The sequence below is a fragment of the Oreochromis niloticus genome, linkage group LG22 (genome assembly GCF_001858045.2).
Source record: "Oreochromis niloticus isolate F11D_XX linkage group LG22, O_niloticus_UMD_NMBU, whole genome shotgun sequence".
Taxonomy (NCBI): Eukaryota; Metazoa; Chordata; class Actinopteri; order Cichliformes; family Cichlidae; genus Oreochromis; species Oreochromis niloticus.
The window spans coordinates 30303172-30447350 of record NC_031985.2 but is presented as its reverse complement, the minus strand read 5'-3'; the positions used below and the strand labels follow the sequence as shown (position 1 = coordinate 30447350).

The 144179-nt window shown below is 41.0% G+C and overlaps 5 protein-coding genes and 1 long non-coding RNA gene across 13 annotated transcripts; 4 read left to right on the top strand and 2 right to left on the bottom strand.

Moving 5' to 3' along the window:
• The first annotated feature begins 22838 nt into the window (after positions 1-22838).
• Positions 22839-26154, top strand: LOC102077847 (C-type mannose receptor 2). Of its 2 annotated transcripts, XR_002057913.2 has the most exons (5): positions 22839-23427; positions 23746-24298; positions 24505-24932; positions 25037-25139; positions 25709-26154. It is a non-coding gene; the product is annotated as a C-type mannose receptor 2 (long non-coding RNA). The 2 variants fall into 2 exon arrangements; XR_001224231.3 differs by lacking the exon at positions 22839-23427 and having other exon boundaries at positions 23657-24298.
• A 19830-nt stretch (positions 26155-45984) lies between these two features.
• Positions 45985-84980, top strand: fndc5b (fibronectin type III domain containing 5b). Of its 2 annotated transcripts, none has more exons than XM_003443812.5 (6): positions 45985-46577; positions 50706-50824; positions 60351-60549; positions 68368-68457; positions 73222-73414; positions 74911-84980. In XM_003443812.5, exons 1-5 carry the CDS (start codon positions 46502-46504, stop codon positions 73359-73361), a joined length of 624 nt encoding a protein of 207 aa, XP_003443860.1. In that variant the 5' UTR covers positions 45985-46501; the 3' UTR covers positions 73362-73414; positions 74911-84980. The 2 variants fall into 2 exon arrangements, with proteins under 2 accessions (XP_003443860.1, XP_025758148.1); XM_025902363.1 differs by having other exon boundaries at positions 45993-46577; positions 50688-50824.
• A 6618-nt stretch (positions 84981-91598) lies between these two features.
• Positions 91599-109896, bottom strand: ldlrap1a (low density lipoprotein receptor adaptor protein 1a). 2 transcript variants are annotated; one of them, XM_025902047.1, is made up of 10 exons: positions 109696-109896; positions 101742-101884; positions 101112-101224; positions 99141-99255; positions 96344-96416; positions 96069-96164; positions 94885-95015; positions 94548-94582; positions 94193-94224; positions 91599-92504 (listed from the first exon to the last, which is right to left on the bottom strand). In XM_025902047.1, the coding sequence occupies exons 1-10, from the start codon at positions 109778-109780 to the stop codon at positions 92458-92460; spliced, it is 870 nt and encodes a 289-aa protein (XP_025757832.1). In that variant the 5' UTR covers positions 109781-109896; the 3' UTR covers positions 91599-92457. The 2 variants fall into 2 exon arrangements, with proteins under 2 accessions (XP_025757832.1, XP_003443861.1); XM_003443813.5 differs by lacking the exon at positions 94193-94224 and having other exon boundaries at positions 91602-92504; positions 109696-109890.
• Positions 109897-111366: 1470 nt separating this feature from the next.
• Positions 111367-124724, bottom strand: maco1a (macoilin 1a). The gene is made up of 11 exons (XM_003443769.5): positions 124495-124724; positions 122762-122903; positions 122520-122646; positions 122230-122353; positions 121917-122095; positions 119302-119836; positions 118912-119070; positions 116411-116593; positions 116192-116312; positions 115763-115937; positions 111367-113677 (listed from the first exon to the last, which is right to left on the bottom strand). Exons 1-11 carry the CDS (start codon positions 124575-124577, stop codon positions 113475-113477), a joined length of 2031 nt encoding a protein of 676 aa, XP_003443817.2. The 5' UTR covers positions 124578-124724; the 3' UTR covers positions 111367-113474.
• srfbp1 (serum response factor binding protein 1) lies at positions 123960-128896 on the top strand. 3 transcript variants are annotated; one of them, XM_005450774.4, is made up of 3 exons: positions 123960-124111; positions 126581-126979; positions 127082-128896. In XM_005450774.4, the coding sequence occupies exons 2-3, from the start codon at positions 126581-126583 to the stop codon at positions 128306-128308; spliced, it is 1626 nt and encodes a 541-aa protein (XP_005450831.1). In that variant the 5' UTR covers positions 123960-124111; the 3' UTR covers positions 128309-128896. The 3 variants fall into 3 exon arrangements, with proteins under 3 accessions (XP_005450831.1, XP_005450830.1, XP_025757831.1); XM_005450773.4 differs by lacking the exon at positions 123960-124111 and adding an exon at positions 124725-124871 and having other exon boundaries at positions 127082-128895; XM_025902046.1 differs by lacking the exon at positions 123960-124111 and adding an exon at positions 125535-125676.
• A 740-nt stretch (positions 128897-129636) lies between these two features.
• e2f3 (E2F transcription factor 3) lies at positions 129637-137668 on the top strand. Of its 3 annotated transcripts, XR_003215748.1 has the most exons (8): positions 130636-130793; positions 131180-131281; positions 132753-132981; positions 133146-133277; positions 134518-134632; positions 134750-134930; positions 135160-137447; positions 137573-137668. XR_003215748.1 is itself a non-coding variant. In XM_005450776.4 (7 exons), exons 2-7 carry the CDS (start codon positions 131233-131235, stop codon positions 135429-135431), a joined length of 978 nt encoding a protein of 325 aa, XP_005450833.1. In that variant the 5' UTR covers positions 129637-130042; positions 131180-131232; the 3' UTR covers positions 135432-137668. The 3 variants fall into 3 exon arrangements, 2 of the variants coding, with proteins under 2 accessions (XP_005450833.1, XP_005450832.1); XM_005450776.4 differs by lacking the exon at positions 130636-130793 and adding an exon at positions 129637-130042 and having other exon boundaries at positions 135160-137668; XM_005450775.4 differs by having other exon boundaries at positions 135160-137668.
• Positions 137669-144179: the final 6511 nt, after the last annotated feature.

The following is a 144179-nucleotide window of genomic DNA, read 5'->3' as shown; positions in this document are numbered from 1 at the left end:
TGTATAAATAAATTATACATAATTTTATCAAATCACTTTCATTTTTATACCCATCAAATATATATTGCTTATATTTATTCTTAAACTCTGCAAAATCTTTACTTAGTTTAATTTCTTCTTCTGGGCCATTCCACAGAGTCACTCCACAAATGCACCTGCTTTTAAGAGTGCTGAGAACACATGGCTGCTTTCAGTTGCATTTTCCTCTATATTTTTCTCTCTATTCTTAAATAAATTTTGAATATTATTTGGACGCATATTATTTCTTGCTTTGAACATCACCTGTATGGTTTAAAATGGTACAAAATCCACCAATTTCATAACTTTTGATTTAAAAAAAAATGTTACTTGTGTGTTTGCAGTTCCAAACATTATGTATAAACCTATTTGCTCTTTTTTGCATTGTGCATATTTTTTTGTAGATTCCTTGTAAGTGTATAAATTTATATACACATTTGTATAAATTTCTCAATTTCCGAACAGCATAAATTTGGTTTTGTAAAAATATAAAGACAAATTTAAATGTTGGCTTTTTCAGTTTCTTTTCTGACACCTTCCAAGAGCTGCTCTAAGTCTGTCTCAGAACAAAGAATGTTTGTATCATCTACAAAAAGACAGGAAACTAAACAGCAGTGACGTTTGTAGGGCTGCTGAAGTTGGGCTAGCTGGTATATAATGATGTGCTACCTGGTGGCTAGCTACACAGCTGTGGTTAGCATAATATAAAAACAGTGAAGCTGGAGGATGAACGCTAACTTTTTTCCACTCAATAAAAGTTAATGTGAGGGTTCCTCATGGTTCGGGACAAATGCAATCGCATGGCAGGATGCTGTAAACGGGCCAAACTTCAGTCAGGAGAACAACTGAGATAATCCATCCACAATACGAGGTTAGTCATTAATGTACTGCTGCATGGGCTGGGCTGCAGTTACATCGTAAGGTTTTAAAAACTGAGCTTTAAAATGAATCGTGGCAATAAAAACCGAGAGAGGCCAACAGTGATCACCCGGAAGCAGGGTTCATACGTCATGACTTAAACACCGGATTCAAAGGTAAGGGATGCTCATGTACATAACAGTTGGAACAGTCAGTGTAATTGGAACACGGACACTTAAAAATGTATGAATGCAAACACCATCTCGATACAGAAATCACAGAAATAACGTAAGACTGTTATTTCCATTTATATCTTGGTTCTGGGGCTGCCACAGTGTAAAAAAACCAACAACAACAAAAAAAGGAACATAATTATGTCAATATCACTGCTTGACTTGGTGGCATTCAGAAGTGTGTTTTTCAAATTTCCATTGTTTATATTTGTCGATAAAGTTTAAAAAAAAAAAAGTAAACTTCACTTTCAGTGTGCTTAAAGTAATTTCTGATGTGTGTTCAGTTATTCCCAGAGTTCAGGCCACAACCAACTTTCTCTCCTACATTATAAGTGCTCAAAACCACTTTCCCTACTTACAGTCATAAACTCCCCTGTGTATAAGATAAACACATTTGCACATACAGACATATGCAGGCCTACACTGTGACAGCTGTTGCATGCAACTCCAAGTATACACATACAGCACACAGTATTTACATGAACGCGCAAATCTATAAACACGCAAATGCCGAAACACACGAAACGGCCCCCCTGCTAGGCGTCTAAATAAAAACCCGCCAACCACACCGGATGTGCATCATCAGTTGTCATGGCCACCAAGAAATATTCCTCAGGGTTGCCAAGGCAACAGCTTGGGGAACTCTTCGCCAGCCTGTCACTCGTCTTGGGAGAAAAGAGTGGATGAATGGCCGTGACTATATATATGTGTATTTCAATGCTATGTGCGTTTATGTGTTTATATGTGTGGTCTTATATCAATGGTCTGAATGACAGTAATCAGTGGGAGAGTTGTAGTCTTTTAAAATGAAATGTGAATGGATGAGTGGATGGAGCACCAAAGCAGCAAGAATGAAATGGGCGTTATGTAAGAATTCATGTTTACTTCATGATTGCTTTGTGTCTGTGACACAAACACACACACGCACACACACACGGTGTAAAGTCTGATCTTTATATGTATGGGAATGTGTGTGTGTGTGTGTGTGTGTGTGTGTGTGTGTGTGTGTGTGTGTATGAGAGAGACAGAGACGAGAAAGTGTCATAAATCAGCATGTTTATGCATGTGAGGGTGATACTCATATCGAACCGACCGCCACTCAAACTGACATAGACAAGGGATAAGGGAAAGAGAAAATAGGACCCAGTTGCCATGGTGATGCAATCAGCTTTGTGTCGAAGCGTTCGTCTCCTGGGTGCAGTCAACATTCGATACTACCTGCATGATAAACATATATGAGCACACACACACACAGGACATTGTGAATTCAAGATGTGCTTTACATTCATTGGTTTGTGTGTATGACACATCAGACACGCAGAGGAAAATTCTCATGTTGTCCCTAGAATCCTGTTTTTGACTCATTTTTGCATCTTTGTCATTCAAAAAGAGAGCAACGTACTTTGTGTATTTCCGCTGAAAATACATTATTGCCTCTTTCTGTATTTCCTCTCTCATTTTATTGCTCTTTCTGCTGCTTTCTGTCATGTTCAACATCTTTCTCCTTGTCCTCCTCTGTTTCTGTCCCTCATTCTTTTCCTCCTGCCCTATATTCCTACTCTAATCTGGTCCAGTCAGACTTCTTGTCTGACTCCAGTAATCTTGTCAGGACAGATGGCCCACACACACACACACACACACACGCACACTCACACACACATTCTCTCTCTCTCTTTTTGATACACATTTACTGCACATTTGCTCTTTATGTGACCCAGATCACCCTGAAACTCACGTTGCACCACGTTTCCTGCTGTCAGAAACTTGGATCACGAAGCCTGCCCCACACTACACAACCCAGTCATGTGACCTTTTCAGGGCTGCTGGCTTTCAACAGGTCAGAAGAGCAGCAAATCAATTCGGTCTTGGACGTCCATCGACTAAAGCAATATAGTCCAGATTGTGGCTTTAAATGGAACGTTAACACCAGATTCTGTCTTCAGTGCTCTCAAACTGTAAAAAAGACATTCAGGTCACACAATTTAAATTTCAGAGAAATGCAAACTTAATTGCGAGATTTACAAGCTTTATGTGTGATTATCACTTTAGTTATTCATGGCATCTGAAAGTCATGTTCTTAGGAAATCTTTAGTTCAAAGTGTTGTCAGTGTGTAAGGAGGAGGTCAGGAGAGAAGTACAACAGTGAGTGACTACAGCCATGCGTAAAACACAGTGGAGGCTCTGTCATGGGTTTGGGGCTGCATTTTCAATTCAATTCAATTCAATTTTATTTATTTAGCGCCAAATCACAACAAAAGTCGCCTCAAGGCGCTTCATAGGTACAGAGAAAAACCCAACAATCATATGACCCCCTATGAGCAAGCACTTTGGCGACAGTGGGAAGGAAAAACTCCCTTTTAACAGGAAGAAACCTCCGGCAGAACCAGGCTCAGGGAGGGGCGGGGCCATCTGCTGCGACCGGTTTGGGTGAGAGAAGGAAAACAGGATAAAGACATGCTGTGGAAGAGAGACAGAGATTAATAACAGATATGATTCGATGCAGAGAGGTCTATTAACACATACTGATTGAGAAAGGTGACTGGAAAGGAAAAACTCAATGCATCATGGGAATCCCCCGGCAGCCTACGTCTATTGCAGCATAACTAGGGGAGGATTCAGGGTCAGCTGGTCCAGCCCTAACTATATGCTTTAGCAAAAAGGAAAGTTTTAAGCCTAATCTTGAAAGTAGAGATAGTGTCTGTCTCCCGAATCCAAACTGGAAGCTGGTTCCACAGAAGAGGGGCCTGAAAACTGAAGGCTCTCCCTCCCATTCTACTTTTAAATACTTTAGGAACAACAAGTAGGCCTGCAGTGTGAGAGCGAAGCGCTCTAATAGGGTGATATGGTACTACAAGGTCATTAAGATAAGATGGGGCCTGATTATTTAAGACCTTGTATGTGAGGAGCAGGATTTTGAATTCAATTCTGGATTTAACAGGAAGCCAATGAAGGGAAGCCAAAACAGGAGAAATATGTTCTCTCTTTCTAGTCCCTGTCAGGACTTTTGCTGCAGCATTTTGGATCAGCTGAAGGCTTTTCAGCGAGTTTTTAGGACATCCTGATAATAATGAATTACAGTAGTCCAGCCTGGAAGTAATAAATGCATGAACTAGTTTTTTAGCGTCACTATGAGACAGGATATTTCTAACTTTAGAGATGTTGCGCAAATGGAAGAAAGCAGTCTTACATATTTGTTTAATATATGCACTGAAGGATATATCCTGGTCAAAAATGACTCCAAGGTTCCTCACAGCATTACTGGAGGCCGAGGTAATGCCATCCAGAGTAAGAATCTGGTTAGATACCATATTTCTAAGATTTTCAGGGCCGAGTACAATAACCTCAGTTTTATCTGAATTAAGAAGCAGAAAGTTAGCGGCCATCCAGGTCTTTATGTCTTTAAGACATTCCTGCAGTTTAACTAATTGGTGTGTGTTACCTGGCTTCATGGATAGATAGAGCTGCGTGTCATCTGCATAGCAGTGAAAATTTATGCTATGTCTTCTAATGATGCTGCCTAAGGGAAGCATGTATAATGTAAACAGAATTGGTCCTAGCACTGAACCCTGTGGAACACCATAATTGACCTTAGTGTGTGAAGAGGACTCTCCATTTACATGAACAAATTGGAGTCTATTAGACAGATATGATACAAACCACTGCAGTGCAGTACCTGTAATACCTACAGCATGTTCTAATCGCTCTAATAGGATATTATGATCAACAGTATCGAACGCAGCACTGAGGTCTAGCAGGACAAGCACAGAGATGAGTCCACTGTCAGAGGCCATAAGAAGATCATTTGTAACCTTCACTAAAGCTGTTTCTGTGCTGTGATGAGCTCTGAAACCTGACTGAAACGCTTCAAATAAGCCATTCCTCTGCAGATGATCTGTTAGCTGTTTGACAACTACTCTTTTAAGGATTTTTGATATGAAAGGAAGGTTGGAGATTGGCCTATAATTAGCTAAGACAGCTGGGTCTAGAGATGGCTTTTTGAGTAAAGGTTTAACTACAGCCACCTTGAAGGCCTGTGGTACATAGCCGATTATTAGAGATAGGTTGATCATATTTAAGATCGAAGAATTAATTAATGGCAGGACTTCTTTGAGCGGTTTTGTAGGAATGGGGTCTAAAAGACACGTTGATGGTTTGGAGGAATTAATTATTGAAGTTAACTCAGAAAGATCAATTGGAGAAAAAGAGTCTAACTTAACATTGATGGTACTAAAAGTAGCTGTAGATAATATTACATCTGTGGGATGATTATTGGTAATTTTTTCTCTAATGATAAGAATTATTTGTGAAGAAGTTCATGAAGTCATTAATTAGTTAACGTTAAAGGGATTGTTGGCTCGAAAGAGCTCTGACGTTTTGTCAGCCTGGCTACAGTGCTGAAGAGAAACCTGGGGTTGTTCTTATTTTCTTCAATCAGTGACGAATAGTAAGATGTTCTGGCTTTGCGGAGGGCTTTCTTATAAAGCAGCAAACTATTTCTCCAGGCTAAATGATGATCCTCTAAATTTGTGACACGCCATTTCCTCTCCAGCTTACGAGTTATCTGCTTTAGGCTACGTGTTTGAGAATTATACCACGGAGTCAGGGACTTCTGATTTGAGACCTTAGTTTTCACAGGAGCTACAGTATCCAGAGTCGTACGTAGTGAGGAGGTAAAATTATTAACAAGATAATATTCAGACCATGGTGTTGAGGGTCTTGTCAAAATTGATGGAACTGTTATGAATGTAACAAAGTACCATCAATTTTGATCCATCTGGAAAACATCTAATTGGCAGCAGCTTAATTCATCAACACAATAATGAAATGCACTGACAGTGCAGTAAAAGCCTGGATAGAAAAACGCACAATGGAACACCAATCATAGATTGGCTTCCCCAGGGTTCATTGTACGTGCACTGATTTCCGCCTTGTGCACCATATTTATATGCATGTATGGATGTTTCAATAAATTGCTGAACCTACATCACATTTTCCTTTTAAAACTGAAATAAATGATAAGTGACTCAAGACTTTTGGACAGTTTTGTTGCGTTTGCAAACCTCTGAAGAAATTTTCCTTTAATGGTAATCAGTCAGTGTTATTTGAGCAAAGGTGAAAAACTTGGAAAAAGACCACATGACCCACCATCAAGTATATAAAAACAAATTAAGTTTTACACACATGAAACGGACACATAGCTGTCTTAATAAATTTGAGCGCAGAGTTAAAATCCCACTTACCTTCTGCAAAAGACACAAAATACAGGCTTTCGTTCACTCAGTGAAGAAGTAGTGAGTCTGACACTACTGCTACTCTCCAATTGTCCGCCTTCAGCATCAACTTTCATTTTCGGTGCCAATCTTTTAGCTAACCTATCAGCCGGCAGGCGCAGTGGAGTGTGTGTTCAGTTTGGGGTGTGCACAGGATCCCATCACTGTGCAGAACACACAATGGAGACTTAATTAATTCTCAGTTACTGAAAATCTAAATTGATATGCAGCTGAATTTAGCCCGAAGGCCTTGAATTTGACACATGTAGTCTGAATGGTTTTATATAACAAAGACGAGAGGTGAGAGGAAAAAAAGTTCATAAACAGGCAACTTTAGGGGAAGATGACACATGAAAACTAACAAAGTATGTGACTTAGCTGATGGATGACAGACTATTAGTCTCTTGGCACTGCTGTCCGGATACAACCAGTCAATCACTGGATCCTTTCCATTGTCTCTGGTGTATTACTAATCAGCCGGTCAGTTCCAGGAAAAGACCTCATGTTAAACCAGTAACAAACATGCTGTAAAGAACTGCAGTGCATTGATTGCCTTTGTGTGTGAACAATTCTGCAACCTTAGCACCTGAGAAAATGCAGCATTCTGAACACACTCCAAAATCCATCTCTTCACTACTCCAAGGTCACACTGCCTGACTCTCTCTAACCTTAAGGGAAGGGTTTGGATTGGAGGGTAGGAGGGGAGATGAAAGCAAGGGCAAGCATAGAGGGAGAGGGTGAAAACAGATGAAAGAAGAGTACGAGAGGATGGCCTTTACCATGAACTGTCATGGATCAGCACCTGCATGTTAAGATGAACAGGTCAGTGGAGCAGAAAGAAAGCAAGAAAGCAAGAGCTACAGGAGGCATGTCTGGATCTCAGTGAATATGTATCTGTCCTACATTGCTTTCTGATGGTTACTACCTGCTGAAATCCTTGTTTACAGTGTAATCATAGACTGTATATAAAAAACGGGCCGTGATCTCACCTGCTGGGTTGTGTCTTGGGATGAAGCTTAAAGCTGAGCATTTTTTAATTGTGGCTAGCTTGATGTTGTGAAAGCAGGCATAATGTGCGAGGGCATATCTGACTGAAAAACCGATTCGACACCTCAAACTTCATTTACATAAATGATATTTCTGTAAAGGAGCTCAGTGGATGTTTTTCTACAGACTTTTATACAATAGAAATCGTAATCAAGTAGACTGAATGCAGATTTAAAGCATTTACATTGAGCTTAATCTGTCTTGTATAGGCTGAAATGTCCTCATAAGTTACTGAAAGTGTAACACTGGGTGACTTTGATGTTACTTAGTCATGTTTGTTACTATGAAAACAGCCTAAGGCACCATTGATGATAGTATCTTCAACCTTTACCAAACTCTGTGTTTTGGAGAACCAAAAGAACTAAGTGATTTGAAGTTTGGACTACTGCTTGGACAACACTAAGGCTACGTCCACACGTACCCGGGTATTTTTGAAAACGCAGATTTTTCTATGCGTTTGCACCTATCGTCCACACGTAAACGGCGTTTTCGGTCACTGAAAACGGAGATTTTTAAAAACGCCTGCCAGGGTGGATATTTTCGAAAACTCCGTTTTTGCATTTACGTGTGGACAAGAAAAACGGAGAAAACGCAGCGTCAAAGGTGTGCGCCTCTTTTGACGTCACACTGTGCGCCACGTTTTGTTTCGGTGAAATGAATTTCTACAATATTGTTACTGTTAATTGTACTCTCTACAGTGTTTAAATGCTTACATATACACACACAGTTACTGTCCCTCCACACATACCACTCGCTTCTGCTTCTATGCCCCATCTTTGTTTACTATTTCCTACCGAGGCTTCTAGACTTCTGATTGGCCAACATTTCTACACGGTTAGGAATATATCGCCACCTGTTGCTTTGGCATGTTCCTAGCAGCGTTTTCCTTCATTTCTGCGTTTACGTGTGGACGGGATTATTTTTTAAAACGAAAACGGAAAATCTCCGTTTTCAAAAATACCCGTGTACGTGTGGACGTAGCCTAAGACTGGAGGTTTCTAACTGGTGTTTCTGTCCTTAGACGCAATAAAAAGTAGTTGAAAATTAGCCCCACCACTGACCGACTTCAGTACTAATAACAATCAGCCTTTTTTTCCTGCATCAACACTTTAAATCTTACTGACACACATACATAAATATAAATACATGATTTTACTCCTTTCATTTCCATTTTTATTAGCAGGACCTGAAAATAATAAGCCCAGTTGCTGCAATTTTCAGTGTGGTTTGACAAGACATTAGATCAGGGGTGGCCAACTCCAGGCCTCGAGAGCCAGTGTCCTGCAGGTTTTAGATGTGTCCTTGATCCATCATAGCTGATTCAAATGGCTAAATTACCTCCTCAACATGTCTTGAAGTTCTCCAGAGGCCTGGTAACGAACTAATCATTTGATTCAGGTGTGTTGACCCAGGGTGAGATCTAAAACCTGCAGAACACCGGCCCTCGAGGCCGGAGTTGGACACCCCTACATGAGATCTAGAACACATTTCATACAAACCTGTTCTTCCATCACAGTCCACACCCAAACAAAAGGCCAGTTTATAATTTAACTGAATGCTCTGCTAGCATGCAAATATTAACCCCAGTAAACACGAGGAAGTGCCCTACATCAGCAGGACGTTTAGACAGATGGCCTTGTTCACAGCTCGGCTAAAAGGATGAAAACATATGAGGCTGTCATTCAGGTAAGTGGGATAGGTTTCCATTTAAAACCCACACTCTGTCTCCACCCACACAGGTGCGTTCACCTTTTCTCCATGTGGGCATGTGCAAAATGTGACCGACTGACTCTAGCTCCCTCTTTATCCTTTTAGGATTTTACTTAGCTTTTAGAGATTTGTGGTACTGCAGAAATTTGATATGAGAAAGAAGAGCATTGCCAAGAATAAAAATGAAAAATAAAATCAAGTCAATTTAATAAATGGAAATTACAGAAATGCTCAGAGACACTGCAAAAACCCAGGAGCTACGTCTCTACAGGCCTCAGTTAAATGTCAATTAGAAAAGGACTGAATACATATGGCTTGTTTGTAACGTTTACCAGGAAAAGGCGGTGAAGACGTTTGGCCATAAAGCACAGCAGTGGAAACTAAACTCAGCATACAGACAACACCTCACACCAACTGGTGATGGAGGAGTGTTAATTTGGGCATGTTTTGCAGCCACTGGACCTGGGCACCTTACAGTCACTGAGTCGACCATGAAGTCCTCTGCATAGCTTGGCCCAAACTGTGTCATGCAGCAGGAGAATGACACAAACACAGCAACAACTTTACAACAGATTGACTGAAAAACCAAAAAAAGAAGAAGGTGTTGCAATGACCCAATCAAAGTAAAGATCACAACCTGATTGAAATGCTGTTGTGGGACCTTAAGAGAGCAGTGCATAAACAAGTCCCCACAAATCTCAATAAAAAACAGTGGGCCAGCATTCCTCTACATCATTGTTACAGACTGATAAAGTCAGACAGAAAATGATTACTTTATGTTATTGCTGCTAAAGGTGATTCTACAACCTACTCAGTTTATCATGGGACTGTAGAGTCCTGTGAAAGTCCCCCTATGACTGAATAGGGGGCAGTTATACCTGTGTAAAGGTACTTAACTACCTGTTATTCACATTTAATGTTTCATTATATTTAATGACACATTCATTTTTTAATAAAAAAAATATTACTATTCCTCTGGTCAATATTCTCTTATTATTATTACTCTTACTATTATTCCATGCTCTTTCTTTTATTTCTTTTAACATTATTTTATGTATTTCAGACTTGACATGCTAATGAGAGCGCTATGTGACGAGGTCAGCCTTTTACTGATTATTAATTGACCTCAGAGGATAATTAATCCGCTGCTTAAAATGGGCAGCAGCCGTGCATATTCATTTATTTATGAGTCATTGTTCTTTATTTCTTCTTTATTTTAACAGTTTTGGACTTTCACCCCACCTTGAGTGTAATTTAGGTCTAGAGAGTGACTTTTAAGTGGTGCTGTAAATATATTATGTTGGTACATGGCCTTTTAGCCTCCACATATGTGGACATCACATTTTGGGTTGTCTAGACCAAAATACTAAATTTTGCTCTACAGGGGCCTGATATGCACTTACGAGGACATTATACTGCCACTGTTTGACTGAAATTTAATGCAAATGTCCTGATATGTGGATCTCATTTTTCTCAGAAACAAAAATCACTTAATTCTTTTTTTTTTTTCTTTACCATCATTAGGTCCCAATCTGCCCAAATAGCAAAGAGAAATTAAAAATGCATGCCATGAAAGAGGTCTGGTCTTAGGAGGTTAATAGCACAAACTGAGACAGGATACAAAGTCAAACTAAGCCACAGTTCTGTCAGTTCAGCCGAAAACCTTCTATACATCTGCTGGGAAATCACCAAGCCACTTTGCAACCCACCTCCACCCCAGCTCCTTCTTTACACACCATGTTTGGCTTAATGATGTCATACAATACAAACTTTATTCTGTGGCATGCAATCTTGCTATTGTTCTATCAGACAGACAAATAAAAAAATACTTGTTTTGTTTTTCTTTAACAAAATGGGACCTGACTGAAATACCGTCTGTATACTTTGGAGGTTATACTCTCTGTACTGTTTTTTATGATACTGCGCGCTCACTTTATTGCATGTGAGAAAGGCTGCCCCATGTCCTGAAAGACCTTTTTCACAGCAGACGTTTTGACAGGTAATAAGTGGAAAGCCGTGGGTGCAGTTAATAACATTAACCCTCAAACACACAGGTCGTTTTCCCAACATTATTTCATACCTGCTAGTGACCCGAGGCATGTATGTGGCAGATATAAACCATATAATAAATCTGAACCCCTTGCAACCTTTTCTGAGTTTAGAATAAAACAGTGGGTTTCAGGAAAAATTTTAATGATTTACACAAAAGAAAAAAAAATCACCCTTATTTTTCAGTACAGACAGAACATAATACTTTGCATTATGTCTTACAGAAACCTGCTGTACCTTCTTCAAAAGCGAAACACGAATCAGTCATTCAGCAATCGCTAATCACAGTCACATGCTTGTGATTGGAGTGTGGTTAGTGTCAAATGTTCATTGGTCCACTGTTTTGCAGCTAGAGCATCTATCAGCTTTTAGAAGTTGTAGAACCTCTTCCCCGTTTTCTCCAGCTGTGACCACAGCACTTTCAAAGCTGGCATTTTCCAGGAGATTATGTGGTCGAGAGCTCTTCATGCAGCCGCATTTTGTAAGTTTGTCCTGGAAAACTACTTGGGCTTTCAAAGAAAAACGGTTGAGGCAGTTAAGGTAGCAATAGGAAGTTTCTCTCACCTCATCAGTCTCCTCTGGAGCGCTAATTTTGTTATTCTCTTACTCTGACTCGAGTTTTACATTTTCTAAATCATGACTTGCAAAAAGAAACACTAGTTCTGCATCATCTGTAGCCTCAGGTGCATCTAAATCTGCAGAGCTGCTGTCATCAGAACCCTCAAACATCAAAGACAACGCTGCGTCGAACTGAATGTGCTTCAGCACAATCACCCACTGATTTTTTGTTATTGTGTCTGGCTTTAAAGATATTGTAACAATGGTATTCACCACCACTAAAACTTAAAACATTGCCCTCCAGTTACATCCAGAATACACTTTTACATACCTCAGATCACTTACAGCCTTATAAGTCTTCCACAGACTGAACGTGGTATGGGAATTTTGCCCGACCTGGAGTCATACACTTAGACTGGAAAAAGCCTTTCTTAATATTATTAGTTATAGGAGATCCCTTCATATTTTTATAAGCAGGCTTTTTCTGTGCCTCCACGTTGAGTTAAATCTGTGTTATATTATTTTTGTTTTTAATATTTTTTTAATGACAAGTTAAACTCTCTGTAGTTGGCAGGTTTTGATAGCATTCTTGGGGAAAGTCCAGTTTGTTACTGTGATATTTGTGCTGTTTGCAGATCCTACCCCCAAGGCTCATGCTATCAGATCAGAAAAAATAGAGAGCGCAGCTGCGGATAAATGGAGTGAATCTGAAGTCAAAGAATTTTTCACTTCACTGGGATCAAAGATGGCTTTTTCAATGCAGTCCAAGAAGAGGCAAACAGCTGTCTCAAGTGGAAGAGTCTCATTCTGCAGGCAAACGGATCAAAAGATTGATTGTTGGTTCTGCTCTCCAGCTGGCTATACTGTTTCTGAAGGGAAATTTCCTAATATCTTGTCCACTTGTGGCTTTTTAATTCTACTTGGGTCAAGTAGAATTGGGTCGCTTTCACCAGTCTTGGCACCTCATCCCTGATACACGAGTTAAGCATCAGCAGTAAAAACTAATGACAGGTAACAGACAATAAAGTGGTTTTATCCCCTTAACACCTATAGTATTCAATACATCAGTTTTGGTGAGTTTTGGAGGTCATTTGTGAGCCAATCTCCACTCTAATTCATTCTAAAGGCGTTCTCCCAGGTTGGGGTCGGGACTCCAACCTGTTCTTCCACACCAAACTCGCTCATCCATGTCAAACTGTTCCCAGAAAGTTGGAAGCATAAAACTGTCCAAAATGTCTTGGTATGCTGAAGCATTAAGAGTTCCTTTTACTGGATCTAAGGGGCCGAGTCTAACTCCTAAAAAACAACCCCACACCATAATCCCCCCTCCACCAAACTTTACACTTGACATAGTGCATTCAGATGAGTACCGTTCTCCTGGCAACCGCCAAGCTCAGACTCGTCCATCGGATTGCCAGATGGAAAAGTGTGATTCGTCTCCACTGCTCCAGAGTCCAGTGGAGGTGTGCTTTACACCACTGCATCCATAGTGCTCATACACAGACCGGGACAAAGCACAAGTGGCGTCCTACCTCCTGGCTCCTCCTCTACCCAGACGGCATCTTTGCCAAAACCAAACTGTGTATTTCTAGTGAGGACATGTTTGAAGCTGCTTATCTCCTGCTGTGTGCTCCATGTGACAACTGACAGCTTCAGACAATGCCCCAGCCCTCCCAAAGCTTTCTGAATCTCATGTGCAAAAACCGCTCAAGGGACAAGTTCATGCTTGAATACTGAGTAAGATACACCTAGAAACTTTCCTGTAATATATCAATCAGGCTCAGAACATTGTGGAGATAGTACTTCTCCCAGGATGCTATGAACAAACAGAGATGTGGAGATGGAAGACCACCTGAGCTACTGTTCTCATGCTTTTGTGAATCTTAAACAGAATTCAGTTAAAGACTAGACTGGAATACACAAATATGAGGATTACTGGGTTTATGTATGATTTATGACATCCCCCCTCTAAAAAACCCCACAAAACAAAAACAAAACACACTCATTGTGGATCTGCTGATGAAGATGATGATGTACGACGCTACACATTTTCAAACCTGATAATCAATCATCTGATTATGCACAGGTCATAAATCCACTGATCAGTTGTTTATAAGAAAGAAAAATGGTGCTGGGAGACGGGAAAAGCAAAGACGCATTTCTGCTCGGGTAAATTCATAATCACTCGTCTGTCTTGGCACCCCATCCCCCATGCACAAGCTATATCACCCACTGTAATTCTCACACAAAACAAACACACACAAACAGACACACACACTCAAGGGGGGGTTGTGTGTGTGTGTGGGGGGAGGGTGAGAGGAGGTGTTTTCTAACATGCAAAAAGGGAGGGAAAAAATGGCACAGCAATGGAGGCAAATTGTACAGATTTGGTGAAATTTGGAGGTGGCGACTGAAAGAGAAAGACAGCGAGGGTATTTTGGGAAGATGGATTATGCTGAGAATGGGAAACAGAGAAGGAGAAACGCAGAAGCATGTAGACAGACAGCAACAGAGAGGTGGGGGGGTGGGGGGGAGTTCATATTGTGGAAAGAGGGGTGGGGGGTAGTGGCAGTGGTGGATGGTGGGAGACTAGGCTACATGACGTTTGTTTCCATGGTGATGGTCTCTCCGTCTCCCACACGTAGGGAGATGGTGCTTTAATGTGTGTCTGTGCGCGTGTGGATGTCTGCATGTGTGTGTGTGTGTGTGTGTGTGTGTGTAATGGCATTTTGGTTAATAAAGAACCAAGCTCTTGTTGTTGACATAGTGGGCATTATATTGATACTGCATTAAAACCACGGCTATGAATGGTCCCAGCTAGCAGTCTGAAACTGCTTTGCACAGTATCTTAACACACACACGCTTGCTGGATGAAGTGCTTCACACAAACCAACATACAGGATACAGTCTGAATCCAAATAAGGGGAGCTTTTATGCCTGGTTTTTGCCAGGGTGAGAGCTTCTTCTGCCCATTCTGAGCTCTCGCCACCTTACTCTTGCATTTTAGGGATCACTTTATCAACTGACTTCTCTAGCCGTGTTGTATTTGGGATGCTTTGGATAGAAATGCTGTATTTATGGTAATTAAATTAAGTGGAAAAATAAGAGACAGCCACCAAATCCCCACCATTTTCCACAGGGCTGCAGTGATGGCTGATCGGCTGCGATGAATCAGTTTGTTTTTCACCTGTGCTTCTGCTGTCCAGGCTTTTACTCACTGATGGCTGTAATAATGGTTAAAAATAGCACTGAGGGGGTTGATGCCTTGCCATTTGGCGTGGAAATGCTATAGCAAGGTGGCAGGCTTTTAACTTTATTAGGCATAAATGTATCCAAGAGCTGCAGCTCAGGTGGGAATTGGACGCAAGGGTTAAAGTGCAGGGTAGCCTCGAGATGTCTGCGCAGGATAGCGTGCACAAACAATGTGTTTACGAGAGATGCGATTGCGCCCGTGTTGGAGAAAACAGGCTGATATCTGTGTGGGGCGTGACCGGCATGGCGAGAGGATTCGACTGTCGCGCCGAGCTGGAGGAAGGAGGAGGAAGGAGGAGGAAGAGGAGGAAGGGAGGGGAAGTGGCTTGGGAATGCTGCAGAATCTTGAAGCCAACGTCGCCATCTGGTGTCAGATGAAAGTCAGGGCAATAATGAGGAAATGTAAAACATCAGAGAAAATGTTATATTGAGTGCTGAAAAATAGTGCACAACAACAAAACTCATCTCGATATTTAAAGATATAAACGATATAATAATATTATTTAGCAATGTGCACAGACGCACACGCTCTCTTGCCAGTCATCCACTTTTAGGCAGATAACCAAACACTCAATTGAGCATGCAGGGCCAACATCATTCATTCAGGGGATTGGCAGTTTTCCATGCCAACAGTGGAGCAGATAATTCAGGGTACACATCCGTTTCACTCCATTGACTTGATATATCACTACTAACACCCGCGAGAGTCTGTCTGGCTGTCTGCTCGTCTGTCTCACACGTCTCTCACATTGTTAACATTTTTTTCCATCTCTTTCAATCAGGCTCTGTCAGAAGCAAGATAAAGATATGACAAATTAGAATTGTGCTCTCTTTTTTTTGTAGTGAAACAGTTTGGGAGAGCACAGCAGAATACCACACAGGGGTCAAGGCGCTCACTTGAAAGCTGCAAAGTGATTCATGAAAGATTTATGAGGCAAACACGTTTTTGTACCAGTGTCATGACCTGTGAAATGAACAAAAGTGACCCTCTGAGGTCTAAGTCACCAAAGGTGGCAACCCTAATCTTAACCCTATATTTCAGAGAAAGATGAAACAGACTTTTTCCTGTTGTAACTTTTGTATTTTTAACGTGTAAATAGTTTTTGAGGTGTGTAAGTTAAAATGATAAAAAGAAAAATGTTTGGGAGAACAATTTAACTAAAAACAACAATTACATTTTTTTTTTAATCATCAAATGTATTTTGCTAAACAATCAAAGAAGTTCAGTTCAATTTTTTTTATTTATACAGCACAAAATTGCAATAAAAGTCACTTCAAGGCTTTTTATATTGTAAGGTGAAGACCTTACAATAATACAGAGAAAGCCCTGTAAGAGGACCCCTTATGAGCAAGGACTTGGTGACAGTGGGAAGCAAAACCTCCCTTTTAACAGGAAGAAACCTCTGGTAGAACCGTGCTAAGGGAGGGGCAGCCATCTACAGTGACAGATTGGGGGTGGGTGGAGACACACTGTGGAAGAAAGCCAGAGTTTAAGATCAAGATAAGACTGGAGACAGTTATCATTAAAAGTCATTAAAAGTCATAATATCACCTAAAACCCTCTGTAGGGCATTCAGTGAAATACTCTATGTTTGAAATTTAACATTTCAAACATAGAGTGGAGAGAGTATCAGAAGATATGACAATTAGATTTTTACTTCTGTGATTTCTTTCAGTAATTATTTCAAATATGATCACCATATATGGTTCTTTGCCACACATAGGGTTAAGGATCTCTATGAGGGTTTTAGAGTCTTTCAGCAGACTGTTTTGATTTTGTCTCTTTATGCATTAATTTTATGGCAGAAAAGAAAGCAAAATAAAAGAAAATACTCTTTTGAGTTTTAGGCCTCAGGTGGCCACAAACCTAACCTCCCAAACACCTAAACTTAGCTTACTGTATTTGTGTATTATCCAGTTATCTGCTACTATGTTAGTGTGATTAAGGCACAATACATCAATAATACGTTATCTGCTCACAAGTAGACATAAATCAATAGATACTCTTGATATTCTGCTCTCAGTATGAAAACATTTAAATGTTTTGTGAACCTCAGTGCCACTCTATGGAGTTAAGAAAGTGCAGTCAGTTGGCTACAGCTGTGGCAAAGCTCAGGTGTTTGTCTATGGATTATCCCTTATGTTGTTGCCTTGGAAACTATTTACATATTGTATTTTTAAGACTATTATATTGACTTTTTTAAGCCCAATAACAGGCAATTGCTCAAGTTTAGTGTGACTTTTACATTCCTATTTGAACTGTTTAGCAAACCGTTTTTTGTTTTGTTTTATTGTAGTTTTACAAAAGAATAAACATGAAAAGCAAACCATCCTTTAAGGGTTAACTTTTCATATCATTGTAACAGGTTCAAAGAATGTTCAAAGCTAGAGGAGCAAAGCCACGCTGTGACCACTAGAGGGTGCTTGAGGTTAATTCATCAATTTAAAAAAATAAATCCACCTAAAGTCGGCCGCCTACTTCGTATCGGGAACAGTTCTGTATGTTTAGCAGCCTCGGCCTCGAGAGTGACACGACCCACTCTCTCTCACTGTTCGTTTTAACACAGGAGATGGATAGCTGATACCTCCCAGGAGTTAAAGGTCACACTCTCAACTTCACCAGCTGCCCAAGTAAAGAGCACAGATTAAAGGCCACACCTGTCTCTGTGATGAAGTAACAGGCCCTGTAGTAAAGGTTAGTTACTTTAGGTCTGTGTACAGAAAAAAAACATAGTTCAAAACAGCAGAAAGATCGAGAAAATGGAATATTTTGCCATATGACAATGTATTAAACAGCAGTGACATTTTTAAATGTTTAAGCTTATTAAATATTATTGGAAGATTAAAGCTGCCACATCTTTGCTGTATATGGCACTTTTGTTCCAATCCCACAGAAAGAAACTGACTAAAGTTTGTCGTTCAGATCATTAAAAGTTGAAAACAAAATGTATAAAAACATGTTTTTATTTGACATGAGCGATGTTCCTTCTACTATATGCAGAGGATTATAATGGTTGGTAATGCTGCTTGTGATCCGTCTTTCACTTTTAGTTTGTTTATATGATACTCTGAACAACACTAGAGCGGAAGGTCACGCGCCTCATTTCACCACCTCATAGTGCATGAAAATAAGAGTTGGAGTGTTTTTCCTACTGCCGGTGAGGTGATGAGGTTGGTTTTACATAATCACTTTAGGACTTCCTAAACATCAGCCATGACACAAGGCATAATATAACCAGTACAAGGTTAATACCCCTGTTAACCTCTTACCATTGACCAGGTTTGTGGCAACCTGGGTAGCTTCATATGTACCCATCTATGTGAAAATCTCACCTCTTTCTATCTGAATGGAAATACTAAAACACAAGAATTGTAAGGGCAGAAACACCTGCTTGTCCTCTGAGGTCAGTAGCATAGTGACCATAAAGATCTTTGTGTTTTCATACACAAAGGTCAGTGCTATAGTGTTTTAGCTCTTACAGGTTGGTAAATATGAATGCACTCACTAAGAAACACCTGTACACAATGTTTATCCATGCAAATATCTGGAAGCTGGTGCACAGTGGCCTCTCATGACTGGTTACCCCGAGAGAAAGTCTACAATAGCGGCTTTCAGCCTTGAGTGCCAAGAGTGCTGAGTAGACCAAAAGCCAACAGATGTGAATCCTGTGTAACTTTATGAATTTGAGGCTACAAATCTTGAATTTATGCCTGGAAATGCCAAGAGATTCTCAAAGGAACATGTTTTGGAGTAGGTGACATTTTCATAGTGCTGCAGCTACTAAAGGCTCTGATTGACGTAACAGTATCAAACGCTTGGTGAAGCCTCTGAGCAGACTCCACTGAAGCTCAAACAAGAGACCCTATCTGAAATTTGTATTCAGAGTTAATTTACTGAATAATATTTCTGCATGATCCTAGCTACAAAACGCGCACATAGACCTCACGACGGCAGTGCAGCTCGTTTTGTGTCAGCACAAAGAGAACCTGATGGTCTGTCTAATGGGAAAAACAAATGCCAAACAAGTCCGCCAGCTGTCTCTGCCACAAACAGAATATATGCAAGTCCTGTTCAGGCCAGACAGACAGCGACATTCCTGACAAAGCAGGTTTTCCTCAGCACATCCCTCCAATGAGGACAGAAGTTAAACTGTTAAACTGACTGAACTGCTTAAAGAGTGTACCTGACTCCTGTCAGCAGCTACCAAGGAGATGATCCTTTTTTGCAAATGTCCAAGCAAACACAATGAAGGCAGAGTCAAGGCAGGATATGTTTGCTTGGTCAGTCAGTACACTTTCTGTGAATTCTAAGGTTTAAGGTTTAGGATATATAAAAAAACATCTGTATGAAAGGAGGTAAATACAACTTAAGAATAACAAAACTACATGACATGTTACACATATGGCATTACTTTTTGTATCTACACTGATAAATACAGGTTTGCTTCCATCAGCTAACAGATGAGGGTACAGAATAACTCACTCTATCTCACTCTATCACCATCTGTTGGATGTCCTTCTTGAACGTTGCCTGGACATCACCTGGGACTCCTTCAATAAGCTTCGAGAACTATCCCTGCAGACTACTTCAAGAAATTACAAGAACATTAGTCTAAGAGAGTTCAGTGTGTTGCCCTGTCAGGGCCAGATCTCTCTAAAAAGAGACCTTTAATCTCAATTTGGCACAGGTCACAATAAAATAACTTTTGTATGAACAGAATAGAGCTAAATACAGGACTAGATTATAAAAATTCATTATTCTTTGAGCGAATAACAGCCACTGACACTGACTAGACCTGTCATGGTCTCAGCGTCTAGTGTGTGGCATATTTTTCCACTGTGTTTCTGGCATCCAGGTTCTGCCCCCTTGGCTCTCACATGCTTGGTTTCTCAAGTTTTTCCTTATGCTAATCCTGCGTCTCCCTGTGCTTTCTGCTACCTTAATTCAGGATCACTATTCAAGTCACCTGCATTTGCCTCACTACACACCACTCACCTGTGATTCTGCACTCTCTCTCCTCTGGAAACACCTAAAACACGTAACATCTCCCCTGCCTGCCCTCCTGCTCGTCACCCCCAGATCACTGAAATGGTTGGACTACCTGCCCTGGTTCCTTCTATTTTGCAGTTAAGCATTCACCTCACCACAACTCACCTTCTGCAAGTTGCGCTCCGTTTTGCATTAGCAAAACACTCTCCCTCTTTTTCCAGTGGTTTCAAAGCATGAGACTCTCAATCCAGTCACACGTCCCAGTTATTTCACCGAATGCTTCTGGGTCATGGGGCCATGTGACAGGAACAACAAATAAACTGATCTAGCTAGATGTGTGAAGAAAACAGTGGTAACATATTAAAACAAGTACTATGTGTCCCATCTCTCCAATACAAAATAAAGATTATAAAATACAGGCTACAACCACAAAAGAAGAAGTTTTATTTTTTTACCAGTATAATAATAAACCTCAGCATATGAAGAGTACTACATGATAATGATAATGCTACTTACACTGTTTGTCAACTGTCACCAAACTACCTTTAGTTTGCTTATATAATAAAAGACAGGAAGTTCACTTTGCTAATTTCACCACCTGATGATTCATGGAAATAAGAGCCTGAGCTTTCTTTCTGTGTCAATGAGGTGATATGTTTAGTTTTACATAGTCATTTTAGGATTTCCAAAACCACTGATATCAATCAAATGTGAGTTCCTGGATAAAAACAAAAAAAACACAGAGTGTAAGTTTGCATACCCTCCCCATTGTCTTTTTCTACCCACGTGCTCTTGGTTTCAAAAGAACTCTATTAGCATTTTCTCCATCCATATTCTTTGTCTTTTATCTGTTTCAGGGCTGCAGGAACACTGGAGTCTACTGACATTTGGGAAATGGTAGTGTACACCAGGAGGTTTTAACAGGAGGCTTCCTGCTGATTGGTGACGGTGCTCACTATTGCACCCACATGACACCTTGTGGTTTGATACACCTAAGTAGAAGTTGTTCATTGTCCCCTATTACAGAGTCATTGTGTCACATCAGCAGACCGCTTGTGGGATATGTTAAATCATTAGCTTGGTCTATGAAATTTAGCCATACTGGAGGGATTTCCAGCATGACCCAGCTGAATAAGGTCACGCCAAAGAATCTCAATCTGATTTAATCTGACCTTTTTTTTTGGTCACACCAAAACGGAAGGGTGGACATTCCCCTTCAAGATTTTCTGCTAGAGGACAGAATTCCTGGATTAATCAATTACTGCAAATTCTTCAGGTCCTGAAGCAGCCAAGCAGCCCCGGACCATCATACTACCACCTCCATTTGACTATTGATCTGATGTTCTGTTTATGAAATGCTGTGTTAGTTTTACGGCTGGTGCAACAGGACTCAAACCTTCTAATATCAGAATTTGTTTGATCATCTGATACTTTGAAGTATGACAAAAATGGAAAAAACTAACAACAGAAAGAGGGCAATTTTTTTTTTTTTTCACAGCACTATAAGTACTCACAGTGTGCTTGTATAGATATTTTCTTATGTCTGATTTTGGTACATTTTTTAGTTACCTCCTCTGTAGGAGGAGAACCGCCCAGCTAGTATGATCGTAACTGCTCTAGATTTTCAAAAGGAAATGGCCAGGACAGAAACAGTTGTGGCCAGTTATTTAAAGGGTTTTGGGGTAGGTAAAAATCAGAAGTGGCTGTAGTTGGATGGCATAAGTAAGTGGCTGTCCGTTGTTTGGCTAGCTGCCTGGACTCAAACGGGAAATTTCGCCTGTTAGCTGTAATGTTCAGGTTTGTAAAGCACTTTACAAACTCTACAAAAGCACTTTATATAATTCTATTTTTTCCTAGTGTTCATTTGTTTGTTTTTGTTTCTAGAAAAAAAAGAACTACATTGAGAGACTGCATCTTAGCTCATACAAATGCCCTCATAATTGTCACAAAAAAACATTAAATTAATATTTTATTTTTCTTTATCTCATTATCGCATGACTTTCCAGAGAAACAGAAAAAAGGTTCCGTTCAGTGGAAGGATAAATTGATATGGTTTGAAAATACCATCTTAATGCTTTCCTCCTAACCACCACTTATCGTTCCTTATGTTCTTGCCGTATACGGGTCTTTCTGAACTATTCTGAGCAAACCTGGGTGCAGCTGAAGAAGCTTCAGTGGTTATCCTTGATTTAATGAGTAAGTGGTTTACTTTTATGCAAACTGTTTTTGTGCCTTTTTGCAGGTTAACATCAGGTTTATGAACTTGCTAGCTAGCTAGTGTTAGCCTAGCTTTCGTACCACTGATGTAGTTGGTAAAATGTTGAATTTTACTCTAATTGATTTTTTTATCATTGTTATATTGTTCCCTTCCTGTCAAGTCTGAGTTAATGAGGACCCAAACGCAGGACTCTTCCAAACAAATACAGTGAATTTATTTACAATCGTAAAAGGTGAACAACAATAGTGCCAATCCTCGCACTGTGCCTCCCATGGCGATTCTGTCAGGGTCCTGGGTCCCCTGACCCAGCATGTTTAATTCTTTATGATTTTTGTAATATTGTGCTTGTGAGTTGTATCGTTTCTAGTTTTGATCCCTTGCCCTTCGTGTTTCTCTGTGTCCCCTCTGTTCTGTGTAGTCTGTCTGCATGTTGAGTTTCCCTCTGTGTCTTTCGGTTCTTAGAGTCCTCTGTCTTATGGTTTGTCTCTGTGTTTCTTAGTTGCTGTCTCCACTGTGCCAAGTTCGTGTCTCTGTGTCATACTTCCTGTTTTACTTTGAAGGTCCGTGTCTTATGTAAATGTGTCCTGCTTTGCTCCCTTGTCTCGTCAGTCCTGATTTCTCCCAGCTGTGCTCTCCTTCTGCGTCTCATTCCCCTCGTTACTTCCCAGTGTATTTAAACCCTGTGTTTCTCTGAGTCAGTGTCGCGTCGTCCCTCATGCTGTGTGGATCTCCTGGTGTCTCCCTGTAAGTTTAGTGTGTTATTCCCCAGTTTAGTTTACTTTGTATGCTTTCCCAGCCTGTGAATAAAGCTGTGGTTTTGAGTTCATCCCTTGTGTCTACGAGCCTGCATTTTGGGTCCAATTCCTGCCTGCCACACAGCGTTTCATGACAGATTCACCCTGAACCCTACACAGTGCTCGTGTCCTTGACGTGAATCGTGACAACTTCAACTCCAAATCTGTACAGTGGCTTCGCTTCCGTCACAAACTCCGTTCCCAACACCTGATGAGAAAACATACATTAGTTGATCTAGCAAGCTATGCAAGTTTTCACTAGCAAACCGTGGCTGTACTGATGAGTGAACGATCCAGCAGTTCTGCAAAGATCTAGTTAAGTAGAGAGGCTGCTGACGAATGCTTTCAGCTACAGCTGGTGATGGCTGATGAGCAGCAGGTGTGACTGGCTACAGTGCAGGAACTCTCCTGAACTCGCCTGATGACGCTTGTAAGGTGACCTTCTGGATACAGACACATGTCCAAACACCTCTTTATTTTCAGGAACATTTTTTTGTCCAAAACATTTTCTTGTTAAAAACAAAACTTGATATATTTTAAGAATTTCTCTGAATGTATTTAGAATTTTACAATTACAATAAATATGCAAATATTTACAATATATTTTAAAATGGACTGGAAACAGTTTGATCATTGCATCCCTCGTGCAGGTATGAATTCATAGCGGCAATAGAATGTTGGGCCAAAAAATTTCCCAGTAGAACGTTCCCAAATGATGTTTTCAGCCCAATTTGTTCTCTATCAACAGGCAATTACAAAGTCACGAGGTGACAGCTGTTAGCCCCTGTGAGATGTATGTTGCCCTGGATCTGATGCCAGTAGCTATGATTCTTTTTTAATACCAGGGAACCACTTGCCTCCAGCTCTAGGAAAAAGCCCTTGCTTTCTGCTGTCTGCAAGATAGTTGTATTTCTGGCTGACCATGCATTTCACCTCAATGATGCTCAAGTAGGCCACTGTTGGATAAAAACAGTCCTCTCTCCTTGATAACTGCACCAGTGCAGTCAGTGTACAGCAGCTTGGCCTTTGACTCATGAAGGATCCCCCAGTCACTCTCCTTTGGGGATGAAAATATCACTTAGCCTTCTGGACCCCATCCCAGTAAAATGCCCAAGTTTTGATAGACATGCCAGTGCTCAGTCTCTTAAAGCCAGACTTTAATGACAATGTAGATTTCACCAGCTGGCTATCAGGTCAGCCGAACAATGGATACTCCAACCAGTTTTGTGTTTTTATGACCAGCAATGGTCTTTGGAATGACTACAGCTGTTCAGCCAAATTTCTTGCAGTTTGCTTTGATGGTAAGAAACAACAAACTAGTTTGAGCTCTGCTTCTGTCTTCTTCTATATCAGCCTAAATCTTGTGGTCAGTAAAAGACCCAAGTTTCCATTTAATCTCTTGATAAAAAGTTAAACCAGTTTATCTTGACAAGCAGTGAAATTGCAGTACAGATGTCAGACAGTAGCGTTAACAATTGTCTTTTTGGTTTTCCTTGACTTTCTGTAGAAAAGGGTCCTCCCATGTATCATATAGTGAAACCTCAGATGACTTGGGATGAGGCTAGGAACTACTGCAGGAGCTCCTTCACAGATCTCGCAAGTGTCAGAAACATATCAGAACACAATGAAATCCTCTCACTGCTGTCAGCAAACACCTGGTTCGGTCTCTACAGACATCCCTGGTCTCGCTGGTCTGACCTGACCCCCACCAACTTCACTAACTGGAATTACGGCCAGCCTGACAACAGCGGCAGCACCATTTCATCATGTGCTCTTGTCAGCCCAGCTTCAGGAACATGGTTCGAAGCTAACTGTGGTGAAACACACTATTTCATCTGTCAAGACTTTCGTAGCAGAAGAAAAAGGTTGAATTTAAAGTTCCAGTCTGAGGCTGACCTGACTGATCCCAGCACTCAGCAGCAGCTCTTAGAGCAGGTACAGCGACTTTGAAGCTGCTTTACATAAAACTCACTTTGCTGTTTAGTTCTGAAAAAAAAGAAAAGCAATTTTGTTGTAATTATGCTATTTTTTTCATATAGCTTAATGAGAAGCTGGAGACAGATGGATTATCAGAGTTTAAACTGCGCTGGACTCAGGCTGACGGGCAGACCTTCCACAAGGAGCCAAAGAAAGAAACACAAGGTAAAGAGGTCTGTTAACTAATTAAAAAACAAAGCATCATTACATTATAAGAACCTTTGTAATTGCAGTGTAAGTCTACAGACAAGCTAAGCAAATAGACTGGAAACAAAAGCTACTACTCTGGATGCTAAAAAATTAAAATGTATTCATATCAGACACTTTACCAATTTCTGCTCTTGGACACCAAATCAGAGGTTCCCTGATATAACACATGACTAAACACAACACCAACGTTGAGAAGGTTACTTAAAAAATGATTCCACTACAGATTACAGAATACATGCCCCAAAATGTAGTTTGTAAAGTATTCCATTAAGTTATTCAATGAGAGTAACGTATTCTGAATACTTTGGATTACTTAATATATTGTCATGCGTTTAACAACTACATTAATGTACTATTGATGTGTGATTTATTAATATTACTGATAGTTAATTAATCAAGCTAAGTTATAAATGAAGCTGTGTAGCTTTATCCATAAATTTGCTAAAGCTAAATAATAAGTCTCTAAGTCTTCTGGTGTAATTGTGAGCAAAAACTTTATTTCAATTATTTTTCTTACTTTTCAGACTGAGCTGGTTAAGAGAGGACATCGTGGTCAACTGAGTTAACATCTCACAACTGAAATGAAAATGACTGACCTGCTACTGAAACCATTTTCACCTTTATTTTCACCATTTTACGCATTGAAATCAAACGTGCATTTCATTTTAATGTATTTGTACTGTACACACTAACATCCAATAGTAGTATATGTTAGTGTTCACATGTTAGCTGTGTCCCAATTCCTTGGCCGCATCCTTCGGAGGCTGCATTTGAAGGCCGATTACATCACAGCCAGGCGACGAAGGCAGTCCCAATTAGAAGCCTGCTTCATGACCAATGCGTCCTTCATTTGAAGGATGGGTCGGGTGTATCCTTTGTGGCCCAACCTATCCCAGAATTCATAGTGTGGCTCAGCCAATTCCCATTTCCATCAATGGCGGCAGCTACTTAGATTTAATATTACTCTTTCTAGGTCACAAAATAAACTTTTAAGATATTTTCAGGCAAGAATGTATCTGTGTAAACTTCAAATTGATAGCAGACGGCTGAGTTTATTAAACTCCACCGACAGCTGGTGATGCAAATCTGAAGGCTAGATCGTCCCATTTCACACACTCACACTTCCGGCCTTCTCAGTCTTCGAAGGACCTGGCCCACGTAGACCATGAAGGCCAGGTCCTTGAAGGAAGCGGCCTGGGAATTGGGACACAACTTCAGTCAGTGTTTGCCTCTCACATCCTCATAGTTAGCGTTTCCATGACTTTGACCATTTGCTCATGTCTATGCATATAGCTTTTTGATTCTCAGCCCTAGTATTACTCACAGCTCATGTTCACTGGAACTCGCTACTGTCATAGTTTTGCCCACGCTCCTGTATAAAGCCGTCGCCTGTTCACTAGTGTGACCGTTTGCTCACTCTTCATATTGATTCACACCCTGTATATATCACTGTTTATATCTTGCCACAATCACTGTACATAAAACTCAACTTGCACATATCCTGAGCCTCTTTCTTGAATCTGCGTTTTGGTCCATCCTGTGGTCTAGTGTTTTTGCCGTGACATTATGAGCTACACTCAAGACAACTACATACAGAAAGATAGTCCCCAGAGTTTTGCAACAGGACCTTCACCTTTACCTTACATACACTTTAAGCTCCTTAATACCAACCACTCATGATATACACAAATCTCTCGAAGTGATGTGCGATAGTCATGTCTGCTTTTCAGACTTTTTCTGGAATGCTAGTTTTTCTTGATTGCATGAGCATCATGTGAAAAGTCAAAAAGCATGGTGGCCATGGTCTGGTTCCAAACAAACTGAGCTGAGAACATGAGCCGACTTCAGTTCAAACACACGCCCCAAACATTTTTTTAAAAACAATATTTTTAATAAGCTTTTATCTTATAAGCGTGCACAGGGACCTGCTGGAACATCTCAATCAAAAAAGAAATCACATTTCAAAGCTACTCGGAATTCCGTTAAACAACGTTAAACATTTAACAAGCAACCTAGCCAACTCCACCGCTGACCCATTTAGCTGCCAAGTGACCTTTTCAAATTCCCAGAGCATCATTAGTTGTCTGACAGCAAAACCAATCACAGCAGAAGTGAGCTGATCCAGTTTAAACAAGATTTATTGCCACAATCTTCGGCTCTAATTTTCCCACACGTTTCTGCTGCCTGTGTGGCTACAAAAGTCAGGTTGTTTCAGTCAGATGAACATTTTTGTATTACAGAGCTCCAGATCAGCATGAATTTTCATTTTTATTTTTGCAAAGAGATTTCTGCTGCTATAGCAGTCAGAGATCACCTGCCAGTCAAACCATTTAGAAAGCTGAGATGTCTCTCCAATTGGATTTTCTCTTAATAAGCCTTCTCTAAGTAGCTTTACACATGCTAAGTACCCAGATCTGCTTAGTATTACACACATAAAACACAGAACTACTTTTGTTAGAAAATATAGTTTATGTTATATACAATATATATGGAAAACTCCAGATTAATAGCACTTTACCATTTGTGAGACAACTATAAATTGGGAAGCGATTTACCAACAGACACCCACACACCCTCCTCCAACCTCCCTGAACACACCAGGAAGCCAAAACCACCCACTACATCCCGATGATATGTCAGCAGTCTCCATGGTGACCTTAGAGCCATCTGGAGCACAATATGAAGCATCACACAAACACACAGCAAAAAATCACCCATTGTCAGAAATGATTCCTGGTAATTATCATTTCTTCTTTTAAAACTGGAGGATGAGATCTAGCTTATTGTTCTCATTATTAGCCCTGTATCTGTGTATGTCTGTTTTATGATGATACACAACTGAGTTTGCATAATTTCAAGTGTCAGCAGTCGCAAACTATTCCAAATGGCATTCGCTCCACCTGCTGCCTTCAGGCACACAACACATACACACAGGCAGACAAACTGAGAAAAATAAAAGAGTGGAGGTGAGATAGTAATTCAACCGTGCTATCGGCTGGTGTGAGACCATCTCTGGCAACACCCTAAATGAGTTCTCGTGTCTCCCATGGCAAGATGGAGCACCGCTGATAAAGCAGAGCCGCGGGCCTCGGTTTCCTAGTTTACACTGCTACTAAATCACAGTTTGTCTCCCGCTTTTCGTCTGCTATAGGTGCTAACTGTGTAGGTGTGTGTGTGTGTGTGTGTGTGTGTGTGTGTGTTTGATGCTTTCCAAGTGATTGGTGAGAAGAACAAAATAACCAGTAAAGTGACTGGAAAGTGGAAACAAAGAAAACGATACAATAAAACCTGAGCCCGTGTGTGTGAGAGAGAGAGTAGCCAGACCATTTCACACAGCCATCATTCCTCAAAGCTCTCATCATCTACGTTGGCATAAAAACATCAAGATTCCAAGAATCAAAAGAAATCTCTGTGCGCAAAGGATGAGGCCAAAAATCAGCGCCGAATGCCCAGAATCGTCAGGTCTGTGGCTGGCTCTGCGTTAAATCAAATCAAATCAAATCAAATCACCTTTATTGTCACATCACATGTGCAGGTACACTGGTACAGTACATGCGAGTGAAATTCTTGTGTGCAAGCTTCACAAGCAACAGAGTTGTGCAAAATACAATAACGTGCAACAAGCAAAATATAAAAATGGTTAATCTAAAAAGTAATAAATATATGTATTTACTCATGTCTAATTGCATTAGACATGAGTCTGTCATGGAAATCGTGAAAGAATGGCCAAGATTCAGCCTTACAGTACATGGATGAAGCTTTTTAAACAAGGTTGTTAGCATTAGCTAACTGCTTAGGACTACACTCTTTAGCCTTTTGCTTATGGAGTTTCTCTGTGGGGTTTCTCTGTGAATTCCACATTCCCGTGGCAGCGTGCTATGTACTTGCTCAGAAGTTTAGGAATTTTTTTCGCTGTAAAAAGAAGTTTTTTTCCCATGCAGATTGTACAGCGGACGCTAAAGTTTTTGTCACTTTTTACAGAATCAAACTCAAAGTAAGGTCAGTACATCCACGCTTTAAACACTGCACAGTCATACTCTCTCCCGCGTTCGATATATTATCCATTGTTGTCTGTTACCACGAACGTTGCACACGCTTACATCATCGTCATGAGACTCCCTCGCAAACAAAATCACGGTTTAGTAACGCAGCATGCTTACAGAAAAGTAACAGTAATCTAATTACTTTTTTTGCATTAGTAATCCCTTACTTTACTCGTTACTTGCAAAAAAGTAATCGGATTACATCTCTGCTCCTGACCAAAGTCATGCTGGAGTTTTTGATGGTTTTTTTAATCCTCCCTGTCTGAATTTGCTGAACATACAATAACTCATTGTTATAACGTCAAACATTGTTACTTGCAATGACAAAAACACAAAGCAAAGAAGTGTGCTGTTTGTGTGAAGGTCAGGTGGGCCCACCCAGTCCTTAAACAAGGGATAAGAAGGGTTCATACAGACATACATACAGTACACTAGAACTATGACAGTAAAGATTATAGCTTAAGTGTCCAAAACCAAACTCGGTCAATTAAAGTCTGGGTTGTTTGGGGATCTCATCATAGTGTGATATGTAATATTAAAAATCTAGGTGCCAGCAGTTGATTTCATAAGAATTTTTCAATATCTACAACTTAAATTAGTGAGTGCTGTGTTGAGGGAGGCATAATAGTTTTTATTCACATATCTGAAGTTTCCTTATTATTTTTAGACTTCAGAGAAATCTGCCCTGAATATAATCAGCATTAGATTACAAGATGCTGTTTTTTGGTTTGTTTTTTTATTAAGTGCCATAGCCCCAGAACACACCTGTGCACCTGTGTGAAGACAAATTGCTATCACAAAGCAAACAAAGCAACATACTTATTACCATTTGGTTTCATCATACCCACAAAAGTCACTTAATCTCTTTTCTGAAGTTACCTGGGGGCTAAAAAAAGGCCAAGACTGTGGTTGTTATTGAAGTTATTAATGTTATGTCCTTGTAAGCTATGCAGCATCCTCACTGGTATAAAAATAGGTTGGGTGTCTGTGTTTACTGTAGCAATGAGTGTATGATAAATTAGGCCTTGCTGTTCATTAAAACAGAAAGTGTTTATGAGTGCATATAATATAAACCTGCAGTGGTTTTTTCCCCAGTGACACAAGCACCATAACGCCTGATTGTGAAAACAAAACTAACCTGGTTTATATCACTACCCCCCCCCCCCCCCCCCCCCCACACACACACACACACAAGCTCGGGCTGTTCAAGCAACTGATCTGCTTGCTCCCTCTTCCCATAACCATTTCAATCGACGCCCTTTAATGGGACCAGTAATGGATTCCAGTTGACACCAGCTCAATCACCATTACATATAAGCTGCACTCCAGCCCGCCTCTCGCCGTTTCATTTGTGTTCCATAATGTATGTTTAATGACGGCGTTTAATTGTCATTCTGAGTTTCTGTTGTCATCTCTCAGTCATTTCTGTTGTGGCTGATTATGACTTTAATTGAATATTGGCTCAACACACACACTCATTAGTGTGTTGAGTTGATAAGGTGCAAATTGCAAAGTAACTTTGCCAGAAGTCAGTTGGCAGCCCAGAGCATCAGCCAGAGAAAATAGTGGGAGTGTTTGGCTGCCAAATCACACCAGCTCTAGTGCGGCTGAATGCATCCCTCAGTAGTAAGCAGTGGGTTGTTGCCATTTGCATCCTTACTGATATTTTGACTTTAGGCTAATACAAATGTGAAATGCATCAAAAAAGCATTTACAAACCCAGCAAGTATGAAATTAGTGGAATGGGGGGAAAAAGTACTTTCCACCTGTCAAAGGCACCCAGTGAGTCACATTTCCTGAACATTTTAAACGAGCACTGATTTGGTCTCTCAGAACATCTCCGTCTTTCTCAAACGCTCAGAAAGACAAAATGCAGCTCTTTAACTGTGGAGTGATTCCTGTAAAGCATATTTAGGTGCTTCAATACCAAACATTAACTGCGCTGCAATTAAGCCTCATTTCACCATACTTTGCACAACAATCACACGTGATGAGCACCATTCAGAGCCGTCACCCCGTTCAGCACCGACCCTTCAAAAGCCACTGTGTCATCATTCGGTAACAGTCAAACTGTGAAGCCCCTTTGATGGAGCAAACGTGGCCGCAATCTGCTCCTGTGTCACCTTTCACTCGCCAGGCTGCTCGATGAAGAAAAGACCGTCTGAATGACAAGCAGGAGAGCAGAGCGTGTTTCAGTACGAACGCTGTTTATTTTATTGTTAAACAATACCTGTAAAATTGCCTTTTTAAGCTTTTCAGGGAATATCTGAGTTATCAAATGGAGGGAAAAAAAGATCCTAGAATCTCTTTAGAATCTAATCCATGCTGACTGAAGGCAAAAATACCAACACTTGTATCTATCATGACTTACATTTTCTAAAAGCACTAATTTGTACTTACATCAGGTGCACATCTGCATGTAAGTAACACTTGTGTTTGCATGTGTTTAAACCTGAATGTGTTTTTCAGTTTAATTCCAAGTTTGATGTATAGACGGACGATTTCTACATGTTTCTCCAGCTTTCTATCCAAACTCTGTCCATCAATATTTCTGCCAATGTTTATCACGCTATCTATAAATGAAGATCCACTGGTATTGTATTGGTGTTGTGTGTTGATGTTGAAATCCACATGCTTCTTTTGCATTTACCCCAGTAAGCATCACTCAGTACTCTTAATGAATTACTGTAGACATGAATGTCTTTCTTAAATGGTAAAAACTGTCAACACAACCAGACTGAGATGGGCTTTGTGCATGTTTAGTGAGACTGGAGTTTTTACATGACTGATTCAGTTGCCTTCACAAAGTGTTGCTTACTAATAAAATGAACAGGACTCCTCTAGCCTGCCCTTCTTGGATCCTTAATCATTTTACCCTGATGGACAGAAAATAAAGTGACACATTAAAAGACATGTAATTGTGTCTTATATTAATCTTTCATTTCCAGTTTATTGTTTTGAAAAATTTAGACATACACAAAAGTCTAATTTAAAAAAATGAATCCAATTGCAGAAGGTCCAGTGGAAAAATATAACGACTGATGTGAAATCTTTATATTGTTATTAAGAAATATATGATTATATTTGATAAAAAATAAATATAATAAATATGAAATCAATTATATATAATAAATGAAAAAAATAATTATATACATAATGTAGCTTCATAAGCTAGTATTCGCAACAACATTTAATAAAAGTATAACAATAATAACAAAGTAAACTGAGCACATTCGTGTCGATGGAATTGACAGCTTGCAGATGTGGAAAGTGGCCATCAGTGCAGGAACATACAGCTTTGAGAACAGCATGTTGTCACATCCAGGGGAGGTCTCTCTTTGAGCGAAGGCCTTGCATATTTCATGTTCAGCCACACAGTGCAGCTGTTAGAGTTTGGGAACTGAACTGGACTGCCTGCAGTTCAAACCGTTCACCATTAAAAATCATTTGGTACATTGTAAATTGAATAATACGACACAGAAGACCCAGGACTGTTGGGCATCTAGAATCCAATATCACACATGGAATGGGACAAGATTCCTCTCCCAAACGTCCAACAGCTGGTCTGCTCAGTTCCCAGATGTTTATGGACTGTTGTTGGTTGGTTCTTTGAGAAACGCTACTGCAATCAAATAAAAAAATACCTTTTTTTCCTTAAAATTGTACAAGTTCTATTGCTAATAAAATAAAGGTTTTTGAGATTTGCAAATCATTGGATTCTATGTTCATTTACATTTTACAGCGTTCCCTGGCACGACCAGTTAAACTCCCCTGTGTGTCGCTGTAAGCAAGTTTAATTACATATTTGATGATTTACAGGTCTAGCAAAAAAAAGTGTATCCTGTGTATCCATTGTAAAAGACAAACAAACACACAAAACAGAAAAAAGGGGGGGAACAGAATTTTTTTTTATTTATTTTTCTTAAATTCATTACTTTATTATTTGGGTGTAGCATGAACAACCATGTGGGAGGTCTTTACCAGTAAAGATAAAGCTGTAAAATTTATGAAAAATTTATGCCTTCCTTCATGTTTTCTGAAGCTGACTAGTGGGGCCTGATTGGAGTCTGTGCTAGGCCGATTCTGGCCCCTGGGCCCTATTTTTGAAGCTCCTGGATTTTTCCTATTATTTCAAACAATAGGAAAAAAAAACATGTCATAATTTCCAATCTCTAAATCTTATAGAACATTAACAAATGTACTGTTTATAAAGTTGTGGAAACCTGCTGAAACCTGACACTGAAGAAGTCACTTGTAAAACGCGACATCCAGATGAACAGAATCAACTTTTTGGGATAAAACATTCACCTTTACAAGCACAGAATTTAGGAAAATAAAGATGTGAGGCCTGACGAGTTGAGCAAAAATGTACCTTTGAGTTAACATTGAAATACATCTTCAATAGCCTGGAGATTATTTCCTCAACTAGAATATCTTATAAATAAAAAACACATATTTGATAAATACTGGTGTAATAAACAGTAACTTTTTAAGTCTCTAAAATAAAGGAGCAGACAGGGTATATATATTATATATACATATATATATAGTTACTTTTTACTTGAGATTTAAGTATAATAATAAAATAAAGTAACACTGTCACAATACTAAATAAGTAATACTGTTTACTAGTATCTTTTCACCACAAAAATCATACTAGTATATTTTTACTTGTGTTTTTCTAAATGTAATGAGCTGACTACACCTGTGTAAGGCACACATCGTTCTTAGTGTAACACAGCACCTGTGAACCTTTTAACCCCCTGCTTTCTTGCTGTTTGCAGACAGTTGGTGCGCTTTTTGAGCTCGCCCCCTGCTGGTTACATTTCAGAAGTACAATTTTTACGTGATGGAAAACAGCGAGTAATTCTCTTCCATATTCAAAGACACATGAAAAGCTGCTGGGAAGAAAAGATGTGTGTCTGCATGTGTTCCAGATGACTTGTGACAGCATGCAGTTATCCAATCCTCCCACTTCTCACAGAGCCACTGTTGTGAATTAGTAATGACTCCAGCTGGAGTCCCAGAGCTGCTACCTTTTTGATGTCTTGCTGCCAAATATAGAGACGTGTGCACGTACGGGAGCAGAAAGAAGGGGATTATTACACAACCGCCGCTGACCAATATCTGGACGCGTTCCATCAGTGTACAGTGCAGCACTGTGTGGACTGAGGCTGCACTACTGGTCCTCTGTTTTGATCTTCTGTTAATACTCGGTGCGTTTTTTGGCAAGGTGCCTCGAGGGAGGTGGCAGTGCCTCCAGGTGGTGTCACGCGGAGCTGCCGTGGGTTTAGGTCGGGCTAATGCACACGCCTTCCTTTCTGCTCAGACCCGCACTTACGCTGCCCACGTTTCATTTTTTTCCGCTGTCCTCCGCTGTCATGAGTAACATCCTCACATTTTTTTTCTGTTTCTGTCTTATCTCCTCCTCAGGATCACCTCTGTAGTAAACCACACAGGTATACAGAGTCATAGCATCCGTATGCACTTAAATATAAACGCAGTGTAACACATGTGTAGATAAAAAAAGATAAGAAGGCAACTTATCTTGCTAGTGTACTCACGCTATGTGTTGCCAGATAAGAAAGATAAGAAAGCAAGTATTTATTGTGAGGTTTTTTTGTTAGAGTTCATCCAGTTTTAATCTGAATCAGAGTGTGATGGCCTGTGTCTGATGCTCAGGACACCGTTTTAATAGTCCTTTAGATTTAAATAGGGTTTATGATGATTGTGTGGAATTGCTGGACCTTCTTCACTGAAGCTTGACAGCAATTCAAACAACTTTACATGTTGTTTCCTTCTGTTTTTCTCCCTTAAGCACCCAACTTTAGAGGATTTTCTGGGTCCTGTTTCCTTATTTTAAAATGCACAGTAGAAATGCAGTGATCAGGTAAAAATAGGAAGAATGTCAGCATAATGAGTTACTGCTAAATTTGCCACAGCAGTAAATATAGAATAATAAAAATTCTCTTAAAAAAACAAAACTATTATTAACTTTCATTAAAATAGTTCTGTAGTTCACTAAGTTAACCGCCCCCTTGAATCTTGAATCTGCTGTCTAACAATGTGGCTCAGGCATCAGCACATTTCTTTCTGACACTTAAAAGCTGCATAAAGCACAGTTAAATAGTCTGGAGAAGACAGCTTAGTGACAAAGGGGACCCAGAAGTACTTTGATGTCATCCTTAATCTTTATGTTATACAAATGTTCTTGAGTTGGTAAAGCTGGATTTAGAATCACACATTTGTGTGGCTCCCAGGCTATGCAGAGAAAAGGATTATGGGAATTCAGTCAATGCAGACACAGGAATGTGTTCACTCTTCTAAAAAAAAGAAACCCCCCCCCAAAAACAGACAACGTGTGTAAGCGAACACACACATAAATGCAGAGCAACATATTTGGCTTTCCACATAGAGTGACCCACCTCCTCTCTCTCTCTTCCCTTTGGATTTTATTAGAGGTTAAAATTAAACTATTAGTGAACCTCAAAGTTCACTTTTTTCCCACTGCCATGGCCACACCATATTATACTTGTGCAAGAGGGTGAATTTCTAAGTTAAAACTGCATGGGTACATCACACAGGCCGAGAAATTAGTACTATGTGCCTGATTTCACTCAGAAAATCTGATGTGAAAACTTGGGCAGTACCTCACAGGAAGCCACATAATTTGGCAAATCATTCCATTAAAATGCACCAAAAGGCACCAACACCACAAAATGCAGCCGGCAGGTCCGTTTCAGTGACTTGAATAAGTGTTTGTGACGCTAAACTGCAAATTGTTCTGTCAAGCAAAAGTTTCCCCAAAGACTAAAGTTTTCATTAAACTGCCTTTTTGTTCTGTTTTACTACACTGAGATTGCACTTTGCGTGTCCATGCATCGTGCAGTACTGTTGAAAATGTGCTTCTGTTCTTACATCTGTGATTCTATTAAGTTTACAATAGCTAACAAAAGAAATGAATTCTCCCTGATGCTGCTTTGCTTTGTTGGGAATGATACAAGGGCGAAAAAACCCCAAAAACTAATGCAGTCGTTGAGCCAAACCAGTTGTTTTAATTGTTAATTTTAGCTGACTGAGCACTGAGCGTGTTGAGCACAACACAGCCAACTGGGCTTATTCACAACTGAGTTACTGGTGGCTTGCACCTTTCGTCCATTCCCATCTTTTCCACTCAGTGGTCAGCCCCACAGTGTGTTCAGGTGAAACCTAAAAACTCAAACGCTTTGTTTTGAAAAGTAAACTTCAGAGTTATGTCAGTAATTGTCGAGCTGCCGGCAATAATACGCAACCGCTGCAGATGAAGATGCAATGGTAATGATTTGTACTCCTGAGCAAGGAGAAATCATACGATCTGCACCTTAATATGATGCACTGAAAAAGGCTCTCACATCAATACGCCGTTCCCAGCGGCTGCGACGTTACTGCAATGCTAATGAAGGAAACGCTCGGTGAATAGTGGGATCATTAAACTGTGTGTGGAGAGGGAGGAACAGAGTGGAGAGGCAAGGAAAGGAGCCTGATGGTGGGGATGATGATGATGGTGATGATGATGGTGATGTATGGATGTTTCCTAGATACGAAGCCCCAATTTAAGCTGTATTTGCTCAGTTCAATCTGGCAAAGATGCTAAACGTGCCCCCACTCCACCCACCTAATGAGAGGACACTGGCATTAATGTTCAAGCCTGGAGCCAGAAGAGAGACAGAGAGGGAGAAAGAGCACGATGGCATGCGTGTTTGTCTCTCGGAGGAATCAGTGGTGCGTTAGAGATTGGAAAACGGGCCCGTGTAGTGAACAGATGAGAAAATCAAGATTGCTCAGTGTCAGTCTGTGCTGGTGCTCGAGTCTTAAGAGAGAAAGGTGGAGAGGAAGAAGAAGGAGCGAGAGTCAGGATGGTGGGAAACTCCCATTCATCAAAAACTCTTCAAATAGTCGGGAATGAATGCTGGAATTGGTTTAAAAGCAGATATGACGACGGCAGAACCAGCACTGATGGATCCCTGGTTCTCGTCTGATAGACAGATATAGCAGCGACACACAAACAGACACGCACAAACACACACACGAGGTCTCTTACTGAAGTGTGCTGTCAGCATCAGTACCGCAGTTATTCATCAAAGGCTCTCCTCCCCTTCGTCTCCCCTCGCCTTCTCTCCTCTTCTTTACACACTTTCACATACATGATGGTGCAAAAAGGGGGCGGGAGGATACCCGCCTCCAATAAGGTTAGCATGAAAGAGAAAATTAGCATCAGACTGCAAGGTGTTACGGTAGTAAATTTCAAAGTCAGTGAACACGACTGTTTGCTAAGCCCTCCCTACCCCCAAAAAGAGTTATTTTACTGGAATTAATGTTAAATACATAAAACTGTGAGGGCACTGAAAACTCATCTCTGGCCGACTTTTAGTGTTTAACCTTTGGAGGCATCAGTCACACAGACCTGAAGACTCCCTGGCAACCTCCAGCTCCCAGTTGACGACTGGTTGCTGCTAGCTGCTAGATGAAATCAGTTGCAAATAGGTTCATCCCCCAGAGTCTCCTTGTTAATGCATGGTCTCTGCACCTGAAATTGTAAAGTAAAAAACCAACACATTTCAAGGTGTAATTTTTACGTTGCACATGAATGGTCTCCATTTCTAGTCTGTGTCCCATTTTTTAGTTTCTTTTTAGGGAGTAGTTTTAGACAAGTTAGCATCCTCCATGCAAACTATGGGCAACCTTGGTGATATGCCGGGAACAAAGCAATTGCAAGGAGGTTTTGGGTGCAACACTACATAACTTTTTGAGACTAACTGACCCTATTGATTACCATCACAAAAAGCCAAAGGCGAGCACTGAGCAAAATCTGCATGATCTTAACTGTACCGTGAAGTTCTTTGAAATACAGACATGATTTTATCCTAATTTCACTCTTATATTGAAGGATAAGGCCTAAGTCCGTGGGAACACTATAGTAAACACAAATGCCTCGTTTTTACCAACCACTACAAAAGTTTTAGGGTATGATCTGATATGATATTCTTCCAAAAAAACTATGTCATCATTTGTGTAAGATGTTACAACCACAGACTGTTTATAAAGGATGTAGTTATCACCCATTTTTTATTAAAGTCTTTGTTGAGGCTTAGGGGCATGCTTTGAAAGACCGGTGTGCCAAAATAGGCTTCCTCTGATTTGAGCTAGTGAACTGGATCGCGCCACAGTATTTGTGATGATGGAGACTTTAAGAGCATTTGTAATGGAATTATCTGGCTAATGAAATGGGCTGCTGTGTGGTGCAAACCACCCAGAAGAGTGAAATTCTAGTATTTTATTAGTCCATTACTTAAGTTGCATCCATAAACTACACACTGATCCCTTCGACTGTTGTTATTTAAGCTGGTTAGTGTTAGCTGGTAACTTTGCCCTTTACCCTCTCATCCAGGTATGACCATTTTTGACTCCATTAAAACCCCACATGGCTAACCTGGAATCAGATTGTAGATTCCCGAAACAAGCAGCAGCATGGTGGCTTGTCCATCTTTTATATACAGTCTAGAACCAGCCACCTCACTATACCCAACCCAATCACATTAACTTAGCTGTCATGTTAAAGTGGGGAAAACTTATTATGCATACTGCTTTAGAATGCAAAGAAATTCAGAGCTTTGCAGGTCTGTAAGGGCTTTAGTGGGAAAGCCATTTGGCTTGAATAAATCTTTGATGGGGGATTAGAGGGTTGAAGATGCTGATATGAGAGTAGCTGTATTTGCTAAAGAGGAATTCCAGGTTGGAGGGGGCTCCTGAGGGGTTCTCCCAGCAAAATGAGTTTAATTCCACAATAATTTCATTTGCCAGAGCATATCCCATTAGAGCCTGAATGAGAAAGGATGATTTAATAACAGACATCAACATTAGTGGTATTATATCCCTGGATACATAGCTAACTGTTCTACAGTTTAATACCAAACAATCAACTATAGTGTGATGTGAGGGTTCAGGGACTAATTAGATCAGTCCACTGGGCCTAATCTGAGATTAACTGGAAGGCCGAGTTTAGCATTTTTTGAATATAGGGATCGGCAGACGTGCAACATTCCAGTCCAGCTCCATTATAGTTACAGTTAAACCTTCGAGTTTGGAAACCCTGCACGAGTTGAAAGTGACTTTAACATGTCGATGCGGTACACAGACACAACATGATCATGCCATCGCACACATGCATGAAATGTGACAGCACCCGAGCCAGCGGCTTCCTGTTAGGTAACACAGGGGCTTCCACTCTCTGCAATGGGCATCTGTCCTTGCAGGAAGAGAGACATAAAGGGATGCTAAGAAAAGATGCTTACATCAGGCCATCAACTGTGGACTTCTCTTTCTCTCTTTCTTGCTCTCATGTGCTTTCTAACTCATCGCCCTCTCTCCCCAGCTTTCCTCTGTTTCTCCTTCTAAGGAGGACAGCCTCTCTACCTGATGCCAGCACTTCAATCGGAGCCACTTAAGAAAATAAGCTGTTGCCATCTTTGTGCTGGTGGTTGGTGCTACGGTCACATGCTGTAGCACTCTCGGGAGGCAGGTGCAGAATTCCTCATAGGAACAGTTTCCTGTCCAAGAATGAACTAAAATGCAGGTTCTTTACCACAAAACAACTGAAGAATTTTATGTGCTCGTTATATTTGGTGCATCTCATTATGTTAAGATAAAGCTATATTCACTGAAGTGTAAACGGCTGACTGAAATTATGGTATAATTTATAACTTAGACTAAGATGCTAATGCACAGGAAAATAACAATTTGATCCCCAGTTTATTCACTTACAAAGACATGAACAGCCTCTCATTTTAAAAAACATTGCATTACATAATTTGATCCCCAAGCAAAATATTCAGTACTTGGTGGTGAAACCCTTGTTGGAAAGCATAGAGGTAAGATGTTTCTTGTCAGGAGGGATATTGGCTCACTCCTCTTTACAAATTCTCTAAATACTATAGGTTTCCTGGCTGCTGCTTAACAATTCTACAGAGGACACTGGCTGGGTCACACTACGACCTCAATGTATTTCTTCTTTCTTCTACTTTGTTGCTTGGAGAATGCATTGTCATGCTGGAAGACCCATCTTCAGTGTTCTGGGCAAGATGTTCTTATCCAAGATTTTATGGTGCACGGCCTGTTCATTGGCCTCTCAGTTCAGTGAAGTTCTCCGGCATGGCCCCAAAGATAATGTTTCCACCTCTCTGCTTGACTGTGAGGAGGGCTTTCTTTGGTTCATACTCAGCATTTCCCAAAATACAGGGGGTCGAGTTGATGCCCAAGACTTTTATTTCAGTTTCATCTGACCACAGCACTTCTCAGAATCATTTAAATGTTCTCTGGCAACCCTAAGATTGGCCTGTACATGTGCTTTCTTGAGCAGGACTTTGCAGGTTCCGGAAGATTCCATTATAGCACAGGCACAATCTGATATTGTTGTGTTGGAGTTGTTTCTGGATCAACGACGGTAATGTTGATCCAGGTTCAACATTGCAAGGGACCAATCACATTGTAGTGATTTCATAGTTTAGCAACTTGGAAACACCATCACACCACACCCCAAACCATAACCCTAACCCCAGAACTCTAACCCTAACTATAGCCCCATAACCCTAACTGTAACCACGATCATATCTTAACCCCAACCCTAATTTTGACCCTAACTTTCCCCTTTTTTGGATTTTTTTCCTGAGTGGACATCGGCAAGTATTTTTCTCTAAGTCGCAAAGCTATGACATCGTAACAATGCGACTGGTCATCTGAAATGTTGATCCAAGAACAACACCAAAACGAGAAAATCAGATTGAGCACAGCGTATCGTGTTACCAGGGGTGTTCTTGGTAACGGTGGATCCAACTGCCACATGGATACACAGCCAATCTGTGGCTCCCACAGATGCCTCCCTGGGTAATTTCACAGAAAATCCATTTCTAACTTTTTTTTGGTTGAAGTATTATTATGATTGTCTCTCTATATTAAAATTAAACTGCCATAAAAATTAGAGACTGTTCATTTCTTTGTAAGTGAACAAATTTACAAATTCAGCAGGGGATCAAATTATTATTTCCCCATGTGTATTTGAGAGTTTTTACAAAAGGATGCAGTGGATGAATACATGCATAGAGACTAAACGGTTTCATAACATACAGCATATACAAACACTATACAAAACAGGGACAAGTTTACCGCATAAAAACAGAATTCAGAAATATTACAAGGAAAAAATTGAAATAATGAAGCTTTTCAATTTCAATTCAATTCAGTTTTATTTATACAGCGCCAAATCACAACAACAGTCACCTCAATGCTTTATATTGTAAGGTAGACCCTACAATAATACATGAAAAGAAAAAAACCCAACAATCATGTGACCCCCCCTATGAGCAAGCACTTTGGCGACAGTGGGAAGGAAAAACTCCCTTTTAACAGGAAGAAACCTCCGGCAGAACCAGGCTCAGGGAGGGGCGGGGCCATCTGCTGCGACCGATTGGGGTGAGAGAAGGAAGACAGGATAAAAGACATGCTGTGGATGAGCTTTGAAATGACAAAACAATTCGAGAAGATGATTAAACGTTGCTTCCTCCAATTCCAAATATTACAAAGAAGAACACATTTTTGTTGCCTTTGGTTCAGGTCAGGTCATGTTGGGGAGTGCGCTTATCCCCTACTGGGACTGCATTAAATTTACACATGCACCCCACTGTCAGTAGCATCCTCGGGCAAAACAATAACCTACTTATGTGACATGATGGAAAGCAGGCTGTATCAGTCCTACACATGACCAACTTCCAAACTTTCCATTTACGGAGAGTAGTTAGTTAACTAAAGCTGTATCACCAGTAATTTTTTATTGATGGGGTTTTTTTGGCAATCCAGAGAGAGTGTAAAAGTCAGTGTACACTTTCAGAGCAACTAAATTCACTTGCAAACACAAAATATGTTTCCGTGTCCCTGCTGTGCTGCCTGCTTGCTCACCTGCAGGGAAGACAGGAGTAAGGTGAATCGCTTTAGTCCCATGAGCCTTAAAATTGAATTGCATCGCCAAGGAGAAAAGGGCCAAATATTCAAGAATGAGGAAGAGATGTGATGATGTCAGCAGCTCTGAGGCCAGCACTTTTTTCCTTTTTTTTTCAGGATAGCAGCATGCATGGATGATGTGCATGTGTATGTGTGACATTGCAGAGATGCCTCTATGCTGAGTTGAACAGCCGGATGGGTTCAGGTTGTCATTAAGGGAAAGTTGAGTAAAGCAATGGGCTGAAACTCATTTTTATTATCTCCATATCACACTCTTGGCACTTTTCCTTCTGCTTTTTTCCTCTTCCTGACCTCTCCCACCATTATTCCCTCTGCTGGACTTAAATCTTCCTCGCTCTCTGTCTGCCTTCACTTTTCTGTTGTTCGAATTTCTTTCAAGTCATTATTTTCCGTCCAATTTCCACCACAATTTCTCACCTCATTTCACTTGAGATCCTTTTTCGTCTTCATTTGCATGGCTCAACCATAAATATTCCTGTGTCCTAAACACGTACACACACGCACGCACACACACACACACACTACCATATACTGTAATTAAACTCCCCCAGGGGCAGTTTGGAGGTTAGCAGTGAGAAGAGACGAGGAGAAAGTGAGCGATAATGCCACTTCAAAGCGGCGGCAGACTGGCTCATTCCCCTCAAGCTTCAGATGGATTAAGGCCACTTCTGGCCTTTTTTGTACCCCATCAGCTCCACTTGAGTTCCACACAGAGCACCCTCTTGGACAAATGTATCCCGGTACACTCCAAACGCAACACGCAACGGAAAACAAGTCCTCAAGAACAAAAATTAGGCACAATGAGCCGTACTTTGAGTGCTACACACTAATTGCAAATGTGGGAATAATTTAATGATGTGTTATTTTACTGTGAGGTTGACGTGATTCAATCCACATTCAACAAACTTTTTTTATAGCTTACCTAGCAAGCTAAGTAGCGAGATAAAGCTAATTCTCGCTAAGCTAAAATTGCTTGTATATCCACACAGTCATCTAAGATCATTAAAACACTCTTTAACACCCACTAACAGGGGCCAGAAAAGAAGTACAAACTGTTTTTCTCATGTTGTCCAACAAATCGATCATAATAAAGCTTAGTTCCTGCTGACCGTGCCTGTAAAGTGAAGCCAGGAGTTTTACATAAATCACATGCAGCTGCAGAAGCGCCTTAAATCTGCATTCTTTTTAATGAACAGTAGGGGGCGATGTCTTTGTTTTGAAAAAGATAGCGTCAATAAACATTTTCTTGATGAATTTATGACCTTGTTTGCTAGTTTTAAGAAAGCAACATGCCAGTAATTTTGTGAATTGTTCTCATTGGGCAGGGTATGCTGTGAGGTGGTCCAAACCCGTGACAGGTTTGGCCCACCTTGGTTTCTCTCGGGGTGTCCAAATTCATAGGCTGCATCCTCCTGAGGCCGCATTTGTAAGCCGATTACGTCACAGCGACGTGACGAAGGCTGTCCAAATTCGTAGACTCCTCCAAGTGCGTCGTCTTTTTCCCCAGATTTGAAGGATGGGTCGGGTGTATCCTTCGTGGCCCACCATATCCCAGAATTCATAGCGCGGCCCAGCCAATTCCAGTTTCCAACTGGAATAACCCGGCCCACATAGATTGCAAAGGCCGGGTCCTCAGGAGGATGCAGCCTATGAATTTGGACACGGCTTCTGTCATATTAAAATTTTGCTCATCAGATCTGGCTTCAAAACACCAACATGGTGATTTCACTTTGTGACCCCCCCCCCCAGATAGTCCATGATATAGGATTGTTGTTGTAATAACATCACTCGTTCACTTATTTTTTTCACATTTAACAAACAGTATGAACTGCAACTCCTTGCACACCCCTGTTATATGCATCTAGTGATGTTTCAAGCACACCTGCTCATCATCAGATAGTGAAACACCAACCAGCACCGTCTTAAATCCCCTGTGAATGGTCACATGATCAATGACATCCAATCAAGTATCAGATCCTATAGAGGACAAACAGTTGATAAGATTTGCCTAAAAATAAGGCAATATGCATGGTTTATTAACAGCTACATGTGAAGCCATATTCTTTGATAACTGCATGCAGAGACTGCTGAGATGACAAGTTTATTCCAGTTTGCAAAGGCGTTTGTATTGTTCATCTTCACCTCAACGACTCTACACAGGGGGACATAATAACTGTGTACTGACAGTAAATGTAATACTGTGACTGTGGTGTTGATCTTTACCATCTCCCTCTGATCTCTGGTAGATGATGAAGTATTCCTCTTATTCTAAAACTGACATTAAATCTACATATAACTTCTTATCATTGCTCCAAACACATTAACCTCTAAAAATAAGTTCTCCAAAAATAAATCTGTCAGCATCATGCTTCATGAAAACAACTGGTGTGACCACCAATAAGGTGAAAATTCAAGGTTGGGTTTTTTTGTCTTTTCTTTTTTTGTTTTGCAAGCTGAAACCAGAGGTCACTGGAGGAGACTGTGCTCGTCTGAACCTAAGTTGAGTGATAAAACTGTCAGCGGCACAGCAAAGAGATATGAATGTTGTCGTCTTAAATTGTTCTTATAACCTTGAAAGACACTGAAGAGCAAAGAGAGGAAAGGAGTGGAGCAGAGCGGCACATCGGCCTCTTCTCCCTGAAACAAAAGAGACGTTAAAGGGACGTCTGTTGAGAATGTTAATCATGTATTGATCTGTGTAATCTGTGTCCCTGAGTACCTATACATGAGCACAACGGACAGCATTTTGCCACACTGCAGGAGAAACACTGGCCCTATTTTATTCTTAATAAGGTGCACAAGCTTTGTAGGACCCTTGTGTCCCCTTTATTGACCTACTACTGCATGTTCCTCTCTTTAAGAGACCATATAGGATCCACAATTAGTAAGATTTTATGTGCCTGCCAGACCCCTTTCATTTGATTGAGTAGGTATGGGATCAATAGGTCCTTCGATTGCACATAAGTGACAAATCACACTCACAATTGATTTCCTGTTTTTAGATTCATCCCCATTATTAATTTCTACACATACACAGTTCATGTTTTATTGAACATTCAGTGCAGTGTGTTCAATTTTTACTATTGGAAGATCATTGGCACCAGAATTGGGTAAGGCCCTTGGTGCACAAAAGATGATAGGGCAAGTGTTTTTGTTTCTTTTTACTGATTTATAGGATATATGTGAAAAGGAGGGCACCATCAGAACCGAGACTAGCAATCCTAAACAGAAACAGTGACATCATCACATCACAGATGAATGGTTTTATTTAGATATTGTAACTTTGTTTGCGTGGCTTGTCAAGCTAAGCATCTCCAAAAGCATCCATATATTCTCACCCAGTTACTCTCTGGTTAGGGTCAGACATGAAAAACTACTTAGTTGGCAATATGCATTATGTGTTAAAAACCTAACTTAAAGTGGTGTTAAGGCAGCAAGGTGACATGGTGGTTAGCACTGTTGCCTCCCAGCAGGAAGGTCCAGGGTTCAGATCCACTCAGGGACTCTCTGTGTGGCCTTTCCAGCTTCCTCCCGGATCCAGATGTATTGATATCCCAATAACACATGTGCACAGATAGAACAGTGAACGTCTGTGCGTTATAAATGATTGGTTAAAGCGTTTCAAACTGCTTCATTAAAATAGCTACCACTGACACCAGGCACGGATATGCTACCTTTTGACTAAAATGATGATTTCTCTTTGGAGGATTGGTCCGTTTTTGTTTTTGTTTTTTGCAAGTAACTTGTAAGCGAGGACTGATGCAAGTGTGTGCGTGTGTTTGTGAGCGAGAGAGAGAGAGAGAGAGAGGGAGAGTCATAAGCCGTGGCTGCACGTTGCACTCTGCAGCACTTGCGCACTTCTTCCACCTCTCCGCGTACTGAAATCCTCTCTGCGCCGACTTTCCATCACAGCCAGCCTGGAAGTCTGCCGGTGGTCGAAGGGCCGTTGTTGTGAGGTGTCCACCGAGACAACTGAGAACGGCATCGTGCACCACCACCCCCTCCCTTTCCCCACCCTCCCCTTAACCCTCCTCCTCCTCTTCCTCTGGCCGTTGTTGCGCTTCTGCTGCTGCAGAGTCCAAGTTCAGGTGAGCCCGGTCTCCGGTACAACAAGTACCTCCTCTCTCCGGTACCCTAACCGGAGGATGCTCGCCTCCTCCCGTTAAACGCGATGCTATAAATGGGCCGCACAGGATGTGAAGCCTCACCAGAAGAAGCAGGAGGATGGCTAAACCAGGCTTGTCTGCGGCGGTGCTGCTGCTCCTGCTGGGCTTCCTCTCAGCGTCCTCCGTTAATGCCGGTGAGTTTTACCACAGGTTGATGAGCGATCGTTGCGTGTAAATGTGAGTTGATGCACCGGGCCGATTAAACACATGTTGTTGTGCTTTTATTTTAGTATTAGTTCGCAGCAGCTGACTGATGTCATGCATGTGGTGTGCATTTCATCCCTTTTTGGGAAGCCACCTGACGTGACACACTGCATGTGCGTGCATCAGCTATAGGTGGACACAGTGAGCTTTAGTGATGCCAAAAAAAAATTAAAAAAAATGGCTGACACAAGTTGGTCTCACACTGCATCAGAGTGAGAGTTTAATCCCAGTTTGTGTAAATGTTTCTAGAAATTTGTCATTCAAAAAAAAAAAAAGTCTTTGTGGCCCCGTGACTGGCACAGCAAGTTCTCAGTTGACTGTTAAATTCAAGTAAAGACTAAACGAGCATTAGAGCTTTACATTTTAGTTGACTAACTGACCAACCAGTGGTCATTTTCTCAGATGTGAGCATTTGCCACTTTCTCTTGTGTCAGGCTAAACAAGATATTAGTGAGCATCATTTTGGCTCCTGGAATATTTCAGTTGGCATTTTTTCACCATTTTCTGAAAATTCTTTATTGTTTGGGGAGATAATCTCTAGTAGCTGCTTTAAAAATGTGCAGCTTCACCCATCCAGTGTCGTGAAGGGATGTGAAATGTGATTGAGTTACTTCCATGTAAAGCCTCTACGTACAGCAGGTCCAATCCTCCTATATGTTCGTGCGTGAGTGGGGTTGGGAGCTGGGGGACTATCTCATCTATCTTGTGCGATATTGCATGTTTCTAACCTGCGGCAACACATGTTCATCTCAGGCGTAAGATCTTGGTTACACTGCATCCTGATGATAAGCTGATAGATGACACTTGCGTGAAAAGCCCAAATCTTGGCAATAAGCTTGTGTGGGATTTATCTCGGCCTCCAGAGATTTGATATTTTGGCTTCCCGAGGCTGGGAATGGATGTAGTTTTAAGAGGGAATTTTTGTTAATCTGCAGCAAACGCTTTAAGAATGGATGGGAATCCCTCTCTGCCATTGCATTGTTTCTGTGTCTGTGTGAGCACAGGAAGATAAACAGCGAGAAAACAGCTAGTCAAACAGGGAGTCATAGCGATGGATCATGCCCGTACAGTACTTGGGAACACACCACACATTTACTCTGCATCAGCAAACACACACATACACACACATTCACATGCAGCCTTTGGGAGCCACTGAACTGAGTTTGTCGCCGACCACAAATGAATTTCACCAACATGATGTAACACACTGTACTGTGATGATTGTGTTATCAGCAAGCAGAAAGGGAGGGGAAAAAATAAAGTACATTCTTGCTTTTCCTGTAACAACACTTTTTAACTCCAAGAACAAGTCTCAAGATTGTGTGCTCAATATTTGCACCGGTTTAATACAACAGTGTCATGTGACTGACGGCATTTCTCCTGGAAACAAAGAGAATGCAGGTAAATATTTTCAAAGAAAAAGCTTGAAAAGAGCTTGTCCAGTCGGAGCTAAAAAATGGTGCAAATAAAATCAAAAATGATCTTTTTCCTGTGCAATTGTGCAACAATGAACTGACTTCAGTGGGAGGACAGATGGTAGAGCGGCCAGGTTACAAGCTTTGAGGAGTTATGACCATTACTTTCATTTTTTATGGCACGAAATGACAAGAAAGCGATGGTGAAGTACAAACTGTGCACAGGCCAGAAACAGCTATCCATTGCTGCTAACCATAGACTGTATATAAAAGACGGTAGCATCACCCATTGATCTCTTGCACTCTGTGTTTTAAAGTCGTCTGGCTGCCATCGTGTTAGTTTTTTTAGAGCCAGAAGTGAAGTTATATAAACTAACATTGGAGTTCAGTTCGCCGGTTCACCTTTTGAAATGTGTTTGGCTGCAGCAGTAAGACATAGATTTTACTCATACATGCCAACCCTCCTGATTTTTCCGGGAGAATCCCGAATTTAAGTGCCCCTCCCGAAAATCTCCCGGAGCCACCATTCTCCCAAATTTCTCCCAATTTTCCACCCGGACAACAAAATTGAAAAACCATATCCCAGAATTCATAGCGCGGCCCAGCCAATAATGGTGGCAGCTACTTAGTTTTAATATTACTCTTATTAATCTCTCTGGGTCGCAAAATAAACTTTGAGCATATTTTCAGGTGAGAATGTAGCTGTGTAAACTTGAAATATCTGAGCTGGTGAGAACAGCAAACTCCTGGCACATCGTTTTCAAACCCCCGCGGTCTTCCGCTACTCACTTACATAACTTGAAAATGTTATTGTTTGGCTTTTTTCAGTGTTTTATTTGTTCGTGAGTAAATCGGTTTGGCTGAGATTAAAGTTAGACCGCGAAGGCTGGGTCATCAGGAGGATGCAGCCTCTGATTTTGGACACCCCCGCTGTTTCTGGACGGACAATAATAATGGTGACATTTAACTTATTTTATAAACAGACACTGTAAAATTCAAGTTTTTTGTATATATATATATATATATGTGTAGTTACGTTGAAACCAAGCACACCATTGTTTTTCTTGTGACATTACCAATAAGTTTGATGTGTCACATGGCCCTCTTCCTATTGAAAAAACAAAAGTTGTATCCAAGATGGCCGACTTCTAAATGGCCACCATGGTCACCACCCATCTTGAGGAGTTTGCCCCCTCACACATACTAATGTGCCACAAACAGGACTTTAATATCACCAACCATTCCCATTTTATTACGTGTATCCATATAAATGGCCCACCCTGTAGTTGGTGAATATTTGCAGACAAATCTTTCATGCAATCTTTCAGACAGCCACCTCAGTCTGCAAGCAACCAAAGCGATTACAAGGAGGTTTTTGGAAACCCATGGCATGAAGCTCCTGGTGCACAGCTTTTATGCTGATGTCAATATCAGAGGTTTGGAGCTCTGCAATTACAGAGTCAGCAGAGTGTTGGGTTGAGTTTCTGTGGTTCTTAAATATATATGTGCAATAATACTGTGTACAGTTGATCGTTGAGTATCTTGGACTGGAAGAAATTTCAAAAACTGACTTGTTGGTATCATCCTATTACAGTGAGCTCTTTAGAAGAACCTGTGCTAAAGAGGTAGACTACGTGAATGGGTGCTTGACCTCATTCAGCTGTGGCCGTGGGACCACAGCTGAATTCACCTGAATTCCTGAATTCAGAGATTAAGAGGTGTGGCCAAATATTGGGTATATGCTAATTAGTGCTAACTACCAGACTAATAAGAAGCACAACATTCTTGAAGGGTTTTTACTCATCATATACATCCACTAAAATGTCTCCAAAAGACACTAACAGCAGAAACACAGTGGACAGTTCAGTGACTCCAGTTACAGTTTCCAGGTGTCATTTAATCTATCAAAGATTTTGATTAACTGGAATTTCCACGTATTCAACTGAATATTTACGTCACAAAATAGATAAATGCCCCTCTCAGTGACAGTTTTGTGTGTGTGTGCACATGGGCATCAAGTACGATGTCAAGGTCTCATTCTGACGTTGCTTTTACGAGTCAGGCTCATGGGAAATACAACTCTGTCTGTAATCGTAGAAGACCTTGAGTTGGTCTTAACTCTCACATAACCATACACACTTTACTCTCTGCTACCTTCGCAGCTAAGAAATGAAAAATGTTAAGAAAGACTGTAATTTAGTCAGTCAAAGTTAATTTTCTGATTGACAAATGCATCATGTTTTTTTTTTGTTTTTAGCAGAAGCTGCAATTGACAGAGGAAATATATCCTCAAGAGTTGTGGTTTAATGAGATATGTGGAGGAGAAAGAAGAGAGGAAAAGTTAAAGATGGGAAAGTGTGCGTGAAAGAAGAACAAAGAGAGATTAGAAAAAGCGTCTTTTCAAGGGAAACACCAGGAGACATGTATGTGCTTAATTAGGGCCGGTATTAATGAAAGGAGAAGGATTAATTTGTAGGAGGTGAAGAGAAGATCTTAAGGAAGGAGAGAGCGAGAGCACAGCGAGAGAGAGCAACGACGAGGGGAAGATTTGTTCAAGTTGTAGCGTTTATAGTTATAAAGTGTAAAGAATATTTATGGCCTGTCTCTTTTTATTTCTTTCCTCTGGCCGTGCATGTGCGTCAGACACCCTGCTGTCAGCACCGCTCAATGTGACCATCAGAGAACTCGAGGTTAACTCTGCTGTGGTTACATGGGAAATCTTGGAGGGAGACCCTGTCATCGGATTCGCCATCACCCAACAGGTACCGCTGCATGTCTTGTAGGGCCCAACCGATACAGGATTTTTTAAGACCAATACAAATATCAATATTTGGTGATTTAGAGATGCGATTTGTCGGACGATATTTATATATTTTTTACTTTCAGACATACGTAACATAAGTAGATTTCGCTAACGTTTGTTATGTGTAATTCAATTCAATTTTATTTATTTAGCGCCAAATCACAACAAAAGTCGCCTCAAGGCGCTTCACAGGTACAGAGAAAAACCCAACAATCATATGACCCCCTATAAACAAGCACTTCGGCGACAGTGGGAAGGAAAAACTCCCTTTTAACAGGAAGAAACCTCCAGCAGAACCAGCCTCAGGGAGGGGCGGGGCCATCTGCTGCGATCGGTTGGGGTGAGAGAAGGAAAACAGGATGAAAGACATGCTGTGGAAGAGAGCCAGAGATTAATAACAAGTATGATTCAGTGCAGAGAGGTCTATTAACACATAGTGAGTGAGAAAGGTGACTGGAAAGGAAAAACTCAATGCATCATGGGAATCCCCGGCAGCCTACGTCTATTGCAGCATAACTAAGGGAGGATTCAGGGTCACCTGGTCCAGCCCTAACTATATGCTTTAGCAAAAAGGAAAGTTTTAAGCCTAATCTTGAAAGTAGAGATAGTGTCTGTCTCCCGAATCCAAACTGGAAGCTGGTTCCACAGAAGAGGGGCCTGAAAACTGAAGGCTCTGCCTCCCATTCTACTTTTAAATACTCTAGGAACAACAAGTAGGCCTGCAGTGCAAGAGCGAAGTGCTCTAATAGGGTGATATGGTACTACAAGGTCATTAAGATAAGATGGCGCCTGATTATTTAAGACCTTGTATGTGAGGAGCAGGATTTTGAATTCAATTCTGGATTTAACAGGAAGCCAATGAAGGGAAGCCAAAACAGGAGAAATCTGCTTTCTCTTTCTTGTCCCTGTCAGGACTCTTGCTGCAGCATTTTGGATTAGCTGAAGACTTTTCAGAGAGTTTTTAGGACATCCTGATAATAATGAATTACAGTAGTCCAGCCTGGAAGAAATAAATGCATGAACTAGTTTTTCAGCGTCACTCTGAGACAGGATATTTCTAACTTTAGAGGTGTTGCGCAAATGGAAGAAAGCAGTCTTACATATTTGTTTAATATGTGCGTTGAAGGACATGTCCCGGTCAAAAATGACTCCAAGGTTCCTCACAGTGTTACTGGAGGCCAAGGTAATGCCATCCAGAGTAAGAATCTGCTTAGATCCCATATTTCTAAGATTTTCAGGGCCGAGTACAATAACCTCAGTTTTATCTGAATTAAGAACCAGAAAGTTAGCGGCCAATCAAGTCTTTATGTCTTTAAGGCATTCCTGCAGTTTAACTAATTGGTGTGTGTTACCTGGCTTCATGGACAGATAGAGCTGCGTGTCATCTGCATAGCAGTGAAAATTTATGCTATGTCTTCTAATGATGCTGCCTAAGGGAAGCATGTATAATGTAAACAGAATTGGTCCTAGCACTGAACCCTGTGGAACACCATAATTGACCTTAGTGTGTGAAGAGGACTCTCCATTTACATGTACAAATTGGTGTCTATTAGATAGATATGATACAAACCACTGCAGTGCAGTACCTGTAATACCTACAGCATGTTCTAATCGCTCTAATAGGATATTATGGTCAACAGTATCGAACGCAGCACTGAGGTCTAGCAGGACAAGCACAGAGATGAGTCCACTGTCAGAGGCCATAAGAAGATCATTTGTAATCTTCACTAAAGCTGTTTCTGTGCTGTGATGAGCTCTGAAACCTGACTGAAACTCTTCAAATAAGCCATTCCTCTGCAGATGATCTGTTAGCTGTTTGACAACTACTCTTTCAAGGATGTTTGATATGAAAGGAAGGTTGGAGATTGGCCTGTAATTAGCTAAGACAGCTGGGTCTAGAGATGGCTTTTTGAGTAAAGGTTTAACTACAGCCACCTTGAAGGCCTGTGGTACATAGCCGATTATTAGAGATAGGTTGATCATATTTAAGATCGAAGAATTAATTAATGGCAGGACTTCTTTGAGCAGTTTTGTAGGAATGGGGTCTAAAAGACACGTTGATGGTTTGGAGGAAGTAATTATTGAAGTTAACTCAGAAAGATCAATTGGAGAAAAAGAGTCTAACTTAACATCAATGGTACTAAAAGTAGCTGTAGATAAGATTACATCTGTGGGATGATTATTGGTAATTTTTTCTCTAATGATAAAACTTTTATTTGTGAAGAAGTTCATGAAGTCATTACTAGTTAACATTAAAGGGATTGTTGGCTCAGTAGAGCTGACTTTTTGTCAGCCTGGCTACAGTGCTGAAGAGAAACCTGGGGTTGTTCTTATTTTCTTCAATCAGTGACGAATAGTAAGATGTTCTGGCTTTGCGGAGGGCTTTCTTATAAAGCAACAAACTATTTCTCCAGGCTAAATGATGATCCTCTAAATTTGTGACACGCCATTTCCTCTCCAGCTTACGAGTTATCTGCTTTAGGCTACGTGTTTGAGAATTATACCACGGAGTCAGGTACTTCTGATTTGAGACCTTAGTTTTCACAGGAGCTACAGTATCCAGAGTCGTACGTAGTGAGGAGGTAAAATTATTAACAAGATAATCGACCTCTGTTGGAGTAGCGTTCAGATAGCTGCTCTGCTCTATGTTGGTACAGGGCATTGAAGATGATAACAGTGGGTGGATTATATCCTTAAACTTAGTTACAGCGCTTTCAGAAAGACATCTCCTGTGATAAAGTCTACTCTCCACTGCTGTGTAATCAATTATTGTAAATGTGAATGTTATCAGGAAATGATCAGACAGCTGAGGGTTTTCAGGAAACACTGTTAAATGTTCAGTTTCTATGCCATATGTTAAAACAAGATCTAGAGTGTGATTAAAGTGGTGGGTGGGTTCTTTTACATTTTGAGAGAAGCCAATTGAGTCTAATAACAGATTAAATGCCATGTTGAGGCTGTCATTTTTAGCATCTACATGGATGTTAAAATCACCCACAATTATTATTTTATCTGAGCTGAGCACTAAATCAGATAAAAAGTCTGAGAAATCAGAGAGAAACTCTGTGTAAGGCCCAGGTGGACGATAGATGATAACAAGTAAGACTGGTTTCTGAGTTTTACAGCTGGGGTGGACAAGGCTAAGCATCAGGCTTTCAAATGAATTAAAAGTCTGTCTTGGTCTTTCGTTAATTAATAGACTGGTGTGAAAAATTGCTGCCACACCTCCCCCTCGGTCTGTGCTTCGAGATTTCTGGTAGTTAGAATGACTCGGGGGTGTTGATTCATTTAAACTAACATAATCATCCGGCTGCAACCAGGTTTCTGTAAGGCAGAGTAAATCAATTTGTTGATCAATTATTAAGTCATGTACTAACAGAGACTTGGAGGAGAGAGACCTAATGTTTAATAATCCACATTTCACTGTTTTACTCTTTGTTCAGATGTGGATACTGTATTGTTCTTTCTTTGTGATTTTTTATGTTTAAGTTGTTTATTGCTGGATTTTAGTTTGTTTTTTGTCTGTTTGGGAGCTGACACAGTCTCAATGGAGATGGGTTTTTGGGGGGGGGTAGCAGGAGGAGAGAAGCTGCAGAGAGGCGTGTAAGACTGCAACTCTGCTTCCTGGTCCCAACTCTGGATAGTCATATTTTGGGGGGTTTAATAAATTGGTCCATATTTCTAGAAATGAGAGCTGCTCCATCCAAAGTGGGATGGATGCCGTCTCTCCTAACAAGACCAGGTTTCCTCCAGAAGGTTTGCCAATTATCTATGAAGCCCATATCGTTTCTGGGCTTCATAGATAGTAGTTGTTTATGAGCCCCTGATAAGATGATATGACGATGCAATTCAAAAATAATCTCATTTCATTGTCACAAGCCATGGATTGCGCATTTACATTCTGCCCAGCTATGCTCGGATCAGCTGGTTTGTGTTTGCGTGACAGAGTTACAGAGTGCCCTCTGCTGGACAAACTATGCAACACAAATATATTGGCAAATGCCTAATAACGCCCTACATATTGCCGATGCTGATATATTGTTATATAGTACAGTGGCTTGCAAAAGTATTCGGCCCCCTTGAATTTTTCCACATTTTGTCACATTACAGCCACAAACATGAATCAATGTTATTGGAATTCCACGTGAAAGACCAATACAAAGTGGTGTACACGTGAGAAGTGGAACGAAAATCATACATGATTCCAAACATTTTTTACAAATAAATAACTGCAAAGTGGGGTGTGCATAATTATTCAGCCCCCTGAGTCAATACTTTGTAGAACCACCTTTTGCTGCAATTACAGCTGCCAGTCTTTTAGGGTATGTCTCTACCAGCTTTGCACATCTAGAGACTGAAATTCTTGCCCATTCTTCTTTGCAAAACAGCTCCAGCTCAGTCAGATGAGATGGCAGTTTTCACATCTTTCCACAGATTGTCGATTGGATTTAGACACCAGACAGGTCAGGGATAAAGTTACTGAGAAATTTAAAGCAGGCTTAGGCTACAAAAAGATTTCCCAAGCCTTTAACATCCCACGGAGCACTGTTCAAGCCATCATTCAGAAATGGAAGGAGTATGGCACAACTGTAAACCTACCAAGACAAGGCCGTCCACCTAAACTCACAGGCCGAACAAGGAGAGCGCTGATCAGAAATGCAGCCAAGAGGCCCATGGTGACTCTGGAGGAGCTGCAGAGATCTACAGCTCAGGTGGGGGAATCTGTCCATAGGACAACTATTAGTCGTGCACTGCACAAAGTTGGCCTTTATGGAAGAGTGGCAAGAAGAAAGCCATTGTTAACAGAAAACCATAAGAAGTCCCGTTTGCAGTTTGCCACAAACATGTGGGGGACACAGCAAACATGTGGAAGAAGGTGCTCTGGTCAGATGAGACCAAAATGGAACTTTTTGGCCAAAATGCAAAACGCTATGTGTGGCGGAAAACTAACACTGCACATCACTCTGAACACACCATCCCCACTGTCAAATATGGTGGTGGCAGCATCATGCTCTGGGGGTGCTTCTCTTCAGCAGGGGCAGGGAAGCTGGTCAGAGTTGATGGGAAGATGGATGGAGCCAAATACAGGGCAATCTTGGAAGAAAACCTCTTGGAGTCTGCAAAAGACTTGAGACTGGGGCGGAGGTTCACCTTCCAGCAGGACAACGACCCTAAACATAAAGCCAGCGCAACAATGGAATGGTTTAAAACAAAACATATCCATGTGTTAGAATGGCCCAGTCAAAGTCCAGATCTAAATCCAATCGAGAATCTGTGGCAAGATCTGAAAACTGCTGTTCACAAATGCTGACCATCTAATCTGACTGAGCTGGAGCTGTTTAGCAAAGAAGAATGGGCAAGGATTCCAGTCTCTAGATGTGCAAAGCTGGTAGAGACATACCCTAAAAGACTGGCAGCTGTAATTGCAGCAAAAGGTGGTTCTACAAAGTATTGACTCAGGGGGCTGAATAATTACGCACACCCCACTCTGCAGTTATTTATTTGTAAAAAATGTTTGGAATCATGAATGATTTTCGTTCCACTTCTCACGTGTACACCACTTTGTATTGGTCTTTCACGTGGAATTCCAATAACATTGATTCATGTTTGTGGCTGTAATGTGGCAAAATGTGGAAAAATTCAAGGGGGCCGAATACTTTTGCAAGCCACTGTATATATGTTGTTCAGGCTCTAATGTGTTGTGTGAGTATGTTATGTGTGGAGAGCGAGTCAAAAATGATGGCTTAATCAAACGGAGTAAGACTTTTATATAGTGTAACCCCATTCCTAGCATATCAGTACTCCTGGAATTCTGAGTTCTGATTTGGTACTAATACTTTGGCTTTGGGTATCTGCTAAATATGCCAGTGCTGCACTTGGATCCTGCAGCAGGCCAATGATCCGAAACACACCAGCAACCTCGGAATCCTCCACCTTTAAAACCGGTCTTTAAGTCTGACGTCATTAGCCGTTTCCAGGCCCAAACTTCACTTCTGGCCCTAAATTCAAAGGAACACTGCGGCATCACTGAAAGTTAAAAACTGTCTAAATTCTTTCATCTTTAATAAAATGATCAGTGTTGCTGCTTTACCAGGTGTAACAATTAAGCTTAACATCCAAACATCCATGAAAACAGAATTTATGAAATTTAGCAGAGTTAGAAGTTAGCAGGAAGTTAGCTCGCTAGTTTCCACCCAAAAATAATATACCATGTTCTGACTGAGGGAGTTCTGAATAAATTAAAACGTACAGCTCTGCTATCACTTCCGACTTAAATGAAGACAGAAAACTAAACAGTAGTGACGTTTGTAGGGTTACTGAAGTTGGGCTAACTGGTATGTAATGATGTGCTATGTGATGGCTAGCTACACAGCTGTGGTTAGCATAATATAAACACATTAGCACAGTGAAGCTGAAGGATGAACGCTATCTTTTTTCCACTTGATAAAAGTTAATGTGAGGGTTCCTGATGGTTAGCGACAAATGCAGTTGCTGGATGCTGTAAACGGACCAAACTTCAGTCAGGAGACAACTGAGATAATCCATCCACAATATGAGGTTAGTCATTAATATACTGCTGGATTGGCTGGGCTCTAGTTACATTGTAAGGTTTTAAAACGTGAGCTTTAAAATGAATAATGGTAGATCAAAAAAAAAAGCTGAAAATATGTCACAACTTTAACAAAAGTGCTTCTGTATACAGTGAAAATGTTGTCATTCAGATGTCAGTCAGTGATCACTGACTTTTTTTAGGGGCTTGTTCAGATTGAATAGAACAAGATACAAAGCATTAAAACATGTTAAAAACACAACAGCCTTAATAAACACAGAGTAGTTTGGACCCGGAAGCCGGGTTCATACGTCATCACTTAAAGACCGGATAGCTTAAGAAAAACAAAATGAATACCTTGGAGTGTCAATGTCCTGACCTGAATCCGATTGAGATGCTGTGACACGACCTTAAAAAGGCAGTTCATGCTAGAAAACCCTCCAATGTGGCTGGATTACAACAATTCTGCAAAGATGCGTGGGCCAAAATTCCTCCACAGCTGTAAAAGACTCAATGCCAGTTGTCACAAACGCTTGATTGCAGTTGTTGCTGCTAAGGGTGGCCCAACCAGCTATTAGGTTCAGGGGGCAATCACTTTTTCACACAGATGCATGTAGGTTTGACACAACTGAGGAAGCTCCTCAGTTGTGTCAAACCATTTGAAAACGGTTTCTGGCTTACTCAAAAACTACTGCTTAGGAAAAACAAAACACTATAGGCATCGTAGGCATGAATGACCCCCCCAAACTGTTCTCCTGCTACCAAATGGTGTATTGTTGCTACTGTAAACAATACAGAACAGAACTGAGTAGATTAGACCGTTGTCATCTTGGTTAAAATTGGGCTGGAGCAATTCAGGACCGCATTCTGGTATGGAGTTAAATACAAAATAATGTCAAACAAGTTCATTTTTGACTGATGCCATGGGGACAGTTAAGTCACCACATGGTCCCACCTGCCCACATACTTTTCTCTTTTTCATCACTGTCACTGCATCCATGCTGCAGATGTCAGTAAAGTTGAGTCTGTGGCACTTCAGCAATATATAGCTCTACTCAAGGGAAGCGAGAATAAACAGAGTAACTTTTTTTTAAAAATTTAAATGCAATGTGTCAGACAGCTCAACAAACAAACAAACCATTTCTGTGGTAGGTAACGACTGCTCAGCAGGTGACATTTGATAAACTGGAAATGTAAATTTTAATCACACATCAGATCTGTACATGTGTTGCTGAAGTTATTAGGTTATTTCATATTGTGAAACAGCTTTGACAACACGTTAAATGATAATTTAAATGTTATTCAGAGGTCATATATCGTTGCTACTTTAAGTCCAGGATAGCTGCAGAGATGTAAGAGAGTGAGAGAGAATAAAGATGGTGGTAAAAATATAACTTCCACAAGGAAAAAGCTTTAAAAACCTTATTTTTGGGCAAAGTCTGTAAAACGTTAATTTATTTTTGACAATTCTAGACATAGGATAATCTAGACATGCAGTTTTTGACCACTGAAATGAAGTTCATTTAGATAATGCTTCAAAATAACAGGACTTACTTCTAAAAGGAGCCATCAGTCATCTGCTTACATGTTGTAGAATTGAACCCACAAAGAGCAGCAAACCTCAGAACAAGCAGCAGCAAAGGCCTGCTAACCACAGCCTGTTCACCAAACAAATCTACTACAGATCACAGTCCAGTAATTATGTCACTTATTACTAAGCGAGTCATATCCCCACTTGTCCTGTTACACCAGAACTTAGGGTTGCACCACCTGCCAAATAGCATTTTAACCCCTGTTTGTCACCAATGTCCAATTATTGGATATTCGGATCCCTACTTTAGATATCAATATCAAATAAAAGCCCATGAATCTGTTTATAATTAATTTTTAAAAAGTATCTGTATTGATTGTTGCTAGAAGATCATCAGATTTGAGGTTTTCTTCACAGTTAAAAAAGTCCAGGGATAGTTGTCTGTACATCTATTGGCTAATGGCTAATTCCACATATAGTGTGAAATATGGCACCTTCAAACCACAGGTTTAACATAAATAAACACCAAAAAAAAAGCATGTGAAATCCAAAGTCAGAAAATCATAGCTGAAAAAAAATACCAGAAACTCGTATTTGGCCGTATTGCCAAATACAAATCCAACCTTCCCAAATGCACATGTAGATACACGTATGAGGAGAAGCTGGGGTGAAGGTGGGTTGCAAAGAAGCTTGCAGATGCACAGCAACTGCAAGACAATGCGACTTAAATAACGTGCCGTATATGAGATTTTCCGGTTGGTTTTATATTAGAGAGTTCTCTAGGCCAGTTTCTAGTTCAGTTTCTGAGGCCACATTGTTTAAGATCCTCTTTCAAATATGCTTTTTCAAATGCATCTCCTGTCTACATGAAGTTTTAATGGTTTAAGAAATCTGCTTCTTTAATTGCCTGGTAAACAAAAGTGCCCCCAAGGTGCCTTACTTTTAATCTAGCAGGAGCCAATTGACCTGAGCAAGCAGCCCTAGCTGGATAATAATGTACATTTCTAGCGGAGTGTACACTGCCAGAGAGGCTCTCTCTCCCCCTCTCTCTCTCTTTCTTTATGCTTAATTACATTGTAAAAAAAAACCCAGAAGGCTTTATTTCAGCATTTTCCTTTCTATTAACCAAGAGAGACGTGTTTGCATTTGCACCACATCAGACCTAACCAGGAAAATTGGACTTTGCCACTAGAAATCTGAACTTGATAAAGCGTGCACCCTGGGAATGTTCACTAACAAGAAGAAAGGAAGTATTGCTAAGCCTATTATTTTAAGTGAATATATATATATGGAAATGTCACCCTTTTCATGCCAAAGAATTCACAAGTGGGTACTGGCATATCGGGGGAAAAAAACTAATACAAAATGTACACTTCTGCCTTTCTGATCTTTGTGCTTCTGCAGAAGAAGGATGTACGCATGCTGAGGTTCATCCAGGAAGTGAACACCACCACACGCTCCTGTGCATTGTGGGATCTGGATGAGGACACCGAGTACATCGTCCACGTTCAGAGTATTAGCATGGGAGGAAGCAGCCCTCCAAGTCAGCCTGTACTATTCAGAACGCCAAAAGAGTCCGAGAAGATGGCTTCCAAAAGCCCTGGTGAGAGAGAGAATAATACTTTTTTTAAAATTTCAGAATCTAGATATTTTAAAGGCTAACCCTGGGTGAAAACTTTACCACTGCCTTGTCGCCAATTTTCTCTTTGCTTGCGTAAAGTTTCCCAAATTTTTCTCGTAGTTTCTCATTCGAATCTGTCCCTTTGAAATGCTGTATTCTTCCGATGTTTCTCAGCCAGACACAACCTTCGTATGTGTGCTTTACTTCCACAGCACATGCTACAAACACACTCATATGAATCAATAATTTAAATTCTGTGCATGCAAATCTATAAGAGCATGCTGACAAAGCAATCGTGTATCAACATAAGGACACTCGAATGGAGGAAACCAACATTCTGTTCGCCTATCCTTCCCCTGCTGACGAACATAGATCTAAATCTGCCCGTTCACAGGTAGGAGCACTTTAATAGCAGCTTTTAAACACAGACAATAACACGGAGGGCTAATCTTCTCTTAATGTTTCATCATCACAAAAAGAGTCTCTTTTTTTGACAGTTAAATCCAACAAAACACAGGAATTGCCATCAATGCTAGAGTCCCTCCCACCTCCTATTCGATGTATTGTTCTCACTCACCAGCACAGAGGCTGCTGTTATCAGGAGCGCCTTGCACTGCTTCCAATTTTATCATGTCCGACCCAGTTATTGTGCCAAAAGCAGCTGCTTCAGAGGGACACGGCGAATGCTAAACGCTCATCAGCAGCAAAGTGATAAGAGTGGAAACAGGAGACATTAGGGAGCGGTGTATTCCCTGGAAACACCACAGTGAGGGAGCTTGCTGAGGGCCTTGTGAGGCAGAAATGTGTTGATAAGTGGTCTAGAGTATGAAAAATCAAAGCGAAATCTATCTGAACATATGTAAGCAGTAAAAAAAAGCAAGATATTAGTATGAGGGGCCGTACAAGCCAAAATTCATTCTTTCACTCTCACACACATACATTCTTCGTTCACACACATATATTTTCACTCTCACATACATATATTTTCACTCTCACACACATACATTCTTCTCTCACACACATATATTTTCACTCTCACATACATATATTTTCACTCTCACACACATACATTCTTCTTTCACACACATATATATTTTCACTCTCACATACATACATTTTCATTTATGCATTCCTACATTTTGCTCTCATTTACATGCATTCAATATGCATTTAATCTCACAAATAATATATGTATGTAAGCAGAGAATGCATACATGTCAGAAGAAAATATATGTATGTGAATGAAAGAGTATAGTGGAAACGGAAGGAGTTTAATGGAAACGGAAGGCTGGGTGTCTGTACCGCTGTGATTGGCTGAGAAGCACGCGCGGGTCACTTTCAAGTGTCTGACAGCATGGAGGGGGGAGAAGAAACTCGAGTTCTTCAGCAAGCTATCGGGGTTTTAAGAAATATTTTATCATCTCCTGAAACGGTCACATCGTTGTCCTCGTCACTTGATCGAGATGGGACGGGCTCAACTTTTTTTTTTACGTGCGCTCAGAATAGTGGCACAAAAATAACTCCACAGTAACCCACAAAGAGTAATATTTCAAACTCCGCCACTCTGTGCTTCTCTGCCACTGCCTCGTTTGGAGTTTTGGACGAAATGGATTCTGGGATATTGCATTTCGTCATTTCGAGCTGATTGGAGACCAGAACAGCCAATCAGATATTTTTGCATCCAAGTCTGTGATTGGCTGGTTTTGTGGCACAAAAATAACGCCATAGGTCACAAAATAAACTTTTAAGATATTTTCATGCGAGAATGGTGCTGTGTAAACTTCAAATATCTGCTTGATTCATCAAGACATCACATATTTCCATAAGTGCTCTAACATTTTCGGAGATGCCTGTTACCTATGGCCTTATTTTTGTCCCACTATTCTGAGCGCACGTAAAAAAAGTTTGCAGGTGCAAGTGTTGCATTTTGAGGAGAAATTTATTTTGAGCGAAGAAAAGCTGAATTTGAGCGAACAAAATTCATTGCCGCGTGCAAAAACTGTATTTCAGTGTTTGCTATTATCCATACACACACACAATAGCAGCCCCTCTCGCTCAGTTTTTGTATTTGCGCTCACGCTCTCAACATTTCTGCCCGTGCGCGCTCAACTCTTTGTGTACGCTGTTATATTGTGCCACGAAACCACAATATAACAGATGGTGATTTTTCATTCTTATGTTTGTTTGTTTTTGTAATGGTATAAACAATGAAAGGTGGTGGATTAGCCAATTGGTCATGATCAACTCTGGGCTGGACCAATTACAATACATCCGTATTGAGAGGAAAAACAACGCGATTAGTCCCGTACTTCAGCTAGAATGAAAAAAGACAAAGCTGGAGTTATTCTGTCTTTACGTTGCACAGCTGCCTCTTCTCCCCTCATTCTCTCCCCTCCCTCCCTCTCCTGTTGCTACTTCAATCATGAAACCGATCAATGATCAGCTGATCGTCTTTCTTGTTTGTTTATCTCCCACTTTGCGCCAGAAAGAGGAAACCAGCGGATGTCGCGCTAAACAACAGCAGCACGTTCAAGCTTGATAAGCTGTTAGAATTTATTTAAAATTAATTTCTAGTATCAGCTGATGTTTGCTGGAGCCAGAGCTGTAAAAACTGCTGCTCATGGTATCGGTTTGGAAACATGAAGGTGATACAAATCATGCATATATACCAACAAGACAGTGTACATCACTGTCACAACAGCGTTTGTTTTAGTTCAAAGGCTTTATGGTTTTTCCTATAATACCTGGTGGTGTAGTCGGTGATTTTTTGTCAGTTGAGCTTTATATATTATGTTTAACCCGAGTGACCACCCGGTCAGCTGGTGGGTAACTATGGCGTTATTTTTGTGCCACTATTCTGAGCGCACGTAAAAAAAAAAGTTGAGCCCGTCCCATCTCGATCAAGTGACGAGGACAACGATGTGACCGTTTCAGGAGATGATAAAATATTTCTTAACACCCCGATAGCTTGCTGAAGAACTCGAGTTTCTTCTCCCCCCTCCATGCTGTCAGACACTTGAAAGTGACCCGCGCGTGCTTCTCAGCCAATCACAGCGGTACAGACACCCAGCCTTCCGTTTCCATTAAACTCCTTCCGTTTCCACTATACTCTTTCATTCACATACATATATTTTCTTCTGACATGTATGCATTCTCTGTTTACATACATATATTATTTGTGAGATTAAATGCATATTGAATGCATGTAAATGAGAGCAAAATGTAGGAATGCATAAATGAAAATGTATGTATGTGAGAGTGAAAATATATATGTGTGTGAAAGAAGAATGTATGTGTGTGAGAGTGAAAATATATGTATGTGAGAGTGAAAGAATGAATTTTGGCTTGTACGGCCCCTCATATATTAGTACATTTTTCACTAGCGCAGACAAAGAGTGATTTTTAAGCCAGCTGATTGTTATATGACTGTTAACATTTAATTTCTTGGTGTTTAACAGCAGCAACAGGGGCAAACTTGAAATTCTTGGTGATTGATGACACAGTAGGTTCTTAATTTCAAGATATGTATGCGGGTAGACGTGGGCAGATTTATCAGCACTGCGACCACCCATTTTCTGTGGGCAGATTTTGTCCCCTGTAGCTAGGCAGGTAATTAAGTTAAGCTGCGTGAGCTGGCCACGTCCAGCTGACTATATAATGCTTCCAGCTGACTTCATTTTAAATCGAGACTCATGTAAAAAAGGGTCTCACATACTTTATGGACTTCATGAGTAACTGCATGTCCCTGAATAAACAAAAACAAATTTTTACCACATGACGTTGCACTTAAATGATATGGAAATGATACTTTTGGCTATTTAATAATATCCTGTATATAAAAGATGGCAATGGCCACCCATTGGTGTATGGACTCTTTCTTTTTTAGCCTCAAGTCATTTTTTAATTCTTGGCCTTTTTTTTTGAGCTGCAAGTGACCAAATTTTAAAGACAGGCTGTGCTGCCGAGTTATTAGGTAGCAATGTGTAACGAGCACAGTGTATCCTGTGATTAGATATTCGCTAATTCTTGTTAACATACGGATACATAAAAAAAGAAACAAAATGCAAGAACTTCAGTCACTAAAAGACATCTTAGATGGTCTGTTAGTAAAGTTAACCAAGTCATGTTATTAGTCAGATTAAAATGCTTTGAACTCTCTTGAATTAGTTGATCTAGCATTTATAAAGCTGCCTCCCTGTCACTCAAAGCACACGTGGCCCTAATAATGCATAACTTTGAGCCTTAAGCCTAATAAAGTTTTATACCCTGTGTTGCATTGAAGAGGAAATTACCCAAAGAAACGGAAACAATTTTTTATACCTGGCTGATAAAATGTTCATTTTAAGTTGAGTATTTTAACAACTTACCTCAAGAGGAAGTGACTTACTTTTAGAGTCTGCCTCAAGTGGCCATCCAAGGAACTGCATTTTTTTTTTTTTTTGCACTTGTGTGTTGGGCCTTGTTTTATTACTAAAGTTTGGCAATTAGCTTAAATAAGTATATAATTAAAAGAAAAGAAAAAAGATCTAAACTAAAATTTTCATACTGTAGCTGATTTCACGCCATTTTAGCATAAAGAGACACTCAAAGCTTGGCGAAACAATCTGATAATCAGAAGGTTAAGGTTGGTTAACATTCTTTGGACAATTACTGTTTTGAATAGAGTTTTAATTGTTGGTCATAGTGACAAAGATTATGGACTAAATTTAGGGATTTCTCAAAATGGCTACAGCTAATGTCTTCAGCCTTGTTAAAAAATCGAGGTTACAAATCTTAATGGCGATGGACATTTTTGTTATGTTTCAGTGTACGTGAGGTCATGTGATGGCGATGTGTAGTGCGAAAGTTTGTCTTGATGTTTAGGGGCTCTGACTTTGATGGAAGTTTCTTGTCTGCCTATAGTGTCGTGCATGTGTGTGTGTTGGTGGAAGCATTCATTAGCTGCCCTGATTAAATCTCCCAGCCATTACTGCTCTGCTCCCCTTCTAAGCGGGTATTAATCAGCCTGACAGGATTTAGTATCTGTAGGCGCAAAGCAACACAACAGGAAGCCTGCCTGGGTTTCTCTCTGTCTGTGTCTGTTGTTCACATGCAAAAATCTCATGGATGTCTTGAATGCACTGACATTTTTTATGTAGCAAAACTTTTGAATTCAATTCGATTTTTCAATTTCAGTTTAATTCAGTTTTATTTATACAGCGTCAAATCACAACAACCATCACCTCAAGGTTCTTTCTATTGTAAGGTAGAACCTACAATAAAATGTAATTGTAATGTGTTCTTTTTATGTTGTTTATTACATTTTATAGGCTGCTGAAAAAGCCAAAAGTTTAGTAAATAAATCTTTTTCAGCAGTAAAAAATTACAAAGTCTGCTTACTGTTGGAACTGTTTTTACATTTAATTTATCTCTGAAATTCTGCTGAGCAGCATGTTGCTCTGCAGCAGACTGCTCTGTAACACAGTTGCACTCCTTCATGCAGTCTGGAAGCTTCCCACTAAAACCAGTGCCTTCACAGCCTTCCCATTTAAACTGCAGCAGGTTTGGACTTCTGCATCAAAATAGAATTTTGAAGTTTTTGACAAAATGATCAATAATATTTTTTTTTCTGAATGCAGCCCGAATATGTAGTTTCATATGAACGCTACATTCTGTATTTTCTTTGAATATTTTGATCCTACATACAACGGCATTAAGCTAATGCAGAAATTCCAAAAACTGCATTTCCTTGAATGCTCAGTTGAGGCTAGCTCCCAAAACAGATTGATCCCTAAAGGCTCCCATATTTTCCTGCAGAAACAAACATGTTTACATACTGGTATAAAAACCAGTCTGGGTTTCATAACTCATTTGTTTAAAAGCCTAAGAATTGCATTTTCATGGGTGTGGCCACTTTGACTGACAAGCTATTTCTATTAGGGGTAGGGGGAGAAATTGATACAGCACAGTATGGCGATAGTTTGTTTGGTGATATTGTATCGCTACAGAAACACTAAATATCAGTATTTTATTAGATAATTCAAATATTCTGGGAACACTATGAACAAGAGGGCTCATCTCATTCACCAGCATTCTGAGATAATGTTAGCCGAGCAAACTTGAATTAAATCTGCTCAATCTGCTCAACACAGAATCTGGGCGAGGCTGTAGGGACTTATTTCACTCAGTGATGTTAAAATCAATCCATAACATTTATGTGAAGTGGGTTTTTTCACGGATTATTGGTTGATATTCTGTCTCTCTCCATTAGATTTAAACTTTTATAAAAATGTAGAGACTTTTTTTGTAATTGAGCAAACTTACAAATTCAGTGGATACATAATTTGCAGCTGAAAAATGTGATAAATTGCAGTACTCAGCATATTGCAAAATTCTTAAATCGCAGTAATGTCGTATTTTGAGTTCGTGTCATATTTTGAGTCTGTGTAGTTAACTGTACTAACAGCCCTTCTAAGAAGTCAAAGTTCTAGTTTTGCGGAGTGAAGCTGTATTCATTTGTATGCTACATACCATTAATTAGCAGGTATTTCCTGTAGCTATTAATCTGAAGTAGAGAGCTTACGCCTGACTCTTCCTGTCTCAAGGGGCTCGATGGCTGATGCTAATGTTACCAACACTTGCCAAGGGAGCAACTTCAAGGTTGCCGTTCTGACTTTACATCCACAGAGTGTTCAGCTCGTCCGCTGGCTGATATCTCCACACCTCTCCTCATAGCTTTGGGTCTGCCCTCGCAACATAAACATATAATCTGCTCTTAGCAACTTATTAGAGTATAACCTTTCCTCTGCGCAACCCTAGGCACTTAGTTTGAGCTCAGAGGGATCACCATGGAAACAGCAGAGTTTTGAGCAAGCCAGAACACAGAAGTGTCAAAATCATCATCCCCGACTCCAAACAGCAAAACGGTGACCTGAAGAGACCACAACTGGGGATGAAACGCAGCCCTTCCTTAGAGGTCACAGCTACACTTACCTGCACCTCATCATCATAGTTTGAAATTTTAAAAAAAGATAGTTGACAGCTGTGAGCAAATCTAAGACTTCCCAGTAAATAACTAAATTGCAATAAAAGTGACGCTCGTCCTTAAACACATGTTTTATCACTTCAAAGTGTAACAGAAATCAAACATATCAGTGTCTTATATTGTCAGCAACGTCTGGTCCATTTGGTTTTATTGCACTGAGGTTTTCTTTGCTGCAGCTCCATAAAGAGTACTGTACACCTTTAAGATCAGCTCCCTTCAACCAGTGTGTGGTCAGCACTTCCTTTGGGGATATGCACATCAACTTAGGATGCAAGCCCAGACAAAGTATTGACAGTGATGTCTTTATTCAGTTTTTTTTCATGTTTTTTACCCTTTAGATAACAGACTGACCCAGGGGAAGCAGGCTGGGGAAGAAGGTGGAGGAAGGAAGGCAGTTTGACTAAGGGTATATGGGAGGTAGCATAAGGCCTTGTGTTGGCAGCAGGGAGGAAGCGGTTGTAGTCCAGACTGTGTTCAAACCTTTAACCCACTGATTGGTTTTATGCTGCAGCTGCCAGAGTGCTGTCAGCAAGAGGAACACAATGAGTGATGGGGTAGGGATCCTGCTTACTCTGTCTCTGCGGACCTCTGCTCTCACTTAGCTTTAATTACACTGACCAGAGTGGAGAATTTACACCAGTCAGCCTCTCTGCTCTCTTGTCACCCTGCTTGATTCTTTTATCTTTCCCTGCAGAGTTTCAGAGTATGTGGGACGATGAATCGCAGCATCCTCACCGACTGTTGACTGTGCTCACGTTTCTGTGTTCTCTCTCCAGACGAGGTGACGATGGAGGAGGTTGGCGACGCTGCCCAGCTGAGGGCGGGAGAACTCATCATCATCGTAGTGGTGCTCGTCATGTGGGCAGGTAATATTTCTGTTCAGCAATGCACATTTGTCACCACGGACCTCGGAGGAATCCACTGTCTTTGGGGCAAATGTGCTCTCTGAGTGAGTTCCTGTTAAGATGCGATATCATCCCTCTGTGATGAGTGCCGTGTCGCCTGCAGGACCTTCGAGATGATGTAAAGATAGCTAGTGTGAATTTGGGCGGTAACGCATCAAATCCAGGTCTCAGTTCAATAAACTCATCAACAGGAAGCAACTGCAAAAAATAAGCTAATGGCTTATCAGCAGACAAGCAGCTCTTATAGGAAAATGCTTATCAAAGATGTGTTTATTTAAAGCAAGTACATGCTTCCTTTATTATGTTATAAATGGTGCTGGTACATAGCATGACTCCTGTCCTTCCTTAGTATCCCCATAACATGGATAATGCACATAAGATGGACTGGTACTTATTTATGGTACCTTTCTATTCAATAAGTGTTTCTTATTACAAGTCTCAATCATGTAAACACAAATTCACACACATTCAATTCAATTCAATTTTATTTATATAGCGCCAAATCACAACAACAGTCGCCTCAAGGCACTTTATGTTGTAAGGTAAAGACCCTACAATGATACATACAGAGAAAAATCCAACAATCTTATGACCCCCTATAAACAAGCACTTTGGTGACAGTGGGAAGGAAAAACTTCCTTTTAACAGGAAGAAACCTCCAGCAGAACCAGGCTCAGGGAGGAGCGGCCGTCTGCTACAACCACTGGGGAGAGACCGGTCTCCCCAACCAGTCGCTGTGTTCCAGTGGATACATTGGTGTGTGTCAGGATTTATTACCGGATACTTTGGCATGAGGACTGTAAGAGTCAGGGATCGATTCCCGACAACCCACAACCACCTGTCTATAAAACATTGTCCAGTAACAAGACTAAACTTCCAGCCCTGCTTGCAGCTCTGTGATGATGCTAGCCTTAATGCTGCTTCAAGCTAAATGCTAACATTAGGATTCTACCATATTTACCATTTTCACCATTTCGTTTTGACCTTTCTTCTATAATGCTAAATGTAAAGCACTGATGCTTCTCCTAGATTACATGTCAAAAGATCTTTGACATGGTGACGGTGAGACAGTTTGCTTGAAATTAGTTGAAATCATCATGTGAGAAGGAAAATTCTGTTTGTCAACTAAACCTTAAGAAAGGTTGATCTTGGAGCCATGAGTACCAGATAAAGTAGGAGGGTTGTGTCAGGAAGGATATCCTGCATAAAGTCCTGTCAAATCAGACATCTGGATCCATCTGCTGTGGTGAGCCATTGGAAAGATACGGGAAATAATAATAATGACTAAAAACATCAACATGTTGCTAGTTTGACTCTGGAAACTCTGGAATAGCCGGTTGTCGTTAGGAAGAGCAACTTGGATCATAACCTCAATAGAAAATTACACAGCTGACATCTTTCTTCTCTTTACTCTCAGACTGCAAGCTTACTTATGATCCCTGCAGGCTTAGACTGCTAGGCATTCCCATGATGCATTGAGTATTTCTTATTCACTCTTTTTTACTCTCCCGGTGTTTTTATCACTTGTTTTAATTCGTTTTCATCTCTGGCTCTCTTGCATGTGTGCATTTTTTCCCCTCACCCTACTGGTCTCTACTGGGGTTTCTTCCTGTTAAAAGGGAGTTTTTCCTTCTCACTGTCACCAAGTGCTTTTGTTGAGGTTTCCTCTTTAATATTTGTAGGATCTTTACCTTACAATAAAAAGTGCTTTGAGATGACAGCTGTTGTCATTCAGCACTGTATGAATTGAATGGATTTGAATATTTGTCTTCTGCAAACAATCTGTAATCTGTGTGCAACTCTCTACTCAGTGTCAGAGCAAAAAAATAAATATATAAATAAAACTCATCCTTTTATCACTATTGAGCAGAGTTACATAAACTAGTGTATCTGTCTGTTACAGGGGCAAAGATTCATCCTCTGGAGATTACACACAGTCCCATAAACCAGCGGTCCCCAACCCCTGGGCCACGGACCGGTACTGGTCTGTGACTCATGTGGTACCGGGCCGCGAGAGTTGAGGCTCAGGTGTGAAATTTATGGTTTTCAGGGTTTTTACCCTTAACTCGGTCTTTTCCCGTGTTGTAGTTGTGTGTCTTATTTTGAAAGAAACATTTACGCGTTACCATAGCGACCAGAGAGCATTAAGGGGCAGAGAGGAGGATGTTACTCTCAATGTTGTTGGCGCATTTCAGGAGGACGCTGCTAATAAAGTTACACAGTGAATTTGCGTTTATTATTATATTTACAAAATACCACAGTTGTTGTCTCGGTCGTATCATTTTATTTTGTTGTATTTATCCACAACACCTTAAAGGCAGGTCCGTGAAATATTGTCGGACATTAAACCGGTCTGTGGAGTAAAAAAGGTTGGGGACCGCTGCCATATACGACCACAGTCAGTTCTACTTCCTACCAGCTGCAGAAACTCATTCTTTATAGCAGGCTGTTGCTCAGTAACAGAGGACTTTATGTTGAAATTAATTTTACATCACAGTTCACTTTTTCACTCAAGGTTAAGTGCTTTACTGTGGAAAAAGTAGACTAAATTACACATCCACATGCACACAAGAATGTGGATACTTGTTACTTGTTCTTCTAGTTATTAGTTGTATGATGCATCTCGACACTGTTTCACACGTGCAGCTATAAATACCCCTTCCTAACCCACTTCACCAAGTGCAATGATATACAAATATGGCCCAAATACTGTATAAGGTATATACAGTACACACAGTACTCTGCAGGAGACCTGGATCTCCACTGCCTATTAGCCGTGAGAGGACATGAGACGTGGATTCAAAGAGAGTCGAGAGATAGAGAAGAGAGAAAAACTGAGTCAATCGAGTTTTGAGAAGAGAGGAAAAAAAGAAAAAACGAGGGCATGGTGGAAAAAAACTGAAAGTGAAGGAGGTGAATTATGATTTTCACTTTTTAATTGGGCCTGTGGGGAATGCTTGGGGGATATCACAGCGAGATATCCCATCTCACCCTTTGGTATTGCAGTGATCAGATGAGCGGAGGCTGACATAAGCAGAACCACTGAGGCTGGAGCCCATTCAGGCCTGGATCGCACCCTCCACGTGCTCCCCCACCTTCATGAATTATTCCCTTTCTCCTTTTCTCCGCGCTTGTTCGCTATCTGCCGTCGCATCTGTAACTCCTCTGCCATGTTTTTAATCTCCCTGACTTGAAGGCAGGCTCCATGCGGCTATCTCAACATCACGTTCATATCACCATCTGCTCATTTCATGCTGCCTGTGTCTCTGTTTCTCTCAGCCCCGTTTGAATGGCTTTATTGACACATCAGTAGCACGTATCATCACTTGCAGCTGCTGAAAGAAAAACATTTTCATGTTTTCAAGCAAAAAAAAAAAAAAAAAAAAGCAGTACAGTGAATCCAAAATTGTGGAGGACAAAGTATAAGTTGCTTACTTTTGGTTTAAATCAGGCTATTTTATCAGCTTGTCAGCAAAGTTTCAACATAAACAGTGTTTTACAAAAGGCGATCAATGTCTAACTGAGTGACTAAAACAAGACTTTTTCTGTCTTATAACTATTTATCTGTTACTTAATTACTTTGGTGTAGTATGAATGGCCATGGGAGAGGTCTTTATCAGTAGAAAAAGCTCTAAACTTATTAAAATACATTTTAAAAGTCCAAAATTTACACTCTCCTTCACATTTTCTAAAGCCGTCCAGTGCGCCAGATTGGCGTCTTTGCTGGGCCGATGTCTGACACCCAGTCTTTATCAGCAAGGTTAATATTAAATGACCCAATATGAGGTGTAGCACTGAAGTTTTTCTCAGCATTAGCCAGTGGAGCTGTGTTTGCCTTCCTGTGTTTTTTTTTAACATTATATAACAAGAATAAGGCTCTTAATGTATCTACAGCAGAAACAGGAGTCAAGAGTAATACAAGGGAATGTGCTCGTTTAAAAAAAAAAGCTGTAGCTCTTTCCGATTAAACTCATTTATTATGGCGAGAAGCAAGTGTGGAAAAGCATGAAATAATATCATGCTGGATCGATTGGAAGGAGGATGTTCTTGGACAAGAAATCAGGCAACACACAGAGTAATGTATTTTTTTCTGCTCTTTGCACCTTTCAGGTTAACATCCAGATTCACATTTAGAAATGATTGCCTGGTATTCATGCCTCCCTGAATGTGGTATGCACGAGAGGCGTCGTAGCCTACAGCTTCCTAGTGCTGTTATTAGCATCTTCTGCCACTAAAGTATAGCGGACCCATGGGACAGACACTCCCCTAAGTATGCAGAACATTTCATTGCAGTGCATTTTAAACCTCTTATGGAAAAGGCAGAAGACTTTATGAAGTTACAGTTTTATATGCACCCACCTGCCTAAGACTCTGTGGCATCTATATAAAGCAGCCGTGGGAATTTTTTTTTATTACAAAAATATGATTTGAATTATGAGCTTGTACTGCCACACTAATTTTTGGCAAACAAAATGTGTATCTCACTCAGTCCCACAGCATCTCCTTTCATCCAGATCCAGTTTTGCTTTTTCTTGTTGCTAATGTTTGTTTTTTCTCCCTCCAAATTTGGGTTATATTTAACTATGTTAATAAACTTTGTTAAATTTATGAAAAGTTAGGTTTGGTTATGTATAGATACTATAAATATATATATAAGGTATAAAATCATATAAATGTTACTGTTATTATTTTACCAGAGAATTACCATGCGCATTTGTCTCTCAGGTGTGATCGCCCTGTTTTGTCGTCAGTATGACATCATCAAGGATAACGAGCCCAACAACAACAAGGACAAAGCCAAGAACTCCTCAGAGTGCAGTACCCCAGAGCACCCGCAGGGGGGGTTACTGCGAAGCAACGTCTAAGATCAGCCCTGCGTCACCTTCTGCAATAACCAACTCCTTAAACCTCAGGACAGGTGAGAGACTAGAATTTTTTTAATATTGTCTGCAAACAATCCCATCGTACGTCATACCTCAGAAATACCCGTCTTATTGTGTTTTTATGATATATTTATGTCTTTTTGAGGCAGCAACCTTAATTAAGTTACGATATCAATGTTTTCTCTTTGACTGACCATTTGCTGATCCCCTTTGCTTATGTGTCATTGTATTATTGTGTTTTATTTTGGTTATGGGCGTAGATGGTATGTAAAGATGGCTGTAGTCACTCCAGCAGATAGATCCTGACTGAATTATCAGGAAGCTGATATTAGCGAACGGTCAATCAGTTGAAACAAACCTTTGGAACAACAAACCTAAAGAGACACTTAAAATCACTTTTACCCAGATGAACATGGATCGTTTTAAATAAGCTAACAGAGAAAACGTGAAAGCTAAACCTAAGCTATTCAAAATTTGCTAGCCACAAGCTATCAGCCTCGGTATGAGCAAAGAATAAGATACGAGTGGTTTATAAACATACTGGGAAATAATGTAACCTTACATTTGTTTAGTTATATGAATCTGTTGCAACTCCTTGCTTTTTTTGGTAAGGTAAAACATGTCAGATAAAGGCAGATGTGCAGCAACTCGTTTTCGGCTAATAATTCCAATAGCAGAACACTTTGTCTTCAGTTTTTCGGTAAGAGAAGGTTCAGCAAAAATGTAATAATTTATTCTTTTTGCATCAGAGAAAAGTTCATTTTAAAAAAATCTGAAAAGTAGAAACACCCTTTGATCATGTTATAAGTGACGTTGCATAGTTTGTCCACTAGAGGGAGCTCTGCAACTTCCCTGTTGGCTGTTTGGAACGCCACAAACAACAACCAACTAACCTGACCAGAGTCAGGGACGGCGTAAATTAGTAAAAATAGAACGACGCATTATAATTTTTTTAAACATTTGTTTATGTTTAATGTGTCTGAAAGGAAAAATATATTAGCCAATATATAGCAATATCGGACTTTTAAAATCACCAAATATTGGTGTTGTTATTGGTCTTGAAAATCCCATATCATTCAGGCTCTAGTGACATCAATCACTGAGAAGCAAGGTTGCTTTATGAAGCCTCGAGTAAAGCATCAACACGCTTTTGCTGTGGTCTGACTGAGAGACAAGGCCATACTGGACTTTTATCAGGTGGCGACTTGTCAGTCAAAATACAGGCTTCCTCTAAACTCATACCCTGCTTTTTTGTGCTTTTTGACTCTGATTGGGACAGTAATTTACAAAAACAAAATTGTGTTCTATTCAGCAAAATCCAAAACTAGTGATTAAGACCATAAACTCATCAGCAAACTGGTTACTTGGGTCGTATGCAAGAGAGCAAAAGGCTAATTTTGAGTGCAATTATTGAACAAGCCTTAGCGAATGGGAACAAGAAAGTACATTTTGAAAAAGGCACAAAATAAACATCATCCAGACTAATTTTCAGCCTTTTGTTGTTCAAGTGAAATGACTCTGTTTCTTTCAGATCCTGAGACCAACGGAAAGCCATTCTCAGAAAATATACTGAAGAACAGATAATCCATTACAGAAACTCTTCTTGACACAATGGAGAGCTCTGCAGCTACAACAGGCACAAATGTGAACTTGCAAAATGAAAAGCTGCAAAACAGTGAAAGAGGAAACACCAGATGATAAAACCCCTTTCACTTTTGTAGCAACCCAAAACTGGATCGCGGCTGATGCAGACACGAGATATTAAATGGCTGTCGGTCAAGCTCTTCTTGACGAGAACTGCTTAACCCGTATGTTCCGATTACTCCACATCGGTGGCATCCAATCCCAGGAGTGGATCATTAAACATGAATGTCAGCTTCAGGTTCGTATCATCGGTCAGAGATGGCAGAAGTGCAGACTGCCACACACAAATAGCTGGTCCAGTCGGCACACAACAAAACAAGCTAAAGACTTTCTCTTTTTCTATGTCTGTCCATCTGCATTACCTCCTTTCTGTCTTTATAACAGCCCTCTGTGTAGCAGCTCATCTCTCTCCCTGTCTCTCTGTGTCGATGTCTCAATGATAAGCACATTGCTGTTTGGTGCTTCTCCTGTCGTGATTGTTTTAGCCCTTACAGTCCCAGTCCCGATTATGGAATGATTATATTGTTGGGTCAGAAGTATTGAAAACCGCACAGTTATTTGTTTTTAAGGTTAGATTTAGGAGTTTTCCTTCTCGCTTAAAGGGACTCTTAAGTCCAGCTTGTCAATTCGGGGATAAAAGATCAGGAGAAAATGAAAACCATGCATGTGCGCAGTTGCAGCCAATTTGTTACCAGTTAGCCAACCGTAATTGTCTGTGCATCGGGGGAGGAAAAAGACTGGCATAGCTGGAAAATAATAGATTTCTGTTCATATTGAGGGTTATTGCTCATTAATGCATATGCAGCACCATATGTCATCTGCGATCTGCAGCGGGATGTGAAGGGAATATGGATGAAGATATGTAGGGCATGTTCCTAATGAAATGTATACAAAGGATAGACTGTTTGCCCGAGTTTCTTGAAGACCAATAAGGGAAGCCGAGAAGTAGAAACCAAGACATGTTGTCCAGTTACAGTCAGACCTGTTTTTATGCCCACCGGTAGCTATGAGTTGGAGTGGGTGCAGCCCTGCCAAACAAGCGTATTGTCCAGGAATTCAGAATTTCGGAAAAAGCACAGAAGCTACCTGTACTGTTTCCTGTTGTCCACTATCCCTAATGTTGCCCACTGCCCACAGACTCCTCCCTTCATGTTTAACCCTCTGAGGTCTAAGTAAGCCCTAAGACCTAACCTTAAATTGTGGCAAAAGACATAACTCACTTTTTTTGGAAGAAATAGGAATAATATTTGATGTGTGTCAGTTGGAATGATTATTTTCTTTGGTCCTTGATTGTGAAGACTTTAGAGAACAATTTCATGAAAAGAAAACTTAGTATTGCCTAAGTTGGGGTTTCTGTTGGGGTCATCAGCAAATCAGACCACACAGGGTTTACAAACAGAGTGGCAGAACCTTTTGACTCCACATGAACAACCTGGCTTGTTGATTGGTTAGGTGTTTGTGTGCAATTTAAGTTTTCGTATGACTTTAATATGCTAATCTTTAGACTGCTCGCGTGCTTTTCTGTAGTCTAGGCGATGGTTATGCCTACCTCTGAAGTAGCCCACCTATTATTCCCACACTCCACCTCTCCAGTCCAGGACTATAAAAACCAGTCCAGGACTATAAAAACCAGTCCTGCCACTTTTGTCAGAGTAATTAACAAACTAAGTGATATGAGGCTTTGTCCTGTAGATTTAATCACCCAAACTTTGATTGACTTACGATGACTGAAAACCTGGATGGTGATATAATCTATGTGCTACTAAGTGTATTTTTCAGTTGTTACAATAACTAAAAAGACAACTTAAACATGTGTCACTATCTTTAATACTCTTGACAGTTGAACAGTTCAAATTCATATTCATGTCTAATGTAACAACCAAACTAATCAGTTTTATGTGGCCCAACCACAGAAGGATTATCTGCAAGTTTTTGTATTGATCCGATACCAATTAATACATAGCAGGCATTACCTATAACAATACTGCTACTTTTGACCTATGAAGGCAGCTTATGTTGGGGAGGGCAGTGTTTTAGGATTTATGAGATGAATCGTTAATTTGCAAATTTTAAACACTAAATCATCGTAGTTTTTACTTTCCGCAATAATTAGTTAACACAACAAAACACAACTTTCAGCTTTTCATGTATTTTCAAAATGAATTTTTGGGAGATCTGGAATGTAAATGTGCCTGACTCTAAAGCACCGTGGGTCAACTTCTGCTGTTAAAATGGGCAATAGGATTTGAATAAAATAGACATGACAGTCAACACAAAAAAGGAAAGACACTTTTCATAGTGTGTGTTTAAAGTTGTTTTTTTTTATTTCCCAAAAAAGTAATTTAACACACTTCAGTGGGCTCCATACTGAACTTAGAGGACGGAATCAAAGTATTGATCGTATCACACTAGTATCGATCCTAACAATAGGTGGGTGGATCCAACCGCCTCGACTCAAGATTCCAGCAGGGCATGTAATGCAGGAAGGAGTTAAATGAAGACCAAAATCAACAATCAATTAGTCCTGCTACAAAGTATGTCTAACCATAGCCTTTTATAATTAGCTTTGGGTAGGGTGTGGCTCAGGAGGTAGAGCGGGTCATCTACCAATCAGAAGGTTGGTGGTTTATTCCCGTGTCTGTGTGTTGAAGTAACATTGGGCAAGATACTGAGCTCCAAGTTGCCCCAGATGCATCCATCGTGTGCGTGATTGTTAGATGAAGGCACTTGTCTAAGACTTGTCTAACAAGATCTAGAAAAAGAGTCATTGGGTGAATGAGGCTTGCAGTAAAAACCGCTCTGACAGCTCACTCAGTTTTAAAAGAGCGCTATATAACAACGGTCCCCAACCTTTTTTGCCGCACAGACCAGTTTATGTCCGACAATATTTTCACGGACCAGCCTTTAACGTGTCGTGGATAAATACAACAAAATAAAACCATTACCGGTACCAAAAAATGAAGATTTATTCCTAACACACGGGGAAAGACCCAGGGAAACCGAGTTAACGATAAAAATGAGAAAAAATAACGATAGAAACTGATAAAAACCCTAAAAACTATAAATTTCACACCTGAGCCTCAACTCTTGTGGCCTGTGTACGAAACGACTCACGGACCGGTACCGGTCCGTGGCCCAGGGGTTGGGGACCACTGCTATATAAGTACCAGTCCATTTACCACCAGTGTGTACTTAACAGCAGCTGAAAGTAGTCCCCAACATATATAATCTGCTAATTCCTGATTAGGCAACATTTGTGGATAAAAAATCATAACTGCCCAGATGTTTCATGTTTAAAAACAGAAAGTAGATGTGTTTATGGCGATTCTAAAGGTTTATGTCTTCAGTTGGAGCAGATGGATGAAAAGTGAGCGCTGCGGGCAGATTAGCGAACAGATTGTTGGTTTTAGTCTTTTCTCCGGATTTGCAGACAAAAACATATATATGTAAAATAAGGAGAAGCTAATTCTCAAAAGCAAAATCAAATGGAGATTATATTTGAAGTCAAAGGAAATCATTATTTGCTACCTAAGCTTTTAAGCAGATGTGGATACAATATTAATAAATGAGAAATCCAGTGTACATTTTTATAGTGTTACTACTCCAAGGGATACAAAAGAAGGAGCAAAACACTTCATCTGGCTAAAGATAAAGGCTTCGTTTTATTTTAAGGTTTCCTGTTAAATTATATTGTGTTATCTGCACAGTTACAAATATATTGGACAGCAGCCCCTTTACACTGATGCTCTCTAGTTGAGTTCCCTCAAAAAGTCAGACAGAAAAATGCTGCGAAGCTGAACTCAGCAGAGTTGCATCCTTATTAGAGATAATGAGTGAATGTCTGAATGCCTCGCTGGTTGAGATGACTGCTAATAAGGAGCACGTATACGCACATATACGATTTAAATACTGCCGTGTGCTGAGAGAGAGCAGGGCTTTGCGTTCTCATCTCAATCAATTCTGCCAAGGCCTCGCCCTGCCATCCATTTTTCACCCTCTCCCTACTTTATCAGCCTTTCTTTTTTTCTTCCTCTGTCCCCAGCCACCTTTATCCACCTGCATTCTCCCCCATTTATGACTTCACCCTCACTTTCAATCCCTCTGTCACAATGCTCTCTTCCTCATATATCACATCACCCTTCCTTGTTTCTACCCTTCACCAGTCTTGTCCTCTCTCTTCTTTCCTCTCCCCTGATTCTCATTATATCCACTTTCAGGCTCCCGTTAGCTGCCTTCTCCCTCTCGGCATCAGCTCTGCTCTCTCATTCATTCGACCCGGCCCACTGCCTATCCCTCGCTCGCTCTTCTGCCCATTTATCACCTTTTTGTCTCAGTCTGGCTGAGATGGACACTTTACCTGGTAAACAAGTGAAAAAAATAGACTAAAGGGAGGAGGAAAATGAGAGAATCAGTGAAGGAGAACTCTTGAGGAAAGGGAAAAATAAGATAAGTAGAGGAATTTTTTCACTGATAAGCACATTTAAGTATAGCCTAAGCAGCACTTTTTACACAGTTTGGGGCTTTTCTAAAACAAACAAACAAATAATCTGACAGCAAAAGCGTAAAAACCTATATTTACTCTAATAACTGTTAGCATGTCTGATTAACTAGCTAACTAGACAGTCCTATTCTAAACCAGCATTGTGTTTATGCAGCATTTCTGACATTGTGGATGCTAGCATTTCATAGTTACTAATTAGCAAGCCTGCTCTCTTTATTGGATTTGGGTGAACAGCACCAGCCACTAAACGTACCAAGCACATTGGTTAGTCTTTATCCTTAAAGCCTTTTTGTCTTTTGATGTGAGAATGGTTTGAATGTAATAGTAAGGCCTTTAATATTTCTTTATTAATACTATATAACTTGTAGTATTTAGCAGCTTTACATGATTCTTTCTTGATTTAATGTCCTCTGAAAACCACAAGTCTTTAGGCATGATAACCGTATAGGCATATAGCCAGTGTTGCCAAGGGAAATTGCTATTGGTTGTCCTAAAAGTTGCTAGAAGTCGCTAAATGATGTCATTGCCTAATTTGCATAATTGGTCATGCTTATGTAATTGTAACCGAGCCATAGGAGAGAGAAATAACATCGTGGAAGAGACATAAAATTAGTTAAAAAAAACCAAAAAACCCCATCCTAAATACATTTAGAATATATTTAGAACTACAAATTAAATTTCTTTTAGCAATTATTGTTTTTTTAATGTCCCAATTCCAACCCTCCTCCTTTATCCAAGCTTGGGACCAGTCAAAAGTGACTCTGCACAGCAAAATCTCCAGTGTTAAATTAACACTACAGAGTGTCTATATGTGTCCACACTGTTGAGTGTTAAATGAACACTTTTGACAGTGTTGTCAGCACTGCTCAGCACTGAGCAGTGCTGATTTTCTGAACACTGGAAAATAACTCAAAATGTTAGAAATATTCCAGTGTTAGAAAATCAGCACTGCTCTGTGTTAGTCATTGTAAATCTTGAAAACTGACTAGGTTACTTTTAAAAATACAACACTGTCAAAAGTGTTCATTTAACACTCAACAGTGTTATATTTAACACTCAACAGTGTGGACACATATAGACACTCTGTAGTGTTAATTTAACACTGGAGATTTTGCTGTGTGGTGGAGTTACTTCTTTTGTGTGTGTGTGTTTTTAAGTAGTTTTAAACTTTGTGATCCACAAAAAGTAACAGTAAAAGAAGAACTGACTGCGTTACAGTCAAGGCGGGAGCAGCGGCTTCGCTCATGTGCGATTCATTTGCAGTTTGGACGTGTAGGGGTGAGCATGTCCTGCTCTGACAGCAGATGGGGGCGACTCCTGTATGAGGACTACCTGCCGCCAAAGGCGAGGTGCCCATGGCAGCACCCACTGCTTGTTGAGAGTAAGAGCGATATGTCCTTTCACGTCAAAAAGTCGTCATAAGTCTCCAATAACACCAGCAAAAGTCACCAGATTTGTCGCTAGTCTCTTTTTAGAAAAAAAGTTGCTAAGGGGGTCTGAAAACTCGCTACGTTGGCAGTACTATAGCCTTCAAGACAAGGTTTTACTTGGGGCTAACTTTAGCTTCATTAGCTTGATAGCTATAGCTCATATTGTATGCTAGCATTCGCTGTTTTTCAGCAGCCAAACTCAGCAGCCACTGGTTAGAATCCAGTGAACTGGTCACTCTTGAATGAGAAACTGTTTGCATCTAAATTTGCAGAATTGTTCAAAAGAATTAACAATAATATCAAATAGTTGCACAGGGAAGACGAGTGTAGCTCAACAGAGGAAAGGTTTAGTGAATGGACATTGGAAAGGTGTTCCAAATGAAAGAAGGAAAAATCCACAAAAGTAATTTAACAGCAGCTATAAAATCTCATCTTTGCTGATCTTTGGTGGTTTAATTTATATGCCTGCGATATCGAGGCATATAAGCGTCACACTTTTGATCACAGAAAGCATTGAAACATTGGTTACTCTTTAATGTGGGATGAAGATTAAAAAATCAACAAATTCATTCACATATCAGTTTCTTAAACCATACTGATGTATGAGAGATTGTATGAGAGCAGAGAGATTGAAGAAATTACTTCGAATGAATAATAATTTAGTAGAGTATAGGGACAAACTGTCTGACATTAAAGAAACTAAATTAAGTGGCACAAAGGCAAACATTCAAAGAGAAGACTGATGATTTTGGGGAGCATATGATACTTGAGGCAATGACAGAAGTAGGGCACCATGACCAGCACTGTAGAGCACAGCAGAATTAAAGAACAAGCATGTCAAACAAAATAGACTCCAGGGAAGTGAATGTCAGGCTTTTTCAAAGAGAAGTGTAGCTGGTCTTTTAGAAACTTGCGTTAGACTCGCTGTTGTTGCTCCGTCTGCACATGTGGACAAAGAGGAAAGCAGAGAAAGGTTTCAGTCAGCAAATCTGGAAGTATTTTTAAAAAGCCCTCTTGTTTCCCATTTGACATCCTTTTTAAAAGGTCTGCTAAAACTGCGAAAAAGAGGACAGGAAGGATATTCCTATTGTGCTGGTGGACATGCTTCTAATATTTTCTCTAAGACACATTCTGTGGAAAGATTGATTCTGCTGAAGTAAAACATTGTCCATGTACATGCCATCACAAGAACGGAGGAATCTGCGCTTTGTGTTAACATCTTTCGCAGAAGTTGTTTACCTGCTCTTTAATTGTTTCTTGTTTAAACTGATTGGTGGTAATCAAAATGATTTTGCGAGCGTTTAGCTGAGATTCTGATGTTTCTCTGGATGTCATACATGTCTGTATTTAAATGACAGACGTAGTGGCACAGCCTGTGAAACCGGATGCTCTCCCTCTCCTGGTATCAGGAGCATTGGGGTTCAACAGGTTAAGCTAAATTAATGATTGGTTTTAGAAATGAAGAAGTCCAGTAGCCTTGTTTTCAAGACCCCAAGACAGTGTTGGGCCATATTCCAGTCAGCACACTGCTTTCTATGTTGAATAACCAGGCCAACGCAGGTGAATCCTCTCTAAAGACATCAATAATTAAGTTGGTGCCCACTGATGTGCTTTTCCTTTGATTTACCCTCCCCTAAGCAATGCAGTATGTGCACCGAGGTAAGATCAGGCTTTGTAAAAACCAGCTGGTGCAAACAGCCCCACATCACTGCACATATCCCCAATTTTACTCGAAAACTGGTGCTACAGCTCTGGTAGAAGTAATTAAGTACCAGTGAAGTTTGTAGGCGAGCTTAAAGATGAGGGCATCATCTTCTCTACAGACTAGATCTGAAGGAAATATACAGTATAAAAGGTGGACATACTGTAATGTTACGCATTGCTTTGCAAAGTCCCTTCTTGATTTCTTCTACTGAGCATTTTCATTGCAGTCTTGGTGTTTTGAAACCAGCTATGGTGAGAAAGAAGCAGGTCTGACTGTGAAACTGCATGCTCATTGGCCAGCTTACTGTTGACAAGTTATTAGCCAATGAACATACACTAATCTTCTTTCTTAAAACAAGATTTATAAAAATGACCTTGTTTTTGTTCATTATGGCCCAAAATGAGTAACCATAAGCACAGCAGAAAAGCATGTCCAGAGGTCAAGCGCGATGGGACCAGGAGTCTTTTTTGGTGTCGCCCCCTGGTGGCCATTAAACAAAACAGATATTTAAGGCATGTCGTATTGGCTTTACTTTTCAGACCTGGGAAGCTACACCCATCTTTTATACTGTCTATGGACAAAATAGCAAAACGGACAAAAGCTATTATAACGCAAATTAAACAAACTAAATCTGCTCTTCTTTTTAACGTCGCTTTTTTATATCACTTGTAATACGTTCCTCTTTGTTATCATTGAGAAAAACACTGAAACCTTTTCTGATACTTGATTCTAACATTAGATTAATTTGACAGAATGACATTTTTTCTTCCATTTACGAGCAGCTATTACTGCAAATGAAACCATAAATTCACTGACAACGCAAATACAGGAAACTTTCTTATTTTTTTGCTTAAATTGTGGCCATGATGTCCAAAAATACGATGAAATTCTTTTTTTATTTTGGATGCAGAGATCCAAATTGATATTAGTTTTGACTCATGAAGAAAAAAAGAATTAAGCTATTTGTAAGTACCGAGTATAGTAAGTATTCATGTCACGTACATGACGTGGGAACTTTCCCCTAATCAGGGTGCACGGGGGTAAACACTAAATGTAATCTGAGGGTGATAAAAGTACAAATATACTTAGTGATTGTGCAGCTACCGAAGTTGAAGTGGTAATTTTCATAGCGGTCGAATCCAAGCTCACATAGACGCACACTCACTCATCCACCATGTCTATTCTCCAACTGGCTGCAGTCCAAACTGACACATGGGGAGAGAAGCAGCAGAAGGTAGGCCTGTCCCAAACAGCTCAGTCTCTGTCTATCTGACGCTGCAGGAAGCCACTGAACAGCTGCTCAAGGTGAACGTCCAATGAGGCATGTGCAAATATGAAGCTCGAGACTGGGAGAGAGACCCAAAGACAGAGACCGAGTGAGGCACACGCACAGAGGGGAGGATGAGTCAGAGAATCAGAGGGAATAGGCTCATGAGTGACAGACGCAGAGGGGCAGGAAAGATCGTTATACCCGGTGGGGTTCGCTGAGTCGAACCTCCGATTTCAGTCACGGCGACAAGTTCGAATCTTAACAGGGGTGTCTTTTGTTTGCGGCGTGACGAGAGTCTGAATTTGGATTTGAATGTGTCATCATGGACAGAAACTACTCTAGCGAAATTGTAAAAAAAACCAAAAACATTTGCGCCACAGAAAATCTGACAACTTATCACATTGGCCAGACAGCATCCGATCCACTCACCAGTTCATACTCCACTTTGTGTCCATAGGTGTCCTGAAAGCAGCTCATACTTGCAGCAGAGGACTTTTAAGTTCTCATTCACACTCACAACCTCTCTCCTTTGTACATCATAAACCCAGATATAACTATGTAATTTAAGTCATTGTGACATAATGAATATCCGTGAGCTTCTCAGTAACCCCGGCCTTAAATCCAACTCCTCTTCATCTTCAAACCAAAGCCTATGGCATGGCTAAAAAAGAGCCAATTCCCACTTGTTTGCCTGTACTGTAGACTGGATGACTGAATACTGAGAACCTTGAATAATCACCCCAAGGCCCTACATAGTGTAGAGAAGAATAGGGCCGTTTACTTATGGCATATATTGTTCATTATGTCAAAGCAAATAACCAAGAAGCATGGATTTACAGCAGAATAATGTGAGTCTGTGTTTTATGTACAATCACCATGTCTGTTGAACCATTTTGATGTTAATGGGATAAAACCTGTTCATGAGGGCTAGCATGACTCTGCTATTGTTCACACCCATGGTATATATATATATAAATATACTATTTCTATGAAAATATAAATGTCTAATTATGTATCAACACGGAAAAGAATTAAAATATTTTCAAAGCACCATGTATGTGTCGTCTTGTTTGCTGCACTCGCTGTACATCTGTAATAATTATACATTTATACTTAGTCATTTATCAAGCAAAAATTGTAACTATTTACAGCTTTTGATTCACTCACATGATCAGTTCACTTTTATTTACTGTATATACCTCCAGTCCACAATAACAATCATCTTGAGACCCTTTAATATTGTAGGGGGTTTACCTTACAGTGTAGCGTTCTTGGTGAAAGTGGGGAGAAAGAACTCCGTTTAGACAGGAAGACATTTTGACAGAACCAGTGCAGTAGTGGAATATGGATATTTGGGAAGTAAAATGAATGAAACAAGCATCCCACTGGTCATGTAGCTATTTTTGAGTGCCCTTATTTTATTCTTGGATCTACTACAGTAGCTTAGCATCAATCACACAGTTCAAAATAATCCTTATTGACCTTGGACTGGGCCTCAGGCCGACCTCTGTCTGAAACAAAGCATTTTAGTATCAGTACTTTGTCCCAGGCCAGCTTTCTTGTGACTGGCTGCTCTTGCAAACAAAAGGTTTAAAGAGCAGGTGGGTGGGGCTTCTGTGCTCACAGTCAGACTAGGTTGTTTTGGATGCCATGGAAACCATGCATTTCATGACACAAATTAAGGAAAACTATTAAAGTTTTATATATATATACATATATATATATATGTATATATATATATATTGATAGAGATATCAAAATTCTGATGTAATTCAGTTTAAAAAGGGCACTCTATTCAGTAAGAAGCCCTGTCGCTTTCTCATGCTAAATAGAGACTTTCACTTGCTCGTATTCATGCTGTGAAGAAGAAAAAGGTATTGAACCAAGCCTAACACTAGCCATCACCAGCACTAGAAAAGCAGAGCCATCAATACCGAGACGTCATGGCTTGTAAGCTGCTGCCACTTTTCGCAGTAAGGCTGAAAAGCAGAATATGACATAGTTAAGAAATAAATGTCTGGATTTAACATATTTAAATTTAAACAAGTTTCTTCAAAGTTCAAAGCTTGTTTCCTCCTCTGTGAGAGAAGAAGCTGTTGGATGCACTGTGATTTATTTTGTGACTACGTCGAAAAGTCGATGTGACAGTCTTCCATCCTGAGCTCCATCCTTGACAGCAGCAGAGTGAAATAATCCCCAGTATCCACTGTGCCTGGCCCCAAGTTTGTACCAAATTAGTCTAAGTCAATCTCATTAAGTGTATAAAATAAATAAAAAAAATACAGCAATGTAAAGATCTTGAAATATATTATTACCCAGCGTTCTTTTTGCACTCGGAGAGAGAAAGATGCTTGAAAAGGTACTGTTTTTTGTCTTTTTGTTTTTTAAACAACCAGTCCATAAATTTCAGCTTTCACCCTCATGGGGCAGCATTTTGCCAGCGATGTAGTGAGATGCATACTGGATTTAACATTTCATACTTCTTTTAGGTTTCCACCCAAACATCAAGCCACTTTGCCTTTTGCCGGGATCATCGTTGAACTTGAAGTGCCTCATTGCACCATCTTGTGACAGACAGCGGTATTACATCAAAGTACAGCCTGGCCCTGTTCAGTTTCAGTTGATTTCTCAACAACATCATACACAGATTTTTTTTAACAGGTTCTCATCCCAACACATACCGACGCTATGTGACAAATGGTCGGTATGTTACGCTTTCGGAGGCATGAGAGGCGTTTATACATGTAAATGTGTTTTACGTTCTGATCGTGAATCACTTTGGAAAACACTGTCTGATAGGCTTAAGGTTATGGTTAAGGTTAGGGTTAGGGCTGGAGTGAACGGCTGGAGCGTGTGTTGCTGCCGCGAGTGGCATTCTATTGGATTCAATTGAGAATTACGAGCGTCTCATAAGGACGCCGAAGTTTACCTTTCTCGTTGCTATGGGACTCCTCAGGATGTAACAAATCGTTGGTATGTTACGTATTGGGAATGAGAATGCTCTGATGATTTTTGGACATAAAGTCTAGGTGATTGTTTCTTCACAATCCTGTGATAGCTTTAGCTATTTTTAAAAGGTTTTAAACTATTTTTAAACTATTTTTTTTAATTAATATGTTTTACTGTTTTTACTCTAAATGATGTCAGTGAGAGTAGACATCCCTAATTAGTGACTCTGATTTTAAAACCTGTTGGTTATGAGGGGCAGCCAATCAGACAAAAGTTGTTTGAAAGGGTGTCTAGCCTGAGAGGGAACATACTAGAAGAGCTTGTTTCAGAAGGAGGCTGCACCGAGGCCAGGCAATACAATAAACAAGAATGATATTGGTCCTCTTTAAACTGTACAGAGCTTCACCCAACACACTATGTTATTTCGTTAAGATGCGAGAAGAGTTCCACAAATGGACCCCGAGTTAAAATAATAAGTATCTTAATGATCAAACTGTATCATATCCATTAAACAGCAGGCAGGTGACGCTTCATTCCAGCCTTGATGTGATCCTAATGAAAGATCTGTATCGGCCCAATATATCAGAGCTTTTGGAAAAGCAGATGTTATCGCTCTGAATGCTAATGAAGGGTGTGGGTGGCCAAAGTTGGCCTCCAGCATATGGGGTGTGACAAGGTTAGATTGCAATGGATGTGGCCCAGGCCTTCAAACTCAAGGCTGGTTTACTGGGCTGGATCTTCAGTCGCCATGCATCAATATAACAACCCAGGAACACTCGCACACTTGCACACACACACACTCCCAACTATCCAGGGCATCATGCGGAACTCGAAACATAAATTAGACTGAGGCTCCAGAGAGCGACCGCAGGTGTTCACACACACACACACACACACACACACACACACACACACACACACACACACACACAGAGCTGCTAATGGTTGCTGTGTCAAATAAAACGGTGATATTTGCTTTATAATGAATGGAGTAAACAGCAGTGGCAGATGATGACTGCAAAGATTGTCAGAGGAGGCTGATGGAGGCTGATGGAGCCTGTGCATGCGTATGACATAACCAACGTATACCCTCGCTGACCGCTGCAAAGTCTGTTTACCCGCAAGGTTTTACTGTTGAGTATAAGCCAGGAACTTGTATTCAACATGCTTATGACCATCGCCCAGTCTCTGTTTTAGTCCCTCTTGCAGCATGTTTGCACTTGCATGTTTCCATCAGCGTGTGTGATTGAAAAAGGGAAAAGGCCACGGCGAGCAGCGTAACAGTTAGAAAGCAATTAAGAGTATTTTCCTTTCAGAGAATGAGAGGACGAGATCAATGGTGCTTGGTGCATGCTCGGTATGAAGCTGGGGTTAGGGTAACAGGGAGACATGGTGCTCAAACAATCCTGAATAGAAATCTTTTTGGACAATTGCAGCTTTTTTAAAAACCTTATTTTGTTTGAAAGTTTGCACATTTTATATGTTTTTATTAGATTTGAATGGTGATTTTATCTTGTGAACACAACCATTTTAGGCTTTAATGACTTTAGACACCTACAGCTATGAGATGATAGAGGGACCTCAGCTAAGCAAGTTTACCTGGGATATTCATAAATTGAGACAATATGATATGGGCTGTACAGACCTTCAGAAAGCAAATGATGTTTAGTGTGCAACAAGAATTTTATTGAGTAACATTCCCTAAGTCAAAATAGAACTTTAGTGGAGGTCTCTCTGGAGGTCTCACTGGACATGCTGGTAGGCAAGAAGTGAACCAGCTCATGGGGGTGAGAAGTGACCGTCAGGGGAGCAGAAACAACCTGACCACTACCGGCACGCTTTAGCGCCGGAGGTTTTTCGTAAAGCTTTTATTTGAGTATTTCTGTTGATCCGTACAATAAATTTGCATGTTAGCTAATTTATTTAGATATAATATTTTGATTTAAATATAATGTTTAAATTCAACATTTAGATTTGCCATTTAAAATTGTGTTTTAAATATAAAAAGTTACAAATGTTTTACTAAATGTTGTAAAAAATGACTCGAAAAAACATGTTTTTGTCGGGTTTTGAGCTAAATGTGGAAAAATGCTGCTGTTAATTTCAGCATGTTTCAGTTTACAAATGGCACCCTATATAGTTTGTCTGTTTACTTTTTTAATTTTTCAAAATTTGAATCACACATTGACCGTTTAAGTTAAAATCCACTGTGGTGGTGTGCAGGCATTGTTGTTCAAAAACATGGATTTAACTGTATTTAGCTATTAACAGATATGAATGCTATCGGCCTTGGCCTTGTGAATAAACCCATTTCAGCTAACCGATCAGCAAGTTTGACCTCTACAGCAACAGAGGTTAAATCAGGGTAAAATCAATACAAGGTTAAAGAATTATTATTCATGTAATATTCACTGCTGGTTTGTTTTGGGAGAGGACAGTCAAAAAAACCCCTCCAACAAGCTCCTCTGTCCTCATGTTCAGTTAGTCTACAGCTGTGTAGCTCACTTTCAAAGCTCAGCGTGCTAAAATACCCAACTTGGTGTAGCTTCACACCTATGATATCAAACTTTTCATCTTACTCTAGGCAAAACAAAAAAAGTGCTTATATATATTATCTTCCTCTCTACCTTAGAGGAGAAGAAGTACCTTTTTGCAGGCAATTTGTTCTGTGTTTTTTCCCCCTTTAAGAAATGCACTAAGGTTTATACCAGAAACCTTAAAAGCAGAGCAATGGAGGAAAAACAGGTAAGGTACCTGAATTTTAGATGAGTACTTCCTTTTAGAAGGTTTTCCCTGGTGTAGTGTTCTTCAGAAAATGTAATATTCACTTTAATGTAATATATATATTATATATATATATTTACATTCCAACACAAAAAGTTAAATCTTCCCATCTAACTGTCCGCTGAGTTTTCTCTAAATATATGTCATATACCACAGTTTTTATCCACCTGCTGTCGCTTGACCTTGATGCCCAAAGGCTCGCTGAGTCTTTAGCAAACAGCCTTTTAAGTGTTCGTGCTTACAGTACCTGTCCCTTTTTCTTTTTTTTTTTTTGAGGGAGAGGCGACTTTTGCCTGGCATTTTTTTTTTCCTTTCTCTCTTTTTCCACTGTGCACGCTTTCATCAAACTTACAGAGAGTGGAGACAGAGAGCTGGAGCTCCCTTTGAGGAAAGACTGTTAAATAATGCAGGTGGTTAAGTAAGCTTGTCGGGACGAATTGTAAAAAAGCCCCTGCTTCACTGAGCCACAGCCTGTTAGAGAGAGAAAGGGGGGAGACCGCGTGACTTTCAGCCCTCCAGAGTCCTCTTCACACATGGGTCGAATACAGAACGTGGCAAGGAACGTGTGTGTGATGGGGTAGCCAGACAGGTCCCGGTGTCCTCTCTCCCTGATATCATGTCCTCTTGCTTGTGGTTTATAGATCAATCTGACACAAAGCATCCTTTCCTCTTTATGACAAGCCCTCTCAGAGCCCATAAAGTTGCATTTATTGACCTACGCTGTCACTTTGAATCGAGGACAACAGGGCGGGCTTCATAAACAGAATTAGATATCATTGTGTGGCAGTGGAGAGCACAAATGATTGTCTTGGTCCAGAGCTGAAGATGTGACCAGCATTAGATGCTGCTAAAAATTCAAAGAGCAGTCATCTCAAGTGTACTGCGTGGGATTGATTTCATTTGACAGCGCAGGGCTGCCCCCTGCTGCCCGTGCATTGACTCACACTTTCATTCAAGGGGTCCTTCCTTATAGTAGGATTCTGTAGCTGTTCCAAAGGCTTCACTATTGCTATGTGTCCAGATTTTAGTATCAATCCAATACCAAGTAAATATAGAGCAAGCATTGCTGATACCAATAATAATACAGATACTTTTAACCTGTAAAAGCAGCTTATGTAGGGGAGACCAGTGTGTCAAAATGTATGCGATGAAAAACTTTTGATGACCACTAAATCACTTTGATTTTTACTTTTCAAAGTAATTAGTTAATACAACAAAATACACCTCTGTTGTTTAAATGCACTATAGGCTATAGATAAAGTAAACGTGACAGTCAACACAAAAAGGTTCAGTCAGCTCCTCAAATGAGAGCAGACATTCCTTATATGGTCATGTCTGGATTTGACCACAGAAGCCCCACCCACCTTCTCTTCAAACCTCTTGTTTATGATGAGTAGCCAGTGGGAAGACAGTAGGCTTAAAAAGGGGAAAGGACAATCCAAAGGTGTCTAAGCTGAGGAGCTGAACCAAGTTCTAGCATGAGGAAAATAAAGAATCTAACCTGTGAAGTGCAGCAATAACAATATGGAAATGTTCAATGTGGAAATTGTCAAATTCATGTCTTTCTCACGTGTTCTGGTAAAAAAAAATAACTAACTAAATAAATAAAGACATCTATATCTATACATATAGCTGTACATCCATCTATCCATCTATATTAGTGCTGTCAGCATTAATCTCATTAAAATGACGTTAACGCCATAACCGCAAAATCTCCATTAGCGAGTTAACGAGGATCGCCCTGTGCATGGGCCTGCACGGCGTTAACGAGCTAATGTCTCATCATTTTAACGAGATTAATGCTGACAGCACTAATCTATATCTATCTATATGAACCTCAAGAACTTTCAACATACTTCCAGTAATGTTTCCTTTTCTTTTTCTACATTTTTACAAATGAATGTAACAGTGCAAGACCAAAACACGGCTATAAAAATGATATATTCATGATTATATTTTATTTCTATACAACACTGGAATATTTCCAGCAAAATGAAATGGCCACAATAGACTGTGAACATACCTGGGCTTCATTCAGCTCTGTTACACTGCTGCACTGAAACAGCAAAGCTTATAGTGTTGTAAATGAGTCACTGGGAGATTTCATATAAATACAAGTGCAACAAGATTATAGACATTAAACAACTGTAATTTTTTGCAACCAAAGCAGATTTCACTTAGAGAATAGCTGATTGTCCTGCTGTTATTAAGGCCCGGTGTTACTGTCTGTATATCAGTCAGAATTTATACTTACTTCATTCATAAAAAAATAATTATTCAACTATAAATTAGAACTAAACACATACAAAAAAAAACACTGATTAGGATGCCAAAACCTAGAGAAACAGGAAAACAAAGTAAACAAAGGAGAACAAGTGCTGACAGAAGAACATAAGTTAGTAGTAACGCTGTGCAGTGTAATATGGGAGGAGATGGGGTAACATTAAAGGCTGCTATTGCTTTGGTGCACAGGGGCAGCGGCCTGTGCCGTTTCCACAAAGAAAGAGGAAGAACTGCTCATGTGAAGAGTACAACAAGGTGGAGAGGGCGAACTTCATCTCGGAGCTCACAACACTTCATTCCCTTGCAGATGTACAGTAAACTCATCTTAAATACACATTGATATCTGGTTAATTCATAGGAAGACAGCCCCCCTCCCTCTTAGTTGTTGACTCTCTCACAGCAGTGCAGCAGTGGTCAGAAGCCCAAGAAGTCATCCTCAAATGGGCTGACAGTGTTGGGAGTGTTTCCATTGGTGCCATCCCAGTCGGGTTCAATGAGCCAATCTTGGGGGGTCACCCCAATGTCCAGGACCTGGGGGTTAGTACGTGACACTGCCAGTCTGAGGGAAAGAGAAACAACCGTCAACGGTCAACAACAGCTCCCCTTTAAAAGAATGCAAGCAAGCAGAAGTTCTTCTACTTTGGTGTGAACCAATTCCATGAAAAGACCCAAACCAGTAATGTACAGGTCTGTTTCCAAATACTCTACAATTTTAATCACAAATAAAGAGCTGTTTTTAAAACAAACAAACAAAACAAACAAAAAAAAAACAAAACAGCAGCTAAATAATGTCCTAAAACAGCTTTGCGGTGTGATTTTTGGCAGAGATTACAAAAGACAAAATAATCCTGAACAAATCCACTAAAACATCTGGATCCACAAGAAACACAGCTGAATTCATCACTGCTTTTGGTCTCTTTGAAATGGGACCAATGAGTTCAGCACGGCCCTGACTGTTGACAGAGTTGTGCTGAATATGGTCTCAACCAGGCAAAAACAAAACCTCTGCCTGGAAACTGGAATTAGATTGAATTGAACTGAAGTCTGATGGTGAACAGAGCTGGGATTAAAATTAAACTCCGATATTCCCATATTGAGGCAGAAAAAGAGGGAAATTCCCTTCAACCTCCATCAGAATGAAGTCAAATAAAATAGAAGAAACAAAAATGGTAAATGGCCTGTATTTATATAGCGCTTTACTAGTCCCTAAGGACCCCAAAGCGCTTTACATATCCAGTCATTCACCCATTCACACACTGGTAATGGCAAGCTACGTTGTAGCCACAGCCACCCTGGGGCGCACTGACAGAGGCGAGGCGGCCGGACACTGGCGCCACCGGGCCCTCTGACCACCACCAGTAGGCAACGGGTGAAGTGTCTTGGCCAAGGACACAACGACCGAGACTGTCCGAGCCGGGGCTCGAACCTGCAACCTTCCGATTACAAGGCGAACTCCCAACTCTTGAGCCACGATCGCCCCAAACAAGAAGGCAACAGCAGCTCATGTAAACATTATCGGGCAGTATGATGAGAACTAGCCGCCATTCTGTTTCCTACTCTTATCCTCTCAACCCTCAGGGCTTAATAGCAAGAAGAGCCGTTTCGACTCCCAGCATTCAGTTTTCTACTGATTTTAATTCACTGCAGCTCAGCGTCTCAGACTCGTTTATGTAACTACACGCTCGGCCTGCTCCGATTTGGCTGAAACATCCCTTTCTCTCTGGGATAACAATGTCTGCAGAGTCTGGGCAGAGGTCAGTGGGATTACTTCAAGACATTCACTTCATTTGAACTGCGGGATAAACGGTGTTGATCCGTAAATGAGTTCAAGTGACCCACTGCTCCACTTTCAGACACGGGAACTGCTCGACAAAAGCCCCGCTGTGTGGAGTGGAGTCGCACCATCCCCACTGCTTCAGCCAGAACACACACTACACATCACAGAGGAGGGTTATCACACAGACACAGTCATGTTTGTGGTGATGATGAAATGGGTTGAGACAATAACATTTTTCATTTTGATTTAAATTCAATACATTGAATCAAACACAAAATCCATCGACAACAAAGGCATCTGAGAGGAAGTAAAAGACGGAGGAGGTCGTGTTACCCCGAGCGACTCACGTCTCCGACCTGTAATCTGGGTTTTCGGGTTTGGAGGTGATTGAATGAAATGGACTGATGTCAGGTTAGTAACTGGGACTACCACTCTATGTAAGGCTTGTGATAACAATTGCTCAACTTTACCTGGAAATGAACCATAGCTATCCAGAGCACAGCTGGAGACACAAACACACAGCAGATTGAGGACAGTTTAAAGTTCAGCTATGAAATCATTTCTCACCAACTGTGAAGCTTCTACTGAGATTATCCCTTCATTTATATTTTTATATTGTCAGAGAACGGAGGGTTTGTAGTCTGCAGTACACTGAAATCACCAGTAAGTGGCGACAAAGAGCCAAGCAGTACAAGTAGTAACTACAGTACAGAGGTAAAGGCAGATTTTGTGTTTTTGGGGATGTTTTATTGGGAACAATGATCAAAGAAAATCACCTAGGACTAATTTCAGATTATTTTAAGAATTTATAATCAAATATCTCACCTGGAGAAGGCTTCATCCAAACCATCTTCTATTTCCTGCAAGAAAAGCAATCAGTCCTTAACATAAACTCAGGGAAAAGCATGTAATATGTGTGTGGTGTTGGCACAAACAAGGGAAACAACAAGGTTTCACACTCTAAGACTCACTTAGAGAAATCTCAGTATTTTCAACTGTACCTAAAACATTTTAAACAATGTGAACAAAAGCTGGAAATCTAAACTGAGTCGGGAAAAATCCAGCTCTCAAACTGAGGATGGTCAACATCTGAGTATGGAAGAACGGTCATTTGTAAGTGATTCACAGTCAACACAGACACAAAGCGAGAGGACGAACTTACCCAGGCAGGATTGTTGTTGGACTCGGAGGTCTGTCTGTGGTTATCCAGCTGATCCTCTCCAATGTTTCCATTGGTCTCCACTGCCACATTCACACTCTTCTCCAAGTCCAACAAGATATCTGTAGCCACATCTAATAGAAAAGAGATGGAATGACAACTGACTGGTGTTATAATAACAGATCAGAGCAAGACACAGTGCAGCCTCCACACCAGGATGAAGTGACAGAGGGGGCAGTTAAAAATGATGATGGGGCAGATCATCAGATCATTGTGCTATGTCTGTTTCTGCCTCTCTGTGGCAATATAATGTTAAAACATGCAAAGGTTTTCCATGTCTATTAAGCCTGTGTGTCTGCGGGAATATAACTCTTTGAGCATGGGACTACAGGCGTAAAATAATTATTTTAACCTGTGAGGACTGACGAATAAAAGCCTAAAGCACCACATACCCTCTACTGTGAAAAACAAAAAAGGCAGATGTGCCATGGAGTTTTATTTCCCAGCTGATCACGTTCTGTGAACAGTACGTAAACTAAATCTGATAACTTTCGGCCACACAACATGGCTTGTGCTCACAAAGTGGACCACTCGCCTGTTTGTGCTGCCTGAAAGTACAAACACGGGGCCAAAGCCCCTTGTAACGTTTGTTGTGAGCATAGAGGTTGTTTGAAATTCTCTGGGAAGTTTAAGAATTTTACACACTGGATAAAATGATGAGCACCACATGTCAGTGAGATTATAAAAAACTACCAGAGGCCTGAGCTACAAAGCAGAATTCTGTCTTATCTAGGAAACTTTGGGGTTGACCCTGGGTTATCTGGACATTGCTATGGTAACTTATGCTGCAAACCTACCCTGCTCTCACATGAGATCAACAAGTATGAAATCACCTACTGACCAATCAAGCTTCAGAAAATAGTAGATCCCTCAGACCTCTGTGTACGAACAGTAGGAGGGTCTTAAGTTTTAATACTTCCTGAAGTGTTTCCCACATGAGCATCAGTAATAAATATAAAATTATTAGATGAACTTTTATTCTTTCATTTTGCAGCCAAAAAGATGAAGAAAACAACTTTGCCAGGTTCCTTTCTGGTTTTTGACACCATTTGTGAACGACTACACAACACAAATGACCTCATGGCTACAGTTCCTTCATGCTTTACATCTTGTTTTTGTTTTTTTACCTGTCCCTTTCAAACTCCCAAAGCTGTTCGATCTCTCTGAATGAGAACTGCTGCTAGCCTCTCCAGCGGACCCAGACTTCGCTCTCTTACCTTTCTCTAAAAGAGATAAGAGGAAACACAACACAAGCAGGTCAGGACCTGTTTACAGCACATATCAACATATTTGGTGAAACAAGGACAAACACAGACAGTCTCCTGATAAAACAACCCCTCCACAGACGGTGCCTATATGCGGTCATTTCCAGGACTTGAATGGAGAAGTGTGTGATGCCTACCTTCTTTGGCCACCTGCCAGAGCTCGAAAGCTACTGTGAAGGCCTGGGCTACTGTTAACGCCACAGCCTGAGCCTGGAGGACAGGAGAAAAAGACACAAACAGAGGCTGAAAAACAGAGCACTAACTTAAAGGCGTCTGCTCCTCCATCTGCTGTTGACCGTCCAAGAAAACTTTGCATGACCATCAAGAGAGTGTTGTAAACTACGTTCTAAATGCTTTATCTAAGGTGACAAAGTTATATTTATAACATGGACAGCTGTAAAAATGGTTATAAAATGTTGCCATTCAACAGTAATGCTTTATATTTATATGACTGAAAGATGTGAGTAAAAAAAGGATAGCTCTTGATCTCTGCCCACAGTCTGTCGTCACTGTCACATAAAAGAAAAAAGGTCACTTTGGGGCTTTAAGTCAAATAATTATTATTTGATTGAAGTGGAGACTTTCAGCTTAAATTCAAGGGGTTTAACTGCATGACAATCAACTGTCCAATTACTATTGAGCCTCTGGAAATGGAGACTGAATAAAAATGGCTGCAACTGCTGAGCCGTTAATGGAAACTTTTATTAAACCCCTGGAATTAGGTGACAGTCTGCACTTCAACCACACTTTACTTCAATCATATTTTGATTATTTCTTTTAAAAATCAAACACTGTACAGAGGAAAAACTACAAAAAAAAAGTGTCTTTGTCCAACACATTATGAACCTAACTGCAGCTCGCTTTCACTTAATTTAATTTCCCTGCTGTAGTTGTTTTTTTAAAGTGATCCTCATATACTTCTTTTTATTGTTTTTTTAGTTTAAGACCAGCAGTTTTTTTCCAACTTTATGTCATTGTCACGTAATTAAAAAAATAAAAAAAGGTATTATTTTGAACTATGAGTCCTGAAGCACTCCTCTCATTGAGTAGAGGACACCGAGAGGTCATCCCAAATCTCTTCAGAACCCCACTGATAGATAGAGGAGCACATATTAAGGAAGCAGAGTATTCTCATGTTATCCTGGGAGAAAAAAGAGCGGAGTGAGGAAGCAAGTAAGATGAGAGGAAAAGTGCCCTTCTGTTTTCAACACCAAGGAAAAGACAGGAAGACGACAGGAGCTTAACTTCTAGGGTTTCCTCTTCGGGATGAAGGGTGAAGTGGAGGAAGAGCTACAGTGACAGCAAGACACTCGAGAGAGCCAGTTACAGGATGAATAATGGCTGAATGTGGGTCATTAGATCATCAGGAAGGTGATGATCCCCCCACAGCCACAGAGAAAGATGTGCTAAATATTTGAGTTATTGAGAAACTTTGAATTTGGACTGAAAAGTTAAAAAGTTAAGACACACTTCTCACTTAATGTCTTTTCTTTATTTTTACTACTTTCTACATTTTAGATGCAAACTGAAGACATCAAATATATGAAGCAACATATATGGTATTATGTAGCAAAGAAAAAATTAATAAATAACTTTAAACATGTCTTTTATTTTAGAGTCCTCGAAGCAGCCACCCTTCGCTTTGTTGACAGCGCTGCAAACCCTTGGCCTTCTCTCAGTGAGCTTCATGATGTAGTCACCTGAAATGGTTTCCACCTCACAGGTGTGCCATGTCAGGATTCATTTGTGGAATTTCTTGCCTTCTTTATGGGGTTGGGAACCATCATTACTTTATGCACTGAAGGTCAGTCAGTGTGGAAAATTGCTAAAACTTTCAATGTGTCCCCAACTACAGTCGCAAAAATCATCAACCAAGCACTACGATGAAACTGGTTCACATGAGGACCGCCCAGCCCAGAATAAATTCATCTGAGTCACCAGCCTCAGAAATCACAAGTTAACAGCCACTCAGATTAGAGTCCTGATAAATGCCACACAAAGTTCCAGTAGCAGACACATCTCTACATCAACTGCTCAAAGACTGCACGAATCAGACCTTTATGGTCAAATAGCTGCTAAGAAACCACGACTAAGGAAAAGCAACAAGCAGAGATTTGTTTGGTCCAAGAAACACAAGGAGTGGACACTAGACCAGTGGAAATCTGTGCTTTTGTCTGATGAGTCCAAATTTGAGATCTTTGGTTTCACCTGCAGTGTCTTTGTGCGATGCAGAAAAGGTGAACAGATGGTCTCTACATGCAGGGTTCCCACCATGTGAAGCATGGAGGAGGAGGTGTGATGGTGTGGGGGTGCTTTGCTGGTGACAGTGTTGGGGATTTATTCAAAATTGAAGGCACATTGAAGCAGCATGGCTACCACAGCATCCTGCAGCAACATGCCATCCCATTCGGTTTGCGTTTAGTTGGACCACCATTTATATTTCCACAGGACAATGACCCCAAACACACCTCCAGGCTGTGTAAGGGCTATTTAACCAAGAAGGAGAGTGATGGAGTGCTGCACCAGATGGCCTCCACAGTCACCTGACCTAAACCCAATCGAGATGGTTTGGGATGAGATGGACCTCAGGGTGAAGGCAAAAGCGCCAACAAGTGCTCAGCATCTCTGGTAACTTCTTCAAGACTGTTGGAAAACCATTTCAGGTGACTCCCTCATGAAGCTCATCAAGAGAAGGCCAAGAGTGTGCAAAGCAGTAATCAAAGTAAAGGGTGACTATTTTGAGGAATCTAAAATATTAAACATGTTTTGAGTTATTTCACACTTTGTTTACAAAATAATTCCACATGTTCATTCATAGTTTTGATGCCTTCAGTGAGAGTCTGCAATGTAAATAGTCATAAAAATAAAGAAAAACCATTAAATGAGAAGGTGTGTCCAGACTTTTGACTGGTAGTGTACGTGCTCTAAACTCACCACTTTCCTCTTTGAGCAGAGGTAGGCGTTGCACTCCAGGGTTCCATTCAGGGTGTTTTGTGCGATATAAGCAAAGACTTTATCGTGCAGTTTATCCACCGTGCAGTAGGATATCCTGCAGACCAGAGACAACAGGTTAGACAAACAGCGTACAGAGATCCAGCTCTTCGCTTTTTTTTTTTTTTTTTTGTGACAGCACAAATACGCTCAAACTTTCCAGAAGCAAAAATGAGATTTACACAGAAAGACTAAAAAACAGTTGAAGACGCATTGACCTGCATTAAATGCACATTTTTGTTAATATTCCATTTCTTAGCCGTGTTAGTATGTCTTTGTCAAAGATTAATACAATGTTGATTTAAAGAAAATGAGTAAACACTGGCAACCACCAGTGTTTCCCCTCAGCCTCCTAGTACACACCCCTATACTGGACCTTTAGGTCACGGTACTGACACTGGAACTCGTCTGAGACTTTTAGTAGATGCACCCATGGCGTTAATTTGAAAATCGTATGTGACTTTTTGGTTTCAACGACACCCACCAGGGAGAATCAATTTCAAATGACTTAAGTCTGTGGCGATCGTGGCTCAAGAGTTGCAGTTCGTCTTGTAATCGGAAGGTTACCGGTTCGAGCCGTGGCTCAGACAGTCTCGGTCGTTGTGTAATTGGGCAAGACACTTCACCCGTTGCCTACTGGTGGTGGTCAGAGGGCCCGGTGGCGCCAGTGTCCAGCAGCCTCGCCTCTGTCAGTGCGCCCCAGGGCAGCTGTGGCTACAATGTAGCTTGCCATCACCAGTAGGGATGGGTATTAATAAGATTTTCACGATTCCGATTCCATTTTCGATTCTGTTTAACGATTCGATTCTTTATCGATTCTCTTATCGATTCTTATTTTTTAAAAAAGGAGAACACTAAGGTCGATTAGCTTAGAACTTTGTTTTATATCTTCTCTTTGAACAAGATAGAAATTTAGGAGTAACATGGCCTTACAAACCCAACAGTGAGATCTTAAGAGATCCACAGCCTATGGCTCTTCAATGGGGTGTCACAGGGTCCCCAGGAAAAAAATTGTAAATGTAAAATAATAAAATAAATATTCTTCTGTAGCAATAACAAAGTATAACATAAATTATTCTGTAGCAATTACACAAGAATATCCAGTAATGTCCCTGCCTACAATTAAACACATTCACTTACCGAAAATCGAGGGCATCTGCTGTGGCAAATGGCTGCAAGCCTTTGACCACAAACTTAGTCACTGCTCGGTGACATTTGTCTATCCTGGCCTGAAAGGAGACGCTAACGGTAGACTGCAGCAAGAACTGCCAGCCAGACTCTGTCCCTCTCATCATGGTCACCTAAATGCAGCGCACAGTAATGGCAGGTTTTGTACTAAGGCAGATCGCGCTAACATAATATGCACTGTTAGTTGATTATTTACCTGCCGCATTAACGGGAGAGGACGTGCAAACGTTACCGCTGCTCCTGGGTTGAGATTCACGAGTCCGGAGTGGAATTAAAAAACACGACATTCATTTAAGGTTATCACGTGTTTTGTGAGCAAATGCTTTTGCATATTCGTAGTGTTTCCTCCCTTAAATGAAATATCTACTTTGCAAGTTGCCCCGTTGTCATCCGTTCTCTTAAAGTATAACCAAACTTTTGAGCGTTTGAGCCGCTTAGGCGCCCTGCCAGGTAAATGACGCTCTGCAACGTGGTGACGTCTTTCGGGGCGACTGGAATCGATAAGGGAATCGTTTGCAAAAATGGCAAACGATTCCAAGGAATTGAAACAGTGGGAACCGGTTCTCAACAAGAACCGGGTTTCGATACCCATCCCTAATCACCAGTGTGTGAATGTGTGTGTGAATGGGTGGATGACTGAATGTAGTGTAAAGCGCTATACAAATACAGGCCATTTACCATTTAAGTAATGAAATAAAATTACAAAACCAGTCGTTCTACACATACCTGTATATGGACACGTTTTCCAGGAGTTTATTTGTTGAGCTGTCATGTAGGACAATTCCCTGAGGAGAAACCTTAAGAGTGACCTTCTGAGGTTTCTTCCCACTGGCTTTAGCCTGTCATGGGGAAAATAACGCAGCGGAAACTGATGATTGTTTTAAGACTGAAATGCAAAACATTCGCACACTGCTTACATGGACTACTCAGCTCATCTACAATGTCTATTTCTGGTGGTATGCTAGAGACAACATTGTACATTATTAATCACCAGACACTTTCAAAAAACCCTGCATTTACTATTTATCAGGATTTAGTGTGAGAAAGTATGGAAGCAGGCACAGGAAGATACAGAGAGCAGCTTTAAACTAAATTTGATCCAGAGTTTATAAACATGCAGACGGTGGTGAGGACATGATGAAAGCCTTAATGTCAGTATGTTTGTGAAATTTAAGACAGCTTAACAATTTTAGATGTTCAATTTTAAGAAAAAAAAGTAATGATAATAATTAAAGCGGTAGTCTTAAAAGCTACTGGATTATTTTTCTTACACTGCTGTTGTTGATTTTGGCAGGAAATCAAAGCAGAGCAGTCAAAAGTGGAGATAATGTAAACTGTGAATGAGCGATCTCTGACCGTGGCAACAATCCTCTTTACAGCAGCTGCTGACAGCTCCTCTCCTTTGGGTTGGTCCACCAGTGTCATGCCGAGATGTCGAAGGTTAAAGGTCATGCCCTCTAAGATGGTCTCCCGCGTGTCTGTCCAGTTCTCTGGGAGCTCTGCGGAGAAGAGCGGGAGCGGCCGATACTCTGATCAACTGTAACGACGTTCTTGTCAAACATCAAGCATCGCAAACATCAAATATTTATCGGCTTTTTCCCAGGGTTCATGTTCCAAAATAAATAAGGCTCGTGCAACATTCAAAGACTTTGAGAAAAACACAAATCAGAAGAAATGTAAACAGCCTATGTTGAACTTAAAGTTGGGCCACTTCATGTGCTCCCTCGCTGAAGAGGAAAGGCAAAACAGGGTATCTAGGTCAGAGGTGCTGAGGCGTAAAGTAAATATTTCATCTTCCAAATAGCTTATAGGGCTCGACAATAAAAAACATGAAGAGTTGGGAGCAAGTTGTACATGCACTGTGACACGCTGTGATAAGAGGAAAGCGTGGTAACATCAGCGATCTCTCCAACACCATGAATCATGTGTCTTTCTCAAAGTGCATTACTGTCTTCATTTTTTAAAAATTTCGCTGAAAAAGACTGTTTAAAGTGTAACTACTGAAGGAACAGCTTCTACCTCTGTGTGATTTCTTATCAGGTTTTGTGTGGCGCTGGCCGACCCTGAACCTGTAATACTGTTTGTACTTTCATCAGAGAAAAAAAAGGGGGGGAGGTGAAGGAAAGAGAAAAAAAAACCCAATCCACCATTATTACCTAGAATTTCACCCTCCTAGCATTTCCCTCCTCTGGGATGTAGTACATACCACACACTCATGCTGGTACATGTTCACACACATACATTTTGAATGCAGACTACACATTGTCAACCTGGACCAAGAGATCTTAAGATCTTAAAGTCTTAGAAGGAAACCCAAAGTGATTTTCCTTATTTTCTGTCACATGTACGCTGTTATAAAAACAGGTGTTCATATTAACACAGCCAAAGCATGTGTGAAAGCCTCAGATATCATCATCATCGTTATCATCAGGCCGTTATTTATAGTAACAACATCGGCTACAAAATAATCAAACATAGAGCGTTTAAGTACAGGGACTGCAGAGCGTCATCAGCTGGAGTTTATGTTAGGAGTGCCAAGAGATCCAAGGTTGGGAAAGCAGAATCACGCCTCAGACAAAGGGCACTGGTGGGCACCATGGTGGTAAGTAGAGTGAACTTGGGTTAGCTAGTTCCCACTTCAGACCCACGTCAACAAAGCAAAACTCAAGGAGGAACACCACCAACTCTAGGAAGACATCGTAGCAGGTGTGGAGGAAGAGGAAACTGGCAGAACACTGGGGCTCTGGCAGCGAGGAGCATGAACAAGATGGGAGGTATCCTGCAGTACAGGATCACCTGGGGAAACATCATGCATGCAGACTTAAAGTGGGTCCTGTTCCTGGTGCAGGCAGTGCATGAAGTTTGGTGAAAGAGTGAGACACCCTCCTGCACCCTTTGCTCTGGAAGAGGCTCTTTGGAACATCTTCTCAGCAGCTCCCCAAAGGCTCTGGGGGACAGCCATACCAAGGTGCTGAAGGCAGAGGCAGGTAGCCTCAGTCATCAATACCAGCAAATACCATCAAGTCAAGTCGATTTGTGTAAGCAACTAAAGCTGTCAGGGCACACTGTCAAAATATCACTTAATCATCGCCTCAAAACAGCTGGAACAAAAGCTAGAGGACGTTCCAAAAGCAGACAGAAGACACTGTCTGTTTATTTTACCTCGTGCTTTTGTTTTCTTATTTTTCTTCGTATTCATTGTTCTATAATGTGTTTTATTCTATTGTTAAGTGAAAGTTTGAAAGGCGCTTTCAAATAAAATTTATTATTATTACTTTTCAGCATGCCTACTCTGTAACGTTCCTGACGTGGTTGGTTGTTATAAGAGTGGTCAAGAGGAGGCCTATTCAATCTATGTGTAAAGCAGCTGATCATATGAAGAAAGCTCCCAATCTTTTACATCACACAGAGCTAAGTGTAGAAAGAAAAATTGAGCTTGTACAAACGCTGACCCTATTATGTGAAACTCTTGACCATATTTAACATGAGCGTCCATCACCGTCAGAAAACAATAATATACAAAAGCATAATAGACCACCTGGAAATAGCTGCAAACAAATTTCATAACAAATAAGTTCAGCTTCTCTTTTGGTAAACATTTCATGTTTCGCTCATTTCATGAGAGAAGTGGAATCAGGGAGTCTTTGAAACGCTCTGTTGAAATGTAACCAGGTTAAAGGGTCTACAACACACTGATTACTGAGAAAATCCTTTCTCTGTATCCACTACTGCTTCTTGTAAATGTGTTACATTAAGGAATAAATTATAGTGAGTGAAAAACGTAACAAATGTAATGCTAGTAACTGCAGATATTAATGTTTTCCGTTTTAGACATCATGGACATCAAAACTTTCAGTTACACAAAGCAGAAATGGATCCTTTTAGCGGTTTCAGTGCATGCTTTCCACTGTGCTCAGGAAAGACACTGACAGTGTTGGACGGCTAATATTGAGCTTGTAATAAAGAACCTGTTCCAGTTTTTAGTTTGTTCCACCAGCAGCAGAGACGGTACCAGGCACCACTCAGCCCGAGAATGCAGAAGGCTTTGAGGATAAAAGGTCAGCAACCGTTATACGTCAAAGGAAACAGCTGTGTGCACGAGTCAACTGAGAACAAGAAAAACCAGGTGACCTGCTACTAACATCACACCCGTATGTGGCAAATAATCACTTACTGGTTTCTCACTGTAGTATTAGGGGAAGTGTCTTGGTATAATGTGAGAAAGATAAGAAAAAGAGGAGAAAAAAATTGGAAGACAGAGCCTCAGTTTTCAGCTCTATAGATATCCATTACATCCAACACTGATGGATGAGTATCCATTTCATTTGTCTGAGTGCAAAATAACTCTTAGTTGTAAACTGTGACAACAATGGCGCTGATCCAGAAAGGTCCAACTGACAGGCAATTTGCATCCTGGCTGATTTGTGTGTCTACAACAAACACCGGATCACTGGGGAAACCACCAACTGTGGTCCTACAACTCTGGACTCCTCCAGTGCCAAATTATCTTTTACTCAGCCTCTGCTGCCTTTTCATTTTCCTCCCTCCTTCACTGATCTACGCCTGCATGCCTCTCAAATTATTATGCACAGAGTCCCAAATTCACCCGAGTTTATGTTTGGGATTCTAATGATGTAGGGAAAACATAAACACATTAGTGACAGCGTGTCAATTTGGAAGTCTCTGCAGATGGAAAGTCGAGTAAATTAGGGGCAGAATGCATCTGAAATGTTTATCAGTAAAAGACCTGATGTGCCAAGCAAGGTCTTTAAACCTAGACAAAATAAGGTGAGATGAATTCTAAGTCTAACTGCATTCTCATCGCTTTCAGAAAAGCAATGCTTCTTCATGGTTAAAGGGGGAAAAAAGCCCACTACACACTGAGGACACACCCCTCCTAATGAGTTTGTTCAGCTTCCTGTCTGTTACATCGGCCAGTTCCTAAACCAGTTACACACATTTGGCTCAAATAGTTACACAATGTTTCTCCCATAATAGGGCAGCTATGGAGAAGCATGTTCATATGATTTTATTTTGAGAGGATCACATTGTAAAATCAGAAAGAGACACTTCCTGTTTACAACAGCAGCTGTTTGCTCTTCATACAGCGTGGTCACAAGCAGGATTATGATGACATATATAAATACATATTTGCTTTCCATTGTTATGGTGGGATGTAGACATTTCATTAGACATTGTACACATTTCTTGTGTTTTATTGTGAAACTTTTTATGATTTTTACCTATGAAAAGTGCGACATAATTTTTTTTAATTTAAGTACTTATATTATACAGAGAGTTTTCCAATCCTGAGGGTGCTGTGGAGCAGAAGTGGTTCTTGTGTATAAACTCACAGTGAAGGCCAGCCTTCTGATTGGTGGGCTACGCTCACATTAACAAACAGGGTTGCCTTCATCCGAGGAGTGTATGAAGCAGGCTTAGCCACATAGCCAGGCTTTCTTTGCATTAGCTTTGCTCAACAAAACCTAAACCCTCTATGTGAGATAACAGGCATCAGAGTGGTGGCTATCAACCTTCTCTGTGGTTTGTTTAACTTTTTTCCACAAAATGGACCAATCAAGTCCACTTCAGTCAAGTGGAACATGAATAAAAAAAAAATTAAAAAGTCAACTACTGCCTGTAAAGCTGTCATATGTTAAACCTGACTTTAAACAAGATTCTGAAAAAGTGCATTCAGGTGAGATGCTGTCCCAAGAAGATGTCACTTCAAACAAAAGTGTCACTAAATACTTTAGTTTAACAGTACTGTTAGACTGGCTCAACATCCATTGTTGCTTATGGCTCAAACACAGTTCTGCAGTGGTCAGGCTGGCAGACTGTCATCACAAAAATTCATACACAGGAAAATATGCAATACCATTTTGAAATAAATGGGGAAAACTGTGATAAATTGATGAGACATATTTTTTAATTAAAAATTTAAATTAAAAAAGTAGTATAATACAAAAAACATCATTGAAGAGAGCATTTTTAAATTGTCTAACTACTGCAAAATAATACAGTACCATTACTGTTAGGTAAATGTATATGACAGATATTTTAAGATTGTCAGGTAGCTTAAAAACAACAACATTACTTTCAGGCTGTAGTGTTGTGCTTCTGCTGACTTTCCCATATGTTCGTTGCAGGTCAAATAGAGTTGGTACAGTAGGTTGCTACTGTTTTCCGTCTAGTTGATGACAGACTTTTTTCAGCTTCATTTTGAGACTTTAAGAGAAACATAACTCTTTTTAGAGACCATTAAATTGTTTTATCCTGTTAAAATAACACAGTCTACTAACATTAGTCACAGGCAGGACTGATGACGCTGGCTGTGCAGCTCCAGCATTAATGTTACTGTTTTATTACTAGCCATAGCCGCTAGCCACTACCTTAATGATAACAACATAACAGTTAAAGAGCTAACGGGTAAAGTTTAGCCATTAAATATAGATATAGTAGAATAAAATATAATAAAATTGAAATAATTACATAAATGTGGTGCATAACCCGCCATAGCAGTTTGGGATTTCATGGAAGACAGACAGTAACGTTGTAAAGGAAAAAGGAGCCATGGATTTTTAAATGCAAGCATCACTGCTAAAAGAAATGCAGCACAACTGATCAGCGCTGTTGCATTCACATCAAATGCCACCTGCTGAATCTCCAACTTCAGCCTCATGGCGTTCCGGATGATTTTAATACAAGTCATATTTATTCATCAAAAAGTCCATTACAGCCAGTTTAGAGCAACCACAGAAATACAGCTGCAGAGAAAACCAGTCAGAGCTAAAGAGCGTCGCCTGTTGGAGAGGATTCTGGAAAAAAGGCTCTTCAACACAAACAAATAAACTTTGGGGGTCCCCTTAACACTGATACCATAGGCCGTCTAAGCCAAAAGAACAGAGAGGATGAAGTCTTAGCGAGGTAAGCTGAGTGTATTTCTCCTAACACAAACTTACGGTGAGAAAACAGAATATGCAAAGAGGCATACAAGTGACGTGACGTAGGTGGATCACAACTTTTCTATACAGGGTCCTTCTAAATGAATCATCCGATTACAAAAAGCATTTTTCTTTTTTAAGTAATGAACACAGAAACCTAAAATTTTAAAATACATGGCTGAATATAAAGTTTTACATACGACACTTACAATGTTCGCAAGCACTTAAGGTGCACCCCCCCAGGCACTACAGTCAAGCTGTCTGTAGTCACTGCAGCCACTGCTGTTGTTACTCTACCTACTGGCATCCATGGGAAACTCACGAATCCGCTCTTTCAAACAGCACGCCTTACAGTCGGCACTCTGAAATCTGATCATTCTTTTTGATACACCCTGTACTACAGGCAAGCGAGTACCAGTGACAGAGAAGGTTACTGGTGATTGACATATGACAGGTTAACAAATCTAATAGAGTACCTAAAAAAAAAATCAACAGCGAGAACGCAATGCATGCTGAGTTAATCGATTCCTCTATTGACACCCTTTTAGCCTATAGAATAATAATAAAAAACTAAAACAAAAAAAAAAACCCATCATGGCAGCAGCCGAACTACCTGTATCCTAAAACCAACTGGTGATGTCACAGTGACTATGACCGTCTTTTATGTACAGTTTATAATACAGCCTCATTAATGGAAATGATGCCAGGGTCCTCAGGTGCTCGAGCCCTGTACTGCATTCACCTGACACCCAAAGTAATCCCTACCCTGAGTACATGGAAATGTAGGACGATTCTGACGAAGGCAACGTCAGACCTGAAAATCCGGCATGAATGATATGGGTCAGTGCTGGTGAAGAATGTGTGCCCTGCAGCCAGGTAATCTACGACCACACTTCAATACTCTACTTCTACGACAAGTGGGTCAGTAGCCACACTTACAGGAAGCTGTTAATTCCACGAACAATCAGAATAATCAGAATAGCCCACTTCCAGTCAGAACGCCTCCCACAGACACACAAACAACTCAGGAAGAAGAAACTCGCACTGTGGAAAGAAGTAACTGCCAGATGTAATACAGTCAGATATCACCTCTCCACTGACAGCTGGGAAGATGTAAGATTAACATCTCAGCCTCATCCATTAACGCGGTAATGTGCAGGCAAAACATGGAAGTGTCCATCTCAAATTCCTGCGGCGTTGCCTTTTCCCTGGTGAGCAACTAAGGTTACACACAACAATGCAGTGTATTTATGTTATCCACCCTGTCACTCTCTAATGTCTCTACAGATGTGACAGTAGCCTTTCTGGAATTTAAAAAGAAAAAAGGAAAACAAAAGAGCAGCAGTGTGACTTGAAGCCAACAGGGGCAGTGCACAGACTCGCCCCGCAGCATTCCTGGCTTGTCCTCTTGGTTACAGGCTGTGGACTTTTCATGCTTTGGAAGCCACACGGTCATTCCCCCCACCCCACAACTTCACAGGCAGGATCAAGTGAGATTTAGCTTACAAAGTGGCCCTTGAGTCCTACAATGGGTGCCAATGCCTTCTTAAAGCAGCTTTATGTTAATGCTGCTGCATGGGACTGCTCCTGCCCGGGCAAAGTGCTCTTCAGCAACAAACAATGGGGGAAATATAAATATAATAAGATCTACTGCTGACGATGACCTCTGAACTTCCTCTGGCAGGGTTGGCGGAAAGAGGGAGGTGGGATTATCAACAAATCCAAAAATACCTTTTTAGTTAGCGAAACACAAAGCAAAAGAAGTAGTTGGTGTAATTCCCACCTGAGTAAAATACCGTGAAAACACACGCAAAAATCAGTCTTGAAACACGTGAATAATCCACGAGAAATGACACAAATTAGAAAGAAAACTTCTAATTAGTTTTTGTGGTTGCCGCTCATTTTAAAATAACTTGAATTCCCGGAAAATTCCTGCACCATGATAAACCGCATTGCAAACAGTTACTCAGCCTCCACAGGAAGAAACCGCTGTATGTTTCCCCAGAACAAAATAACTAAGCAGGAGAAACTATTTAGCTTTACCTTCCTTTGACAAACTAAAAGAGACGTAACTGCTCAAGCTAAAGAAAAAAGAGATGTCAAACTCCTTCTTTACCACCCCGCTGTGACAGCCGACAGCACAATACGTCGTTTTTGAAACAAAAACCAAAGTTTGGTCAAGTTAGCCTATAAATGTCTTAATTATTCCCTATTTGTCACAGAAAAAAAGGTAAACTGGGTACAGGCAAAGTAAACTCCGGCTAGGCGGAATTTTAAATTTGTTGGTAACAGTAAAGAAGAAGAAGGTATTACCCTTTATTTTTATTTTTTATTTTCCTTCAGCTAATTTAACGAGTATTTCTTACTTCTGTGTTTGCTGGCAGTCCACGACTGTTTCGCCATACTTGGGCTCCGGATAATAGCTCTTCCAGCCGACTTGAGAGCATCCATGTCGGTGTGTTAAAGTGCAGAGAGTCGGTGAAGTTCCCCGAAGTGTTCCAGGAGAAATGTTGACCGGACTGCTGATGGGGAGAGAGGATGGACCTGTGGTGCCTTCCAGTGCAGTCAGAAATCCCGGTGTTGTGCCAAAAAGTCATCGCCTGCCAAAAACTGACTTCCAGTGTTTCCGTGTGTTTCTTATGTGTAATATGTTTTCCTACAAAGGGGTTGTATATAAAATTAAAAATGACCTGTTTTTCAAGTATCTTTATAACTCTGTGTTGTTGTACTTACATTATAACCAATCCGGTCATTTTTGTTCACTTAAAATATTACACAACTTATATTTGTTGCAATTTATGCTGTCCTCTTGGCAAAAAATATATTTTTAATGTCAACGAGTTTTTTTGTTTGTTTTTTTTAACTGGATAAGTCAAGGAAATATAAAAGTCACTGCCAAAAACTGATTGCGGCTTCTGCCTTGTTACAGGAATGTTGTTTGTGGCTCAAGATGACTTGATATCATTCATCAGGGATACATTTCACACGTTTCACATGTTATAGACACAAAAACTTATTTATAGCAATTTAAATACGAGCAATCATTTTTTGCACAACACTGGCTTTACTAGCCGAACAGGGGAGTGGTGCTGCATTTGAGTTATATGGGACATTACGTGGTATCTGAAAGGATGCTAAATAAATAAATTAAAAAAAGAAGAGACGATTCATATGGAAGAGCCACATGAATATTAAATATTATTGCTGGTGTTTTCTTAAGTTGTAATCTGTTTGGCCTCTCAGGGCCACCATAAGAAGTGTAATCTTAACATTGTCTCAGTTTTCTCTGCAGGATAAAGAAATGTTGCTCTAGTAAGTGAATGATCTCAGCACAACTCTTATAAATTGATTGTAAGTGCATACATTGTATTGTGTGCAATGGATACAGAGTGTATATCCTTTGTATCCATTATTATTTCTATTTATTAAAAAACCAAATCCCAAAACAAATCTATGTAGTAGATGGTGGAGAAAAGGAACATTTCCATCATTAATTAAAAAAAATCAATTACCTAATTACTTTGGAGTACCATGAATAACCTCCTTCGCATTTTCCAAAGCTGTGCAGTAGGGCTGAATTGGAGTCTTTGCCTAATTCTGGGCCCCGGGCCTTATGTTTGACCCCCCTGGTCTACCTTATGAGTGAATGAAGCTTATATCAGGTTACTTAGGAGGGGGGAAAACCAAAAAACAGAGTAGGCATTTACAAATAGCACCTGAAAGCACCATAGAATTATAGGGCATGTGTTTTTTGTCTGAGTTTAGACAATAACAACATAAACAAAACAAATAAACCCAGATTAAAGGTCTGGGAGGTGTCAGCAAGCTCAAGCTACTGCTTTAAATGAGTGTGAATAGAAAACAGCACATACAAATTACAAGTTTCACAAGTTTTGATATTTTCCTTGAGAATATCGACTGGTACGTTTCTTTGTTTACGCTGCAAATTCTGCAGATCACACTGTCCTCATGTTGTGATAAGTTTTCTGTAAAAGGCCTGTGAAAGTCCACACACAGAACATGACGCATACACAGACTCAACAGCGTTGCGTTGCCACCAGCAAGACTTTCTTTAATAGTGATGACCAAAGTGAAAAGTGTGACACAGCCACCATCACTTTGAGTAAAGAAAACAAAAACATGGTGGAACAATAAAAAGATAAAACAAAGCACTTTTTTTTTTTTTAAACCTTCTCTTCCTTCTACACAAACTTGTAAAAGCAACTTGAGAACTGAATTCACAATGCCAGAGCAATCCACAAACAATACTTTTTTTTTCCTTTTTTTTCCCCAGGTAGGCAACATGACATCACAACATGGTCAAATGGTTCAGGGGTAACCTTTTCCCAACACGACACATTCACACAATCCTTCCTGGTTAGAAACACTGGAAACCAACTGATCGTGATGGGAAATATCAAAGAAGTGTCACTCAATAAAAAAAAAAAAAAAGAAGGAAAAAAAACGGCTGTCACAAATAAATAAATGTGCGAATAACACGAGCAGTCCGACTGACCATCTGCTTCTGCTGCTTCATCATGATCGGCCCGGAACCTTTTGTAAACACAACACTATCCGAATATGTTCTAATGACAAAAAAACAAAACAAAACCGAAAAAACAACAACAAAAAAAACCAAATCATAACAGCACTCTTTCTTTTTTTTCCTGCAAACATTATGCTAGCTACATCAATCGAAGTATGGATGGAAACAGAACGGCAACACTTGGCACTTAAGAACCCAAACAAAAGAAAGAAAACATTCCTCAATAAGTCAATGTACATCGCTGTAAACAACAAAATGCCGGCAAGAGGGCAAGACAATCAGTTTGGTTTGGTGTTTGGCATACCAAGACTGTGTCACCGTGAAACGATGCGTACCATGTACCAGAGTTAGGCTTTCCCTTTAAATTCGCAGCTGGTCAATTAGCTGTGATATGACACGTAATCGGTTCAGCTTTTGAATACTGATGAACGCGTGTGAGTGGATCAACAGGATAAAGAGAGCGAGAAAACAGGTTTGAAGCTTTTAGATCCCAGGATTGCAAAGTATGTATCTGCATTTTTTTGAAAAAGAGAAACTGCAAGGCACTGTGAGATCCCCAAATAAAGGTAACGGGAGGGGCGGGGTGGTTACCTCGACATCATTAAATCCAACGAACGATATGGCCTTAACCGGTTCTAATTTGGTCCAGAAGGGAGAAGAAGAAGAAGAGAGGTGTCTGCAGCAAACAACTAAATGTTGATGGAACATTTTTCTTTTTTTCTTTTTTTACGGCAGTGCCACGTCCAATCAAGGAGTAGTAGTCTACATCTGCTTCATCCACTTACTGATAATCCTGGAGAAACCGCTATTCCAGCATCGAGAGACTAAAAGTGTATCCGAGAAACACAGCAAATGATCATCTGTTCAGTATCACTAAATCAGAAGAAATGTACATCGGCGTGACTCAACTGAAACATTACAAAAAACCCGAAACAAACAATCACTGATTTAACTTAATGCTGATATCAAAACATGAACAGTATTACATTCATGTATCTCTCACAGGGCTTTACTTTACAGGTGAGCTTCGAATTCACATCTGCACTGAAAGCATGCCTTCTGTCATCTGCAAACCATCATGGAAAGAAAAAGAAAGAAGCTAATTCTTCTTAAACTAAAAGCCTGGCTGTCAGTTTACTCCAGACGAAAAAGAGAGAGAGAAAGAAATATATGCCTGTGAGGGAGGTTCACGCTTTACACTAAAAGAAGACTGACACGAAGCGATGCTGATGGCTCTTCAGTACATTTGGCCAAACAATGTTTGTTCCTTTCTCCAACCTTCAAACAGATCACGCTGTCTGATGGCTAAATCAAAAACAAAAACAAAAACAAAAAAAACACCCTCAAAACTAAAGACAACCCAAAAAGAACAAACCAACAACTGCCCCTAAAATAAATAGGAAAAAAAACAAACAAACAAAAAACACCCAGAGCGAATACCCAGATGTATGGAGGGGCTGTGTGTGTCTGTGTGTGCGTGTTGAAAGTGCAAAAACTTTCCGGGGCCTTGTAAGCTTAAAAATAATACAAAATAACTCGAAACCAGAACTGAGATCAAAATAAAGGAAAAGTCCCGTCTGACAAACGTGGATGTCAGAGTCACTTTTTAAGGGGCTGGTAAACTGAGGCGTTGGGGTCCAGGGAGGAGGGACTATTGTCCATGAACTTGGAGGAGTAGTGCGGGGTCACAGGGCTCAGGTTGCTGCCATCTGACGAGTAGGACAAGCTGGGCATCACTGCCATCACCTCTGCTATCTTCTGCTTCAGCTCTGCAATCTCCTGCTCCCTCTGGTGGATCTGGCCTGGATGAGATGAGATGAGTGGGAAAAACACGACGTTCATTTCACAGTATTACAAACAGCAGAGGGGCGAACAGACCGAACATCAAACAGCCTTAGGTGAGCCCTCATAGCAAAGCCTCATTTCTGACTTCTTTCTGGGCTAATACAGCCCGAAATATTAAAGGGACGGGATCACCTTTATAAATGTGACCAAAAGAAAAAAACTAAACTACAATAAAATAAAATAACAAATCATGATTTTAGATTAATTTCTCTCATCTTCTTGTTGATTTATCACTCATTATTAGGTAGGCAGTGATGGTTCACAAGACCAGTTTCCCAGTTATATTAAAGCCACATTCATTTCAATTCAGTTTTACTTTATTCCAAGAAAACCACAACAACAGTCTCCTCAAGGTGCTTTATATTGTAAGGTAAAGATCCTACAATAATACAGACAAAACTTCAACAATCAAATGACCCCCCTATGAGCGAGCATTTGGCAACAGTGGGAAGGAAGAACTACATTTTACCAGGAAGAACCCCCGGGGGGGGGGGGAGTCAAAACAAAGACACACTGTGGAAAAAACAAATTTTTTTTGTGTTGGTTTTAAACACGAGGGGCAACAAAAATATTAACAGCCCGTGGCTTTCATGCAGTTTGCAACATGATTTCAGGGTAATTTTTCAGTGGCTTCCTAACTTATCTACTGTTTTTCAGTAACATTGCTGAAGACCTGCTTTTAGCCTGTAGTAATGTCATTCAAATCTGGAAACCACAGCCACCATAAGGAGAGTAGCTAGTCCCACACTATGCAACCAAGGGCCATAATAGCTAGCTAAAAATGCCGTAATTCACCAAGTCAAAGAATAGTAAGAAGAAGAAGATATGGAGTCAAGCACCGGTGGAATTAATAACATATTTTAAAGGTGATCAGTTTCACCTGGGCTTTGCCTTCTTTAATTAAAATCTAACTGCAGTTTACTGAGATTAAATCAGCACTTGACAACAACACTCTCACGTGAGGTGTAATGAATTACAGCACTGTGTTCAATAAAAACACCATCAATATTATCAATTACTGTTTAAAAAAGTATTTACACACTTGACCCTCATAGTTTAAAATAATTATCATTCATCTTATTCATTTTAAAACAGTCTTTGTATGGCATGTTTTAGATCTCTTCCCACTCTCTATGAGACGTCTTACTTCAGATTAGATGAGCTTGAAAACAGGAAGTTTTAATAACAGGTGGGTGGGGCCTGTGTCCGAGATGGACCCATCCAAACACACAAATACAGACAGACACATCCACAGCTATGGCAAGTGTAGTGTCACCAGTTAAACCAGCATTTTGAATTTGGGAGAATATGGAAACTCCACACAGAAAGGCCCAGCTAATCAGTCGATTCACGTTCTTAGTCTGCTTCTCTTCCTGTTAAAAGGGAGTTTTTCCTTCCCTTTGTGTCTAAGTGCTGCTGATAACAAGGTTGTCCGATTGTTGGGAATTTCATCATTATTATTTTAGAGCATTTACCTTAAAACATAAAGCGCCTTGAGGCAAAATGTAATTGAAATTAATTGTTTTGCTGCTTCTGTGTTTATACAAATGAAACAAAATGAAGACATGATCCTCACTGCAATCACTGAAATAAGATATGTGAAAGTAATCACTAGATAAAACTAGGAAAAAAGCCACGCTGTGATGCTGAAAGCAAGCCCTCAAACGCTTCCTTACACTCGTGTAGCTGGGGATTTATGGTGTTGCTGTAGCGGCTGTCGTTTATCGATTTTGCTCCCAGAGACAGACGGAGGTTTGTCGAGCCATTAGGTTACAAAAGATTATGGAACAAGTTTCGAATTGCTGCGCCCCTAGCAGTGCAGTTTCAGCAGCAGAAAGAGCATCTCAACTGCTGAAAAGACACTTCTCATAAAATATTTCCTCATTTCTAATATTCTCTTCAAGAGCCATTTAGTCATTGTGTTAGAATTTCATCCTCTCTATTACAGATGACACTGTTCTTGTGAGCAGGCAAGTGCTTCATTCAAAGGGATAACTAGAAATTCAGGAGCAAATGACTGGATTCCTACAGCAGCAGTCTACCTTGTGCTATCTCCAGCTGCCTCTTGGCATCCCCCAGTGCAGAGAAGAGGTCCAGTTTGATCCTGGTCTCGGCGCTGAGGCTGTTCTCCAGGTGTTGGGTCTTCTCCTGCATGGCAGACAGCGCTGACATCAACACCTCGGTGTCCTTCTCGTTCTCTTTATACTTGCGCAGCTCCTTTGTGAGGCAGGAGTGAGAGAAGCAGAAAAGGAAAGTGAGACAAAATTATTATGCTATAAAATAACAGTTACTCACACTAAGCGTTTAGAACAGGGGAAAATATGCCGGAGTCTTGCAGCAGCCCGTTAACTGCATTTATATTCATAGCAATTAAATAATGTACTTTCCAATCAATTTAAACCTGGTATGCAAACACTGACGAGAACAAAGCGTAGTGATAATAAAGGAAAGGATCTGCTTCTCAGGCTCACCTGACATTTGCCCTCCAGGTCTCTAATCTGCTCCTCTGCGAGTTTCATATCCATGCTGAGCTTCTTACACTCTGTCTCCAGCTCTCTGATACGACCACGGAGTGAATCGGTCGACTCCACTCTGTTGGGCAGAGGAGGAAAAAAAGCTTTTTAGGAGCTGAAAACCCCCCAAAACAAAACAGCTAAGAGTCAAAAGACCAAATTAGTGAGGGCTTGTACCTGGTTGCAGCTGCAAGGGCTACAGCTCTGGCGGCAGTGGCCTCTTCCATCTTCTTCCTCTTCCTTTCCTCAGCCAGCTGTTTCTCAACCAGAGCCCGGGCCTCTTGCTCAGCCTTTAGTCTCTTTTCCAGCTGGGAGATGGTCTGCTTATCCTTCTGTTTAGCCTGCACAGCACTGTGGAGCCTGAAGAACACAGGAAAAAATAGTCACCGATGAAATCATTGACAATATTTGTTGTATTTATTTAGATGTTATTCTGATAATAGGCCCAGGCTCCTGAAGGCTTCCTATGATCCATGTTTCCTCTTCATTGACCTCTTTTCACTCTATGTATTTTTAAACCACGCTACATTTAATCATTAGTTATTATTAATCTCTAGCTCTCTTTCATAGTGTGCCTTTTGTCCTGTCTCTCTCTCTTCCCATCCCTGAGCCTGGTTCTGCCAGCGGCTTCTTCCTGTTAAAAATTGAGTTTTTCCTTCCCACTGTCTCCAAGTGCTTGTTCGTAGGTGGTCGTCAGATTGCTGGAATTTTCTCTGTATTACTGTAGTGTCTTTACCTTACAATATAAGACCCTTAAGGTGACTGTTGTTGGGATTTTGTGCTATATAAAAAAACTGAACTGAAAAGTATTATATAGTAATGTAAAAAATGAAAGCACACCTTCTTTACAATTATAAAGTTGTACATATCCTCACATTAAAAATCACCTAGTCCTTGGCAGGTCTTAAGTTTGAGGTAAATACAATCTCAGATGAACGACACACTAAGCCAAAATGCAAAAAGGACTTGTGAAAATGGTTCTGTGGCCAACACCAATAACTTAAAGTACTCAATTTCTGTTGGTTTAAAAGGAGTGTGGCCTTAAAGAGGGAGAAGCTCAAACAGCTTGTTTTAAACAGTGGATGAACTAAAGAGCTGCACCAATGCCCAGTAGAAGATAAACGGGGATTATTTTAAACTGTGACTCATGCAAATTTCTCTACACTTCCTATGAATAAAAATATAGAACTGGAAACGAGCTGAACAGATGAGCCAAACTCGAACTTTAGTGCAAAATGATGCATGTTCACTGCTCTGATCTCGGGCCATGAAGTTTAAAATAAATGTGCAGAGATTCTAAAGACAAATCTACACTCCTACAGTCGCATTATGGGAACAAATGGCACTAATCTGCCTCTCTTCAGCGGAACACGACTTTAGAAACTTGAATCTGAAAAACTGTGAAGAAAAAAAAAAAACAGAAAAAAAACAAACCAAAATGCAAATCACACATAGTGTTAGCAGGCAGGCTACAAAAGTCGAGCTCTGCCGCAGTCCAGGCAGATCAGCTCAATTCCAGTGAAAACACTACAAGGCTACTTTTGTGTTTACATTTATCTGACGCTGTGTCACTATATATAATGTGCTATACTACTAATGAACTTTAATGCTGCTACTGGCACCCTGTGGCAATAGATTCACACTTAAGATTAGATCAGATTAGTGCATCATCAATGACAGTAACTCCTTGGAATACAAGGATGGAAAATCCCCTTACTTTTGTTTGCACTAAAAAATAAATGAAACAGCGTGCAAGCTGTGATCAAGAATAAAATGTGTTTTTCTATATCATTGTAAATATCATTAGGACATATTTCCTTGATATACAATTATCCTTGAGGTTATATCGGCCACACAAGGTCATACCCTTCTCCTTCCCCAAAATATCTTATCTGCAAACCACTTTACAACCCACCTCCACCCCAGCTTCTCCTTTCATGTTATATCTTTATTATGGGTGTCAAACATAAGATCTAGGGGCCAAAATTGGGCCTGGCAAAGACTCCCAACCGGCCCACTAGACATGTTTCCAAAATATTTAGGATAAAAAATATTTAGGAGATAAAGACCTCCTCCACAGCCATTCATATTTACATCAAAATAACAAATAAACAATGAAATAACAATAAACGTCCTGTTTTTTTTTTAACCAATATAGAAATTTCTGTTTGTTTGTTTGTTTTTTACAAAGGGTTCGAAGCAATAAAAAAAAGAAGAAGAAAAAAATGAAACAACTTTCTGTTTTACAATAAGCTACCAGAACAATTTCTGTATTTCTTATCATTTATGTGTAAGGAAAAAGAGGTTTTGGCAAAATATTTCTTTCACTTTTCTAATACCAAGCTATTGCAGGGATTAGGTGTAGCATTAAATATCTTTATGTTGATAGAGAGGAGTGTTTCACTGGTCTGCCCCGCTCAAATTGGGCTGCTGCTCACAGTTTAAAATGAGTTTGACTTTCCTGCCTTAGATAATCAATATTATATCTGTTGTGTTTCCTGCTTTGTTCTGCGCCGGCAGCTTGCTGTTGCCTCTTCTGGCTTTCCACATATGCATATGGAACATTGGGGAGGTCCGAAAACAGAGTAATACAGTCCAATATGAATCGCTTCAGTTGGAAACACTGATCTTTTCTTTTGACTGCAGTGGTCCTGACTATTAAGTGTACATGCACTCACTTGTTCTGTAGCAGCTCGTTGTCCTGGCGCAGCTGGCTCAGTTCGGAGCGAAGGCTACGATCCTGGCTGCTCAGAGAGGAAAGCTGACTCCGCAGCTCCGACTCCAGCTGCCTGTTGGCCTGAAGATCCGCCTTCAGACGCTTCACATCCTGCTCCAGTCTTTGGGAAGGGACACGGCAATATTAGCAAACACACTTCTTAAAAGAATCAGTTTCAGCGTAGAGTTGTTCTAATATAGTACATAACGCTAGTTTTGTTTTAGCAGCTTCAGTGTTGAAATATGACTTAGCTGGCTATCCAGCAGAGGTAGACAAAAGTAAACTGGTGAGTGTCTCTCAAAGTATCCAAGTAAAAAATGGATGTCAGAACATGATATCGGGGGTGTCTTACCGCACTAGAGCGTCTGGCTTTCCCAGCTGGTTATTGGGGATGCAGTTCTCCACCGGATCCTTCTGCCCCTTCCCTGCTCCCTTCTGCTTCTTCTCATTCTTATTAGTTGAGGAACCTGGCGGCACGCTGCCATTAGCAGAACTGTGATTCCGAGGTGACGAGTTGCTGCCTCCGCCTCCTCCGCTGGCATTTTTGTAGTTCTTCCCCATCCCCCCAATTTCCTCTTTAGAAGAAGTATGCGTGTTGGTGTCGGCGTGCGTGTTGTCGCCTGCCAGGTCGTTGTTCAGTCTTTTTGCCCCGACGTAGTTCTCAATATATTCCGTCTCCTGTAGTTTGGAGTCCAGTGCGTGTATAATACTGTTGTTATTGATTCCAACTGTGTTCTGTTTTTTGCCCTCTTTTGCAGAAGTGTCCTTCCCTTTTTCCCGGTACTCCAGCTCAGGTAACGTTACTGAAGTGCTTTTCTTTCCAGGAGGTGCTCCGTTTTGGGACACCACTGTGGGCTCTACCTCTGAGATCCCTTTAGCTAAGGCAGCTGGATGAAAGCAATTGAATACAGCATTAGAACAAATAGAAAAACATGAATTGAAGCAAATACTAATGCAAACTGGATTCATATTTGGTCATAAACAGAGACTGAGTGATGACCTTGGCTGATATATACATATATATATGTGTACAAAAAAAACAGCCTTGTGGCAGTAGCCGAGTTTCCTGTTTTGTATTAACAGAAAAGTGTGGTTTCAGACCTAACCTGTTTAGGGGGGACCAAATCTGGTGCATTTCCTGTTTTGTTCAGTTTGTCTCAGCAGGTGTACGCGCTGTCAAACGAACTCTAAAAATCTGGGCCGAGCCGCAGAAAAAAAGCAGGGTCTAGTTCTGCATCTCGGTTTGTATGTGGTTTGAAAGCAAAGCAGAGCATTTCAAAACATAAACCACCAACTTGTGAATTTCTAAGAAAGTGATGACTAGTAGTAGCCAGATCAGCATTTTCTGATGAAAACTGAAAGGTTAAGTTAAACAGGTGTACATTGCGTCATCTAGTTTACATAACACCATGTAGTGAAATGATGCTGTACAGAAACCATCCCATGACGAGATGAGGTCTGCTTGTATCACCTAGTCTAGGAATGTGATCAACCAGCTTCAGCTATCACATGCGAATGCCAAATCCTTACCCCGACACTGACCCAACTCCGATGTTAAAGCTTGACCAACAGGCCTTTAGAAGGAGTGTGAAACATATATAGGGTTAGCCAAAAAGTACTCTCTTCTTATAACTCTTCCATCCCCTTTAACATCAATAACTGCTACTGTTACTGCATTTGTTTATTTCCCACTTCAAGCCCGAAAGGTAACATATCCACAAGCAGGATACCAGCCTTGTTCATATACAGCGATGGCTGATTACGTCTATCTGAGCTTATGAACAGCTCAACATTTATAGCAGTATTAAAGTCAGAACATTTGCTTGTTTCTTTATTCTCTTTTTGAAAATTCTTTAGGTTTTTTTTTTTCCAAGCTGTTTTTATACAAATTCTTAACATGAACAGTCAGCTTATAACGGCAGAGGTATCAAACATGTGGTCTGGGGGCCAGAATCGACCAGAACAAACGTCCCTCCCCGTCATTGGCATTCAAACTACACCAAAGTAATTGAGTAAAACATAAACAATTAAATGATTAAAAAAAAAGTTCCTGTTTTTCCACTATCCACTTTTTAATCACAGTTTCACTGGTCTGGTCCAGCCTGCTTAAGATCAAAGTGGGCTGTTTGTGGCCCATGATGTAAAATGACAGCGACTTCACTCTCTCAGCTTACATTGCTTACATGTGAAGGGTTTCTGTCATTTGTAGCTTTAAATAGGAAAAAAAAGAAAGAAAACTTGGTTAAACGCTCTGTATGGGATCTGTGCTGTACTCGACGCCTCACTTTCTACATTTGGAATTATTCACTGGACAAAACAAGAAGCAGCACGATGACAAGTGTGACTGCCATGTTCTGCTAAAGATTGAAATCCGTGTCTGAAGCCTGAACTGACATCCTGTACAAGTATGTGTTATAATCAGCTGCAACTTAATGAGCTGTTCATGACAACCGGACAGTTAATGCTGATGCCTGCCGGTGCGTCCAGCTTTGGGAAATTACTGACTGACGTGCCATTAATCACCACAATGTGACTGGCACGCAATACTTCTGATGGTATATTAGACACTTGTTAGTCCAGATGGCCTCATATCTAGAGCTCTTAGTTCTTAAGTAAAGCTAAGTGCTAGAGGACAACAGTGTGCAGACGTTTTCTAAACTGCATGCGCGAAAGCACGCCTTCTATTGAAAGCTTCAATAATAATTAGCGATTACGTTGTTCAATAGCCCCGTGACACAGTGGCAAACTGTCTGTGGTTAAACTGTCTGGATAAAGAAAGAAATGATGGCTAGCCATCCTGTCTGAAACCTGAGTTTCTGACAGGGCAGGGATTAGGTCCATATACACTGATTTTATTATTTGAAACACTTATTTAATATGAGATCATACAATAGTATCAGCATATACATGAAAGAAATGGTTGAAAAGTATTACAGAACCTTGTGATCTTGTGTTTTTGTGACTTACCCTCTTCTGCTTCCCGCTCTTGTCTCTGTAGCATCTGCTGCTCTGGAGGTAAAGCCTGCTGTAGGAGCTGCATGTAGAACTCATTCTCCTTTTGCACTTCCTTCTGTTTCCTCAGTCGCATCTTGTAGCTAACGTAGCTCTTAAAGCCGAAGCCTAGAGTCACCACTGGATAGCCGATACTGGTAGGGGGGAAACAGTGAAAGCAATCGGTACTTTGTACAATTATTAGAAAAATGAAGGAAGTCATGATTTTTTTTTTTTTACTACTGAACATTGAAAATTGTTGCAAAAAGCAGAACAAACTGATGTTCACCAGTGAGCAGCAAAGGGCCGACACAGGTCTACGTGAAAGTTCTTCAGATCTTTGAATCGTATGGCAGCTTCGATGTACACAAACAGGATCCACAGCGATACAGTGGGTAGACAGACTCCTCTCTCTGCATGAAAGGAGGAGACGCGGGGAAAAAAAAATCAAGTCAGCAAAGAAGAAACTTGGCAGCTTTGAATTTCTTGCGCACTGAGTATTTGAGGTGAAAGTGGCCGTTTGGCTGCCAGAAGGGAAAAGAAAGCAAGAAAAAAAAAAAAAAAAAAACTTGGACTAACCTGTGTGCCAGACATACTGGACCCATACGTAGGTGCTGGCAGCAAAAAACAGCCATTGGACGGGGATGAAGAGGAGGCATATGATGTCTGATGTAAACGCAACACACACAAAGAAGACGGAGAATGCCTAAGAAAGCGTGGGAGAGAAAAAGATGGAGATATTAGATGTTTCATCTTCCAGCGTGCATTTATACTGAGTGGAAGGAGCGGTGCGTTCAGGGTCATTACAACCAAGCTCTTACCAGACCCTGATATCTGAAGGAGTCGTAGACACTTCGAATGAAAAGCCAAAAGGGCCACAGATACTCAAAGCGGAACTCGAGCACAAAGTCAGCCAGCAGGACCAACACCCACACTACCAGGAACTTCAGGTACAGGAACGTGCTGTGGAGAGGAGACAGAGGAAAACACAGGGGAAAAGGAAGGTGAACAGACAGATGAAAAAAGGAGATAAAGCGGAGCCACTAGAGATGGCTTATTGTGGATTTAGATACAGTTTAATGACAGTCATGTGGGCCTCAAGTTTATGCAACAGTCTAATGTGTTTATAGGAACCACGTTTTCAGTGCGACCTGCAGTGCTAGCTCTAGGATTGAAGGCAAAAGTAGGAACAATCCTGCCTCCTGCTGAAAAACTGGTACGTTCATTTGTTACTTCTGGGCTCAGCTTTGGTAGTTTGTTATCCGGTTGTCCTAAAAGCTCCCTGAACCATCCTTATCCCTTAGGTATACTGCTATAAGCTCCTGGGGCTGAATGCTTCTCCTCTGCACTCCGTGTGTTTATACTAAACTATTGCACGGCACAGATATTCGTCTCTCTCCCCCACAGTGTCCCCAGCCAATTTTGGGGGTTAGTGTTCCTAATGGCTGCCCCTTCATGAGCCTGGCTCTGCCAAAGGTCTCTTTGTCTTAAAAGGGAGTTCTTCCTCCCCACCACCACCAAGTGCTTGCTCATTATCTGAGGATCACCTGGTCCCTGGGGTGTCTAACACTGTAGCAAGGCTGACCAAGCTTCTCACTTTATGATGGGGCTGCACAGCATTTTGTGTGAACAGAACAGAAGCTCAAATAACACTAAACAGCATTTTTGAGTGAGCATGTGACTTTCAGGTCTACTGCAGAAGACCACAAAAACTTAAAGCATAAAGTTTCCGTTTTTGATGAAAGAGGTGGGAAAGTTGTACACAAGTGGAGGTTATTTATCTTTCACATTATAAAAGCTAAAAATATTTAATTTCACAGAAAAAATTTACATAATAATACCACTAAAAAACAGTGAAGCAGAGAGCGCGGACGCATACAGTTATTCCCAACAATAAAAGATCAGAACAATGTTCAAACCATCCAAACACCTTTAGGGGCAAAACAGTATGTACAGAGTTTCATGTCTGGACATGCTAGCTCGCTGCACAGCTGTTCTGGCCTGCCATCTATCAGTCTATAGGAAAGGCCATGCTATTTTGAAATTGCGAGCCGTGCGTGAATCATGTGTGGCTTTTACGGTCCGGGTTCGGGGACTCGTTTTGTTTGCTGCTAACGGTTTCCACTGACGTGTTTAAATTTAGCCCCCGGTGTCTGGCAGACAAAGCACAGGTGAGAACCCGTTCCACTTCAAAACGAGCGCCTCTGACATTGCTGCTGTCATCTCGAGCACGAGCAGGATTTTTCCCCCCACGACTTCACGGTTTTGTTTTGTTTTTGTTTGGGATTTTTTGTCAAGCGGATTGACCGCTGAACGCAATTTGCATTATTCTTTTACATTTAACCCGAATTTGAATTGAACTGCCTAGCCGTGTAAACGATGCCACACTAGGCCTATAATTATGACAATAAGCGGGCATGTTCATTCAGCTCGAGAACAAAGCGTCAATGCGCTTCAATATGAACATGAGCAGAGACTGGCCGCCTTGTCTTGACATATGCAACGAGGCGCCATTGTTATACAATAACGTCCCCCCCGGCCCCCTTTTTTGTACCTGCTATATATACCCTCGGTGATTCGGTTCCGTTTTAACGGCCGTCGGAGTTTGCTGCAGTCCGCATTGCGCCGCTTCATCATCCCCCTGTTGATTCACTTGTGATATCGGCCTGGTAACTGTGACTGGACACGTCATTCGCTCATTCTAATATTCACACTTCTTCAATTATCCACCATTGTTGTTGTTTTATGCACATGAAACAAAGAAATAAATAAAAACAGTCCGCGGAAGGCCCTCCCCCTTTCACGACACGGCGGCGTTGACTCGGTGACGTCTGACGTCACGCCGCTGTCGGAGGCGTCCCAAACATGGCCGCTCCCAGCTAGTCCAAGCGATTTGCTCAGTTTTCGCTGTTTAATTGTCGTTTTTGAAAGGTAAGTGTCGCGATAAAACTTTGCAGCGATGCTCTTTTGGATTTGTTGCCAGGTTTAATCGTGTTTTAAGTAGAGCGAGCTATTTATTGTTAATTTTTTTGTGGTGAAACGCGTCCATGCGTGTTCAGCCACGTTTGTTTTGGAAGGATCGGTCGGGTATTTAAGCACATTTTTTGGATTTTCGGAAGAACGGTAGTAAGAAAAGTTGTTTCTAATCTCTGTTTAGATAAAAGCTCCATAAAAGAGATCATTTCGATAAAGCAGTATGTGGTGTATTTAATTTAATGTTATTTATCTCTGGTGTGGGGAGGACTTCAGAAACAAACTCCTTCTTAGGGGACGTCATGCCACTCTGCCACAGAGGAAAGTTGTTTTGAAGCATGAGCTAAAAACTTACTTTACTTTCAGTGGTTACTTGTACATAAAAACTGCATCTATCTAATCTGATAAATCAACTTAAAGTGTGTCACCATTGCCCCAAAATAATGTTTTTAACCCCACCCTTCACCTCCTAAACTTTGGTGTTTTGGAAAGCTCCCATAGATTTCAAGTCAGTATTCTTTGAGTACCATGCCTCTCCTTTAAAGCCACTTACAGGTGAAATGTGTAAAATCCCACCCCTAGCCATCAGTAGATTGTAACTAAGGTGGCCGCTGTAGGACAAACAACTGTGACCACCGCTCACCTGTATTGAGCGTAGGCTGCCAGTCTGCTGTTTACCTCAGTTAGTATCCTAAAAACTTTGTGAAAGGAGTCTGATACGAGTCAGTGAGGCCAACGTCTGACTGATGATGGCGATACAGAGGTGAGCTGTTGAGGATATTTTGAACCTTTTGGTCAATAAGCACTACTGTTTATGCTGCTGTTAGCAGGCATTAGCATTAGTGGTTTCAACATTGCTGCACTTACTGAATAAATTCTCATATGAGTGAAGATGTCATCAAACTGTTTATCAGAGAGAAAGTGTGATTCTTATGACACTCAAACCTAACGTTAGCTGGTGTAACGTCAGGTTATAACCAGCTGTTCTTGTTGTTTAGCTGACCTGTTGTCAGCTGTGAGTAAATATGGGGGGGGGGGTGTCAATACCTGATCAATAACTAATTGCAACAATAACTGGAGTAAATGAACATGTTTGTGCATATTTTGATGTCTTAGCGCCCTGACTTCGTTTAGAGGGTTGAGGTGAGGAGGAAGAGGATGACATTTTATCCATATGGTGGTGGCGTTGTCTCTTTCCTTTGCATTTTCGGTTCTTTGGTGAAGGGGACTCCTTCTCATGTGATAAAACACAGGAATGATGTTTCATATCATCTGAAGGTGCAGACACTAATTTAAAAAAAACAAGAGTTTAGCTCAGCCACTGTATTCAACATGACGAGACAACATGGTGGCTTCCACAAATCGGCAGTCGGTCATTTGCATTTTTAATAGATTATTTTTAAGTTTATGAGAATGCATTTGTTTGTTGGAAGATGTAATAACAATCCAACCAATGTATATTTATGATTACAACATTTTTTTCTATATTGAATAACCTCAAATATCAGTGGACTGCACTTTGAATTTTTTATGACGGTCTGCATTCTGGTTACTTAATATGGGGAAAAAAATGATTATTTCGCCCTCATGTGAGTTTTTTCTTTTACACCATTGCTAGTGCTGCACTGCTTGCTCTTATTGCAGTATATGGATTTATTTTTCAACAGATGATGCTGCACAAAATGGAGAAAATGGTGCCATCCGCTGAGGACGAAGAGAAGGAGATGGAGGGAGAGACAGATGAAGATGAGGAAGAAGAAACAGAAGAGGAAGAAGGAGGAAGTGAGAGGGAAGAAGATGAGGGAAAAGAAGAGCAGGAAAAGAATCCATTACCTGGTCAGGATGAGGAGAAAAAGGAGGCAGATGTGCTGAACCTCAACAACGAGGTGGTGAAGATGAGGAAGGAGGTGAAGAGGGTCAGGGCATTGATCATAAGGAAGCTGACGCGTCAGATTGGCGCGCTGAAGAAGAAGAAGGGGAACGAGACCGAGATGGAGAGGAATCAGAGAAGAGCTGCGAGACTGCTGGAAGAGATCCACGACATGAAGAACCTCGTACCCGATCAGGTGGGCTTGTTGTCCTCTCAGCAAATCATTTCTGCAACAACTTCAAAGCCATTTCATTCTTTATCTTTTCATTTTGAAATATTTTTTCCAACTTATCTACAGGTGACCAAGACCGCCTTACAGAAGAATCTCAGCTTTGAGCAGGTTTGCAAGAACCCCAAGTCTACCATATCTGACCGGGCCATCGCTCGCATCGCCACCCACCCTCAGTTCAGCAGGAAGATTGAGAACATCAAAGCAGCTGTGAAAGCCTTCAAAGAGGAGCGGATGAAGAGCGGGAAGCCAGTAGGAAAGGAAAAAGTGCAAAATCAAGGAAAGGCAGTGGAAGGAAAAGTGACTCTGCAGTTACAAGAGAAAAAGGAGGGAAAAGAGGAGCTTAGGGAAAACAGCGAGGAGGAATGTCTTAAAGAGAGTGAAGATGGAACTGTTGCCGAAGTCAGAGAAGAAACGGAGAAAGGTGGAACTTCTGATGTTCACGCACAAAAAAACACAGAGCCTAAGAGTGTTAGAGCAGCACCAGGAAAAACTAGTGACATAAAGGAGATTGTGAAAAATAAACCTCCGGTTAAAAGAGAAGAGAAACCCGTTATCCAGGCTGAGCCAGCTGAGGAAGAGAGCGATTTAGAGTCGTCAGGTGATGAAGAGAGGGAGTACTTTGATGACAGCACGGAGGAACGGTTCCACAAGCAGTCATCGCAGTCGGAGGAGAGCGATGATGATGACGGCTTCTTTGTAGGAAAAGTGAGCAAGTTCAAGAAGAAAAAGAAAAATCCAAAAGACGAAGGGATGGAGGAGGTGGCGGCGGATAAGAGAGCTGAGGCAGGAAAGGACTCGGCTGAGAACGTGAAGTCTTCGGACAAGCTCGAGAGTCAACTCGATGAGCTTGAATCTAGGCTGAAATCAAAAGCGACCAAGCTGGAGTCTCTCTTCTGTCCTTCTCTGGCTGGGACTAAGGCAGGTGGGGGTAGAGGTGCTGGTAGAGGGAGAGGTGGAGAAAAATTTAGAAAACACAATAAAGATTTCAATAAACAGCCCAAGTTCCAGAAGCCGGAGAAAAGTTCAGGGTCTAAGTACAGCAAGCCCTGGCCCGATGGCAAACACCCCGAGTCTGAGGATAAGGGCTTTGCTACTGCTAGCAGAGGAAGGGGACAAGGCAGAGGCGATGTTCTGAGGCAAAAAGATCACAGGGGTGGAGGTGTCTTCTCACATAGGGCACCACAGCAGGCACTGCATCCATCCTGGGAGGCCAGTAAGAGAAGGAAGGAGCAGCAAGGACAAATCCTGGCCTTCCAGGGGAAGAAGATCAAGTTTGGTGATGATGATGACTGAAAGTTGTTGGCTGTTTGTGTAAAGTTTAAAGTTCAGGGATGATGTGTTGGAAGGTTTAAACTCTAAGATGCAACCTGTTCTGTGATAGCTTTGTCAGTGGGCAGCAGTTTAAGCAGCGCATTCATTCTATGGCTGCACTATACTAACGGGACTCATTTGAATGTGGGACACAGTGAAGCTGTTGTTTGTGTATTTGAACATGTACACAGTTCAGGTTTTCTGTCCTTGTGATTCCAGCGATGGTTTTGTGATGATGTTATCCACTTTTTTTTTTTTAATCCTTCATTATTAGACATGTTTAATAATACAGTTGTAGTCTTTACACAAGCATATTGTGCCATTTTTTGCTGTAAAGTTTTTATCTGCAGTATTGTGTAAAAGTCTTGAGCCACCACTCGTTTCAATACATTTTCCTTTTCCTTTTAAGTAGTTTATTTTTGTACATTGGCTGCTTCTTCACCCATTTTCAGTCCAGTCCTTGTAGCTGACCGTTTTATAGAGGAATGTATTCTCTCTGGCTGTATTTTGTTAAGCTGCTTAACACTGTTTTATGACTCATTCAAGAATAAAAAAGACACCTAACTCAGTGTTCTGCCTACACAACTGACAACTGAGTAAAGAACCAATTTTAAATTGTACCTTTATGCAATTTGTTACTTGCAGCCTGTCATAAAAAGATATCGCTTGTTCCCATTCCCTTCATCAAACCTACAAAAATTGCCAACGGTAACACAATTCGAGATTCAATTCAATTCAATTTTATTTATACAGCGCCAAATCACAACAACAGTCACCTCAAGGTGCTTTATGTTGTAAGGTAGACCCTACAATAATACATACAATAATAATACATTAATATAAATGCCTGCAGGTGAGATGGACTCACCTGCACGGCACCTACAATCATGCCTCGCCGGCTTAAAAAATGTGCCCTGCTTGTGTTGTTATTGTTGGTGGGGATGTGTATGGCTGGCAGCGGGAGAGCTGCAGCCGTTGAATGTACTGTTACAGCAACCATCTGATTATTGTAAGAATAAATGATGCTGCGAAGAATGAAAATCCCATCGGGTCTGCCGTGGTGGTTTAGTTATCAAGTTTGTGCACACAAACCAGTAAACAAATTAAAACAAGTACTGTTGAGAAACTATAATACAAATGGTGAAAATATAATGAATATGTAAACAACGAAACAACCCCCAAAGCGTCTAAGTCGCGTCACGTGACAGCGCAACACCCAAACACCAGGGGGGAGGGGAAGCAAAGTGTGCCTGTTCTGCGCTGACACAGGAGCGGCGAGTCCGGCGACCTGGCTGTTTCATCTTTGCCGAAAGCACAGCACTGCAAACAAGAGCAGAACTTAAAGTAAAGAATCGATCTCACCAGGCTAGTATCGATCCGATGCCGACTTGGTATCGATACAATCGATATTTGGATCGACCCGCCCACCACTAACGTGCATAGCCAATATCCTGTCTCGTGAAAATCTGGTTTAAAACCATACCGGGAAAACTGTGTTTCCAGCTAACAGCTTGAAACACAGCCCTTTAAAACCCCGTCAGGATGCTCAGTAGAAATGATTATAAGATAGCAGAGTGACTGTTTCTGCTTGACGGTAAAAGAAAAGCTGGTTTCTTGTTCTTGGAGAGCCCAACAGGAGTGTACAGAGGCTGCGTGGACCCTAATAGGTCGGGCCCCTCTGTGTGGGGAATCGCTGTGAAAGTGGAGTTCTTGGAGGTAGGCAGCACCAGAGACCAGGGGACAGTGAAGCTCGAAACAGCCCGAGGGCTTATATTTGTTACGGCCGTTTATAATTCAGAAACGAAGTGCGGTTTCGCAGCTGATGTGGGCACGCAAGCAGCGACAGACTTAAATACTTGGTGGTTTATCAGTTAAGGTTATTATCGGTCAGCCGCGTGCTAGTTAGCCAGGAAGTACCCTTTCAGAATAAAGGCTTGTCCGAAAAAGTATTTAGTTTGAAAGTTGCATAGGTGTACTTGTATAAAAATCAGAGTATAACGTCTAAAATGATCAACAGTAGTAAAAAAAAAAAAAAAAAAACTGTAGATGGTAAGATTTGGTATAAAATGTAATGTTTATTGTTTAGTTTCTGCTGTTTTTATTATTTATTTTACAGATTTTCTTAAAACTGGTTAAAAACACGGCACAATATAGAATTTAAAAAGTTTGCATTAATAGTTAATATAACATTCACTAGCTATAATGGATCATTTCATACTTTAGGTTTAATGCTATTTTCACAACGATGTCATATTTTAATTGAAGAAGTTCAACTTTTAAACTCGCGTGAGTATGATTTTATTTAGAAGGGTGGACTGTGACCGTTCGCGAACTTTTGCGTATTTCCGGTAGCTTTACGCTTGTTTTACCTTCGCCCATGGTCGGGGACTTGTGTAAATGTCGGGCTTCGGGTGCCGTGTAATCTGACTGCACACTTCAGCCGTCGAGTTTGTGTGAGGAAACATTGGTAAGGAGCCCGGTAACGGGGTGCTGTTTATCATTGCTGCAAAACAACTGCTGCATGCTGAGCATGGGCGGGGGATGGGGAGTGTTCCTACTGTTAGCTTACACACACACACTGATGAGGGAAGCTAGCTTCTGCCCCAATTGCGAAGTAATAAGTGACAGCCTGAAATAACTAAAGCAATTAGTCCGCGAAGGCAACATGAGTTTACTAGTTTATGCAGAGACGTGCTCACATCGTACAATTACATGGTTCTCAAGTAAAAGGCAGTGGGCTAGTGACAAGTTTATATTACTGCAAAAATGGCAGCCCTGAGACAAATTAGGGGAAAACGCATCCCAAATTGCATGACATTGCAATATCAAGCAAGTTGTCTTAAATATTTTCAGGCAAAAGAATAAAGCTGGAGCTGGAAGACGGTGACCCGCCCAAGACCTCCAGAATGGAGGCAGTGCTGCCAGAGGTCCATCTGACAAACACCGGAGAAACCAGTAAGGCTGTGTGATGTATAAAAACTTGTGCTCTGGATTATCAGATGGAAAAACATGCCCATTCCAAGGAAGAAATGGATAAAACCTCTCGGACGCAGCTTTACAGTTTACAGGAGAGCATAGTTAATGGGTGATATTTTGTTCCAGTAGCGTGTGTAGCAAAAACTTAAGTTAATGGTGTCGAATACTTTGATGTGCTTCTCCTTCAAAAATGGACTAACTGGGCCACACTGCTTAATCACTCAGTTGAGGTGTTTGATTTAATCCCATGGCCACAGGTGTATAAAATCAAGCACTCAGTCATGCAGTCTGCCTTTGCAAACATTTGTGAAAGACTGGGTTATTTCAAGAGCTTAGTACTATAATAGGACTTCACTGTTGCAGAAAGTCTGTTCATGAACTTGGTCCTCTCCTAAATATTCAATGGTCAGCTGTAAGTGGTTTTATTGCAAGCAGAAGTATTTAGTAACTCAGCCTTGAAGTGTCAGAGCATGCACTCTTGCAGAGCAGAATGACAACGTGCTAAAGTACACACTGTGAAAAAGTCATTGCCAAGCTAGGCTGACTAAGTAACTGCAGAGTTTCAAAGGTCCTCTGGCATTAACATCAGGACAAAAAGTGTGCATCAGGAGCTTCATGGTTCTCCTGTGCTTGGTGATGTGTGGCTTGCATCAGACAGAGTGGTGTAAAGTATTCACTGGACTCTAGGACTGCAACAGCAAGTCAGACTTTCTAATTCCAACATCAGCGTTTGACCTCATAAGTACCCCGCTGGATCAGCGGGGCAAAAATTCCCACACACACTAAATCTTGTAGCAAGTCTTCCCAGAACAGTAGAAGCTGCTATAAATGCAAAGGGCCACCAGATTCATCTTAAAGCCTATGGATTTAGAATGAGATGTCCTGTAGGTCTAGTGTACAAGAAAGGACTGGAAGGTTTTTGGTCATATCACCTGTTAGACAGTTGTGTCATTGGTGTACTGCAGAACTGTGCTGGTATAAAACTTAAACTCAAAATTGGCATCATCTTCATCCTTGAATGAGTCAGTGACAGATACAGTTTGGGGGACTTGATGAATATCACAAGGATTAACATTTTGAAGTTTTTGGGTCATGAATGGCAGCCTTATTCACTAACTGAGCAGTCAGACGCTGCCCATCTTTGAACTCGGCCTCATCTGTAATCTTAGCTACATGCATGTAAAACTATCTTGTTGAGAGAAAGTTCTGACAGACCTTCACACACAGACACACAAGCACCAGCCAACCTTATGGCAATTCCTGCCCCTGGAGGCAACAGCTACAGTACCAGATACTATAACCTAATGGAAAATCCTGAAAATCACGGCAAACCATGCCGAGTTGATCCGAGTAGGTAATTAAGGAAAAGGGGGGGTTAAGAGACACACTCAAGGTGCAGCCATTACCGCAAGAAAAAATCTCAGTCTCCACCCTTCTGTTTATCCTCCAGGTCTCGGTTCCCTAATGCGCAAGCGGGAGAGGTCGCGCTTCGATACGTCACTGGGTTTCTTGACCCGGAAGTTTGCAGAGCTCCTGAGGTGCTCCACCGATGGGGTTTTGGATTTAAACGTAGTGTGTCGGGAACTTGGCGCCTCTAAGAGGCGCATCTATGATATCACAAACGTCCTCGAAGGGATCCAGCTCATCAAAAAGAAGTCTAAAAACCACATCCAGTGGTGGTAAGTATAAACTGAGCCAGTAAGTAACAACCGTAGACCCATCTTATGCATAAATGTATTTTTAGAAGGGCAAGGGGGCTTTTTCTGCTCCTAATGCAGATTGGATATCTTAAGTGTTGCTTGTTTCGCTGTTGACCCGGGTCTTTTTGAATGCTTGTGCACAGGGGCGGACAACTGAATGAAGACTATCATCCTGAGCTGAAGGCTCTCGGCGAGAAGGAGAGGAAGCTGGACCAGCTGATCCAAAGCTGTACGGAGCAGATTCATGAGCTGTGTGAGGACTGCCACAGTCACAGATATCCTTTGTCTGTTCAGCTTCATTTCACTCTGTATTGTCACCCAGGAAATACTCTGAAGGCAGGTTTAATGGGTAAAACTACTAGGATAGAACTATTAGTGTTTGCAGTTAAAGTAACAGCACCAGGAGCTCTGAGGTGTTCTCAAAGTCTCAGTATGTCTGCCTTTCAAACTGCATTGACTCCATGAGACATGCAGGTGGCACTAGAGGTACATTTCTTTCTTTGTAAACTGTCAATGTTTAATAATGGCTGACCAGAGACGGTCTCTACTGTAGTGGTGTGTGTGCTGTTGGCATAAAGGAGGAATAATTTATTTGTTCCAGTCAAGGAAAAATACTTGCTTTCAAAGTACAAACAATACCTGGAATTAATTATCAGTAATGTCTTGGAACACAGCCTCCTTGTGGTTAATAAAAAGCAGTGGTTGTCTGGTGATTGCGTTAAATTTTTTATTTATTTTTCTTTTAAATCAAATTTGATGGCCGATTCCAAGTAGTTGCAGCAACCAGCTGGTCCACAACGTCCGTTTGCAATTACAGGGTGATTGGTTCCCTGGTGGGAGGGCAGTTAGTCTCCCAGCAATTGCAGATCGGCTCGGACCAACTGCAGGTTTGAAAATAACTGCCATCCAATTCATAACCGCAGACGGACTGATTGCACCGTGCCTGTGTTAAAGAGCCTGCGGGTCATTTTGTAGTTAAATCCCACCTGCAGCAGCTGTGTCATATTTGTTAGGGAATGTCTGTTTTACATCAGTGACATTGTGGCCAGTAGTTAATGTGAGTTTTGATGTTTGTAGTTGGCAACAAATATGTGAATTTTGCCACTTGATCACATTTGATTGCTGTGTCATCACAAATGTATTTAATTGCCGGCTTGGCTAAAAGGAAAATTGAAGCCCAAGTGGGATAAATCTGCTTCTCCTGTGGCAGGGGGAAAAAACACTTTCCTAAGGAGTCTATAGTGATTTTTTTGGGGGGGTGTTTGTTTTATGAATTGTGGCTCACATTAGTGTAAAGAGAACAGGTCTACCTTGTGATAAAGAAACTGTTGCAGTGTGAGCATGCAGTGTCCTGCAGTCGTACAGTTATGATTCGAAAAGCTGACACAATGTAGGTGAAACCACACTGCTGCTGCGACACGTGCATGCGTTTTGGAATCAGTTGAACTCTAAGCTCCAGCGGCAAACAAACACCAGTCTGTTGTTTATGTTGTCTTCCTTGACTTTGTGGCTCACATACGCCTATTTGACTTACAAGGATATCTATAGGATTCCTGCTCTGAAAGATGAGACTGTGATCGTGATCAAAGCCCCCGCAGAGACTCAACTCGTAGTGCCACACCCACATGAGGTACATGTCAGTCGGACGAGGTGTAACGTTATTAGAGTCATTTCTGTTCTCTAGTGGAACTGCTGCTGTTTTTGAGTCGTTAATCAAAATCCACATGTCTGCTTTCTCAATGCTCAGAGCCTGCAGATCCACCTCAGCAGCACTCAGGGGCCCATTGATGTGTTCATCTGCTCCGATGAGCCCCTCCCTATCGAAGCCACAGGTTATTCAGCTGCTGACGAGGGCAGTGGAAGTCGTTTAAATGACAGCGACTCCATGCTCGATTTACCCTTCGCGGCCTTCGCTCAGTCTTCCAGAGGTGAGTCTTGTATTTGAGCGTCCTGTCGTCTGGCTCACATAGATTAGGCAAAGAGCGCTCTGGTGCAACAGAGGATGAGGAAACGACGCATCCCCATAACTGCTTTGCTGTCACAGGAGCCTTGAACAGTACCGTGCCCAGCTCCAACTCTGGTTTGAGATTTTTGGGTGATTTTGATCACTTTCTTCCTCACCGGTGTCTCCTCATTCACACTCCCATGTCATTCCAGAAAACGCTAACAGCAGTTGTGGAATTGATAGTCTCTCCAAGCTTCAGTCTGAGCCGACACAGCAGCGCTCATCCCCCGTTTCTCCTATGCCCTCCACTCTCACCTCCCTCCAGCCCCCCTCTGAGTGCAGTTTTGTTGCTCTCACTCCCCCCGTGGCTTTCTCTCACAATGAGGAAGGGTGCGTTGTGAGCGTGGCTGACGGGGAGGGCATCACTGACCTCTTCTCGTCTGTTGACTTGGACCAGTTGCCTCTGGATATTCCGCTTCTCTGAACAATGTGAAGGAATAAATGGAATTTCCATGTAAACGGGATATCAACGGGATCCAATAAACTAGTTGAAGGAGCCAAACTAGTGAAGGAGACTTCCATGTAATTCCATTGCCATCCAGGCCTCCCTTTCTTCTCCTTTGGACTGCAGCTGACACACGCTCTGAGGCATTTTGTTTCTGTTTTTGAGGCCTGTTTGACAGCTCTTCTCCATAATGTCAGTATTTCAGTGTCAACAAGAAGGACTCTGATTTGAACCCAGAGCTTTGTCAGTTATACGGACACTGTGAACTGGTCTGGAGAGGTGACGTACACCAAAGGTTTAGAAGTCTGTCCAAAGTCAGTCATTAGACTCTTGCTGCTTGTGTTGGAGCTCTGTGAAGACAAACAGCTGCAGATGGCATTCGTACACAACTGTTTGATGAACATTGTTGTGCTTTATTACCGATTCACTGGACTCGTTGGAGACACTAACGCAGATTTGTGTCTTATTAGTTACAGCTGGTGTTGTATTACCTTGCTGTGATGGGTATATACAAACCTGTCCATTATTTGGCCTTCTCTGATCCAGGTTTTTCATTTCGGATACCTTAAGTCAGGGCGATTTATCGGTGTCAGTCCAGGCACGGTGCTCTCTTTGCCCTCAGATTTATCGTATTGCATCGAGGTCATTTGAATCGTCTCGATGTGCGGTTTAAGACTGAGTTTGCGGCTCGGCGTGACGGAATAAAGATTTTGACTACGAAGCTGTTTGTGATGACATAACAAAGTAACAGGTGAATGTTGATTGGTTAGGCTATGGCCAATAACTGTTAGGGTTTACTGATGTGCTGTAACAGTGCATCACTCTGTCCTACTTAAACTGAACGCCTCATAGCACAGTGTGCGTTTAAGCCCGTGTTGGCTTTTCTCAGGGTTCGAGTAGCTTTTACACCCGGTGCAATTTCAGAAGTTAAAGGCTGATTCATACACAGTATTTACTAGAGCTCCACTGATGTAGGATTATTAAGACCTAAACTGACATTCGGCAATTTAAAAATCCGACATATAAGCAGCAATATTTAGTATAACCACATTTCCGTAAGATTTGGCACATGTAGTTTAAAAGCACTCTAACTGGATCTGCTCAAATCAGCTGCTTGTTGTCTGTGGTGTAACAAACAGGTGTTGCTTACTGAGAAGTCACAGAGGTGTGTTCTCTGGTGAACGAAAATTTTGCAACATCAACACTGAAAATATGCTCTACAGATTTGTCTTCTTTCCACTTTTCAACTTTGATGCGCCATTAGAAATGCTGATATCGGCTGATATCTGTCGGGCTCTAGTATTTACAGTGTTGTCCAGAGTTTGATGTGTACCAGAGCTTTGCTTTAATATTGATCGCCAGTTTAAAGTGACACTAATTATGATGCCAGACATTTCAGCAGGTCACTTTCTCAGGTACCGCTGCGGCCTGTGTGCGCGCTCTTAGCTGTTAAGAGGAGTGGGATTGTCTGACGATGACACGCTGAACCACTAAAAGCACCGAGGAGAGGCTCTTCCATTTAAAGCCCGTTCTTGTTTACAGAACATTTTAAATTGTGCCTTTTTCACGGCGCACACTTCAGCGAGGTTGTGTTCAGCGCCACTAAAAACAAACGCGTTGCATTCGGGTGAACTGTTTTGTCATCGTTCTTGGAGAATGAAGGGCTTCTGCTGATGAAAGGACTGTAACACTAAACCCTTTTCATGCTCACTTGAGCATCTCTCACGAGTGCTCACCAGAATTCTTGTCATTTGTTGTCAGTATCAAACTAGGACAGCGCCCGGCTCAAGTGGCTAAACTGCTGTATTTACGAGGCATTGAACGGCTAACCACTGTTGGCACTCAGATCTGGTGTTCTGTAATCCACAGAGTGGGCTAGTCTCTTCACGATGTGTGTTATGTTTGCTTGGCAGAGTCGGGAGGCTGTGAAAAGAAACGCTGTCTTCAGTGTTTTTAACAATTCGACACTAAGATCTGAACTAAAGCAGACTTCAGGTTGGTTTTTTTTTTCCTCATGTTATTTTTACTGTTGTTTACGTATTCTCATCAGTTTTGTGTTCAGTTAGATCCATTCTGACTCGAGAGCCTTTTTTACCACTGATTCTGTGCCTCTTATGCAGCTTTGTAGCCAGAAGACCTTTGCTGAGGGTCTCCTTCTCATTTCTGTTAAATATTGTATCAAAACTTGAATAAATTTGAGCTCATTTACTTATTAATTCCCAAGTCTATTCTGTCTTCTGTTATTTTTAAATTACATTTTGCTTTTCAGTGAGTACACGTTAAATTACTCTCATTATGCTCTTCCTTATATTCAGACAGCACTGAATGTTAAGGTTTAAGAGTTTTTCCAACTCGTGGCTCTCTATGATGTCACTGAGAGTGGATCACAACTGCTGTCCAGAGCTTCTGTTTGTAAGGGTCAGAAGAAAGTTTTAATACAGGCATCCGGTATAAGTAGAAGACACACAGGTCTGAATCGTGCAAAGCTACCAAGATTAAAAAGAGCTTTAAATGAACATTGGATCCTCTAAAGCTGGGCATACGCTGCGATTTTTGGCTCATTTTGAGCCGATTTTTCAGTCGTGCGACCGTTTTGGTGATCGGCCCGAGTTTCGCCTTCATCGTGTGTCGTGCATCGTGTAGTATACGTGGGGTAACGAGAAACGATTAACACCTCACGACCAGCTCCCGATCATCAATCGCTTGGTCGTAAGAAAATCAAACCTGTTTGAAATCCTGTCGGCCGTCGTGAGGGTGTCACCGCAGCCTCTCACACTGCGCAGGCACAAACACAGCAATGAAAGCAGTGCAGCGTGTGATCTGGACACAAGCGATGGAGGCACAACTTGTAGAACTTTGGAAAGCTCATCCGAGCCTTTTCGATGTGGCCTCACAAAATCATCACGACCACAACAACCGTGAAAAGAGTTGGATGGACATTGCTGCTCAATCACAGCTGCCTGGTCAATGTTTTTCATTAGCAATTTAGCAAAGTTGATGGTGGTGTGTGCGTGTCTGTGTGAGTGAAAGACAGAGAGGGAGAGCGAGCGACAGATCTTCTGTTATAACCTTCATTTTATGGACGCACAGTGTGAGCACTCAGGTCGCATCAGAGCATCGGGCCGTATATTGTGAGACCCTGCATCGTGACCTACGACCTTCTAACCCCTGCGAGTCAATCATGCAGTTTGAGCAGAAGCTGAATAACGCGACTGAAAAAATTGCACAGTGTTTGCCCAGCTTAATGCAGCGGTGTCCAACTCCAGGCCTCGAGAGCTGGTGTCCTGCAAGTTTTAGATCTCACCCTGGGTCAACACACCTGAATCAAATGATTAGTAAATTCCCAGGCCTCTGGAGAACTTCCATTTGAATCAGCTGTTATGGATCAAGGACACATCTAAAACCTGCAGGACACCGGCCCTTGAGGCCTGGAGTTGGACACCCCTGCTCTAATCCTGTTAAATGTTTTCAGAGTATTTGATTTAAGTGGTAGTGTAGTTGTAGCGTAAGCCTTAATCAATTAGATCATGTAACACTGACCTATGAATCATTCAAGTGTGTGTGGGGGAGGAAAAATAAGCACCAACTCAAGAGATGAGCTGGTGTTTTCTCCACATAACAGACAACTTAGCAAAGAACCAGTTTGAAATTGCATCATTTGGCACTCAGTTACAAGCAGCTTGTAAAAAAAAAAAAACACACACACACAATTAGTTCCGATTTAATGAGTCTATGGCATAAAATAGGATTTTTGTGCCAACAAGCTGATTCCCAAAGATTTACTAGGTCAAAAAAAAGCTGACACAAGACCTGAGAGATGGATCTGGCCCTTCAGTTGATCCAGTCTACTGTTCACTGAAGCCTCATTAGAAAGGATCTCAGTGGATGGGTGGCTGTCAAGAAGCTATTCTTAAGGAAGGGAAGAGAAAAGACTGAGATATGGCAAATTACAGAACTGATTACAAATTACAAGACTGAAAATGGGTGGCAACAGTTCGAATGAAATGAAGAACAATTTTGAAATATTTGTTTCAAATCAATATATACAGACAGAAACAGGAGAGGGGTAAAACAGTGGAGGCTCTGTTATAGTTCGGCTTGCATTTCAGACAGCGGTGTTTGAGATCTTGTCAAACTACTGTTGGATTGTGATCCACCATTCAGTGCCATCAGGGAAGCATTTGGTTTCATGTTGCACTAAAAACATGCCTCGAGTGGAAAAGACAAAAACAACCCAGTCATGGACTGGCCTCCCCACAGCCGGGGCCTCAGCATTATTGAAACAACATGGGATCATCTTAACAGAGACTGGAACAAGAGGCAGCAAGAAGAGCTTTCATTGTCCTTCAAGGAGCCTGGAGAACTGTCCCTGACTACTTAAAAACATAAGAAAGTGTGCTTAAGTAAAGTTTATTAAACATTGAAGGCTTCAAATTAGTGGCTGTTCAAATTTTCACTACATTGGAAAATTATTTTAATAATTTTAAGTGTGCTGGGTATTAAAAGGTAAAAAGGTAAGCTTTCAGAAGATGGATCTTGTTTTGATGAGCCAGCTCTCCCACATGTTGATATCATCGTTTAAAGTTTACCCAAAAAGCACGTTTTCAAGTTTTCCTCTGTGAATTATCAGAAAGCAGAAAAAAGATCTAAGGCGCTATTGCTTGTTTCTGTTACTCTGCACCGCAGACAATCAACTGGGAGAGCTTTGCTTTTGAAACTGATATATCCATGTTAGCGATGCTCAAAGTTGGTCATGCAGAAAAATGTTCTAAAAATGTGCCTTTGGCTTAAGGTTGTGACGTCTGGGAAGTTCAGAGTTGAAATTTGTTTTTTTTTTTCTGGCCTTGAGTGGAATAACTCCCATTAAATCTGCTGTTGTTTTCTTTTGAGGCTTTATTCATATGCAGTCATTAATACACTGCTCAAACAATTATGGGAACACTTTTTAATCAGAGCGGCATCAGGTCAATTAAACTTTATATTGATGTGGTCAGTTAGGTAGCAGAGGGGGTTGTTAATCAGTTTCAGCTGCTTTGGTGTTAATGAAATTAACAACAGGTGCATTACAGGGGCAACAATGAGACACTGCAAATACAGGATTCACAGGTGGAGGCCACTAACATTATTCCCCACCTCATCTGTTTTCATTGTATTGTCACTAGTTTTGCACTTAGCTTGGGTCGGTGTCACTACTGGTAGCATGAGGTAATACCTGGACCCTACAGAGGTTGGACAGGTAATACAAATCCTCCATGATGGCACATCAGTATGCGCCACTGCCAGAAGGTTTGCTGTGTCTCCCAGCACAGTCTCAAGAGCATGGCGGAGATTCCAGGAAAGCTGGACAGGGTCGTAGAAGGTCCTTAACCCATCAGCAGGCCTTGTATCTGCTCCTTTGACTAAGGAGGAACAGGTCGAGCACTGCCAGAGGTACAAAATGACCTCATGAGGGGGGCCTGAGGACTCTAATGGGGCCTGTGCTCACTGCCCAGCACCCAATTGGCATTTGCCATAGAATACAAGAATTAGCAGGTCCACCACTGGCCCTCTGTGCTTTTCACAGATGAGAGCAGGTTCACACTGACCACATGTGACAGACATGGACGGGTGGGGAGAGTCCATCTTTCTTTCATTTCTTTGAGCAGTGTGTTTTCTTTTAAATCCATGTAGTTGAGCCACTTCTAAATGTTTCCACGGTGTGGGGAGATCAGCTGTTTTGCTTTGGTACAGTCCCAGTGTGCGCTTTTAAGATCCCAAACTACACGCCAGGATGAAGCAGCTTGACGTTTCCTCTCACTGGCCTGCTACACAACAACAGGCGTCATGTTCTGTTTAGTGTTCGTGCTGTTTAATAGCAGTAACAAAGCTTCGGAGTTTTCTTTAACCATCCTAATTGCCGTGTAACCCCCAGTGCAGTGCACTAGTGGGATCTCTCTGCCACTAGGAGGCACTGAGATCCCACAGAATCCTTCAATTACATTTTCACAAGCTTGTGTTGTTTTCAAACTGCCATATAGTGTTGCCCATCTGAGAACCGGCTTTTATAAATTTATAAACGGGGTTGCGATGAAATAACGTGGCGCCTTGCTGGTCATGTTGAATCTAAATGGCGGAAGGAAAGTTTTAGTCATCCTTTACGGAAAAAATCAGCAGGAACAGGCTCGGTGTCAAAGCGAACACCCACGTGCTCGGTTTTGTTTCAGCCGCAAACATCACCTCCCTGAGCTGTCGGAGCTATATTTATTCACCCTGCCCACTTGTGCAAGGACCGGGCGCCTGCTGACATGACGATGTGACAGTTTGTCATCTCATTCAAGTGAAGTCGCCAAGATCGCTCCAGGCTACTTATCAGACATGTAATCTGAATCAGTTTTGGAAGCATTAGCGGCTTCAGAGGAGCCGGGGGAACGGGGTTAAAATGCAGGTTTGACTGACATCATTGACTCTGCTGATCAGATTACCATATCCTTAGGCCGCTTACTGGATATGAAAGGAGAGACTGGTAATTACATTGAATGTATTTGCCCGGCTTTCATGGTTGGAGGAAGGAGAACACGTTAGTGAGACTGAAACATTGCTCCACAGCTGAAATCCTCTGTGGCACGTTGGTAGATGTGGGTGTTATTGTCAGATGATCGCTGATTAAATCGTTCTTTTTTTAAAAAGTGATCTAAAATCTTCTAAAGCTCAGTAAAAAAAAAGAAAGAAATGCCTCTGATGTTCCTCTTTCTTCATACAGAAGCACTCGCACCTTGTAAACTTTTTTCTTCTTTTCCCCGTCCCTACTTCTTTGTCTGAGCCACAGCATCTTAGAAAAACACATCATCGCCCTCAACATGATGATGTAATCCGTCAGGTGCCTACAGCCTTCGAGCCTGTCTATAGATGGCAGTGTGGTACCTTAAAAATCCCTCATGAACCCTGTCAACCCAGTTCCCCACAAAACAGTGGCACACTCACACCGAGTTCATGAAGTCACTGGATCACTGCTATTATTGATTCATGTGTGCTTCTCTTGTTGTTTCTTCTTCTTTCATTTTTTTTGCTTTTCTCTGTGTCGCTTAAGATTTGCACATCGGAGGAAGGGGGGGAAAAGTGAATGTTGAATTGGGTCATATCGAGTTAGGTTCGACGTCAACCACCTTCCCATCTCAAGAGGGCTCACTTAAAGTTCAGTCGATACAACTGTCAATCGGGCGATCGATCATTCTGTGAGGTTTCTTTTTTTTTTAAAAGTGCTTTTCCTTGTTGGCTGCAAGTGCATGATGTGCGGTGGCTTTGAAGGTTTTGAAGCACTGGACAAAACACACAGATGGCTTGGCTTAAAGTGTGACATAGGACTAAGTCATCATCACTTAAGGCTCACTCCCTCAGGGAAGGGGGTTTTAGGAGTGACTCGAGGCATGTGACGCTGCAGGTTGGTAGGCTTGCCCGGCTGTTCCTTCCCCTTACCCCCCTGAAAACACAGCACTTTTTCTGCGCTACGCTCTCTTCAGCCAGGCGGTTGTTTTGACTGCTGTAATGCACTGAGGCTGGGAGTGAGAAAGCGAGAGAGAGAGCGAACAAAAATAAGAGAGGGTTAAAGAGGGAGCATGAAAACCAGGAGAGAGAGGGAGCGAGCGTACTACTCGTCTGTCATTGGCGGGGGAGAGCTCGGCGTCTTTTTGCGTAGCGCCGCCCCAGCCAATCGACGACTTGTGCAGTATTTTTGGGTTTATGAATGAAATGAATAGTGAGAAAGCAAGACAGGAGTAGTTTGATTCATCACCCGTAAGCTCGGGGTGCGCGGCGTAGACCGAAGACACAGGTGCGCTTGTTTTGCTGCGCACACGGCCTCGGAGGGCCTCTAGGCGCGCACAGAGAGATCAGTGGGCGGCAGCGATGCAGCAGCACATGCAAAAAGCACTCGCAGGCACACCTTTATCCATCTTTGTTATCTCACAAAGAAGTAAGTGCAGTTTAAACAGTGCATACACGCGTCAAGGCCTGATCAGTGCAGGTGGACCAGCCCGAAGCAGAACTGGCTGTTTACCTTCTTCCTGTTTTCTCTGCACACACTTGTTGTTGTCACAGTCCAGCACAGTTTCATTCATGTAAAGAGTGACTGAAAGGGCAGCACGCTAAACTCTGTTAGTGGGCTTATAAGCTCAGCTGCTGGTGGAGTTCGTCCAGAGGTCAGGAGATGTTGAGTCACTGAGTTTTTACTCCATAATAACAATAACAATAATAATATGATTTGCACTCCTTTGGCTCTCAGTTCCTTCAGAGGTCAGCAACGTCAAGGTGTTTGGGTATTAATCAGTTGGACTCAAATGTCACTTTCCTCAAAATGTTTCTTGACAAAATAAAATGTTCACCTCTTCCCTACAGATACAGCAGTGACTGCCGTCTTTATGGCGAAAAGAGTTAAAGATGTTGAAAAATGTATGAAGTCACAAGCTGTTGTTTAAACAGTCCACATATGGAAACCCCCACACACCCAAAGAACCGAAAAGACACTGTTCAGTTACATATTTTCCTTCTTATCAAACCATTTCATCCTCTTATTTCAACCCTCTAGAGCAGAGATGTCAAACTCAAACTTTCACACTGCCGGGTTACACACAGTTGGATCTTAAATGGTTTGGACCAGCGAAACTTCAGTTTCTCAGTGTACAGAAATTTAATTACAGGTTTAATAAATCAGAAATCTTCATTTAAAAAAAAAAAAGACGTATTCAATATATG

Excerpts from the sequence above, each read along its gene's own strand:
- fndc5b (XM_025902363.1), top strand. The coding sequence starts at position 46,502 with ATGGCTAAACCAGGCTTGTCTGCGGCGGTGCTGCTGCTCCTGCTGGGC. Across the intron at positions 50,825-60,350 it reads GATTCGCCATCACCCAACAG|AAGAAGGATGTACGCATGCT; the intron begins GTACCGCTGCAT and ends GTGCTTCTGCAG. Across the intron at positions 60,550-68,367 it reads GATGGCTTCCAAAAGCCCTG|ACGAGGTGACGATGGAGGAG; the intron begins GTGAGAGAGAGA and ends TTCTCTCTCCAG.
- ldlrap1a (XM_003443813.5), bottom strand. The coding sequence starts at position 109,780 with ATGGATGCTCTCAAGTCGGCTGGAAGAGCTATTATCCGGAGCCCAAGT. Across the intron at positions 101,225-101,741 it reads TAAAGAGGATTGTTGCCACG|GCTAAAGCCAGTGGGAAGAA; the intron begins GTCAGAGATCGC and ends TCCCCATGACAG. Across the intron at positions 96,165-96,343 it reads CTGGCAGGTGGCCAAAGAAG|AGAAAGGTAAGAGAGCGAAG; the intron begins GTAGGCATCACA and ends TATCTCTTTTAG.
- maco1a (XM_003443769.5), bottom strand. The coding sequence starts at position 124,577 with ATGATGAAGCGGCGCAATGCGGACTGCAGCAAACTCCGACGGCCGTTA. Across the intron at positions 122,647-122,761 it reads CCTTCAGATATCAGGGTCTG|GCATTCTCCGTCTTCTTTGT; the intron begins GTAAGAGCTTGG and ends ACGCTTTCTTAG. Across the intron at positions 122,096-122,229 it reads CGGCCCTTTGCTGCTCACTG|TATCGGCTATCCAGTGGTGA; the intron begins GTGAACATCAGT and ends CCCCCCTACCAG.
- srfbp1 (XM_005450774.4), top strand. The coding sequence starts at position 126,581 with ATGATGCTGCACAAAATGGAGAAAATGGTGCCATCCGCTGAGGACGAA. Across the intron at positions 126,980-127,081 it reads AGAACCTCGTACCCGATCAG|GTGACCAAGACCGCCTTACA; the intron begins GTGGGCTTGTTG and ends ACTTATCTACAG.
- e2f3 (XM_005450776.4), top strand. The coding sequence starts at position 131,233 with ATGGAGGCAGTGCTGCCAGAGGTCCATCTGACAAACACCGGAGAAACC. Across the intron at positions 131,282-132,752 it reads GACAAACACCGGAGAAACCA|GTCTCGGTTCCCTAATGCGC; the intron begins GTAAGGCTGTGT and ends TTTATCCTCCAG. Across the intron at positions 134,633-134,749 it reads TAGTGCCACACCCACATGAG|AGCCTGCAGATCCACCTCAG; the intron begins GTACATGTCAGT and ends CTCAATGCTCAG.